This window comes from Lytechinus pictus, chromosome 5 (genome assembly GCF_037042905.1).
Source record: "Lytechinus pictus isolate F3 Inbred chromosome 5, Lp3.0, whole genome shotgun sequence".
NCBI classification, from domain to species: domain Eukaryota; kingdom Metazoa; phylum Echinodermata; class Echinoidea; order Temnopleuroida; family Toxopneustidae; genus Lytechinus; species Lytechinus pictus.
Window position 1 is genome coordinate 8,734,306 of NC_087249.1, and position 144,179 is coordinate 8,878,484.

The 144,179-nt window shown below is 35.5% G+C and overlaps 6 protein-coding genes across 6 annotated transcripts; 3 read left to right on the forward strand and 3 right to left on the reverse strand.

Annotated features, from left to right (window-relative positions):
• Positions 1 to 14,655: 14,655 nt before the first annotated feature.
• On the forward strand, positions 14,656 to 20,519 carry LOC129261839 (ileal sodium/bile acid cotransporter-like). The gene is made up of 4 exons (XM_054899874.2): positions 14,656 to 15,250; positions 16,910 to 17,103; positions 17,805 to 18,009; positions 19,103 to 20,519. Exons 1-4 carry the CDS (start codon positions 15,014 to 15,016, stop codon positions 19,559 to 19,561), a joined length of 1,095 nt encoding a protein of 364 aa, XP_054755849.2. The 5' UTR covers positions 14,656 to 15,013; the 3' UTR covers positions 19,562 to 20,519.
• A 7,170-nt stretch (positions 20,520 to 27,689) lies between these two features.
• LOC129262468 (fructose-1,6-bisphosphatase 1-like) lies at positions 27,690 to 40,943 on the forward strand. Its single transcript, XM_054900592.2, has 6 exons — positions 27,690 to 28,036; positions 30,010 to 30,265; positions 34,634 to 34,774; positions 35,355 to 35,492; positions 36,176 to 36,295; positions 37,145 to 40,943. The coding sequence occupies exons 1-6, from the start codon at positions 27,867 to 27,869 to the stop codon at positions 37,331 to 37,333; spliced, it is 1,014 nt and encodes a 337-aa protein (XP_054756567.2). The 5' UTR covers positions 27,690 to 27,866; the 3' UTR covers positions 37,334 to 40,943.
• A 5,471-nt stretch (positions 40,944 to 46,414) lies between these two features.
• LOC129262466 (sodium/calcium exchanger 2-like) lies at positions 46,415 to 72,253 on the reverse strand. Its single transcript, XM_054900591.2, has 15 exons — positions 72,182 to 72,253; positions 65,571 to 65,728; positions 64,792 to 64,891; positions 59,209 to 59,233; positions 58,406 to 58,564; positions 57,701 to 57,863; positions 56,984 to 57,107; positions 54,625 to 54,754; positions 53,677 to 53,767; positions 52,811 to 52,886; positions 52,126 to 52,248; positions 51,377 to 51,452; positions 50,756 to 50,909; positions 50,204 to 50,382; positions 46,415 to 49,704 (listed from the first exon to the last, which is right to left on the reverse strand). Exons 2-15 carry the CDS (start codon positions 65,701 to 65,703, stop codon positions 49,585 to 49,587), a joined length of 1,653 nt encoding a protein of 550 aa, XP_054756566.2. The 5' UTR covers positions 65,704 to 65,728; positions 72,182 to 72,253; the 3' UTR covers positions 46,415 to 49,584.
• LOC129261838 (TRIO and F-actin-binding protein-like) lies at positions 46,608 to 49,221 on the forward strand. Its single transcript, XM_064099316.1, has 3 exons — positions 46,608 to 46,617; positions 47,405 to 48,159; positions 48,568 to 49,221. The coding sequence occupies exons 1-3, from the start codon at positions 46,608 to 46,610 to the stop codon at positions 49,219 to 49,221; spliced, it is 1,419 nt and encodes a 472-aa protein (XP_063955386.1).
• Positions 72,254 to 131,454: 59,201 nt separating the features above from the next.
• On the reverse strand, positions 131,455 to 133,057 carry LOC129260543 (sodium/calcium exchanger 2-like). The gene has a single exon (XM_054898511.2). It carries the CDS (start codon positions 132,991 to 132,993, stop codon positions 132,217 to 132,219), a length of 777 nt encoding a protein of 258 aa, XP_054754486.2. The 5' UTR covers positions 132,994 to 133,057; the 3' UTR covers positions 131,455 to 132,216.
• Positions 133,028 to 140,397, reverse strand: LOC135154094 (uncharacterized). Its single transcript, XM_064099317.1, has 3 exons — positions 140,393 to 140,397; positions 133,947 to 134,719; positions 133,028 to 133,062 (listed from the first exon to the last, which is right to left on the reverse strand). The coding sequence occupies exons 1-3, from the start codon at positions 140,395 to 140,397 to the stop codon at positions 133,028 to 133,030; spliced, it is 813 nt and encodes a 270-aa protein (XP_063955387.1).
• Positions 140,398 to 144,179: the final 3,782 nt, after the last annotated feature.

The window sequence follows — 144,179 nt, forward strand, 5'->3', positions numbered from 1 at the left end:
TTACCTCTTACTTTTCTGTTGCTGTGGGTTTTTTTTTTCTTTTTTTTCTTACTTTTGTGTTTTTTTATGGCTTAGCTGTATAAAATGTATAAAATGTTGACCTGGGTACAGTGTAACTTGCAGTTGTAAGTGGTAAAGAAGGGAATGGTGGATGAAGGAAAGATGAAATGATAAGAAACAGAAGGAGAATGCATTCAGAGTCTTCAAAAGGAAAGTCTTTCGCTTTTCTTTTCCTTTTTTTTTTGTGTGGATAAAATAACTTCAAAAATGTGTAAAATGCTTGAATTTGGTATAAAAATTTAAACAAATAATAATAATAAACATTCAGCTGCAAGTAATTAGAAAGAAATGATGGGAAGGGGAAGAAAAGATAGGATGGAAATCAGACAATGACTCTTCCTATTGAAACTCCTTCTTTTTCTTTTTTCTGGTCGTTTGATGATGATATGTAAAGCTGAAGCAAATAAAAGTATCTGACAGCAAGTAAAGGAAACTTTTGGAAATCAAGGAAAGGACGGAATGAGATTTAACAAAGGGAAGATAGTTATTTTTGTTGTTGTTGAAGTCTGAAAAATGATTCCTCACTTTTCAGTTAGCTTTTTTCTGTAATGTTTTAAACGACAGTTATGAATAAGTCAGGAGAATATAGTTAATTTGGGCAATGGATTTAATTGAAACAGAGTAAGAAGACAGAAAATCCTTCCCTCTCCTCTCGCTGGTATTTAAAATGTATAAGCTGTATATTGAGTATAGGATTATGGAAATGTGGACTTGGATACAGAGTATCTAAAAGAAAGTGATGCAAAATATAATAAGACATTTAAAAGCAAGTATTTTAGAAGGAAGTAATAGAAAGGAAAAGATGAAGAGAGTGTGACATGTAATGAAACATAGGGGAATGTAGATTCTGTAAACGGATAATCCCTCTTTTCTTTTCTTTTTTATTTTCGATATCTGTAAAAGGTATATACAAAATGGCTGATTTGGGGTTCTTTTAAAGCTGAAGCAAATAGGAAGGTATTATAAAGAATTCGTGAAAAGAAAAATTGTATAAAGGATGGGAAGGAAATGAAACAATAAAAACTTTCTTTCAGATTGGACGTCCTTCTTCATGTTCTTCACTTTGAAAAGAAGGGTTAACGACATGAAGCAGAGTTGGAAGAGTTTTTTTTTTTTTTTTTTCCTGTTTGGTTTTTGTTTTGTCAATGATGAGCATATGTATGTTAAATCATTTTGAGTACAATGCTGGTTTTGGGACAAGTAATTTTAAATGTGAACTCTGGCGTGTCTTTAAAATGTATGTTTGTTAAGGATTGCTTGGTATCCCTCATTTTGTTGAGGTTTGAGGATGGACGAAAGGTTTTGCACATAACGATATTACAGATAATGCTGTCGTATTTAATCAGATGTAACAGGTGCAAAGTCCGGTAAATTATTTTATTTGTGAGGTTCTCATGCATCTGATTGAGAATATCAATGGGAAATTAGAATGTAGTTTCCCCGTTGGTGTCTCTTTTTTTATATTCATTTTCTATGCATTTCTACAAGGTGCAATTACAATGAAGACAGAATGTTGGAAAAGCTTAGAGATGGAAGATTTCATTCTCCTCTCCTTTATTATTTGTTTTCCTTTATTTTCTTTTTATATTGGATCATCTTTGTTAGCGTTTGATGATTTGCAAGCATTACTACTTTTCTTTATTTTGTTCGTAAAGGGTTATTATGTTTTACTTGGAAAATATTTCCTAACGAATTTGTTGAATGTGAATTGGAAGGGAGCTCTCTCTATGTTTAAGGCTATTTTTAAGTATGTGTGTTCTTTACATGGGTCTGTGCTTTTTGATGAATAGTGTAATTGTGTTTCGATTGGCATGTACTTGGTGTTGGGTGTATGCGTGTGTCTGTAAATGGGAGTGTCTTTGGTGTGGTCCAGTGAATGTGAGTGATTGTTGTTTGAAGCGTGGTTATGCCTGTTCACATTTAAATCTGTTACTTGGTCAGTTTCATTTGCATATTTTTCGGGATAGGGTGTTTAGGCTTCAATAGTAGGTCGTATTTTACTTTATTAACTTTAAATGTCAGAGGGCTAAGAGATAGAATTAAAAGGAAGAACATTTTTGAATTTTGCAGAGATAAAGGCAGTAACATAGTATTTTTACAGGAAACATATAGTACGGTAGAGGTGGAAGAAAAATGGAAATCAGAGTGGAGTGGTCAAATACTGTTCAGTCACGGAACAAATCATAGTAAAGGTGTTTTAGTTTTGATTTCTCCAAATATAAATATGAAAATTAAAAATGTGAGTATTGGCGAAAATGGAAGATATATTATAATGAAATTAGAATATCAGCAATCTACTTTTTTACTAGTAAATTGTTACTTTCCCACCAGGGATAAAGAAAAGATGCAAATTGAATTTTTAGATGAATTGGAAAATTGTATTTCAAAGCTTTATAGTTCCGGAGATACAATAATTTTAGGAGGAGATTTTAATATGATAATGAATGGGGATTTGGATTATATGGGGCCTCGAAAGTCTAAAAAAAACAAATTTAACGAAAAGTTCGAAGACCTCCTGGACAGATTATTTTTAGTAGATATATGGAGAAAAAAGAATCCAGAAAAAAAACAATTCACATTTAGACAAAAGTGGCCGGTCGTTCAGAGTCGGTTGGATTATTGGTTCCTTTCCTCTACATTACAGGATTCCGTTAACTGTTGTGATATTTTGACATCAATTACACCAGATCACTCAGGTGTACTGCTTCAATTACGTAACTTTGTAAATGCTCCAGACTTTGGAAATTCTTATTGGAAATTCAATAACAGTTTGTGCGTAGATCAAGAATTTGTTAGGATGTTTAAAGATAAAGTAGTTGCATTAAAAGCAGAATGGATTCCAAAAATAAAGGACAAATTACTGTTATGGGATTTTTTGAAAATGAAAATGAGACAGTTTATTAATACATATACAAAAGAAAAGGCAAAGGTCAGAAAAAATGAAATTAAAAAAATAGAGAAAGAAATAGAAGAATTAGAAAATAAACTTTTGTCTCAGCCATTGAGAAATATAATTGATGACATTGATGAGAAAAAATCTAATTTGAACAAGTTATATGATTATAGTCGACAAGGTTTAAAAATTCGGTCAAGGGCAGTTTGGTTTGAGGAAGGAGAACAAAAAACACAATATTTTGAACAGCTATTGAAGTCTAATAAACGGAAAAGTGTGATAAAAGAATTATATGATGACGATGATCACATCATTAAGGATAGAAAGGAAATATTGAAGAAGATTGGAACGTATTATGAAAACTTATACTCATTGAGTGAAGCTATTGTTAATGAAAATTCTTTGTTCCTTAAGGATATTCCTCAATTAAGTAAAGAAAGTTGTAATATATGTGAAGGTAGAATAAGTATTCATGAATGTTTAAATGTTTTAAAAGAAATGAAATATAATAAATCCCCTGGTAACGATGGTTTTACGGTAGAGTTTTATTATACTTTTTGGAATTTATTAGGGGGACTTTTGGTAGATGTTTTAAATGAAACATATGAAAGGGGAAAACTGACAACCTCACAAAAGCAAGGTGTGATAACGTTATTGGAAAAAAAAGATAAAGATCCATTATATGTCCAAAATTTTAGACCAATTACACTTTTAAATGTGGATTACAAAATATTGTCAAAGGTTTTAGCAAAAAGATTAAAAGGTATACTAAATGAGATAATTCACAATGATCAAGTTGGCTATGTAAAAGATAGAAACATTGGGGATGGTGTAAGATTAATAGATGATATGTTATATCAATCTAATTTCAAAAATATTGGATATTTAATCACTGTTGATTTTGAAAAGGCCTTTGATTCTGTTTCACATGATTTTCTTTTTAAGATCCTTAAACTATTTGGATTTGGGCACTCATTCTGTTCGTGGGTCCGTATTTTATACTCGGATATTACTAGTAGTGTTATGAATGGGGGGTTTTCTTCCGGTTATTTTAATATAAAGCGAGGGGTAAGACAGGGGGATCCCCTCTCCCCATATTTGTTTCTGCTCTGTATTGAAATACTTGCTCTGGCAATAAGGAAAGACAGACAGGTTGAAGGAATTCAATTTCAGAACCGTGAAATAAAGCAAATTTTGTATGCTGATGATATATCATTGTTTGTTAAAAATACACACTCTTTAGATCGTCTTCAATACCTTTTTGAAGAATTCGAGAAAATTAGTGGTCTAAAAATAAACAAAGGAAAAACTAATATTTTGTGGATGGGTCGGGATAATGACAGACCTCAGACACAGTTGTTTGGGAATTTTGTTCAGCATATTAAAATTTTAGGTGTTTACTTTTCTCTTAATGTTATAATAAAAGAAGACATGAATTACAAAGAAATACTTAGTAAAATAAAAAGACTGTTGGGATGGTGGAAACAAAGGGATCTCACACTTATGGGGAAAATTCACTTGTTAAAAACATATGCATTGTCAAGGCTAAACTTTGTTTCGTCACTAATAGTGGTTCCTCAGTGGTTGTATGCTGAGGTTGAAAAGATCACATTTGAATTTTTATGGTCCGGAAAAGATCGGATAAAGAGAATTATAATGTACCAGGATTACTCACAAGGGGGTTTAAAAATGATGAATTTTAAGTTGTTTGTAAAGTCTCAACGTTTAATGTGGCTTAAGCGATTAATTTACGGAGAACGAGATGCAGGATGGAAATTGTATTTTGATTTTTGTTTTCGATCAGTTGGGGGGAGATTTCTGTTTCTATGTGACTTTGACACTTCAAAATTAAATATAAAAATGCCCCCATTTTATTCAGAAATGATGAAGGCTTGGCAAGACTTAAGGAGATTTCGTTATTCTGAAGAGGAGGTTAACCCTATTATATTCAATAATCAACATATTTGTATAAAAGGTATAACAATTTTTGACAATGATCTTTTTAATAAAGGAATATTTAGCGTTGATCAAATCTTTGATAATGGCCACTTGAAGCCTGTGACTTTTTTTCAAAATCTCGGTATTACCGCAAATCAACTTCTCCAAATAATAGATATTGTGCACGTTATACCAGCAAGCTGGAAAAATTTTAATAGTTTAATAAAGTTTAAAAAAATTGATTTGGTAGACTTTGGGATAAGTATGAATATTGGAAAACAGGAAACAGCTTTTGAAGTAATTAAATCAAAAACAATTTATAACTTGTTTATAACTAAGCTACAAGAGCTATACAAGTTAACACTTAAGGATGGTCACAGTGATTTTGATTTTACTGATGTAGAAATTTGTAAATTATTTGAATATATCAGGAGTACAACTCTTATAAGAAAACAAAGGGAATTTCAGTTTAGGCTTTTACATGGAGCAATATATACAAAAGAGCATTTGATGAGATTTGGTTTCGTGGGAGATAATTATTGTTCGTTTGGTTGTACAAAAACTGAATCGTACTTTCATATACTCATGGATTGCATAAAAGTTAAACCTCTTTGGCAATTTTGTATTGATCATTTTTGTTTAGCTGAATTAAGAACTTTGAATTGGAGGGAAATATTCTTAGGATTACCTGGAAATTCTTGTAGAATTAAATGTGTCAATTCTGTTATTCTTTTTATTAAATATGCAATTTTTAATTCCAGAGCTGAAGGCCGGGTACCGTCATTTATTAAAATACACAAATATATAACGGGTTGTATAGAAGAAGAAAGACGCCTGGCAACGAAGTCAGGCAAGTTAAGTTTACATTTGCAGAAATGGGATGAACTGAAGGTGAAAAGGGATTTGAATGTGAACAGGTGGGATGTGTCTAGTGTGGTGCGAGTGTGAATCCTGGTGTGTATGTTGATGTTTTTTTTTTCTTTTTACTAGTTCTTTTCAATTTCCCATTCTCTTGTATCAATATGATTTGCAGGGTTTTTTTTTCTTTCTGTATCCTATTGCGCCAAAATGTTAAACGTTCATTATGCAGATTTGTATATATTATGTTTGTTTACGTATGCGTGGTATGTGCATGTGTGTATGGGTGTTAAGGTGCGTGTGTATGTGTGTATAATTATGTAAAGTTATGTTGAAGCTTGATTTAAAATGGGATGCAATGATAATACATTTAGGTTGATTTCTGTTTTCCTGCAAATCATTTATATAGCCATTTAACATTAATTATTATTGAAATACATAGAGGGTTGGGGACTCAGTTGAGTTATTTTTTTTTTCAGATATAAAAGTATAATTTTAAGGAGTTTCATTCCGTCCTTATTTGCTTCAGTTCTTGGTAAATATATATGTACTTTTTTGCATATCCTTGTTGATATGAAATGAAGATTTGTATTTTGTTTTGTATTCATCTGCAGTTTATGTAATTCATTTGAATGAAATCCTTAATAAAAACATATTGAAAAAAAAAAAAAAAAAGTGGGTGGGGTGGATGGGTGTGTGTGTGTGTGTGTGTGTGTGTGTGAGGGTGTGTGCGTTTGTGTGTGAAATGGTGGATAGGTATCTTTCTGGATATGGAGGTGTGTGAGGGTGTGTGTGTGGGTGTCTGTGTGTGGAAGGATGGGTAGGTGTCCTGCCTGCACAATAAGTTCCATTCTTTACCCAGTAGTTTAGTGCTTATGAGTTTTACGACCTTTTCTGAGATCGTCTCGTAGTCAGACATGCATGCAAAGATCTACATGAAAATTGTAAAAAATATACGAGGAAAATAATTCAGGACATATCAATCAATCCGTCAATGATTAAATGTTCATACTTCAGACAAGATAACTTGAATTGATGGGACATTTTTTTTTATTCTGATTCACTCTGTATGGAGCAATAAGTTAAAACAACCTTCCTGATAATACAAGAATCGAAAACCGATCAGCGTTTTTCAAATCAATCCTAAAAATAACCTAAATGCACGCAAAATAAGGGATAAATGACGTTAATTCTTACGTAATAATAACCATTTCACAGCTCATGCTATTTTTAATGTATTACCTTTTTAACCCTGATACTCCCGGGGAGGAGCAGAATGGCCCCCTTTGAGATTTTTCGCAAGAAATCCACCGCGCTGAATTTCCGCTCACTGACTTATTACTTTCAAGTCCAAGTCTCCCACAACTTTGGGGACCAAGTTTGCGACGCTCGTGTACACAGTTACGAAAAACGCAACATTATGTAAGTGCACGTCAGACCCCAAATTGCCCCAAAAACATGATTTCTTGTACAAACTCAATACTAAATGTGTTTTTAAAAAACACAGGCATTTACATTGATGCTATTTATGGCCGATATAATGTCGTCGACAAATTTTGTATAAAAAAAAAAGAAAGAAAAAGAACAAAAAATAAATATCAAATAAATGAATATATATATAAAAAAAGAAAGATTAAAAAAATTAAATACTTAAGAAATCGAATTTTTCTTCCACTTACAATTGTTAGGAATGCTATAATTTATCAAGAATATCAACACCTAGAAGTAGCATTTAGGAGCTTTATTTAGTGAATTAGAGAAAAGGGTAAGTACATGAATAGATTAGCATTATGATGTCAATCAATTCATTCATATTTACAATTTTAGATGACGAATTATTAAATTTGAATCATAACAGTACTGTAATTCTCAACTCCTAATAGTCAATCAGTTGCATTTAATATCCTTTGGAGTAGTTATGTTCCTGACCAACAGAATTTGATCACACATACATGTATATATATTTAGTGTGTTTTTCTCCAGCAAAATGAAGTGAAAACAGTCTGCTGAAAATGAGATGTCCTGTGTTTTTCTCCATTACGCTTGTCAAATTGTCCCAATTTTGAAAAAAATTCTCAGAACTGAACCCACATATAATCCATCTAATTTCTCATTTTGCCTATCGATTAGACCGTTTTCCGTGTTTTAAAAGTGACACTGTGATGTTCTAAAGTTCCACAACGATTAAGTCACTGCATATCCTTTTAATAACATTTTTTTATCATTGGACTTCATTAACGGATTGCATGTGCATCTGCATAATATATCTTTTCCAATGCAGTACTGCACCTGTCCTATCAAGGATTGCCGCTTCATCCAACTTAGAGGCATCCAGCTTCCCCCAGCTTGATATACAACTTTACCTTCGGGTGTTGAATGATCAATGTCAGTTATCATCGATTTGGTGTTCCATTGGATGGCTTGATTTATAGGGCGGCCTCATATTATAAAAGTCATCTCTAATTGTTGAAATCAAACCAATTTAGTGCAAGTATTCTGCGGAGGCAGTTCGTATCAAAGTCATCGTGTTTGTGTTCTTGAGATATGTCCGATTCTCATGTCACAGATCCATATAGAAAACCTAAACTTTTGTCTTGAGAGAGAATCTGCTGTCTAACCAGGTCTTGTTTCAGGTGTTAAAATGCTCGTAGTGCACCTTTTCAATACCGCAATGATTTGTGTAATGTCTTCTAGGTCATTTATCGAACTTCTAATATTCACACATCTTCATATCTTCATAAGATAAACTATTTCAAATTGATAGCGAAGATATCTTTCAGAGGATGGTGGGTTCCTGGCATGTTTGGCGTTCCTGTATATATTCATTTGTGATTTTATTTGGCCAGAAAATTTGAAGGATCTTTCTCAGGCTTTGCTTTGATACAGTCTCAGCTTTGTTCTTGTGCTTTATACTACTGTGATCTCCAAATCTTGTTCAACGTTATAAATGATATATATGCTTTATTCAGACGGTTTCTGGTGTCATTTTCTGCCCCACCATCACTTGTGACAACGCTACCAATGTACTTGAACTCCTCTGCTGTAGAAACATCTTTCCCATTCACTTGTATTGGTAACGGATTTGTGTTATTCAATGTCATTATCTCTGTTTTGTTTTTGTTGATTTTAAGACCAACTTGTTGGGCATATTTACTCAGCCGTGTCGTCTTTGTTTCCATATGCTGGTGTGTATGTGAAAATAAGGCAAGATCATCGGCAAAGTCGAGGTCTTCCAGTATGGAAAATATGGACCATCTGATACCTCTCGGGTGATCTTCGGTAGTTCTTCTCATTACCCAGTCAATTGTGATTATGAAGAGGATTGCAGACATGACACATCCCTGTCTAACTCCTGATTTTACTTCAAATTTTATGTCACTATTTCCCACGTTGCATGTAAAGTTAGAGTAAAAGCTCTTAATAACTTGGACAATGTCCTTTGGTATCCCATACAGCCTTCTCAAAATCGACAAAGTTGATATACATTTGTCTCTGCCATTTTGTGCACTGTTCTATGATGTTACGCAGTGCAAATATTTGATCTATGCATCCTCTTCCTCTGCGGAACCCTGCTTGCTCATATCTGAGATGCTGGTCTACTGCACTTGTTATACGGTTCACAATTATTTTCGAAAAAATCTTACTAGGAATCGATAAGAGGGTGATCCACGCCAGTTATTGCAGTATCTCTGGTTTCCTTTCTTGGGAATTTTGACAATAATACCTTCTGACCAGTCATCTGGAATTTGTTTTTTACTCCACACTGCTTTAAATAGTGGTTCGAAAAATTCTGCGGTAGCCTCTGGGTGTGCTTTGAAAAATTATGCGTTTAAGTTGTCATGTCCAGATTTACCATTTCTCAAAGATTTAATGGCAGATACTATTTCCCATTTAGTTGGAGGGTCAATGTTTATGTTGAGATCCTCTTCTGCCTCTTGGATGTCTGCATCGGTTAATGGTGGTGGTCTATTCAGTACTTAACTGAAATGCTCTGCCCATCTAGCATCTCTTTCTGCTTATGTTTTAAAAATATTTCCTTGTATACTAAGAACTGGTGCATCTGCTTCATCTGCGAGACTATCCAAGTACTTCCTTCTGTCAGTTCTTGTTTTTTCTTAACTTGCTTGTTAGCTTCCTGATACTGTCGGCTGTATCTCTGTTTTAGCCTTTCATAAAACACTTTATAAAACATAATTTACTCAGGGCCTATGCCTTCGTTGTTTCTGGTGCTCGCATTGTCTGTTTAACGAGATTTATAATCCTGTTGTACTAAAACCTGCCGTTTTCAAGTCAATATACACCAAATATATTTCCTCGCACTTCGAGTTATTATTGTTTTATGTCGTGCCATATGCTTCTTTTTCATGACTACTTAAAGTGATTGCCCCATTTTAAGGTCTTAATATAAAACATTTCCTGTCCATGTTTACGTTCGCATTAGTGGATTGGTGAGATATGTCTGCTCTTCATGAATTCCTAAAATCAGCCCTTAAAATGTCCCCTTTTCTGATCTGAATATCAAAAGTTTTCAGTTCGCTTGGCACTCGCATTAGATGACTATGGTGAGATATGTATACTCTTAATGGATTCCTTTAAAAATAGTCCTTAAAATATCCCTGTTTGGTTCAAAATATACAAAAGTTTGAGCTCGCACTTTGCACTCGCATCATTTGGTCATTGAAATACGTATGGTCTTCGTAAATTCCTACAAACAAGCCTTAAAATGCCCCTCTTCAGGGGGGCGTTTCATGAAAGGACTTGTCGGACGTTTTATCCGACAAGTCCCATTTTATCCGACAGTTACCATAGTAACAGTACCTCTCAGCCAATCAACATCAGAGAAAGATGTCAGATCTGACAACTTGTCGGATGAAAATGTTGATGAAACACTCCCCAGGTCTGAATTTCCTAAATTTTCGCGCTCGCAATATTTATAGTGAGATGCGTATGTTAATCATTATTACAATGACAACAAGTGCTTCATGTGTTTAGATGTAATTCAAACAAAATCAGCAAGCGCTTGGCACTCGCTTTAGATGACTGTGGTGAGATATGTATACTCTTAATGGATTCCTAAAATATAGTCCTTAAAATTTCCCTGTTTGGGGTCAATATATTATACAAAATTTTCAGCTCGCGCTTCGTGCTCGTATTATTTATTTAGCGAGACAGGTACGTATCATGATTTGCTTACAATGTCCCTTTATAGGTCTGAATATTTAAAAAAAATCAGCTCGCGCTTCGCGCTCGTATTATTTGATCAGTGAGATACATATCCGGTTAATGGCACTGTCCTTAAAATGTCTCTATTAGGTCAGTATACCTGGCAACTGAGCGCACTTTGCACGCTCACTAATCAACTCAAAATTGTTGCTGGTGCACCCCCAATACCGTGACCCACGGTACGCCACTGCCTACAAAAGACCTTTTTGACGCCTGAATATATGCATTCAGAATCCCCCCCCCCCCGCCGCCGCTTCCCCATTTTATATTGCTATACCGAGTGATCTGTTGGCCTTCTTGCGTTTGTGATATCTAGTGTTATTTTCAGGGAGTATATTAGAAAAGAGTATTAACAACATATTTTATAAGTTCCTAAATACTTTTCATTTTCTAAATTCAAACCAATATGGATTCAGCAAAGGGCATTCAACGGTCCAGGCTTTAATACAAATATTAGCTCCATTAATATACGATAAAAATATTACAAATCAATGGCAAATAAAGAACTTAAGCATATACGGATAGCCTTAATTCGACATTCGACCACCAAAGTTTGCTTTTAAAAAATTGAAAACTTTATCCAAGAATCGCACTATCATGGTTCGACAGATATTTGTCAGAAAGAAAACAATTATGTAATTCCCAATGTTTCTTCTAACTTCCATGCAATAAAATGCAGAGTTCCAGAATGATTGAGCTTAGGCCCCTAGTTTTTCCTCATATCATTTATAAATTGACTACTTTAACGCCTTTGTTATCATTTGTATTATCTGCAGATGACACAAACATTGCCAAAACTATCTTTGTGGTTTACGTGTTTCACTTACTGCAGATAAAACAAGATAGTTTTTTTTTAAACACCCAAGTTCACATATTGCTGAATTCCCTCACCATAGACAACATTCCTCTCAAAATAAAAAAAATAGGTGTCACAATAAAAATGTTAAAGAAAACTTTTATTCGAACAAATAAACTTTGAATAAGTAACGTCGGTCATTGTCATTTTTTTCAAGCAATCTGCTTATGATGACAATCCTTCTCCTGCAAATTGTGAATATCATATAATGATTTGGTAGTTAATCATTTTTGTCTGGTATTATTATTTTTTTTCAATTACACTTTATTTATGATTCATGCCAAAAATGCTAACATATTATGTTTATTATGTTATGGAAAATGTATTATACGAATGTTCCATGGATGCAGAAGAAAACAATAAATCAAATCAAATCAAATTGTACTTCACAAACATAATTACACATACTACACGTGTCACTCTATAACCTGTACAAAAACTGAAATTAATGATGACTTCAGAAAATATCTGTATCAATATTTCATTTTTTTTCATGGATGACCAGACATCCCGGATTCATCAGTCCTATATTCCAGCAATCTGTCCCGCGTCCCGTACGCGAAATTTTTCCCACCGCAGTTCCGGGGGTCTCACGCGCGTAAAACATTCCCCATAGACTTGTGTGTTAAAATGGCACTTAAGAAAAATTCATAAAAAATAAATGTGAAATTAGAGGGTCAAATGTTTACTACCTTAGGATAGGATATATGTCTGACATTCCATATCTGACCAGAGAAGGGTATCGTAGCCAGCTCATTTTAAAAATAAATCGCCATTTATGAAGATAACTATGATGGGATCAAATTCATCAACTGAAACAGTAAAATAGCCCCAATTCTTCCGCCAGTCAAAAAATAGTTCCAAATCATTGATATATCTTCCCAATTTGGGCAAAGGAAGTTCAGTAGTTACCATTTCTAGAATCAGTGTTAGATTTTGAATCATATTCATACACTTTTGTCAATCAGCAATATCAAATTTAAAAAATTCGAATGGGTTGGGTCGAACGAATATCTTTAGCCCTCCTGATGTAATTAGGCTCATGGCACCCGGGCGCCAATATAAATATATTCATGACTTGCGTCTCTGGACTAGAGTACGCATGCGCGTGGACTATGGGGGGGGGGCTCGAGTCGAGGGTAGAGGTTGGGCATACTGATCCGTATACAGATCGGTGTAGGAAGGATTGGTCGGGGATTGGTATGGACTTTTCAAAACCCACAAATTTGTTGTGTAGAAATATTAAATGAGCCTAAAATTTTGAGGGGGTCAGATATGGGGGATGAATTTTACAAGCATCATTGAAGTTCTGAAAAGATGCGAGTAACTTTTTTTAGTACAAAAAATCTATTGAATTCTTTTTTGACGTAATATTCAGAAAATTATCTAATATTTCACTATTCCCTTTCATTTCCTTTCATTTTTTCCTATCTCTTTTCTCTTAATTAGTCATGTTTCAAGGGTGTGCCCCGAAAACTGGTACAGGTCTTACAATGATGTAAAATAAAACCATAGAGATATACACGCCTCATCGAAATATTTGCAATATATAATGTTTAAAACCTCTTGGAATACCAGCTGCTGCCGGGCCATGTTCAAAATTACATATTATTTGAAGATGTAATATGAAGTCATGCAGGTCATATAAAATAAACATTGAACAAAACAAAACAAAACTCATGACAAAAGTGGATATAAAAAAAAATCCAATCACTGCATTGTACTTTATAAACTTCATATTTAATAATGACCTATTATTAAACTATTCCCCCCCCCCCCCGTTTGATTTTTAAAACAATATTTTAAAGAAATTCTAACACAATTATTATAACTGAATGTGCTTATTTTTCTGTGGTGTCATTGTTTTCAAGCAATATGCTTATTACAATGAACTCTTGCAAATTGTAAATATAATAAATTGGGAGAAGACCATTATTGTTTTGAATTACATATTTCTACACATCTTGATCTATGATTCATGCACAAAATAATATGGCGCAAATGCAGAATAAAGCACTAAAATCAAATCAAGTGTTTTAGAAGGTTTGGGATACCGATACAAGAACACTAGCTGATAACAGGTCCATATGATTCCCTGGTTGTTCATGGCTGAGAACATTTTCAGGAAGTTCTGATCCAGTCACACTAAATGAAAGACCGCAGACCGATCAACGCTATGTTGCCTTATTTCAAATTGTGTATCCCGATCCCTTTTGAACAGGGGTTTGGAGACAGGGTTGTTTGTTTCGTGTGTGACTGTGGCCGGGGAAAAAAAGAACACACCCAATGTTTCCTTCCGATTGATTAATGGAAAATTCAGGGATTTGGGGCGGGGGATGGAGGGGGGGGGTAAGCTAACCTGGATTTATCCGGCCCATTACCCGACCATTTGAAAGCTTGAACAGACATGAGTCCCTTTTTGCATGTTCTGTTATGTTTTCCGATTTATGTTTTATCCTCCTCCTCTTTTCAAAAAATCGCGCGACGCGTCTTCAGCTTCAGCCACCCCTGTGCAATTCCAATTCCGGGGACTTTCCGAACACGAATATGCCTAATATGCCTATGCCCTATTTACATGGAGCTATCAACTCTATTTACAAAGTGATTTGCCCATTACCTTAACGTGGTTGATATACATAAAGACACTTCAACTATAATAGGCCAAACGAGCGCAATATCGGAAAAATCAACCGGCAACGTTTAAAGTGTTTTGTTTTTTTGTTTTTTTACCAAAGCCAAAAGGTTATTTTTTATAGCAATATAGCCTGTGCTTTGGACGATGTCGATAGACTATTCTTCCCATCGGCCCCAGATGACCCTGCTTTTTATGATTCTTCGTTCTTCCTTTTTATCCATTTTCCATTACTGTGCAGTTCATTGGTGTACATATAGGCACGGACCACTACAGTCATTAACTCCGGTGTTGATTCTATTTTGGTGTTATAGTTCAACACCTTATATGTGTGATTTTACAGCACACTCGTAAATTTTACACTGTATATTTGGTGTTTGTTCAATCTCGAGAGTGTAATTTCAACATCAGGATGTGGTCCTCTAGTAGTCAGTTTTAACACCCCACAGTGACTTCATGCACCTTAACTATAGGCACCGTCTTTCAAATCACTATTTTTATGTCAAGCAATCGATCTCCCGTAATTTAGTGATCGAACTTTTAAGAGGACAACATGGCTTATTTCGAAACATCCACACTGATGCTATCTGATGAGGGATTTTTTTCTAAAGACGTTGTCATGGTAACGGAGACGGATAACTGGACGACCACCGGTCAATACCTTCCTCCATCACCACCTTCTTACATCGCAGCCTTGAAAAAAGCAAATAAGTATACTCTGATCACAATCCTTATCTTCCTCATGCTAGCCATGGGTTGCGTGGTCAAACCTAGCGATTTTAAAGAAGTGGTAAGTTATTTTATTTATCAATTTATCTTGTTCTTTTAAAGTCCATTTGACTTTTATTAAAGGGATGGTTCGTGCTAAACATATTTATATCGTAATACGTAGAGTAAAATTCACTGAGCAAAATGCCGAAAATTTCATAAAAATCAGATAACAAATAATAAAGTTATTGAAGTTTAACGTTTAGCAATATTTTGTGAAAACATGAATATTCATTAGGTGGGCTGATGATGTCACATCCCCACTTTCCGTTTTCTTATGTTATTACATAAAATCATATTTTTTTCATTATTTCATACTTGTGTGAATAATATGTCTCCCTGATAATGAAATAAGTTGCAGCAATAAATATCTAATACACTAAATCAGTTGTCAATCCAATTTTTCTAGTCCTTGGAGGAAAATAATTGAATAAACATAATTTCATATAATAAAATACAAAAGAACAAGTGGAGATGTGACATCATCAGCCCACCTAATGAATATTCATGACGACTGTTTTCACAGAATATTGCTAAACTCTAAAATTCAATAACATTGTTATATGTTATCCGATTTTGATAAAATTTTCGGCATTTTGCTTAGTGAATTCTATACTCTATTCATTAAGCTATAAATACTTTCAGTCCGGACCATCCCTTTAAATTCATCGTTTTCACGAGTTACTAGCACGATTCCTCGACTTATAACTCATTCCCACGAGTTAGAAGTCAATGGAACGAGTTATTAAGGAGAGGGATCGAGCTATTAAGTAGATGGAAAGAGTCATTAAGTCAAGGGAACGAGTTTTAAGTCAAGGGAACGAGTTATAAGTAGAGGGAACGAGTTTTAAAGTAGAAAGAACGAGTCATTATGTCGATGGAACGAGTGTTAAGTCAATGGATCGGAACGAGTTATAAGTCAATGGAACGAGTTTTAAAGTAGAGAGAACGAGTCATTATGTCGATGTAACGAGTTGTAAAGTAGAAGGAACGAGTCATTATATATGTCGATGGAACGAGTTTTAAGTCAAAGGAACGAGTTATATAAGTCAAGCAAACTCCTGGGAACGATCGGGGGTGGGGAGGGCATATGTCATCATAAGGTTCCGTACTTAAACTTGTAAACGTTGTATAAAAAAGGCCGAGTCTTCACTGAAAAAATTAAGTTACACTTTATCATGTATATAACATTATGATTCTGATTTTCAACCGAAATAAACAATCAGTATTTTTTTCTTAAAATTAAATTCAGTCAGTATTGCTTAGTGCACTCTTCGATGAATGTGTGAGCGACACAAATTATAGCATTACATTGATTCTGAATTTTAATTCATTCGGGCTATAGCAGACAACGTGATCACCTCTATAATAATGGTATAAAAACTCTGTTGCTGTCTTTATCCACTACTTTATTTCTCCATCTTGCTACTAACTGAAGGTTACATTTCTCTCTTCATCCAATATCTAAAAGTTTAATCAGTTTTTTTAACAAGTGCATGAATACGCATAATTCATCATTATCGTCAGAACCAATCAACAAAGATTATGAACTATCACAATGCTTATGCGTAAACATATTCATTATATAGTCATTCACACGAATCAATTTAGAACGACCCGAAAAGGAAATATTTTTGTTTTCCACTTTTTTAATTATCATTATTTTCATATTTTTGTCCAGTTACGCGTACCGAAGAGTGTACTGATCGGGATGTTATGCCAGTTCGTCTTGATGCCACTGTCTGCTTTCTGCCTAGCTCTCGCCCTGTCCTTACCGGCGCCCATGGCGTTAGGGGTACTCGTCATGTCATGCTGCCCTGGAGGAACCGTCTCTAACCTCTTCACCTTCTGGACAAAGGGAGACGTATGTCTCAGGTGGGTTTTATAATCGCGGCCGGCACCAGGATATTTTGATGGAGGGGGTAGGGACAAGACGACCTAAACGTGTGACGTCATATTTATTCTCATTTGAATTGTGGAGGCATTATAGAGTGAGCCAACCTAGACCTCTTTTTATACCATGTATACCCTCACTCTTCTTTCTTCCATATCTCCTTCTGTCTCATCATCATTTCCCATTTTGTTAAAATAATATCACCAAGTGGCGCCTATCCTGTTCATAGAAGAGAATGGTGGTGGTCGATTGTCTAAGAAGAAGAAGAAGAAGAAGAAGAAGAAGAAAGAAGAAGAAGAAGAAGAAGAAGAAGAAGAAGAAGAAAGAAGAAGAAGGAGAAGGAGAAGGAAAAGAAGAAGAAGAAGAAGAAAAAGAAGGAGAAGAAGAAGAAAAAGAAGAAGAATAAAAGATGAAGAAGAGGACGAGAAGGTGGAAGAAGAAAAAGCAGCATTAGTATGTAGTAGTAGGAGTAGTAGTAGTAGCAGTAGTAGAAGTAATAGTAGTAGTAGTAGTATATAGTAGTAGTAGTATAGCCTAATAATAGTTGTCGCACCTGTGACTGATAATTTTGTTCCTAAGATTAAAAGGACCGCTGTGGTCAATAATTATCTATTGAAATATCGTATTGTTTTTAAGATGCAATTAAAAGATCAGATGATGATGAATGAATCTTTAATTTCAGCATCACCATGACGACCATCTCGACCGTAGCCGCCATTGGGCTCATGCCTCTGAACCTGTTCATCTACAGTCGAAGATGGACCGATGACAATGCCGTCATCCCATTCGTCAGCATCATCACAGCTCTGGTGTCCATCGTAATCCCAGTAACGATTGGGATGTTCATTCGATGGAAGAGAATAGAGTGGACATGGTTCATTTCAAAGGTTACTTGAAAGCAGGGGCTGCGCTACAGGGGGGGGGGGGGCAGGAAAGGCGGCCGCCCCTATTGTTCAAGTAATGGGAAAAAGAAGAAACGCAGTGAGCAAAAGAAAAAAGAAAGAGACAGGAAAGAAGGGCATTAAAAGTAAAGGAGTAGGTTGTGTTACTCTATATTATTTCTGTAATTATTATTTTTTTTAATTAGGCTGTCTTGCCTCCTTCCTATCATAATTCCGGGCGCCGTCCCTTGTTGATACCAAAGTGGTCAATCGAACTGCAAAACGTTGAATTATAACATCTTTGGTTGAGGAGGTGTGGTATGTCATGTATGGAGGCACCAAAATGTTCTAGCCACAGTAAATGTTTGTGATCAATCGATACAAAAAATACCAGTGGCCAATCAATACCGTCGTAGTATGTGTGCGTTTTCCAAAACTCTGACCAAGATTGAACCCATAAGAGTGGTTATTTCATAATTGCAATTCATAGCAAGGCATTTTACGATAATATCCCCTCAAACTCTTTGTTTGACCAGCAGGCATTTCCAGAGACTCCATTTATTTGCGCGAATTCCCTTGCTTAGTTACCTTGAAATCTGCTTGGATATGAAAATTCAATTGCAGTTTTTAAAAAGGTGTTTGGGCGGGAGAAAGATCATTTTAAGGGGAAGAAAATACATCTTAAGCGGGAGAAACAGAACCTGGGCGGGAGATATATAAATCTCAAGCGGGAGAACGTGAGATTTTGGGAATAAAGGCTTTCGGCGGGAGATCTCCCGCCGAAAGCGGGAGAGTTGGAGTCTCTGCATTTCGCGAAGGGAAATTATCCAAGAAAGTATTTATCAGACAGTAAACATACTAGCAACTTATCTTCCCAGCCAATCAAAATCGAGGAAAGTTGTCGGATCTGAAAACTTGTCGGACGAAGACTGTTGATCAAACGCTCTCCAGAAAAAACGACAAAATTTGTTTCATACGACGGGTTAGCCGGGACCCTGGGAAGAGTACCTTTAATATTTTCACATCTGAAAAATAGCTCCCAATTAAATGGCATATTGTCTTATATACTCCTTATATATTTTGCCATCATTACTCTTAGGTTGGGAGCATCCTAGGCCTTCTGGGAATAGCCACAAGCATCATCCTCACGGCAATCATCAACCCCGGGATGTACTCCGTCTCCTGGCAAGTTTGGATCTGCGTCCTCACCCTCCCTGCCTTGGGCGCCGCCCTCGGTTATCTCCTCTCCTGGGCCCTACGCCGCCCGCCCGCACACTGCCGTACCATCGCTTACGAGACGGGTCTCCAGAACGTCTCCCTGGCCCTGACCCTGATCGTCCTGACGTTCGAAGGTTCACCCATCATGTTTCAGGTCTTCACCTACCCGTCCCTCTACGGTCCCGTCATGATGGTAGAAGGACTCATCGGGGTCGCGGTCTACAAGATCGTGGTGAGACGTACCGGCAGCCATGAAGGCGGACCCGTCGCCGACAATGGTTGGATGAAGAAGGACATCAACTCCGAAGACGCTTGCTCTGCCCTCGATTCCAAAATCTAATGCTATGGTCACAACCAACGAAACCGACTCCAAACCAATCCGATGATATTGACCTGTTGACCTATGCTTATCGTAGAAAGTAACATTATATTCGTCCTATGGGTTACAGCCCGATAGACCGCGGGTCCGATAGTCCGCGGGTCCGATAGACCGCGGGTCCGATTGAACGCGGGTCCGATAGACCGCGGGTCCGATAGTCCGCGGGTCCGATAGTCCGCGGTGTGTGTAAAATTATGATCAGGATATAGTGAGATCCAATGTCATCAAGAGGTCAAAGGTCAATGATACGAGACCATGGGGTTCTATAACGATGACCCAAAGGCCAATCGCCCCCTGACAACTACTTCAAGGAAAATATTATCCCCATATTTTTATCGTCGGGGACTGTTACCCCCCCCCCCCGGAAATTTACCCTCTAGACGCCAATTACCCCTAGTACGGAGCCTTTCAAATGCCATTGACTTGATGACATGGCGAGATATTTTATCTTGCCATGTCGACTAAATAAGCTTATTATGTCCGCATGGCGAGATACGTTATTCTGCCAAGTCCACATATAAAAAGTTATACGTCAACATGGTGAGATATTTTATCTTGCCAAGTCGACTTGTAACAAGTTATATGTCAACATGGCGATATATCGGGATTCTCGCCGGGACTTGTACACTTCATATCTCGCCATGTCGACATATCGACTTGACAAGATAGAATATATCGCCATGTCGAAATAATAAGCTTATTGATTATACATGGCAAGATAAAGCATCACGCCATGTCGTCACGTCGATGGCATTTTAAAGGCTCCGTACTAAGGGTAATTGTCTGGAGGGTAAATTTCCGGGGGTAACTGTAGTAACAGTCCCCGGCGGTAAAAATATGGGGATCGTATTTTCCTTGAAGTAGTTGTCAGGGGATGATTGCCCTAATTGGTCTCACTATACAGGCAATTAAAAAACGATTTTTGGGGGTTTCAATTTGGTTTAACTTCTATCCAGAGTAGGCCCTACTAGAATATTGTGTGAACGGGAGCTGTTGTTTCTTTACTAGTTGTTTTAGAATAGCCTTCAATAATATTAATGATAACTTCTTGGGAATAATGCAATCTCGAAGCAATCGACTCATTCTCCTCATTAGTGGCGTATTTATTCAGCATGGGTGCACGGGGGTGGGGGGTTCTTGTTGAACTTTTGTAGAGGGCACCAAGAAAAAAAATAAATAAATGAAATGGGGGGGGGGTAGAAGATAAAGAATATCTGAGATTTTATTTTTAAAAACACATTGAGGTATTTCACAAGGCCTAAATAAATAATGAGAACGCGAAGTGCGATCTGATCTTTTTTTTATATTTCATGTATTTTATCCTGAAAGCCTAATTCTGGGGGCGGACCCAGCTTCCGCAAATAAGGAGGGGGGCGAATTTTTTCACCCATATTTTCCCCGATCGGCCGCTCAATGTTGATTTTTTTTGTTTGGTTTCTTTGAAGGGGTTGTTCCAGTGGCGTAATGAGCCAACAATTTTGAGGGGGCTCGATATGGCGTATCGCATAAAATCAATAAGAAGTTTCCAGTGAGCGAAGCGAGCAAGCAAATATGCTGACATTTTTATTACAAAAATACAAGGTTGTGATAGATTTTTACATAATATTTGGAAAATAATATCATATTTCATCCTAATCCCTTTCCTTTTCTCTCTCTTTTTTTTCTTGGTCGTGATTCTTTTTTCTTTTATTTTATTTATTTATTTTTTTTTTTTTTGGGGGGGGGGGCAAAACGCCCATGTCCTAACAGTCATTTCCTAGCTTTACTTTATAAACAACATAAATGTGTAATAATCTCATAAGCCCTATGCAAGCTAAAAAAAATGAAATTTCATGTATTTTGTCCTGAAAATTGAAAATTCTGGGCAATGTTTGTGAACCTGAACAGAACGCGTTATGTAACTAGATAATTACCATGAGCGCGAAGCGCGAGCAGAAAATTTTTGATATTCTGATCTGAAACTGGATAATTTTAGTACGTTTTGAATAAGATCAAGCTGCTTATCTAAAAAAACATGCGTGCGCGTGTTTTAGAGTTAGACAGAATTTGCATTCTGAATACATTTCATTGTTCATCATGAAAATAAATAATGCGAGCGCAGAGCGCGAGTTGAAAATAATATTTGAAATTCCGATATGAAATGAGTCAATTTAAGCACTATTTACAGCACTGTGTATATAGGGAAATTGTGACGTCGATGTGGATAGCACTAAATAAATGATGCGAGCGCGAAGCGTTAGCTGATATTTTATTATTTATTTATTTATTTATTCAGTCTTATTTAAAAACAGGGTAATCCTTTCAGAGCCAAGAGGCCTGCTTTTCAAAAGAGCCCTGTTACATAAAATATTACATACAAATGAGAACTTATAATGTACAAAACCATAGAAATAGAACTACACAAAATAATACAACACATATGTAATTAAACTAAATTGAACTAAAATGAACTAAACTGAACTAAACTAGACTAAACTAAACTAAACAACTTAGCTAAAAGCATAACAAAACAAGACATGAAAAAGGAAAAGGAAACCGGTAACCAGCACGACATAACAAGTTTGACTTCTATTAGTACGATTATAACAGAAAATGAACCAGCAATTTCCTGCATTATTTTAACAATGACAGGTTGATTGTGCGTATTTGGGTCTTAAAAGAATTGAGTGTAGTTGCCGTACGAATATATGTTGGTAGTTTGTTGTAGATACTGGGGGCTACGAATGAAAATGACCGTTTTTTAAATTCAGTACTGGGTTTTGGTATGAACAGTGGGTTTAATGTAGAATGGCGGGTGACATAATAGATAGGACGTTTTGTAGCAAGACCATTCAAGTAATAGGGTGCTAAGTCATGAAGTATTTTAAAGACAGAAATACAATACTGATAGTTAATTCTACTGTCAACGCTTTGCCATCCGAGACTATTAAGTAGAGTTTCTTTGGTAGTTGTGTTGTCTGCGTTAAGAACTAGTCTTGCATATCTGTTCTGGGTACGTTGCAGTTTTATCAAGTCCGTTTTGTTACATTTTCCCCAAACCACCGATCTGACTGAGATATGTATATCATCGAACAGGCAATGCGAGCGTGATGCGCGAGCGAAATTTTAATATAGTGACATTAAATATTTTCAAAAATTATTTTCTAAGTCTTCTCCTGACCTTATTTTATTCACTCGTCTTCCTCCTTTTATGTTTCGTCTTCTTTTTTTCTCCTATCTTTCCCCTTCTTTGTTTCTTTCTTTCCCCGTTTTTCCCAATTTATTTGCTCCGTCAATAGGGGGAAAGGCCCTCGGGCCCCCTGGATCCGCCTATGTTAGTAGTTGTTAAGATGAACACGATGCATATCTATTAAGAAATGAATGCGAGCGCGAAGCGCTAGCTGAAAACTTTTATAATGATGAAATGAAAAATACATTTTCAGTTGTCAGGTTAGAATATCAAATATTTTCAGCTTGTGCTTCTCGTTCGCATAAAAAAAACTGTGAGGTCGGGATGCGTATATAACTAAATAATTTATTGATGCCAGCGCGAAGCGCGAAATCAATTTTTTTTATATATTGACTTAAGAAGGACTAAGGTATAATTCCTATTCTAATTGCTTGTCCTTTTTCTCTTCTTTTTCTGTTTCTTACCCCTTTTTTTGCGCCACCATGGGGGGGGGGGCAAAATATTTGCCCCTTGGATCGGCCTATGTATGTTGACTTGAAAAACACTAACACTTACATGTGGGATTGATGCAGAGGATGCATACCTCATTGATGAAATATTGCGAGCGCGTAGCGCGAGCTGAATTTGATAATAACCCTTTTTTGTGACCCTGAACAGGATATCTATCTCGCTAAACAGACTTAAAACTCGAAAACATTGTTTTTGTCTATCATCGTAAAAACGGGATATTTTAATTCAGCCGCATTAATTTAAGCTTTTTGGGCAGGACATATATTTCACTATAAACAGGCAATGCGAGCAATGTTGCGCCCCCGGTCGAAATGAATTTGCATGAAGCCCCTAAGTTCAAGTTAAATTTCGCGCCCTCGGTTGAACATAAACTTGGCGCCCCCATGTGAAATATAACTTTGCCCTCCCCCCCCCCCCCCACCTCTGAAACATGTATTTGTCGCATTATGGTCAAAATTCAAATTAGCGCTCCTTTAGTTCGAACATCAATTTGGTGCCCCGCTATATCGAACATCAATTCGGCGCTCCCATAGTTCGAACATCAATTTGGCGCCCCCCCCTCCCAGTTCAAACATCAGTTCGGCGCCCCATAGATCGAACGTCATTGTGGCGCCGCCTATAGTTCGAACATCAAATCGACGTCCGGGTCAACATCTCCCTCTTTCGTTTCCCATCTCCTATTCTTTCTTTTTTTTTTCTTTCTCTTATCCTCATTCCCCTTCCTTTCTCTTTCTTTCTCTCTTTCTTTCCCCCTCTTCCTCTCCCCTTTTCCTCCTCTCTTCTTTTTTTTCCTCCTCTCTCTCTCTTTTTCTTCTCTTTATTTTCCCCTTTTCTTCTTTTCTTTCTTGTCTTCATTTCCCCCTTTTCTTCTCTTTTTTCCCCATCTTTTCTTTCCCCCTTTTTTCTCTTTTTTCCCGTCTTTTCTTTCTCTATTTTCCTCTCACTTTTTTCTTCTCTTCCTCCCCCCTTACTCTCTCTTTTTCTTCTCTTCTTTTCCCCTCTTCCTCCCTCTCTCTTTTTCTTATCTTTCTTCCCATCTTCCTCTCTATTTAAATATTCTTCTCTTCCTTCCTCTTTTTCTTCTTCTTCTTTTTCCTCCTTTTCCTTTCTCCTTTCTTTTCTTCTCTTCCTTTTCCCTCCTCTCTTTTTTTCTCTTCTTTCCCCCTTTTCTTCTCCCTTTTTCTTTGTCTTTCCTTTCCGCCTTTTCCTTCTCTTTTTTTTCTTCTCTCCCTCTCCTTCCCCCCTCTTACTCTCTTTTCTATTCTCTTCTTGTCCCATCTTCCTCTCTCTCTTTTTATTCTCTTCCCCCCTCTTTTTTTTTAGCTGGGGGGTGAGGCAGTTCCCCCTCGGCCCCCCATGGATCCGCACCTGATAGAACCCATGGTCTCGTATCATTTGACCTTTGGACCTCTCGATGACATTTGATATATCTTATCATTTTTACACACACTGCGGACTATCGGACCCGCGGTCTATCGGACCCGCGGACTATCGGACCCGCGGTCTATCGGGATGTCCGCGCTCCGCGTCCTATGGTCTGCTTTGCCAGTGTGACTGCGGCATTTAGACCCAACTGTTTTGAAAAAAAAAGCTTGCAACGTAGATTTCTGGCCAATGTGATTTATACTTAAGTAGGTGACACGACATACGCTCCTGCAACATTGATTTTGCTCAGGTCAGTGGCGTAACTACGGGGGGGGGGGGGGACGTCCTTAAAATGTCTCTTTTAGGTCAGTATTCTTGGCAATTGAGCGCGCTTCGCGAGCCCACTAAGTTACTCAAATTCAGTTTGCAGGTGCTCCGCAATACCGTGACCCAATGTATGCCACTGGCTCAGGTCATAGGGTTAGAGTTAGCATTGTAATCGAGTTTTTGGTTCAGAATAATGTAAAGATAAGGATTATGGAGTATTCAGTTTTGGAGGTTAGTTTTATGTTTGGCTTGACGTGCAGATTTTCCATTAGAGCAGTTTTCGCCGGAGTATTTGTCGCCGGAGCAAATGTCATGGAACCCTTATTGTCTAACGATACCGTTTTAAGAATTAAATATTCATTTTAGAGTACTTTACGGCTGGAATGGGATGTTTGACAACATTTATGTATACTCATCATATATTACGGTACGATTTCTTTTTAAGTTCACTGTCCTGCATGGGGGAAGCAACTGTCTGTGACATTACATTATTACACCTTACGGATTTGAAGGATTAGAACCATCACATATTTTCGTAGATAGAAAAGTCCACAGAAAATTATTTACTCTTTCTGAACCTATCTTTTTAATTCGTAATTTTCTTGAGATAATCAATAAAGTCAGCTATTTTGAAATACAGAGCGCCCTCAATCATTTTGTCGTTTATCTTCTGTTTCCTCTGTCAGTTGTGACTATTATTATCTCACACAGAATAATCAATAAATATTCTGTTTAACATTTTGAAGAACATCAAAACACGGAATGTCCATGTTTTTATTAACTCATAACTACAATTACCTGTTGACAGGATACGAAACTTGCAATTCTGAATCATTTATATTATTAAAAATCATTCGGTAAAAAAAAAAATGAATGTGTAATGTACGTCCGCATGTACAGAGAAAGTTTGTTACGAAATTAAAGAATCGCCTGCATGCCTAATCCATTAAACGCTACGAAATGGGGGGGGGGGGTGGGGGGTCGACGCGGCTACATTTTACTGTCCCGGGAATAGTTAAAAGGGTAAAAAATGTTAAAGGTTAAAATAGTCAAAATCAGACAAGGAATAACAAAGACGTTTATGATATTTTAAAGTTTTGCATTAGTTTGGGGAAATAGCTCTGCATGAATATTAATGAATGTGGAATGAGCACGCCGATGATGTCATATTCCTATCATATTGTATTATGATAAAATTAAAAAGTATAATTTATTCAAATTTTCTCCACCATCGATACAAAAAAATGGATTGACAACTGATTAATGCACAAAATATTTATCGCTGCAACTTATGTTGTTACAATAGAGACATATCATATACACATGTATAAACAAAATAAATAGAGCTTAAAGGAAATTGGGGACATGACATCATCAGCCCTCTTAACATGCCTAATGAATATTCATAACGGCGTGCAACTGTTTCCACAAAATATTGCTAAACTTCCAATGAGTAATAAAACTCGATAACTTTGTTTTTTTTCTTCAGATTTTGATTTAAATTATCGTTTTCGGCATTTTGCTCAGTGAATTCTACTCTATTTATTAAGCTATAAATACTTTCATCCCGGACCATCCCTTTAAGTAACTAACTCGGAAACGACCTGGCGCAGATAATCTACTAGATTGAAGAGCGCCAACTAAACTCCAACACCAATTAAGCGTTATTGTGAAAAGGTATATGCACGTCGTCATGAATATTCATTAGGTGGGCTGATGATATCACATCCCCACTTTCCTTCTTCTTATGTTATTTTTTTGCAATCATAATTATTCATGACATTTACTTCTGCGCCAATTGCTCCGGACTTAATTTCGTCTAAGTAGTCTTTAACGAAAATAATCCCAGAGCATTTGTCGCAGGATCTAATGTCGTGCCACCATTATTTTCGGTATACTTCCAATTGGTCTAATGCCAATTCGTCTAATTACCAACTCGTTTACTATCATTTTAGATCTAGATTTAGATTTATTTATTTCCGTTTAACAAAATTTTCAACATATAATCAAAGAAACAACATATATTCAATATAATACAGACAGTTCAATGACATTTCATAACAAATATTGAAGATAAATTAAACAAAACTAAAGTGAGTTCCAATTATTTTAAAAAGAATATGGAAATGAAGAAAAGCAAAGCTTGTATAAAATGCAAGTCCCTAAACTTAGTTTCAATACTAATTCTAACATCAGTTCGTCTACTGTCATTTCGTCCACTCACCATTTCGTCTAATAACCAGTTGGTCCAAAAGCCAATTTTAGTCCATATACAATTTGGACTATATTTTGATGAAATGAATTTTAAAACAAGTTAGGAGACGAAATGGTCACAGACGAACTGGTGATTAGACGAAGTGATTGGACCGGATGGTTATTGGACCAAATGCCTGGCCCCTGTTTAATAGACGAAATGTGGATGGACGGAACGGCATTAGACTATACTAGACCATTTGCAGATTGTATGAGTTGGCAATAGACGAATCGGCAGTTTACTTTATTTTCAGGGTCCCGTGACACAAAGGTTAACGATTGATCGTACACTTGATTTTCAAGACCGATTGTACAATGTAGAATCAATCGTAGAAAAATGTATAAGTTTTGTGTTACGGGCCCCAGCTCGATGTTTTCAGCTGGCGCCCTGGAGGTGTGTCCTCATACTCGAAGCTGATTGGCTTAGCATGACGAGCCCATAACTTAATTTTTGCGATGAGCTACGTGCATTATTATGCGCCGCGAGTCGAGTTTGCATCAATACAATTGTCCTTCACGCGACATTCATGCGTATGTGGCGTAGTGGCAATGAATGCCAATGCTGGCTGCTATCTGACGTTAGATTTCTAGACTATAGATTTATCTCAATTTACTTCGAGTTTTAAAGTAATCTTCGTCATCATGTCTTCCCAAGGAGTGCAGACTGATTTTGTGACGTTGACAAGTTTTGTTCTTGCCGAGCAAAGACGTTTTCCCGAAGCAACTGGGGAGCTCACGACACTGCTTAATTCACTGCTCACTGCCGTCAAAGCCATTTCATCAGCAGTAAGAAAGGCTGGCATTTCACGCCTGTGAGTACACGCAATTGACTGTTAGTATTTACATACATGTATAAAAACTATAATGGTGGGCCCCAAGTCTGCGCACCTAACAATTTGAGTTAAGATTTAACATGAATTTCTTCTTATTTCACAAAATCTTTCAGTTAATAATGTTCCTTATATTATTATGAGTAAGTGTACCAAATTTTTCATTGAAAAATGAAAGAAAATGTAGGATTTTCTTGAAAAAACCTCGGGCAGTCATTTTCAGATTGAAAAAAAAATGGTACCCCATGTCTGCGCACTCATTGACTTTGCACACGATTCAGGGATTTTGATGAGAAAGGCTGCATTTTGAGGCCGTCACATGAAATGCCCTAAATTCATAATTTTTTCCACTATTTTGAGTCAAAATTTTTTACGAATACCTGTCGTATGTATTGCATGTGTAAAGTCTGTGTTCGTTGCGTATCTTCTTTTAATAGAATCGCGCAGATACGCGAGTGCGCAGACAAGGGGGACTGCGCAGACTTGGAAGAACTTGCCATACAGTGAGACCACCTCTTTTGAAACCGACCACCTTGCGTGCATTAAAATTATTGCGTTTTACAAACGATACGCGCGGGAGAGTAGGCGCAGTGTCCATAGGAACGGTAAGAATCGATTTTACGAGAGAAAAAGGTAAAAATTTAGTAGAATTTATCAAAATTGTTTTGACTAGGCCCGAACTCCGCCGAAAAACAGTTGTTCATACCAAGAAATGGAACTGATTTGGAAGAGTAAAAATATTTCGCCACCGAGACAAGAATCGGCCGTAAACTTAGTGTATCGCGGGTGGTCGGTTTCAAAAGAAGGGTGCAAATGAGCAAATGTAAAATCGTCGTATTCGTTGTTCGCCAATATATGCGCAAATTGAATCGGAGTCGCCGATCGAAACATGGGAATCTAATCTGCTCAATTTTCTGCACAAATGAGACGAAAACTAGGTAAAACTGATAAATATTTTCGCAAATAAGATGCTTAGAAAGTTAGGTGGTCGATAGGGGGTAGTTCCAACCATACATGATCTTTAGGCATGAGTGTGATGGGACAAGTTGAAAGGATGATATTCTGCTCTATTCTGTATTCAACTCAGCTACGCCTCGTCTAGACAGCTGGCAGCCATCTGTTTCGAGGAGTTAAATTTTTTTTTTCTCCTCGTACACAGACGGCTCACTATCGTGCAGCCACCATTGGCATTAGGCCTTTTAGGGGGTTAACAATGCAAAATCCCCCCGACGGGGCTCATCGATTTTTGTCTTTATTTCATAAAAATATATAAAAAGAACTGTACCAACTTAAAGATTATTATTCCGTTTTGGCCTGAAATGCATCAAAACAGGAAAAAATAAACATAAAAGGGGAAAAACAGTGACTTACTTCGGCTGTCGCGCAACTCCCACTTCTCAGGTTGATCCGAACTTAATACATAAACATATGGCCATTGAGTCCCCTGTACGGATCGAGCTAGAACTTCGGTCTCTGTACAGTTGGTGAGTGGAGCCAACGGAGTTCAGCGGAACAACCAACATAACAGAGACCGAAGCTTTTGGTCTACACGTCGTCATGCTTGTAGTTGAAGAGGATGCCTCTTTCTAGTTTCTTTTAATAGTTTCAACAAATGTGATATTTTGACCATATGATTGGCATTGCACAAGTAAGAATTATTGCTATTTGTGTTGTGTTATTAATAACTATGCCTCTGAAGTTAATGAAAATGCGAACAATTTTATAGACCCTCAGGTCTACGCCTATGTACATTCAGTTTCTTACATACATGTATCATGACCTGAACATATTTTTTCAAGAAAATTATTGATAATGAAAACCATTCATTCCACAAGGAGTAGATCTAACGGACAAAATAATTGTTGGATAGATCTAGTTTGAATAGAGGTAGCCTATATATTCTTCGTGCTCCATTGTTATGCAATCTTTTAACACTGAATTCTCCCTTTACTCAGGTACGGTATCCAAGGTTCGGTGAACACGACAGGAGATGAACAGAAGAAGCTGGACGTGATCTCAAACGATCTCTTCATCAACGCTCTGAAGGGATCTTACACAACATGTGCCCTCATCTCGGAGGAGAACGAAAACATGATCGAGGTGGAGACGGAGAAGCAGGGGAAGTATATCGTGGCTTTCGACCCCTTGGACGGCTCGTCAAACATTGATTGTCTCGTCTCAATCGGTTCCATCTTTGGTATTTGGAAGAAGGTTTGTATATGAGTCTCTTCTTTGGGATGAAACTTGTGTCGTTCGTTACTTGTTTACATCTAGACCTTGGATCCATGACATTTGCTCCGGCGGCAATCGCTCTCTTCTAAATTCCAAACACTAATCAAATTACCAACTTCGAGTTCAACCCTGGGTTTAACACTGTACCCTACCCTAAACATAACATAAAGGGCTATTGCAACCTTAACCCAACATTTTAGACGAAATTAAGCCTGGAGCAATTGTCAGAGGAACAAACGTGTCGCCACCTTGGACATATATGACTGTATAAGCCACAGACTAACCAGTGCTTGACATTAGCAGTGGCCCGGTGACCTTGGGCAACCAGAAATGGGAGTCGGGCCCCAAAAGTCTGTACAAGTCCACTGTTAGTGTCACGGTTTGGCTACCAAAGTTTTGATAAATTGTAATGATTTCTATTGTTTTAGGGCCACCAAATTTGCTTTGTGGGCCACCAAAAATATAAAATTTATGATATTGGTAGATTGATCGGGCCATCAAGAAAAAAAGTTAGTGTGGAGCCTTAAACTAACTGTGCGCTAAAATTATGGAAAGTCAATGTCACAATGATGTTGAAATTCATACTTAAATTGTATTTTTGTCTCACCTGCATAGCAGAGTGAGACTATAGGCGCTGCTTTTCCGACGGCGGCGGCGGCGTCAACACCAAATCTTAACCGAAGGTTAAGTTTTTGAAATGACAGCATAACTTAGAAAGTATATGGACCTAGTTCATGAAACTTGGCCATAAGGTTAATCAAGTATTACTGAACATCCTGCCCGAGTTTCATGTCACATGACCATGGTCAAAGGTCATTTAGGGTCAATGAACTTTGGCCAAATTGGGGGTATCTGTTGAATTACCATCATAACTTTGAAAGTTTATGGATCTGATTCATGAAACTTGGACATAATAGTAATCAAGTATCACTGAACATCCTGTGCAAGTTTCAGGTCACATGATTAAGGTCAACGGTCATTTAGGGTCAATGAACTTTGGCCAAATTGGGGGTATCTGTTGAATTACCATCATAACCATCATAACTTTGAAAGTTTATGGATCTGATTCATGAAACTTAGACATAATAGTAATCAAGTATCACTGAACATCCTGTGCAAGTTTCAGGTCACATCATTAAGGTCAACGGTCATTTAGGGTCAATGAACTTTGGCCAAATTGGGGGTATTTGTTGAATTACCATCATAACTTTGAAAGTATATTGGTCTAGTTCATAAAACTTGGACATAGAGTAATCAAGTATCACTGAACATCCTGTGTGCATTTCAGGTCACATGACCAAGGTCAAAGGTCAATGAACTTTGGCCGTAATGGGGGTATCTGTTGAATTACCTTCATAACTTTGAAAGTTTATGGATCTGACTCATGAAACTTGGACATAAGAGTAATCAAGTATCACTGAACATCCTGTGCGAGTTTCAGGTCACATAACCAAGGTCATTGAACTTTGGCCATTTTAGAGGTAATTATTAGATTGCTGTCATAACTTTCAAAGTTTATAGATATAGTGTATAAAATGTGGATATAGGGGTAATCAAGTATCACTGACAAGTTTTATGTCACATGATCAAGGTCCAATGTCAATGAACGTAGTACTGTATCATTATATGAATGGTGTTTTTTGTGAATAATTATTTAAATGGTGTTTTTCAAAGTCAGCACTGCTGCTATATTGAATCGCGTGATGCAGGTGAGACCGCCAGAGGCATTCCACTTGTTATCATTATGTTTACTGTGTTCTTTCCCCATGCTTTAATGGTGTAGGGAACTATTCTATTTATAGTTAATGATAATTATTGAGATTGAAATTAACCCGAGTTCATAATACAGACTATTGTCATTTTTTCTTTTCTCATACTTTATGACCAATCTTAGCACCATCTTTTGGTGAATCCACATTAAATATTTTCATATGTGGCATGTCAAAAGTACACTGTATATTCTCCAAGTTCAATTTTATGTTACCATACTTTCTCATGAAGTCAAAGTTACCGGCTTCTAAGTCTTGAGGAGAAACTTGTGTATCTTTGTATCATCCCATTTGGATTATTGTAATGCTTTACTTGCTGGTTTACCTCAATCTAGTATATCCCCCCTTCAAAGAATTCAAAATACTGCAGCTAGACTGGTAACCCTCACAAAGAAATTTGAACATATCACCCCTATTCTCTACTCCCTCCATTGGCTTCAGGTTCAAAATAGAATTATTTTCAAGCTCCTTCTCCTTGTCTATAAAATCATCCATGGTCTCGCCCCATCCTACCTTCAAAATCTTATCTCTCTTTGTCCCTCATCCTCTGCAACTCAACGTCTCCGATCTTCTTCTACTGCTCACCTTCGACTTTCTCTAGGACCCCGCACTTTTACCCGTTACGGCGATCGTGCCTTTTCTGCTCTTGCCCCTAAACTCTGGAACAATCTCCCCATCTCCATCCGTAATGCATCCACTGTCGAATCTTTCAAAACACTCCTCAAATCTTACCTCATTAAGCAGTCCTCTTAATTCCTTATCCTGTTCTCTCTCACTGTATTTTGTTACTTCTTTTTTTTTCTCTCTTTCCAATGCGCTTAGAAACTGTTGTATTAAGCGCTATATAAATGTTAATTATTATTATTATTATTATTATCTTTGCTCAGCCTTAACCCAAACTTGTTTTAGGGTCAAATGTGACTGCTAAAACAAGCACATACTTTTAAAACCTGCTGTATATGGTTTATTTCCAATTTGTCTAATGCCAATTCATCCAATTGCCAACTCGTCTACTACCATTTGGTCTATCATCAGTTTGTCTACTCGCCACATGGTCTTCTTTCATTTAGTCTAATGCCATTCCGTCTAATAACCAGTTGGTCCAATAGCCATTTAGTCCATATACCATTTGGTCTAATTAAACTAAAGTGTTAATTGTGCAAAATGAATGAAAAGAAAATGGGTATTAGACCAACTGGTTATTAGATGAAATGGTATAGACGAAATGGTGATTAGACAAAGTGATGATTGGACCAAATGGTTATTGAACCAAATGGTTGTTACACGAAATGTTGATGGACAGAATGGCTTTAGACTAAATGAAGGTAGACCATGTGGTGAGTGGACGAGTTGGCAGTGGCCAAATTGGAAATTTACCCTGTATATTGGGGGAAGCACATTTTTTAAAGGAAAATCCTTTCTTTGGTTTCGTTCATCAGAAAATGTCTCTACCCCCTTACTTGTGAAATCCTAGATTCAACTCCGCCAGGGTAGACCTCAAAATACATGTAATCTGATATGAAAAGCTGAAATATGAGAACACAAAGCCAAAAGCAAAAAAAATTATATATTATGTTCATGATAACAGGAAATTGTCATTTTGCATGTTCAACCAAGGGGAATCCACTTTCCTTGGTTCAACTTTAAGAATAGATTGATCTCTTGAATTGTTTTGTTTAGTGAATTGGGGCATGTTGCATATGGAGTTGCGATTAGATACAACTAAAAATCAAGCACAAGTATCTGGTTCACATATTTCATTGGTTGAAATTCAAGTCACGTTCGATTCTATTCTTTCTGCAACAAGTCCTTAAACCAATAACTAAATTCACATACCATCCTTCTTAGATCTTTATATAATGTGTGCCACAAGACTGTAAAAGTTTAGCTTTGCCTAGGATATCACTTGTTTTGATGAACAGTTCATGTGATGTCTGTGGACAGAGCCAAAACATGGAAATTCAATTTAGCATGTAAAGAGGAAAAACAGAAAAATAATACACCAAAGTGGCAAAGCCTTAACTTATATGTAGTTCCTGGCTACATCATGATAATGAAAACAACATCTCTTTAAAAATGTGGTTATTCATATTGTTTTACAATATCAGTTGAAAAATAAGAATGTTATGCAATTTTTTTTTTATTTCCACAGGGTAGCCCTTTCAGTTGGCAAACTGAGTTACAACTTGGGGGCCCTGCAAAACAATGAAATCAACACAAGTTTGATATTACACGTATGCAAAAAATCTGAAATAGAATGAAAATATTACATACTATAACAAATATGCAATATGGAAAAGAGTTCTAAAAAGAAAAAAAGAAGCTCTAAAGAATTACAAAACGTACAAAATAATCAAGATTACAAAAAATTAAGGACTAAGACAATTGACGGAAGCAAATATTTGGCACTTAGATTTAAATGATTAGAATGATGTGGCGTTTCTAACAAAAAAGAGGGAGCTTGTTTCATGTGCAATACAAGTATGCACAAATTCTTTGATTTATTTGATGGTAAAATGGTTAAATGATTTTTGTCATCAATTCATCAATATATTTCCGCAACATTGTTTCTTTACAGACAAGTGAGGGCGCTGTGACAGAGAAGGATTATCTTCAACCTGGCCGACAAATGGTTGCTGCTGGCTATGCCTTGTACGGTAGCGCCACCATGGTTGTACTCAGTACGGGAAATGGCGTCAACGGATTCCAGCTGGATCCCGTAAGAAATGCCTCGCCTCTGAATTACGTTATTTTGAAAACGTCATTTATAACAACACTCTTGATTTACCAGATGAGATACGGTTCTGTGAAGTTTATGTTTATTATTGATGACAGCGGCATGTTTAAACTACTAAACTTTTTTTGTTATTGTTATTAGTATTAGTTTATTCAGGAAAAATAAAAATTATATTTTCATGAATTACATTTTTCAATTACAATAACATTCCTTTTAAAAATTACAATTACTCAAAAAATGTATTTAATTATATAATTGAACAATTACATGCACCTTGTAATTGAGCTCAAACCTGATGGCTAAAAAAACAAGAAACAAAATACAGTTGTAGCATATTGAATTGTGGTACCTGTGAGGTGTTTCATAAAGCTGTTTGTAAGTTAAGAACGACTGGTGATCCTTTCTTGTGCGCTAAGCAATCGCCAATAAACATTTTGGTGTATACCATTTACCACAAGAAAGGATCACCAGTCGTTCTTAAAAGTCGTTCATAACTTACGAACAGCTTTATGAAAGGGCCCCTGGAAGGTTAACTGGCAGTCTATGTATGTTGTATTTGTAGGCGATTGGAGAATTTGTGTTGACAGATCGTGACATGAAGATCAAACCAAGAGGAAAGATTTTCAGTATCAATGAAGGATACGCCATGTACTGGGACGAAAGCATCAAAGAATACGTCAAGTCAAAGAAATTCCCTGAGGTGAGTCTTCAAAAAGTCTTTTGCACAAACTATCGTTAATGTGATATTTACCCCAAATATGAAACCTTTCCATGTTTTCCTATTTGTATTTGAAACTTGAAAATGTGATGAAAGATTACTTAGTATTTTTCTGGGTATATGGTATTCTTCTTAAAAATTCTGGATGCATTTTCTTAAGAAAGGTGGATAAATGAATAAAGATTGAAAACATTCAGTATTATGACAGTTTTTATTGTTTATTCATTTATTCATCTTTCGTTATGATGCATTTAATGTTGTTGGTATGATAATAGGATATTACCCAGTCACTAGATTAGAAAGACTCTAGTAGAAGTACAACATACTGTACATATATAATATTTGTAATATTTTATCTCTAATATATTGTATTAAATGTGATCTAAATGTTTACCTGCCAGAAGATTAATTGCAGGTTTGAAAAAAAATCATTATACTGTAATAAAAATGATGAGGTACATGTAAACTCAATTAGAAATGTATATCCATATATTCGTATGAGTGGTTCTTATCTTTCTCAATTTAAGTCGATCAAATGTAAATGCATTTTGCTTGATTTCTGAATACATGTACCGTATTTGAGATTAACTGTGCCTTGTAGTACAGTGCTTAATTTTTTCCATATGACATTTTGAATTTGCTGGTTTCACTGTTTTTTAATGTAGGATGGCAAGGCTCCGTACGGTGCTCGATACATTGGATCTATGGTAGCCGACATGCACAGAACGCTTAAATATGGAGGCATCTTCATGTACCCCGCCCACAAGAAGAGTCCCAAGGGAAAGGTAATTAGTCTGTAGGATTTATGGACCTTATGCATATGATGTCATAATGTCATAGCGCCCTCCCTCAGAGGATATAGGAATATGAGTCAACAGAGTTGTCAGAGATGTGCCGACTGCAGATCACCAACGCATACAAGGCAGCATGATGACTGATGACGTCTTGTAGAGGACCTCGAGGAGAGGGGGGTCCTTCCAATTATACATTACACAGGGTTTTGTTGCCTTAATAGGTCACTATTTTACAAGAAAATCCCTTAAACAAGGGTCCATTTTCTCCTTTAAAAAAATTCATACATTGGTTTGCATGTTTTTAATCAATAAACAGTTGATTTTCCAAATCTTGTATGTCATGTATTTTGGGGGGTTTGAGGAAAGAAATATCAAATCCGATGAAGAAAAAAATTCTAGTTTTTAACGACTAGTCCCTTGATACCAGTCTGTATATTATGAGAAACATGGCAGCAATGTATTGCTTGAGGTTTGACGAAAGAAATATCTGAAATGCAGTAGAAAAGGGTTAAGATCTTAAGACAAACCCCTAAACATGGGTCTTTGTTTTATGAGATATCCCTAAACACAGGAACCATGTTTGCCCCTAAATGTGATAATAAATGGGTTCAATGTCCAGGCCTCACACCCCTGTAAAAGAAAATTCTCTTTTGAATTATTCCATTTTTATAATATGTACTATAAAGAAAAATATAACTCTAGCCTTGTTAAACTCTTCTAATCTTCTAAACAATTGCCTACCTTCCCGAAATCATACAATTTGTTTTGCAGACTGTCATAATCCATTTCTTCTTCCGACGAGATGACAATAAAGAATGTGTTATCTCAATCTTTCCTCAGCTGAGGCTGCTTTACGAGTGCAACCCGATGGCATATGTGATCGAAAAGGCTGGAGGGAAGGCTATCGCTGGTCAGGAAAGGATTCTGGACATCCAACCAACGGCCATTCATCAGCGATGTCCTGTTACCATGGGTTCCATGGAGGATGTCGATGACTTCCTGACCATTGCACAGAAACACTCCAGCTAAGGGACGATCTCATGGTGGATAAGTTAAGAAAAAAAAATAAAAATAAAATGTAGATCATACATTCAGTATTTTGTTCTTTGATCCCAGTGGTTTTTGACAAAGTGTAGAGTGTGACAATATGGCAATAGAATGATAACCCTACTTTGGTGAAAACCCCTTCACCAAAATCTGTTTGGGCTTTTTTTAATCCAGAAATTATAGGTGAAGAATTATGTAGCTGATTAATGTGTGAGAGTCATCAATGGTTTTCATATCACAGATAATGTGTCTCCTGTGAAATAATTTTTTTTAGTAAAGAAACCTTTTGTTTAATGTTCATCTGGTAACAATTAGATTCCTTCAAAATGTTGGGTGAATCATCAGTGATTTTACAAACTGGCACAAACCTTGGCTGGTCTCCAAATCACAATTTTGAGATAATCGCATTCAAAGTATCGGTGCTTTTCTAATGCTCATAAGTCATAACTTCATGCTTTGAAAGAAAGCAGAAAGCTGGTTTGTGCCACTTTGTAATATTAAAGGAGGGGTACTCTTTAAATACAAATTTTGATCTGAAATTTGTTCATTTTATCTGTATAGTCAATGATGGACTTTCAGAATATTAATAAACTCAGTTTTGAAAATTTGACCAAAAATTAGGTTTGTGTTAGTTCGTAAAATCACTGACGAAATGACGAGAACATAGTAGAGGGGAAATTATACCACGTTGGTACGATAGAATACTTTTATTGGTGTTCGAATCTTTTTGTAAAACAACCCAAGCTTCCTCCTTTGGCAAAATTTGACTAATAAAATTGCAAAGTGAGAAAGACATGGATGCATGTAAGTCATGCATTAATGAGACACTTCTGTTCAAGTTCAAAATGACAAGCATTTACACATGTTCCACTTTAATGTACAGTACGTATGAAAATTTAATTTTCTCAATTTGGAATGGGAAATGAAAGATCCGTGCTGCAATATTTGACGTGCAAGCCGGGTTTTGGTGTACTACTAATGGGATTGATGCGACGGCCAGTCATGTAATTTTTAAAGTGCTATTTATAATGTAAAGCAGTCATCATTAGTCTCTATCAGTATAAATGTGATGAATGGTTCATTACTGTGCCATAGCAAAATTTGCAATGCTTTTTAACCAAAGTTTTATACTATTACACTGCCTCTTGAAATGATTTAAAATTATTTTCTTAATCCCTGAAATCTGGTTTTCATTGATTATATTCATTCTTGTTTGATTATTGGTGTAAGTTTGTTGCTGTTGTAAAACAACACTTTATGAAGAAGCTTTAAAATAGATAAATGATTCAGCCTAATTGTAGGATCCGGTTGCTTGAATTGGTCTTTGCAAGGGAACTACTTCTGTATTGCTGATTTGTTATGAAATGCCATATTAAACAACTTGTCTTACATTATCAACATATGAGTTTATGTATTCATACAAACTGTTCTTTTTAATATAACTGTATAAACTTGTCATGATCCAGATCTATAAATAATTGTACATGCAATCTATGTATTTCTCAAAAGTTTAATGATAATTTTACAAACAGCACCCCATACAGCATTTCATAATAAATCAGCAATATGAAAGTCTGTCCCAAGAAAGGGCCCTCTCTTGATACTGGACCCAACTCTCTTGAATTGACAACAGTTCTTCCCTTGTTTAGAATCTTTTTGAGTAATCTTAATATTATTTACTTCGTCAAGCTTCCTTCGTTGGTTCTTTTAAGCTGTGAAACAGAATTTTATTTTTAATAGTATAGTATACAGTATCTCATGTTTTACAGAGATCATATATCCAAGATTATCCTGGGCATAAAACACAATAACTTCAGCAGTAATACATGTACTTTAAACACATCTTTTCCTTTTGTAAACTTTATGTTGCTTAAACCACTGCCCTTGTTATATACCCAGTATTCCAGTATTGCCATGGTAGTCACCATAATGGCAAAGTTACAACAGTTGTAAGTCCTTTATGAAACGAGCCCCTTGTCTAAAGTTGTGGTTTAACCATGGAAAATCTATTGTGACAGGTATCTCTTACAGAACAAGTTCAATTATCAGATCAAATGACACTCAAATCATTCATAACCGACTGTGAATAATTACTGAAATAGTTCTCTTCATCTTCATCTTCATGAGAGAATGAGCCAAGTAAAGATAGGAAACGTATAATGTAATTGAATTTTGAAATGTTTGGCTTCCCATAATTTCATGAAGAGTTTGACCATGGCCAAATTTAAACCAGAATTCAAGAGTACAGGCCATGGACCATGGTCCATCAGACTTACCCTTACTTGGAATTCTGACGATTTCAGATGGTTTAGAATTACTGGTGTGATTTGTGTGTAATTATCCTCCATGGAAAACATTATTATAAAGCAAATTTACATCAATTAGAGTGCTTTGTGATTGTATATAATTTTCTTTAAGTTTTTAACTTTTATATGAATAAAAGGAGATGAGAAGAAATTCTAGAGACAGGGCTAAAAAGGAAACAGTTGTCTAGCAATCATCAAATTGGTATCTTTGTCAGTTGTAAATCTGGTTGCTTACTTCAAGATATCTTCTTGGTATCTTTAAAAGTGAGAGAAATTCCAATTTGTAGATATATGTCTGCTATACTTGTGTATGCCCTATTTTTTTTTAAGAATAGAAATGATCAAGGCTGAAAGAATGTTTTTAAAGACAGGATTCTTTAATATCTGGGAATTATATGAAGCAGTGTTATGAATTTTCATGTGGCATAGTGGCAATCCCCTTATTTAAATTATATTTCTTATACAAGTAGACATTAATAATGGCTTTTGATATTATTTTACTGAAATATTTGATCAGCCGAATTTACCTTTGTAATTATGTGCCATTTTATGAATTTAGGAGCATTTAGTGATGAGAACAATTATGTTACATTCCTAGTAGTAGTACATAAAGTACATAATTGTGATCAGAAATGTTTACAAAACCTTAGAATTTTGGTTTCCGGCAATGAGACAAGCTATCACTTGTAGGTCTCATGTTACATTGTTCACCGATTTATCGCATGATGGCTTTCAATGATTGATTTACACATTATGGCGAGTGCATTCAGATGTAAATAATGATCAATTGCCAAGTTTTGTGTAACAGCGTCCTGAGAAATGTTATCTCTCCTTAGCTTTGCTTTGGAAATAAATCTTCATTCAGATAGATGCGACTTCTTTCACTGCTACTAGTAGTCTAGTTCTAGATGATCTTAATTGAATTCTATTCTCACATCTGACGTAATCCTGTGCGTATGCCGAGCCGAGTGAGCGCGTTAAATCGAGAACCTGTACACCTAAACAAAAAATGTTCACTCAGACAGGTTCTTGGTTTTGCGTGCTCACACGGCTTGGGGTATGCACTGTACATCGGATGCGAGAATAGAATTCAATTAAAATCTTCTAGAACTGGACTATGCTGCCAGCAGCAATCATTTGCTTAGAGTATGCTAAACCTTGAAATCAGTACAGTTTATGAATGCTGGATAGTTGTTGCCAAAGGCAGGGTAACGTATAACGTTCTTGCAGTATTTCATGTCTATTTTGCCCGAAATTCATTGAATAAATGAAGATTAAATATCTAATCAGACCTGGTGGTATTGTGGTTATTTGGAATTTCATAGCATTCATACAGCAGTCTTTGTAGCTCATAGTATGATTGATTGATTTTTTTAATTGCTGTTGAATTCTCTTTCATGCAACATAATATTTTTCTCGTGAATTAATCTACATGGATTTGGTCCTTAGGGAGTATTGCATCTTAGCCGATTGATTTGTTACAACTTTTCACACCTTTTTATCGCAAAAAAATTCCTTTCGTTTATTTCTATCTCTCTCTCTCCTCCCCTTTTATTAATACCTTCTCCCTTTTCTTTCTCACATCCCACCATCTGTATTGTCCTTTTGTATTGTTCTCTTTTTCTTGTTTCCCCCTCTCCCCACCCCCTTCTCTTTCCACTTTACTTTCCCTCTCACCCCCCCCCCCCACACACACCTTAATTCTCATCTCATTCTTTCTTTTTTCCTCTACATCTTCCAAAATGCAATGAATCAAAACAAAGAAAACACAGTTTGATCAGATCACCTTTCTTTTAGTTAGAGCATAGTAGAAATTTATTGCCCATGCCGATACCCTCCTGAGCAAAACACAAAATGAAAAAAAAATCAAATGACAAACAGAAATACTACAGCCACCGATGGGAAATTGGTGTATATGAAAATAAAATCTTTCTTGCTGCCATATCTTTCCGGATTCTAGCTTCGTGCTTTAAAGACAGCGTGATTTAGGCAGTGAACAGAATGCTAACATGGTCATCACTTACACATGAAATGATTTCAAAGACAGAGTATCTGCGGGCTATTCAACCTCGCATCTCAAAATCAAACAATTTTTAGGACAGTTCGCAAAAAGCTGTACTTAAAAAATATGGCAATGGTAGTAACCTTATTTGTCTGAAAATGGTCTTGTAATCCCTGTAGTAAACTCTAGGGAAAAAGGTTGCCACTGATGTCATTGCTATAAAAATAGACCCTACCTGAGCTGTCCTCAAATTTGTTTTTTTTTCTTTGTGGAAGGGTGTTTGAACAGTCAATCAATGATGGCAATTATTTCATATTTTTTCTTGTGCAAATTAAATGACAATCCAATAATTTTGAAATTCTATCAGAAATGGAAGAGATTTTGTTTTCTACTTTCAAACAAAACACTGAAAGAAAAACAAATCTTGGCCCTATTTCATTAGCACAGATCAAACAAGTGAAGGGAATGTAAGACAAATGTGCTCTCAACAAGTCGTCTGTTTTAGAGGACCTAAACATGTGTGTCCTAAAACTTGGTCAATGATGCACAAAAATAAAAGGGATTTACTAGACCTCTGTTTGGGATAGTGGTGGATATAATGCAAGACAATTTCCACTTGCATACAAAATAGAAAGAACAAAATTTTGCCCTGTTTCCAAGTTCTTGTTACCAATAACAAAGGAAATCTCAGAAAAAAAAGTGCTCTCAACTAATTGTGTTGCCTTATCCTCATGTAGTATTATAGTAGTAGTAGACACATGATACTGCCAAAATCAAATATCTGTAATACACATCTCAAGATTCACATCAAATAATTAACATAATTGTTTATAATTGTTAATTAAATTTTCTTAAAGGATGAAGAAACCTCACTTCCATGAAAAAAAAAATTTGTAGAAAGAGATCGATTGGATTCGGTATCCACAGTGATCTAAATATTTAGTTATGTTAAGTACAATTTCGTGTTACGCTTTCCTACAAGTAAAAGAAATGTTCACCATGCATATCAGAGAGAATATTCATATATCAGTAAAATCTTATAATTCAGTATTTGATTTTTTTTTAATATTGACATTTGTTGATTAACACTGCCCCTTTTCAACAATGTAACTTTAAATCAGAGAGACTTACAAAAACCTGGAAAACGACACAAAAAAGTTATAGAAACAGACCAAACAAATACGTTGGTAAAATAAATCAATCTCTGTACACAAAGACGTCATATTTAGCGAGAGTATAGAATGTTAAAGGTTTATGAAAACAAGGAAAATTGCTTTGTTTTTCTCTTCAAATTACACGGGTGTATAAGTGAAAAATACGCTAGTGCATGACAGATTTTGCACTGAACTTAGCCTTTTAAAACACAAATGCTCAAAACAAATGTGGGGATTGAGACTGAAAAATTGCATTAAAAAAATTATATTACGTCATGAATAAAAGTCATCAATCAATAAATCTTGTGTTGAGAATCCTATTTTGTCTTCGTAAAGAAAATTGTGAACACTATAAATTGAAATGTAGAATCAGGTTGTATATAAAACAAGAGGATAAAAATATGAATGTTACTTCATCAATTTATGAAAAAAAATATGAACAAAAGTCTGCATCAGAAATGTCACCAGCTGAACAACATATATTCAAAATATTTTCATAAGTTCGCCAACACGCATGATTTCTTTTAATTGTCCAATTTCATGGCATAATTATTCACAGATTCATAATCAAAAGTAAACCATTTCAAAGTGCTCTTGTATGTGGACAAGTGTCAAAACACTCGGGGCAATGAGTAATAAAATTTGACATTGCATACAATTTACTGTACACTGTTTTAATGTAAATGTACATTTGTGTACTAGCTTACACAAGTATGGGCTAATACAGTATCAATATCTGGACATTGGAGACAAGTTTGCTTCAGAATGTTGAATATGCAGAGGCATATATAAATCAGAAAATAAAATTGTTAATTAATTATAAGAATCACACACACACAACAACAAAATTAAATGTCCAATTCAGGCATTCATACCCATTTTTTTAAAGACTGCCCAACAAGCAAACTCTTCATACTCAAATTGTTTTTTAAAAAGAGAGAAAATAATTTTTTTGTGAAAAATGCAGTTCAAACCTTAAGATCCAGATGAAAGGCTTGAATTGGTTAGACCAACTTAACCTTTCAAATATAATGAAATGACTTTTCATAATCCAATCACTTTCTTCTTTGCATTGTACTAATTTTGTATATGTTTAGAATATATTTTAAATATGTTAAATCTGTTTGAATATATTTTCATTTCTGAAAATTTCTCATTTCTCCCGTTGAGCAGTTTGTATGACAGTCTGGTCTTAACATTGATTACAGATCCCAAATGATAACATGTTATGGCAGCGCAGATCAACATCATTGTTTCTCAGTCTAACATAGCTTCCATTTACAAGTGCATACAGAGACATAATTTAGCGCTCAAAGAATACACAGTCCTTTCAATAATTAAAATGCAATAAAAAGATTAAAAACTATCATGATACTAGTATAATGTCAAGATTGCAACTGTCCGCAATTCAGCAACAAAAAAACATTACTTCTCTTCCTCTTTCCTCGCACGTTAAACTTTGTTTGAAAGACTAACTGTAAATATATGAAGACTTAGTCATTTATCATCATCCTATGATATCTAAATACATGTTAGGAAAACACCCCCATGCACTTTACATTCTATGCATTATGCAATATAATATATTTATACAATTTACATCACTTCAAAACAAACATAACTATATACAAGGAGGATTGTAGAAAATATATACAAATCGCTACTTAAAGATAATTAAACTATGTCAAGCAAGCCAAAGCATTGCTTCATAGCTCTATATAAAGTACTACTGACTGGACATGTTATGTACTTACAAACTTTGGTTAAATTGTGCACAGAGATCGGTATATTTTCTTGAAACTTGCTACGTTTGCACACATATGCTGAGCATATTCAATAAATATATATGTATATAAATAACATTCAAGTTTGATGCATAGATGAGAGAGATTAATAAAAACAACTCTAAAATTTGACAATTTCATAATAAAGACAATGTTTTTTTTACTTACTGGAACGCATATGTGAATAGAATACATCTTATCACAAAATCTTGAATGAAGCATTTGACCAAGTTCTCTACACTTTCCATTTTTAAATAAATACTTGGAAATATAATTACTCATAAATGGCAATAATATCCATAGGCAGCTACCAGCATTATACCAAGCATTCCGGCGACTGACTGGAATACTCCCCAGGGAGTGGAGGATGTGCACACACTGTGTGCGGGAATGACTGATTGAATCCGATGACCGGGGTAATAATATATCTGTAAAGCGCTTAGACACGTCGTTCCGATGTATTAAGCGCTATATAAAAAATGGATTATTATTATTATTATAATTTCATAAGGGTAATTTTCAGCAATGAAAAATAAACTGTAATCTTAATGTACTATTTTCTCACCATTTTCATAATTCCTATAAATAGTATTTTTTTCATTAGTTCCAAGCTGACAGATAAAAATCATTTTCATAAAATAATGATGATATCCAAAATTTTCACATTAAAATTCTAATGTTGGAGAGAGATTTAGCTTCGGATGTCTTAACACGGTGAAGACACGAAGAGAAAAGAGGAAGTAACGTGGCCGTGATTGATCAACTAGGCGTAATGCTCGGGTCAGGGAGATGGATCACCGCGCAAGAAATTTTGTGTGTGTTGTTTTTGGTTTAATCATTCATCAGAATGAATAGCATATTTTAAGGGATATATCCCAGTTATTAAAATAAATTTACATATTTAATTTATGTTTTTAGAAAGTAGAGAAGTGTAATGATTTATTATATAGCTGGAGACACCAAGTCGATTTGAGAAATATAATTGAGAAATTCCACACAAACATAATACTGACAATTTCATCAAATTTGAATACAAAATGAGAAAGTTATGGTCTCTTTATATTTTATTTTTTCACATTATAGTTGCATGGACAACAAAATTAGAATGCGAGTGAGGGGCAGCTCATGATGTCATACTTTCACCATATATTTTGTATTTAAAAGAATCAAAATCTTCATTATCCTACCTTTTTTAGGTATATAAATATGAAAATAATTAAGAAAGTAAAATATTTGATATTCGATATATTAATATAGAAATAGTGAGTGTGTGATGTCATAATTCCCCTAATTATGTTGTACATATAACTCATTGTAAAACATAAGCAAAACATGAAAATGCCAAAACCTTTCTAATCCTACATCTGATTTCGATGAAATTTTCAATAATATGCTCATGGGATTTTCCTCTGCTCATTCAAATCAAATTGATGTTGGGGTGGATTTGGCATTTAAAAAAATCGACAGTTTTACAAGCAACATGGACTAATTGAAACAACCTAATTTGGCTTAAATGATTTGTTTTCAAACAAAAGGTAAACCTGACTATATTTGATAATACATCTTCAAGTATGAAGGTTTATAATACCATAAATGAAAAAGCACAGTGACAACTTAAGCTTATTTAATTTCAACATTTTCAAAACCAAGAAAATTCTTGTAAAAGTACATATACATGTAACTCACAAAATATATATCATGATAATGCAATAAATTTCTTCAAAACATCTGCTATTTATACATTGCTTTCTAGAAGACTATGTGAATCATTTTGATTAATAAGGCAGATAGAGTGTGTTATACACATTATTTACATGTCATACATTTTTCAGTTATTCATCAAAACTTCTTTTTTTTTCAAATCAACATACTCGTTCTACATTACCTTCTCTATAATTCTTAAAAATCTGTCCCATTATCTTGTTTAGAACTTGTCAGCAGCTACATATTTGCTTCACTTCATGACATGTCACCTTTGATATTTGATTTATAACAAAATTAAAAACCATTATGGCTTTCCGTACTATCACAGGAGAATAAACAAACATAAAGTTGCACTGCTTTATGCGTTTTTTTATCCATTTCCTAGAATATCTCAGCAAAATAATCAAAACTCAATTTCTTAAATACATTATCTATTCAAATAAGTAAATGGATTTCAGAGACAGGGATTTGTTGTACTAAAGTGTATCTATGATATCTCAACTGGAATGTCATATCTCACTATACAAGTTCAATACCTATGCAGGGCATATTTCAATATCATCTAAATAAACACCTTATTTTATGTCATATTGGAGGAATCATCAGATAGAGTACAATTTATTCACTTAAAAATGGAATGTTTCGAAAAGACAAAAAACAAATATTCACACAGAGGAATTAAAAATATTCAGAAAAATAAAACTGCAACAGCACACATGGATGATGTCATAATAGAGATAAGATGCAAAGTAGTATACGAGCAGGCTCTGAAAAAAATAATGATTCGCAGTTTTCTAGTTTGCATAACATGAAATGTCTTACCATGAATTGGTTTGGCAATGATAATACATGTAGCTTTCCATTTTAGGACACTAACTGCCAATGGCTATATGGTGGTTGGATGGATATACAAAGGAGCAGAATTTTGCAAAATGATTTTAAGGGGAATCCAGATACCTTTGAAGAGGTGGTACTCTATGCTGGGAAATCGGATAGGGGTTTAAGTGGATTCATTTTGATTGTCCTGTGTTTATCAATGATATCATGTTGTATTAGATTTTGGGTTTCATTTAACTTTTAGGTTATCTGTATTCTCCCTAAAGATACCTTTTGGGAGAATCAAGATATCTTTAGGGAGAATCCAGATACCTTTAGGGAGAATCCAGATACCTTTAGGGAGAATCCATATACCTTTAGGGAGAATCCAGATACCTTTAGGGAGAATCCATATACCTTTAGGGAGAATCCAGATACTTTAAGGGAGAACCCAGATACTTTGAGGAAGAATCCAGATACTTTTAGGGAGAACCCTGATACCTTTAGGGAGAATCCCGATACCTTTAGGGAGAATCCCGATGCCTTTAGGGAGAATCCAGATACCTTTAGGGAGAATCCAGATAATATTAGGGAGAATCCAGATACCATTAGGGATAATCCAGATACCATTAGGGAGAATCCATATACCTTTAGGGAGAACCCAAATACCTTTAGGGAGAATCCAGATACCATTAGGGAGAATCCAGATACCATTAGGGAGAATCCATATACCTTTAGGGAGAACCCAAATACCTTTAGGGAGAATCCAGATACCATTAGGGAGAATCCAGATACCTTTAGGGAGAATCCAGATACCATTAGGGAGAATCCATATACCTTTAGGGAGAACCCAAATACCTTTAGGGAGAATCCAGATACCATTAGGGAGAATCCAGATACCATTAGGGAGAATCCAGATACCATTAGGGAGAATCCATATACCTTTAGGGAGAACCCAAATACCTTTAGGGAGAATCCAGATATCTTTATTGAAAATCCAGTTGACTTTAGGGAGAATCCATATTACTTGAGGGAAAAGACAGTGCGAAGATTATTTCCAATCTGATTCTACCACCATTAGCCATGGAATGCCATCCTCAATCTGTTTTTATTCCGATCACGAATTACAGGTATATCAATAAACATTCCTTTGTAAGTTCAGAGGTCAGTCTGCTTTGCATATTAACAGGTTAGTCTTGGACATCAATGAACCCTCATCAGTGTCAGTTCCATCATCTTTAAAACAGCTCCAACCACATATGGTGGTTGGATGGATATACAAAGGAGCAGAATTTTGCAAAATGATTTTAAGGGGAATCCAGATACCTTTGAAGAGGTGGTACTCTATGCTGGGAAATCGGATAGGGGTTTAAGTGGATTCATTTTGATTGTCCTGTGTTTATCAATGATATCATGTTGTATTAGATTTTGGGTTTCATTTAACTTTTAGGTTATCTGTATTCTCCCTAAAGATACCTTTTGGGAGAATCAAGATATCTTTAGGGAGAATCCAGATACCTTTAGGGAGAATCCAGATACCTTTAGGGAGAATCCAGATACTTTAAGGGAGAACCCAGATACTTTGAGGAAGAATCCAGATACTTTTAGGGAGAACCCTGATACCTTTAGGGAGAATCCCGATACCTTTAGGGAGAATCCCGATGCCTTTAGGGAGAATCCAGATACCTTTAGGGAGAATCCAGATAATATTAGGGAGAATCCAGATACCATTAGGGATAATCCAGATACCATTAGGGAGAATCCATATACCTTTAGGGAGAACCCAAATACCTTTAGGGAGAATCCAGATACCATTAGGGAGAATCCAGATACCTTTAGGGAGAATCCAGATACCATTAGGGAGAATCCATATACCTTTAGGGAGAACCCAAATACCTTTAGGGAGAATCCAGATACCATTAGGGAGAATCCAGATACCATTAGGGAGAATCCAGATACCATTAGGGAGAATCCATATACCTTTAGGGAGAACCCAAATACCTTTAGGGAGAATCCAGATATCTTTATTGAAAATCCAGTTGACTTTAGGGAGAATCCATATTACTTGAGGGAAAAGACAGTGCGAAGATTATTTCCAATCTGATTCTACCACCATTAGCCATGGAATGCCATCCTCAATCTGTTTTTATTCCGATCACGAATTACAGGTATATCAATAAACATTCCTTTGTAAGTTCAGAGGTCAGTCTGCTTTGCATATTAACAGGTTAGTCTTGGACATCAATGAACCCTCATCAGTGTCAGTTCCATCATCTTTAAAACAGCTCCAACCACATCTGCAACATGGTTGCAGATGTTATCTCCGTGCTTATCATCAGGATTGTCTGCTGGTGATGGTCTAATTCTAATTTCTAATGTCCTCTCTGCAGCATTTCTTGGATGACCTTCTCATCAACCTTACTTGGTGACCTCTGGTTGACCTCTTGCTGACCTTTGTAGTTGACCTTTAGATGATACGGTATGACCTGAGGGATGCAACGGTGATGTATACAACCCAGAGGAGGCAGAGAAAGAATCCAGTCAACCACTTGGTCACCTTTTTACCCCCTAACTCACCTCCAACAATCTGAAAAAAAATCAAACGATTGTAAATATTCAATAATAAAGAAAAAATATATATACTGTACCTCATGCAATACACTTCATATTTTACAATATCACAAGCTTAATGCAATATAACAATGAACCTGATTTTCTCTTTCAGGGCCCCATTGCACAAAAGTTACTACTATAGTAACTTTGCCATCCAATGGTTTTTCCCTGAAATCCTAGATCCTGATTGGCTGATGGCAGCAAGAAGAATGCAACTAACTTTGGGCAATTTTTAGAATTTGGTACACACACAAATAAACAATCAGGAATGCCTACAGCCTCTGAAAAGCATAAAGCTTTAACTCAATCTAACTTCCCATTTCCAACAAAGCAAATTATCACTGACATCTCACATATTTGCTTGGCAAAAAAAATCATTAAACATCACTCTTATCAAAACTTGCTCTTTTAAGGGTTTCTGTTGGCCCGCCTTTAATATTACATCATGCATTTGAAGAGATTGGTGTACTTACATATCTCCTCCCTATGATGATGCATATACAACATGTACCAACTCCTGTAAAAAGGATGACAGCCAGGTCAAGGTTCTCTGTTCCCACAAGGTAAGGTGAGTCTGTGTTGACGTACAGGTACATGACCTTGATGATCCAAGGGAGACCAAGGCCAAGGAACACGTTCACGCTGTTGCTACCTGCAGCAGGGAAGAGAACGTAAACAATGAACAATGTGAACATGCCCATGTGAGATGATAATGATAATAATCTGGTTATATATAATGCGCGTAAGAAACACATTGCACGTAATATCTAAGCGATTACAGATTTATCATTACCCCAGTCATCGGATTCAGTCAGTCATTCCCGCACACAATGTAAGCACATCCTCTACTTCCTGGGGAGTATTCCAGTCAGTCGCCGTCGAGGTGCACACAGTGCTGGACAAGCTACAATTACTTTCACATCCTACAGGGTACCCATTTAGCTAGCACCTAGGTAGAGAAGTGGCAAAGTGTGCATTGACGTCTTGCGATTTTCAAAAAGTATAGGGCATGAAAGAAATTTTACCTGTTATATTGCCGATGGCAGCATCAGCATGTTGGTCCTGAATGGCGGCCGTTCTACTTGCAAATGTGTCTGGTACGCTGGTTCCGAGGGCTATGATTGTTATACCCGCAACACTGGGCTCTATTAATGCAACACAGCTCAGCAAAGTAGCGATCTGGAGAGAATGAAGGGCAAGGAGAAGAAGCCCTAATGATGAAACATTCTATCTTGAAGAATCACAGCTCTGTGACAACAATTACTACAAATTTCAGTGCAAACATTTTCCTGCTTCAATATTTACATGTTCAATGTATAGCATTATAATTGTTGAATAAATGCGCCCACCCATCGTCAGCAAGAGTAAATGAGTCTCAATTGATAGTTTCTGCAAATACTGATCTTAATTCAAATATTTATTCATGCATCATCAAATCCTAACCCTAACCCAATGCTACAATCTTGGAAAAGATTTTTATCTCTCATTATAAAGGAATAGTGCCTCATACTATCGATTAACGAGTAAAGAGTCATGAATTAGGCAAGAAGGAGAAACAAAATGAAAGGTCAGGAGAAACATGGAAAGAATGAGAGAATATCAAGCTTTTTACAAATAAACCAAATATCAGAAATGCATGTATATACCTGTTCTACCACAGCCGTGAGAGCAAAGATGAATAGCAGAGATCCAATGAATGCAGGCCATCCTCCCCAGTAATTCCTTGGTAAAAAAAAGAAAATATATATTTATATATGTATATATATATACATGTATAGATATATAATCACTTAAAACAAGGCAATCGTGTCTTAGTTATTAAATTGTTTATTTGGAATAGTGATATACCCCAGCACTGCCACCAATGCCTTTCATTGCAAAGTCATATCACACCTCTGCCACCATTATTTTTCATGGTATAAAGTCACATCCCACCGCTACCGCCATCATCTTTCATAGAACCGAGTCATATCCCACCGCTGCCACCGTCGACTTTCATGGAACCAAGTCATATCCCACCACTGCAACCATCATCTTTCATAAAACCGAGTCATATCTCACCGCTGCCACCATCGACTTTCATGGAACCAAGTCATATCCCACCACTGCCACCATCGATGGTCATGGAACCGAGTCATATCCCACCGCTGCCACCTTTTTTTTTTTCATTTTACAATGTCATGCATATCCCACTTCTGCTATCATTATTTTTCATGCAAAAATGTCATACCGAATCACAGCTACTATCACTCACATAGTCCTATTCCACCACTTGCCCATTAATGGTAAAATACAGAATGATTTTTTTTCAATGTGAAATACCACACTCACAAAATTTTCAAGCAAAGAATAAGTATATATCAAAGTGAGATCAGCACTCAAGTTGTTTACTTACTTAGGTGGTACAATGGCAAAGATGACTTTCCAGAAGAATGTTATGAAATGCATGATACAGTCCATCTTGGAGGGTGGGATCTCCTTGCCATCGTCATCGATATCTCCTCCAAGGGTCATTGCACTATAGAAAAATAAGATAAAGACTATGAGCATCAAGAATGTTGTGCTAATTTTAATGCCCACATTAATCAACACCATCACATTTCCTTCATTAAGATTAATATTGTCCTCATGCCCAACGCCATCTAACTTAATATTATTATAACATCAACATCATCACCATTTCCTTCATTTATATTAATAGTCATCATGACCAACAGCACCATCATCTCAGAATATTATTAATACCATCATCACCATTTTCTTCATCAGAACAATTAATGCCATAAAATAATAAACCCTTTTGCACTTTCGACCTCCATTTCTATCAATTTTTTGCATCACTCCACAAACTACTTGTTGTACTTAAGCCATGATAATTTGGGAACATTATACCTTTTAAATTGATGTACAAAATGCACTCCAGTCATTTCAGGAAGGATCAATTTATAGGGTGTTCAGATGTGCCTACTTTACCTACTTCATGGAATTGTCCATCAACATCATCATCATCACATTCAGTTTCACCATCATAACAACATAAACATGGAAGATGAATAAGAGTTCATTGGAATCCTACTCACTTTTTGATCTGTCCAAACCATGTCTCGGCATCCTCCTCATCTTCCAGGATCTGGGCGACCCTCTCACCGATGTCATCTACAAGAGAACAAGACAAATATGGTGGTCAAAACACACCCTTGTACAGGTGACTCAAAGCATGGAGCTCATACAATCATAGTGCCACCTCTAAAGTAATTGCTTTTATATCCGTCGTAATAATAATCTAGACAGATGTTTGGTCTAAACCCGTCATGTGACCAAAGATAATTCCAACCGATGTCACAAAATTGGCAAAAATGCCATGAATCCCGGCATCTGACGTCACAACCCGGGAATAGTACCCCGAGCCGTGACGGCAGACGTAAATAATGCATGTACAATGCGCATATGTGATCAAGCCAGGGGCCTCACCAAAGCTTATAAAAAGAATTAATGAATTCTCTCTCAAAGATTGCTATTCATTCAGTTATATCTACATTCCTATCCGTTGTGTCTAATTCCGATGATGGATATAAATCAAACATATACGGCCTTCAATCATAGGTTTGGTGAAACTATGATCCCCTCAGTGACACGATTGCGACAATTTTCGCATTCCAGAGTCACTTCAGGAACCATAATTCCAACCACCTCCTCTGACGGCCATACATATTTGTTCACTAACATTTTCTGTATGAACCGGAAATCATACTAGCTTCCTAGACGAGAGCTAAGTACTTCCAGCTAACAGTTCTACTGGAGCTCATTGCCACAAAATCATCACACCTACACATGTACAGTTGGAGAAGACTGCCCTCTCGAGTCTTGCATCATAAAACGTCTGAACCATATCTGGCTCTCAGTAATATTAAAATGTTAGCTATGAAAGAATGTGATAGATACTGACCTGGTCTGAGGTTGGCTACGGCAGCACTGTGTTCCCCAAGCTTGGCTCCAATACTAGGATTCCTCAGAACTATCACGAAGTTCCTCAAACCCTAAAATTCAAGATATCAAAAGAATAGATCTGTCATCAATCAAATATAAAATATTAAGTATTATGCAGTCTTGTCAGTACTCTTTCAAGATAATTTTCAAACCCTTTTAAAAATGGATAACAAAATATTAATCAATAAATTATCAAACACATAAAATACATTTACATCAAACATCATCAAGTCTTGGCAGTATTCTCTTTAGGATACAGCTCCAACTAGTCTGGTCAGCTACAATGTTAATTCTTTACAAGGATGGACTGTAGACATAAAAACACAAAACTGGACTTTAACAGAGGTGAAGACCTATAGAAAATTTCCTATCCATAGCTCACTAGTAACTGTCTTAACACAATAACTGTTCAGTATTGTTGACCTTTACAACAACTGAAGACTGCATGATTACAATTTTCTTAACTGAGGCTCCCTCCTTGACAGACTTAAAACTTATCTAAATTGATTTAAATTTGATTTATTGGTGCTTCATAACAAAATTCTATTCTAATTCTATTCCATACATAATAGAAAATAATTATTTCATTAAGTCACTGGAGAATCTGTGGGAAAGGGAAACTGCAATCATCTTAAAGTCTCCATAATGCAATGTTACAGTTTGGGGTGGGTAGGAGCAACAAGAAGATTGGACTTAATTAGAAGTCTCTTGGTCTATCAAATCCAGTAACTGCTCTTTTGAATCTTCTGTAAATAAAAGTAGGAGTTGGATACATTTAGCCTTACTGGATTTGTTCATAATTAGTCCAATTTATTCCAGCTGTTGAAGGACCTTGATCGGGAAATGTCGAAAAGATGTAGATCTGACTGAGTCTAGGGACTAGTGACAAAAGAAGGATGGGTCTTACCACTGATTCTCTGTTGACTGGTATCTCGATGGTCTTGGACTTCTCCTCGTGTTTAAAGCACAATGTTCCTGACATGGATTTATAGTCAGCTCCACCTTCCAAATGTAGATCTCCCCTTGCATTACCATCCCTGCAAGAAAATAACAGAATTACAGATTAATGAGAGATATTTCGAACAGAGATTAAAATAAAACATTATTTAAACGTGTGATTTTCAATTGTAGCTGGCCAAACAATTCAAATATAATTCATGTAAATTAATATGGTCATTTGCATGTGCACATCAGGTATGTACATGTATGTGTGAGGGTGAGTGCTTTGGGCTTATTCACAAATATTTCTGAATTAGATATGATAATTAATGTCTTTGGACTGAGCGTTAATGTCAACATACGCAACACAAGACCCAGGTAGGGCATGACTTAAACCATGTATCCCTGAACCAGTGTCTAGCTGCCACATGCATGCACTTAAATTACACCTGCATGCCCCAACGCCCAGTTGTGAACTTTTCGCCTCTGCTTTCAAACAATCCACTTACATTTCCCTCATCGATTAAATGAGTTTGAGTACCATAAATTACCATAAATTGTAAATTATTTGAGCTTTATATTATATTGGCTACCATTAAAGTAAATATGACCATTATCCAAGCTAAACTCACAATGAGACAAAGTGATCTACGCTTTTCAATATTGAATATTTAATAGATTCTTAGAAGCATTTAAAAATATAATATAGTCAATACCCTCCACATAAATATAGCAAGCACAATGATCATATAAACAGAAGAACTTTGACTTCAGTTAAGTGTTCCACTCTTTCAAACAATATGGAGAATAGAGTATCAAGAACCGAGAAAAACAAAGTTTCCACAATCAGTACGGTCCACAATTACCAACAATCACTTAGCTTCAAACAGGTTATGATGAAAAATGTAGAATTGTGGCATTGACTTCCAATATAACACAGTAATTCACTTTAGCTAATCTTCACAATCAAACAATACACAATTGTTTTTTTGGGGGGATAAAGGTTTGGTTTCAACTACACATTTTAGGATATGAGTAAAATGTTTTTTGCACTAAGAATATCAGTTTACCAGATTTATGCAATTCCATAATTAGACTTTTTTTGCCAAAGATGTTTTTCCTCAAATCTATCTTTTTGTTTTTATCTTAATCAAATTCTGCAACCTATCCATTCTACTTGCATCTGTGCGGTGAGACTTCATCATTGAATTGCCTATGATTATGAGTAATACAGCCATGCTTACTTGACCAAGTATAAAATGTAAATCATTCCTATTTTAGGACTCTCAATTCATTCCTACATAATACCTCCAGATAGGCATTGTTTATACATCTTACTAAAACCAAATAACGGCATATTTGCACGTTTACTTAACACAGTATAATCCAAACTAATTATACAGAGAAACCCCCACTTTAGTGAGGATGCAGTACTCTCTATAGATGCATGTAAACGTCCCGAGTGGTCGCCACAGCAACCCCTCCAAGAGAGCGATCTAGGAGAAGTTGCGAAACGTTACTGTCTCTATACGAAGAAATTATTTAATTAGTTGATTACCTTCAAAGCAACTCCGGAATGTAATTAAGTATACAGGATATACGTAAGTATACAGGATATTAGTATTTTTTCAATCAGCATCCTATTTTTGCCACTCGTATTTTGTAAGGCTTCAATCAACACAAGAATTTGTTGGATATTATATTTTCAGAATCATTTTTCATCGACTAACTTCATCAATGAACCAAGGATCAACACAGGAATTGTCAAGTGCTATACTTACATGATCGCTAAGAGCAGATTTCCAATGAAATATCAATAAGATTGCTCAAGGATCCTAAATTCTAATTAAAAGCTTGGATATTTGTGATCAGAGCTTAAAGGGGGATCGAGCAAACTGACCACTGATGTGTGAGTTCTCTCACTGACTGTGTATTATTAATCGCTAGTCTTAAAATGTACCATTTTAAGATAATTATCAATAATGCAGAGAATAAATGAGCCTATACTTCTAATTGTTAAGAAAAACTAAACTGTTTTTGAGAGGAAAGTACTTATTTTGCTCCTTGGAAGCATAATTACGGCAGCATGCTCCGGCGACATTTGCTCCTGTCTTAAAATTTCAAAGGGTTTGAGTTAGGATTGTAATAGAGTTTTTGGTTTAGAATAATGTGAAGATATTGATCAGGGTATATTTGGTTTTGGAGGTTAGATTTTATGTTTGGCTTGAAGTGCAGATTTTCCATTGGAGCAATTGTCGCCGGAGCAAATGTCATGGAACCTATTTTATGGCATTGCTTTATAGTCAGTGGTAGCTCAAAGGACTTACATGGTGGCGTACTGTAGGGTAACAGTGCCATCAAATCCCTTGGATCTTACAACCGTTGCCGTCACCAGACCCTTCTCAAGATCAGCTGTGTAGTTAGGAGATTCAAATGTGAACTCGCCAGGCTCTGAGATGGAATAATATCAAATGATTTCATGAAGTGAATTAATAGTAACAATAAATTATCTTGATGTATTCAGTATGAGTGTTAATAATAATCCTCATCTTTTTTTTCTATGTAGGAAACTAATTGTTACCAAGTTGGAGATACTCTAATCATTGTGAAAAAGAAGAGATACATTCCATTCATTTTGATCAATGTCCTCCTCCTCTTCAAAAACTAAACCATCATTCTGAACATATCTATCAGCATCACTACCATTATAAACCATCTTCATCTCCAATCATCATCATTACCATAACTTTCATCATCGTCGTCATCACTATCATCATCAGCAGCAGCATATTCACCATTATCATACTGATCACCATCATCATCATCACCCTCATCATCATCATTCACCATCATCGTCATCATCGTCATCATCATCATCATCATCATCATCACCATCCTCATCATCATCTTCAACATCATCATCATCATCACCATCATGATCATCATCATCATCAATCATCATCATCATCACCACCACCATCATCATCATCACCATCGTCACCACCACCATCATCACCACAATAAGGCTAATTTCCACCACTCACCGTCATCATCAATAATTGTGACCCTGGTGATGCTGGGATCCCCCAACGCACCCCCTCCCTCGGGCGATTTGAGCAGGATGTAGAAGTCCATGTTGGCTTCGTACTGGGTATCGTTGATGATTGGAATGGTGATCGTCTTCCTCCATTCTGTCTCTGTGAAAACCTGAAAGAGTAGCATTAAAAAGTAGTGAAAGTACAACCAATAAACCATATAAAATGATGATAATAATAATAATAGAACAATCTAAAATAGAGGTACTTTTGGAACATTTCTAGCATGAAAGGCAAAAGCGAGAATATTTTAAACTGTTTGAAAGTAAACACGCATGTGTAACTATTCTAATGCCCAAGCAAAATGTGTATTACTTGTTTAATACATGTAACATATAGGTGTAGATCCTTATCATTTGATAAACCATTCCATCTAAAGATAAAAGAGCTGTCATTAGAACTTGTCACTATATTATTAGCACTTTTTTAAGCTACAATATATGATCGGTCACATGATAGATCTCAGCCAATCGTTTGATTAGGATCCATTGTCCCGTGACACAAAGGTTAGCCATTGATCATACGCTCAATTTTCACGATTGACTGTATATTGTAGTCCATGCTATCAATCATAGAGAAATGTTCTACGATGATTGCTAAGCTTTGTGTTACCGGCTCCATATCATCATTTTATAAGAGTACGTAACAACATACCAATTTGCCCTGTGCATGCGTGAATTCGGTCCCTTGCTTAGCGGTGCCGTCTCGTGTCTCGTAGGTCACGTAGACGGTACCCTTGATGCAATCATCGTAGGCATCGCTACGGCTGATTTCATCTGCGATCTCATGGTGGTGGCCCGCGATGCCATTCTCCTGTAAAACGATCAAAATGCGTAAAAACATGACGATGGTGGAACGCACATAACAGTGAAAAGTACAGTAGAAAGAGAAGGAAGAGAAGGAGAAGAAGAAGAAGCAGGAGCAGAAGGGGAGAGGAGGAGAAAGAGAAGGAAAAGGAGAAGTAGAAAGAGAAGAAAAAGGAGGAGAAAGAGAAGGAGAAGGAGAAAGAGGAGAAATAGAAAGAGAAGGAAAAGGAGGAGAAAGAGAAGGACAAAGAGGAGAAAGAGAAGGAGAAAGAGGAGGAGAATGAGGAGGAGAAAGAGAAGGAGAAGGAGAAAGAGAAAGAGAAGGAGAAGGAGAATGAGATGGCAGAGAAAGAAAATGAGAAGGAGGCAATGTTGGGGGAGAGGAAGTAATTTAATAATCATCATCATTATCATCATCATCATCAATCATTAAAATGACAGAAGTTATATGTACATTACTCTCAATCACTATGTTTTAAAATACTGATCTCCTCTTTTCTTGCCATCCATAGTTAAACCAAATATTCTTTATACCATTGACCTGCTAGTAGGTCCATGTTTATTCCATCATTGAATATAAATAATACTAGTAAAGCATGTCTTTAAAGCAGATATATGCGTTTTATATTTAAACAAATCATTTTAACATACCTGGGTGAGCTGACGAGTTCTTCTCCTGAAATTACATGAGAGGAATAAAAAGAGGGGATATTCATGTCTATGTATTTCATAACCAAATACATTTAAATAAAACACATGTTGATATGTACTTTTTTTTACAATTAGACAATTCCCTAAAATAATCATCCTCTTTTTAAATAAGATCCCCAATTAATTTTTGAAGTGAATTTTTTCAAAAACCTTTACTAGACAGTAAAGAAATAATTACGGGAAATTTCCTGCATGTAGGGGGTCAGAAGTATATACTTAACAGAATTGCCAGCATAATCCTTAATCATTGTTAGGAATGAGTCCTTTCATGAGATTCAATCATATTTTGTCTGACTAATATTCTACGATTTGAGAGAAAATATGATCTCCAAGCTCCATTACAAGATATACAAAAGAAATGAGTTCTTTCATGAGATTCAATCATATTTTGTCTGACTAATATTCTACGATTTGAGAGAAAATATGATCTCCAAGCTCCATTACAAGATATACAAAAGAAATGAATTCAGCAAAAAACTAGCATCAATCATCTTCTAAATATACCGGTAATAAACATTTCATCACTGATGTACAATGCATAATCATTCAAACCATTATGAACATTGATAATGTTTGGACAATATATTTCAATCTTTATGTGATTAATTTCTATAAATCTATAAACATAAAGCATGAATGTATTGAAAACTGGATTAAATTCAAGCAGTAAATCTAGTGTTTGGGGGGGGGGGTGAACTATTGTGTCATTCCCCACTTGAATAGCATAATTTCATTAATTTATGCCCATGGTATTGAATTTATGTGGTTACTTTGCTCATAAATTTGAAACATCTCTATCACATCCATTTCATTCATGTATCTGCACATAGATGTGAACTATACACATACATACATAGGTGGGGTGTTTTATTACACCTATCATTAACTCATACAATATAAAACAAGCCCTGTCATTCCCCATGATACATGATGCTTGCTGTCAAAACCAGGCAGCATGATGGTAGATAAAAGGGACTCAGATATTGATTTTGACGATCGCCGCTGAAAGCGAATTCATTATGGGTATGGATTTTTTTCCCGAAGCTATTTACCATTTTCTCACGACTCCTTTCATCTATTGTAAGAACTTTGTCAAACATCGAATAAGTGGCAGGAAGAAAAATTAAGGGAGGTCACCGCTTGCCCTCCCCTAAACCCCCTTTCTCCTCCTCCCCCTTTCTTCCCCCCCCCCAAAAAAAAAAATTCATATAGGCCTAAACATTAGATAATCTCAAGTTCACTGCTGATCTTGCCAAGTAAATCAAAAAGATGTAGATTAAAAATATTAAATCCTCTTGATTTTTTTTATTTCCTATTACATGCATCAACTTTCATTGTATCAAGTCAACCAAGACAAAAGGTTGAAAGTATCAAAAGTAGATTATCAATTTCATATGTGATTTCATTTCCATGACAACTCTGCCATATACATAAAAGTATTTTCAAAACTAGAAATGACGGCTCTTGCAGAGCTTCTAAAATCCAGCTTGCATTTAAGTTCACTGTGGCGCTGCCTTTTTGTCCTCCTGCTTTCTGTCCCCTGACTCCCGCCAGTCCTCGATACAACACATAGCAACTACAAGCAATAGGTGCGCTCCCGTCTTGTATGGAAATCAATAATCCATTATTGGCGGGTGTTATACAATATACACGATTGTCAGAAAGAGCGCTGGTATACATGTACTGATCTATAATACATAACCACATGGGAATTAGTCCCAGGCTACTCGAACAACAAGCTGTGGTGAAAAAACAATGGCATTTCAAGATTTTAAATGGAAAATTTGTTGGTGTCTTTATAGTCGATTACACCCTGTAGTCAGAGAATGAGAGGGAAGATGGTGAGAGAAAGAAAAGATTTGGAATGCTTTTGGGTTTTTTTGGGGCTGGATAAGAGGAATTCAATGCATTTCTACTTAAAAAAAAACAATTTGGAAATCAAATGTAAATACCTAGTAATATGGTATGATTTCAAACAAATATATTCACTAACTACATTTTCACTTACAAAAAGATGAATAAGGGATATCTGTTTAAGTTGACAAAAAATAAAAGAAAGAAATTGTACGAAATTTTCTGCAAGAAGAAAATACTCAATATGGATGCAAAAACGTTTATGACGTTCAACTAGCAAGATATTCATCAATTAAGAAAATAGATCAGGAAAATATTTACAATGAATAAAAGAATATCTTGAATGCATCATATAATATATCATTACATAAATGGAACATTACTAAAAAAAATGTTTTGCTTCCCTTCCAACACTGTTCTAACCTGATTCCAACTTTCTATCTTTGTGTGGCATTGCATGGTATTATTTAACCATTCAAACTTCTAATTGTAAACTTAAATGAGGTGAAAGTTTAATATCACAGCAAAATTTCATGGATTTTAAAACAAAAATTGATGAACATCTTCTTTGTTGATCTTCTTAAATCATTTGCATCCACAATGAGTAATTTATTGGTCAGGAATTTTCATTTAATTTATTGATTTCTATTTTTAACCATTTCATCAGATTCTTTATGTGTAATTAGAACTTTTGTGATAATGTCATAATTCCATGTATACATATTCCCTTTTCATATTGAAAGTTTTTCTGTCATGAAAAATATTTCACAAACAAATTGATAAAATCAATCTTATTAATCTATTCAAGGAAATAACATCAGGATATTTCGTAAAGAGGCAATAACACAACATATATGAAGTTTGTTATGATCATGTCAGATACTACAGAAACCCTTCATATCTGAGAATATTCAGTGAGTATATGCTCCAGTCCATAAGAATCAGTATTGATGTCTAAGGTGGACAAGCATTCCATAGCCACGGTCATCATCGTGATAATCATATCAGACCCTTCTGGGTAGCTTCCAACAAAAACAAGACACGAAACATCTCTACATTACAATGAAGCGGTCAAGAGGAATTTGATTAAGAAAGTGACCAACGACAACAAATTTCCTGTCAGTACCGGTCAGCGTTGTGGCGTTGGCTGGCAGAGGGATATTTTATTTGATCAGTGCGGGTGAGAAGCGGAAGGAATTCAATCAAAATTTTATGGACATGGATGGTGTTTATTCTATTAATCATTCCAATATTGGTTTGAAACATAACATCGTCAAAGAGTTTTTAGAAGTCCCCTCTTTCCTTTAAATAGTGTATGTGTGTATCTTTCACACATTCTGGGTTATTCTTAATTATTAAAATTAAGGGGGAAGGAAAAAAGACTCCGGGTTTGTTGCCCATTCCCCCCAAGAATTTGAAGAAAATGGTGAAACCGATTATACATCACAGCTGATCTATAAACTAATTGTTTTATCAATTTAAATAAAAAGAAACAATAATTCAATTTTAAGAATTTTAATCAAGTGGTCTCTTCCCAATAATGAAATTATGCCAAAATTATCCTCTGACAAAATTCTGTTGCATTTTTAAAGATTGTATGTAAGGGACGGGATATTAATACAGAGACAATATATCAGGCAAAATAATCCGGGCTTGTTTCCCATCCCCCCCACACAGATTTTTTTTTCTAAATACTAATAACAACTACCTTAATCATTTTGATGATAAATATATTAATTATTGAATTGCTTTTTCAAGGGGAATGAAGTTTCAAGTACCTTCATGCCTCTCCCCTTAACCTCCACAGTTTACACACAAAAATACATAGAGGTATCATCAATATCAAAGTAATATCTTCTCTCACTTGAACCAGCTCTATGAGCACATTAATCATTGACCAATCTTTATTACCCGGAAGTGGTCAAATAATTAAAGATTGTTGCTTGCTTCTGACATCACTGAACTGATAATTCCCTTCTCATCCTCCGATGCATGATTTCACTTTTTTTTTTCATTTTGCCTGTCATACCAATCTATCCCTCTGTTTAATCTCACACCGACTGATCTCTGGTATTGCCATAGCAACATCAAGCTTTGTCCGTGAATTTGTTCTACCTCGGATGAAGAGTGGAAAGTTTAATTATTATCTGCTGTCTCTGATGGCCTCATGCCGAGCCAAGCATTCAGCTTTAGAATTATTAATTTCATTCATTAAAATGAAAGGGTGATATCTGAAGATATAGAACGCAAAAAGGACTATCACCTTCATCAGGATACAACCGACCCCCAAAATAACATACTTCTCATATGTGCATTTCATCCATCACACATGTTTCGAAGAATCATATACGCCAGTCAATTACAAAACAATACAGAACAGTTACAGCTTTAATGGTATTTGGAATGTATTGTCTGGCTCTGCGAGGCAGTTCGACCAATTTAAAATTCAATTGTCTTGCTAATGAACGGATGATCAGAAAATTGCTCTGACAAAAACCTTTATGTGCAGACAAGTTATGACGTAAAATAAATTTGCATTTCCTTTATCAACTGATATTTTCTTGCTTATAATTGAATTTCCTTCACAATGCCTCCATCAAAATTACAATACTACCATTAACCAAGCCCCAATTTTCTATTCTTCTTGATAATTCCCATATCTAGATTCTCAGAAATATGGTGTAAATAAAATTGAGAAAAAAGGTGAGTTTGCTAACTTGAAATTTTCTTTTCAAATAACATTAATTACTGAAATTTCAATTTGCTTTCTTCTTAGTACTATAAATATACATTGATGAAATTTACATCACTAAAATAGAAATTAATGTTGTAAGACTTTACTGTAATTAAGATTTCTTAATTTTCTCTTCTAATTTGTCTTTCATATCAGAATTTCCTCCCGCTGGTAAATGGTGGAAAACAAACAGAAGTTATGAAATTATCATAGACCATATTATTTGTAAAATACACATCACATAAGTAATGCCTCCAGCATACACCTTTAATAGGCAGAGGCGTATAATACAAATCCATGTTGGAATGCTATTCAGAACTAGCAACGACTCTCAGCATCTATAACATTACAACTAACATTAAACATTCAAGCCTCAAGATTTTTTTTCCCGAAACAACATTGCTACTTATAATACAAGTTGTGAATCAGACTTCTCGATTTGCCTGATTCAAAATAGGGATTACATATGGAATGGTACCTTCCTAATATGTAAGAAAATAAAAGAAGACTAGAAAGAGTTTCAATTAATCAAATCGATCTCAAAGATGGCAAGCCAGCAACACCATTATCAAGAATATATGTGTCCTTCACAGAGTTCACTATTTTCACATAAAATTAGGGGCAGCTCATAAAAAGCTAAATTTTAGAGTTTTTGATGTAAGTTGATACTTTCTATAGTCTAGAAAGAGTTATCCGCATGAACAATATGTGGTAACTACCATTGTTCTATTTCTAAAATACAACTTTTTTCTGAGCTACAATAACATTTTGTAAATGTTGAGATGAGGTTTTGACACACAATCGGCAATATGCCTTGTAAATAAAAAATATTATGACATTAATGGCTTCCATATTTATTACTGATTGGATCAATCACAACTCTTTGTATGACCAACATTAGGCCCTGAGGTATGAGTATGAAAAAGAAGACTTACGGAGTTGATCGGTGAAAGAGGACATCAACCTCCAGCTTGCCACAACTCTCCATCACGGTGTAATTTGGCGATGCAAAGGTAAACTTTCCCTTTAAGTCCTCTGTGTACAGGAAAAACAATTATAGCCAATTAATAATGCAATGGATTTCAAGCTAATGCTATATCAAACCAAACAGAACAATTGTTCAGCTAGAAAGAAAGAAAGAGACAATTCATCAACTAACACCACTAAGGGGGTGTTGCAAGAAAATATTTGCGATCAATTGCAAATATTCTGTCGCAATTTTACAACTGACAGATCAACAGATTAGCAATGAATTGCAAATTTGCAATCAATTGCAAGACATATGATTGATTTAGGGACCAACAATTGACTTGCAATTGATCGCAAGTTTCTTGCAACACCCCATAAGTCAATTCCATCTAATTACACTTGGTTTAAAAAAAAACCACTTTTGCCTCAATTCCCTACTGGATAGAACAATGTCCCGCAGTGTGTGCCACAGTGGGTTCACCTTCACACCGTTAAATTTTAGCCTATCAAAAGTGTGGATCACGTATTCACATAGTCGACCATGTGAACATGCTGTGAACAGTTACACACTGTCGATGTGTGGGGTATGAAAATATCTTCACACTGTTCAATTTGATCGTTTTAACAGCATGAATAATATTTTCAAGTAGTCCACAATGTGAACACACTGTGATCACACTGTGTTACACTGTGTCCTTTCCAGCATTGTCCCCTCCAAAAGAAAAAGAAGAAGAAATAAGCTTACCTGACAATGCGCCATCACTGGCCTTCTGCATAGCTTGTACCTTGTCCACCAGGGCTAGTAGCCGGGGCTGGTGTCCGCCTGCCCCACCGGCTGCTATCCTCTGGGCCATGAAATGCTTCTTGCCCCCGATCATGGACCGTACCACAGCGTGTCTGAATCTGAAGAACCAATCAATAAAGCACGTCATCAAAATGTGAAATAAGAACGGCAATCAGCAACTATTAATTCAATTTCACCACCCCCGTGAATCTTGTTATTACTAGAAAAGAATTTGAGGGAATTAAGTAGAGTTGATTTGTTTTATTCAATTTTCAAAACTTTGATCTCTGATTAATCTGTACTTTCTATCATATTTTTTACATAAGCATTGCTGTTCCTTATATAGTTCGGTATCACTTTACCTACAAATTGGTGAATAACCAAGTGAAATGCAAAATGTGTTTCTGATAGAGGTGTAACTGTAATCTTAATTGAATTATAGCATATTAACATTTCTTCTAATTAACAGCCTTATAATCCAGAGGGACGCTATTCCCTTTCAATTCAAATGATTATTTTGCTTATTTTCGAACACAAACAAGCACAAAATATATTCAGTAATATGTACAGACCTTTTAATATATTTGGTAAATTAAAGTACAAAAAATGAAAGCATTCATGGAAATAATCAAAATTATCAGTTGAACATATGATACAGCAACCAATGGAATGGAGCAAAATGATCAGATATGCTGGATATGAGATGATAAATGATTTTTATTTACATGCAGCATAAGGAAAGATGAAAACACAATGAAAATTTACTTCCTAAATGATAAATTTCTTTTTGATGAAATAGTAGCAATAGATGATATAAAATGCATCTGCCAAAAAATAATAACATCCAAACTGCATGCCAGAATAAGAAATACCATCTATACAAATATATCAAAAGACAAAATCAAATTAAGTTCATACTTTAGCATGCAATCACATCTTGCATTCATCATACAATCATCATGCATTCATCATGCAATCATATGTAAACAAATGAGAATAGGATATATCGGGTTAGTCCACAAAAGAATTAATTTTGAAGAGCGATAGATGATATGGCAATCATATGATGCAAGATGAAACAATTTCTCGGATCATTCTTTTCTAAAAAGTAAGAATGATGAGTTTTCCCATCATTGAGGTTTTTCTCCCATGTCACTCGAGATGGTCATGCGGGAAGGGAGAACATGATTTAATGGATGGTTTCCATGACAACAGCTTGGATACCATAGATTAAACATGAAGGGTAACAAATATTCCTATTTCTTCCTCTCTTCAGTTCATCCCAGGTTCATTTATCATCATGAGCTCTGTGAAATTGGAGACGACTTCCAACTCTACATCCAAATGACTAGTTATATAGATTTGCTTTCAGTCACATAACATTTCATTTGGAAGTAACATTAACGTAGCAACTGAAAAAACACCCACATTCATCTCTTAAATGGTATAATAAATACGTAAAATGGGATATATATAACAATGCATACGTATATTTCAATTACACATGCATACATGTATGTAGCATAGTGATGCGCAATGTCAAAAAAAAATCAATTAGTATGAATAAGAATGACCGCATGAGAATTTAGAAGAAAGAATTATTAACAAAGTAATAATACAGACCATTGTTTTTATTGCCAAAGAGTGATATAAGAAGATTAATCATTGCAAAGTCAAATAAAAATACAAGTATTTTTTTAAGAATGATTGATAACTAAGCATTAAAAGTTACCTGACAGACACTTTGCTGGGGACAAGATTATATATTTTTTTTAATATTATTAATCATTTTCTAACATCGTTTTTAAATAATCTTTGTTATGGTTTTATGTTTTCCCATATTTAGTAGTCACTTTAACATCATCATCCAACATGTTCCACATCTTCATCCCTTCAAACCCAAAGTCTGTCTTGTCTTTGTATGAAATTAATGGAAATTACTTCAAATTGCAGGAAAGAATTGATTGAATTTGGGAGACAAAGACCGAAAATGAAATGTCAGGTGAGAGCAGAGTCACCAAACGGTCAATTCATTTACAAAACTTGTCTAGTGCATGAAGTTCCAGCCTGTCAACATTAGAATTCCTCATTATTTGTTATTCATGTTGCTATGGAGATGACCTTTATTCTCTGACCCTGACTTTCAAAGAGAACACTTGTATAAATGAGGCATAAAATGGGATCATCATCATCAGGAAAGCTGTCATCACAAAAACTCTTCTGGTATGGCAAGACAGATGAAAGTGAGGTAGGAGGAAGAACAAAATTGGGGATAAAGAAGGTGAAGAAGGGAAGAAAAGAAGGGGATAGGAAGAGAAAGAGGGATGGAATAAAGGAAAGAGTTGGAACTTTGAGATGAATTCATGTATATTCCCTTTAAAATTATCATATCATAACATCTATATATTTTTTCTCATTCACATTCATGGTCAAACATTCATCCTGTAGGCATTGCATGTCACAAATTCACAATCAGTTCTAAGAATTGCATAAAGAATTGACTCCCCCCAAAAAAAAAAATAATAATAATAATTAATTAATAAATAAATGAATAAAAATAAATAGATAAATAAATTAATTTAAAAAATAAATATAAATAAATAAATGAATGAATAGAAACATAAAATAAAAATATAAAATAAAGTAAAATAAAACTTAAGAAATTAATAGCAGTAATAATACTCTAAATAAATACAAAAATATAGAGAGTTGATGAGGATTTTTTAATGTAATATTGATAATTAAAGCAAAATTGTAAAAATATCAATGAAAAATAAAGGATAAAAATAAACAATAACAAATTCAAAACAAAAACAATGAAGTAAAAAAAGACAATTAAAAAATAATGATTTCTAACAAGACAATGAAATGAAAATATGATATACGGTATTATTTTTTGTTTTGTTTCTAATGATTCTGATGAAGGCATCTTTTAAAAATAAATGCAAGGAACCAGAAGGAGATACCATGTGATACACAGCCCCGTTCCCCCTCTCCTACCCCCCCCCCCCAACAAAAGGAGAAACTAAATGACTCTAAAATCACATCAATATGCACAAATCTGTCAAGAGATCCTTCTTTTGCACCTCATCCATGACACGCACATCTTCCAGTTGGATAGCCAGGTAAAACCCACGATAATACAGGGGGTGAGAGAACGTGGCATTCCACACCACCGCTTTCGCATCAGGGATCACCCATCTCCTAAAAAATCTTCTCTGCCATGACCAGACAAACGAGGATTGTTTCTGCCTCAGTTGTACCTCAAGCACCAGTGAATCTTCCAGAAACTCATGCATCGTTGCAGAATTTTTTGCCTAACCCAATCACACCCGCACCGTTAATTAGGAGCTACAAATCTTCCAACGTTACCGCTTTTAGACCTGGATGAAATGTCTGCTCCAACTCACAGTATATTCCTACATGACATGGTTCACACTGAACATATCCCTTTTAATGGTCACTCATAGAACTTACCAACAACTGAACTTCATGTGAGAAAGAATCTTACAAATTTTTCTAAAACCTGCATCTATTTCAACTTTACAGTAGTTTTTTAAAAGATTTAAAACTTGTAAAGCTATATCAAAAAATTTCTGATAAGTAAAAAAAAACTCTTCAAATTACCCCCTACCTTTTGACAATAGGGATCTACCAATGTGCATTGTTATCTCTTTGTGTTTTCTTGCCTTACGTAAACTAGATTTAAAAATATAAACAATTATTTCCAAGGTGTATCTAAATCTAAATGTACATCTACAATAGATTGGGATCTAAAAATAGTGTATTGAACTCACTTTTAGGAAATTCACTTTTTTACCCAGAAACAGCTTTTTAAATTGTTATTGTGAACCACTCTACATTAGTTAGATCGAAGCAGATTTTCCCATCAAGCAGTGATCTGGATGGAATTGCTTTCAAGCCAGTGGCTTTTTTTACAGGGAATAAACATTCTTGATTCATTGGAGGTCTAATGCACCAGAAAATTGAATTTCCTAAGTGAACTGCCATCTTGAAACGCGTGCAGCACGTCATATGTTAAGTTTACTAAAAATCTCAGAAAAGTATGCATTTTATTTCATCTTATATTCTCGTCAGTAATTAATCAAATTCATAACGCATTTTCTACACTCATAATGCCTGGAGTGAGATGACCGCTTTAAAATTCATTGAATTTTCATTTTATTTTCTTGGAGATGTGTCAAGATAATATCTGATACTTTACAAGTGCATCCATATATATACAGTACTGCAGCTTTGATTTTAATTTTGTAAGTAGTGATATTCAGGAATTATAGGTAAGCTTAAATGTGGATTTAATTGCAAAAGATATACACAACATTGACCTTTTACTTCCTGGATCAATATGCGATACATGGTGGGTTGTCTTAAAAAAGGGAGAAAACAAGTGACTAAATGCTTTCCCGAAGTAACAGTGTTACATGAATATGTTTACCCTTTGAATTTACGGTATTATTGGTGATTTGAGCTAAGAAATTTCATTCTCTTCAAATACAAATCTGCATAAAGCCATTGGTCAACAGGGTTCCCAGCTTTTCAAGAAAACAAAATTCCCTGATTTTTCTCTAATGAAGTTTGAAAATTCCCTGATAATCATTTAAACCCATTCCCAGTTTCGCATGTTTTCTAAGTTGTTGCAGTGAATTACATGTATTTCAGTATAAAAACAATAATGTAAAACTAATTAGTACCGCCATAACCAGTCATTCAATGGATGATGTTTTGATATGCATCAAAATATAACAGAGTCTGACTGACTACCATGCTTTCGACTTTTGGGTCGATCAAATTCCCTGATTTTTCCCTCATTCGAGGCATTTTTTCCTGATTTGAGGTATTTTTTATCAAATTCCCTGTTTTTTCCCTGACTGGAAAAAATTAAAATAATTTTCCCTGATTTTCCTGATGGACTGGGAACCCTGACAAGTAAAATCTTCTGTTATAATTTAACATACAATATTTTACTACAAGTGACCAAGCTCCCCTCTCTCGAATGTTATTTCAATACTAACGTCATATATGGCTGCTCATCAATTCATTTTACCTTGGCATTTTTCATCAACAGGTAACCGCCCCTATGTGCCTCTTAGAAAGTTAGTCTGCACAGTACAGACACTGTAAGGAAATTAACGTGGTATATCTCACGCGGAACAGCCTGAATCATTTTCCAACACTCGTTATTACTAGTATGCACATTTTCAATAATAAAGCTTGTAAAGTTGGGATAGTCTGATTTAAATGAAGAAATTTTGGTAAGTTACATCGTGCTTTATAACATGTCTACATAGGGTCTGTGCTTGGAAACTACAATTAATCAGACATTTACATCATCGAGGCAGCTAGCAGAAAACATGATGAATCAGCAGACAGTCTACTTCTTCCTGAGTAAATGATAATTTTCGAAGCCTCATTCCCGATTTGTTGCTTCCGTTTTTGAAAGGCGAAAAGGGGGCAATACCAGCACACACATGTAAGAGAATGTTAGAGGGAAATTGAGGACAACCTTAAATAATGCCTGAGACTTTCTAATCTTCAAGTTATGGTATTATCATTGCTATAACCATTATCATCATCATCACCATCATCATCACCATCGTCATTATTTTCATCATCATCATCTTTTTCATCATCATCATCATTTTCATCATCATCATCACCATTATCATCATCATCATCACCACCACCATCAACACATCTAATTTTCTACAACACTTTATACTTGTTTTAAAGTTTCTTTCTTGTAAGAACATCATTTACAAACAATCATCATAAACATTGCAACTTCTTGTGAATAAAGGACACTGGTATATTTAAAAACAAAATAATTCTAAAAAAAATTTACAGTAACATTCACAGGAGCATGTAAACTATTTTTCATGAATTAAGACCATACACGAATTTGTATTTAAAGGTCAAGTCCTCCCCAGAAAAATGAGGATTCGAATAAATAGAGAAAAATCCAATGACCAAAACGCTAAAAATTTTCATCAAAATCGGATGTAAAATAAGAAAGTTATGACATCTTAAAGTTTCGCTTATTTTCACAAAACAGTGATATGCACATCTCAGTGACATACGAATGAGACAGTTGATGATGTCCATCACTCACTATTTCTTTTGTTTTTTACTGTTTGAATTATACAATATTTAATTTTTTACAGCTTTGACAATAAGGACCGACTTGACTGAACCATATAGTATTGAACAATGCTTATTCCACATGTTCAGGGGGGAATCAATCATTGTATCACTTTGACACTGAGAAAATTAGAATTTTTCATATTTCATATAATAAAATACAAAAGAAACAGTGAGTGGATGACGTCATAGTCTCCTCATTTGCATACCAGCCAGGATGTGCATATAACTGTTTTGTGAAATTAAGCGAAACTTTAAAATGTCATAACTTTCTTATTTTACATCCGATTGTGATGAAATTTTCAGTGTTATGCTGGTTAGATTTTTCTCTTTTTATTCAAAGCAACTAATGGTTGGGGTGGACTTGTCCTTTAAATGGGCGTGTTAGGATGGATGCGCGATGATCAACTCACCTCAAGATTGGAGTGCTCGGCTGTTTACTGTGAGGGGTGGGTGCAGTGTGTGTTTACAACAATAACATGCAGTCAAAAAGGGATGCAGCACACATCACAATGAAAACATGGATGGGTCACATATCAGAGGCATGCATTGGTTCAAAAGGAGACAAGATGGGATGACATGGGTTAAAGCAAAAATGAATGGGTGTGATGATGATGAAGATGATGATGATTATGATGATGATGATGAGGATGATGATGATGATTAAAATGATGGTGATGATGATGATGGTATGCTAAAAGACTGATTCAATGTCGAGATTGCAAAAAAAAATCACCCATTTTGCAGAAAACATGCTCATTTTCTTTCTCATAAGTACTCACAGAGATATATATCATTTTTTTTATTATTCAACTTTAGCAAGCATTAATGCTGTAGGCACATTTTGGCAATATCAGCTTGCCAATCAAATATTTGGCAAGTACTTTTTTTTACATTTTGTGATCATAATTCTGAAAGCTGTATCCTCCTTCTTTAATCTGAAATTCTTTTCCTGCAGATTCTGTGCATGTTTGTCACTAACTACCTCTTTTTCAGTATTTTCATTCTGTGAAAGCAACCCCTTTCTCAGAAATTGAAAAAGCCTTGCCTACCATTCCACCCTACAATGGCAAAAGGAATTAAAAGACATAGAGCCAAAATTGAGTTGCTGATATATCCATTTCTACTATTATCACCACAGACTTCAATAATTCAAAGCCTTTAGGTTGCAGTAGTAGCCACATTGGCTAAAAATTGTAGCTTATTGTATAACATTACAATGACGTCATTACGATTCCGAATTTAATTTACTTTCACATCTAAAATAAAAAGAGTGTCAACAGAAGTTTCTGCCATCAAGCAAAAATTTACCATTTACGTCGATGTGAAGGACGGATATAATATTCTTTTTTTAAGGAAATGTTCATTTTGCAACTTACTTCCTTTTGCCATTGGTGTAGGTGAGTGAGCACTTAACATGGATTATGCATTAGGCATGATGCATGAGTAAAATGTGAGGTAGATTAAGATCAAAGCACAAAGGATGTAAGAAAAAATTATGGATTTGGGCCATGTCAGGAGAAGTGAAAGGCACATCCATTCTGTATTAATATCATTTCATTTATCAACTTTATCAAATATTAGCTCCAGAGATTGAAAAGGCTGTTCTTTATATAAAGATTTTGTGGCTTTTTAGCTTTTTCTGACAAACATTATACATTTATCTAAAAAAAAGTTTAAACCAACCTATTTGTTGGTTCAAAAAAAAATCTATGCAAAATGAATTGAGATTTTTAACCAACAGTTGATCACTTCATATTTTAACCAACTTTTTGGCTTGTTTAAACAATTCTTAGAGTGTATATACATTTTGTTTAAGCCAGGCTTCACAGAAATATGGGCGGAATGCTAATGGAGCAATTAACCCTCTATATACAATGATACATCTTAGTATAATAGAAACAATCATTTCTTCTATTTCAATGATTGAAACAAAAAAGCTTTACAAAGCAACTCTGCAAGTTCATAAACTTGATTTATAATGAGGCCTGCTTAAAGCTTTAAATCCTTATGAGCAGCATAATTAAGCAAGCAGTGCAGACCACAGAGACAGAAGAACATGTAAATAGCATTTCATTTCAAACAAATTGACAAATAGATCACAGTGACAAATGGTGTATTGGATAAACGATGATGCTTGTATACTTAGCAATTAGCTGAAATGGATGAGGAAAGAAAAGGATTTATAGAGTTGGGGGAGATGAAATGAAACAAGTCGGGTATGGTTTTATGTTGCCATGGCAACAGTGAAAGCTGGATTGGGTTCCTCATGCAATGTGATGGTTGTGGGGGAGTGCATCGCAAGGGCAGGTAATGTGCATGACTTTTCATTGAAGTGCCGTTTGCTTAATTTGCACATCGTCTGTTTAAAGTCATGAGCCCACCGGCTATTCAATTCCGCTCTTCCCCAGGCCCAATACCGACTAAGATATACAGATTCATTCATTTGATTGTTTTTTAACGTGGGCAGTATTCAAGCAAATATTGAGCAATAAAACACATGAAAACAAGAATTATTATCAATCATGTTGTACATTGTTCAATATGAATTTTTTTGGAGAATGTTCAAGGAATTTTGTCAACTACTAATAAGCTTCCATGCAGCTTGCCAAGGCAGGGAATAACATTACATATAGTACATATAATTGTTGCGTTCAAGACATGATTCTTATATCATTCTGGAAGAGTCACCATATACGAAAATCCTTTCAGACTTTGAAAGGTATTTTTTAATGGCTTTACGTTTCCAGCCCACGCAAAATTTCTGTAACTAATCCATGTTTTAAGCTGAACATTTTTTTCAAAATATCAATTTCTGGGCCATTGAGAGATCACCTAAAATGCCCTTGTGCCTTTAGACAAAAGAAAATACCTTTCTAGTCTCAGATGACACAATGTTCAATATTTTATGAAAGAGAATGGAAATAACACAGTGTCAAGCAGTGTGATCACAGTGTGTTCACATAGTGGACTATGTAAAAATATTATTCACACTGTTGAAATAAACAAATTCAACAGTGTGAAGATATTTTCACACTGTGGATACCTCCACAGTGTGACTGTTCACAGCGTGTTCACACGGTCGACTATATGAATATGTGATTCACACTGTTGAAATGCTCAAATTTAACAGTGTGAAGGTGATTTCACATTGTTTTCCACACTGTGGGATATTGTGTTCTTTCCAGTAGGAATGACTCAATCAATGTCTTCATCTCTATCAGAAGATCACATGTAACATACACACAATGAAACACTTAAATGGAATACATTCACTTAGTGGAAGGTCCTAAAGTGCACAACTTCACTAGGAACTCTTTTGCGAAAAGCAAACAAATACTTTCTAAATTACAAGGATATAAAATAATTCTAGATCGGCTTTGAGGAGTGACCAGTCGAATTTTAGATTCAGATCTAAACCTTGAGGAGTTAAATACAAAACTAAAAGATTTGATTCTAAATATTTTGAGATTTCGAAGTTGATCTTTAGACTTTAAGTCTAAAAATGAATTCAATATTCAGCTGATCACTATTTACAGCTGATCTGCACTTATTTCAATCCTTGGAATTTAAAGTTCACTCTGAATTACAGGGATTTGAAAGAAATACACATCAGCAGTGGGCAGTGATTTACTTTTAATCCAAAAGATTTAATTGACAACGTTTCACTCCCAACCTTCCAAGTTTTGAATTTAAATCTTTCAGGTTTAAATCTACATTGAATGTTGACTAGTCAATAGCCACAACCACTCTAGATTAATTTTAAATCCATGAGGTTTAGTGTGTAGAGTTACATATTAAAGACAAAGAATGAGCATAATCTTCTATGAAAAAAATTGTGGCATCAATTTAAAAACAATGTGAGCTGTAATGAAATTGTGAAAATATGAAAAGTCTAATTAAATTAAGTTTGGTTTAAATGCATAAAAGTTAATAGCCATCTGTGGTGTGATTAAAAAACAACTAGGAGGTTATGAGGAAAAGAGATCTAGCACTGCAATATATAACTCGCATCAAGCACATCTAATCAATAACAATTAAAATCACAACAACAAAATTGGAAAATTACATTTTATTACTATATTCTACCCATGCCTAATGGATAAAACAGAAATCCAATCCACACGCGATTGGTCAAGATTAATGAATTAGGTGCTATTCATTAATCTACGAAAGGGAAAACATGTTTTTCAGTTAGTTTAAATGAGGTTCTATTTATCCTTATTAACCCTTCTGATAGGTTTAATACATACTCCAGATTCCTTCTGTTTATGATTGTCATTGCAATTTTGTTTTTCTCATTTCCTATTCTCTATTTTCTTTTAAAATCCATTTCTATCACCCGCCATACATTCAAATCACACAATTGAAACCAAAGTATTTTTTTCTTGTTTCTATTTTCTTTTAAAATTCTTTATTATCTGCATCCTTACATTATTATCCTTCTCCACATTTGCATTTGTTCTACCGTCAATCAAAAAATCTATCCTTCAATCTGTCTTACTGTCGTTCCATGTCCTTTTCTGTCTTTCTATATATCTCTCTCTCCCTTGCTCACTTTCAATCACCTTGCTTTAATCAACTTAAATCCTACAATCAACTAGCAAATTGTGTTTCCATAGCTTAACCAGATTCGCATTGGGAATCAATTAAGTAAGGCCTTTCCAATCCGGCTGTCTGATAGATATTTTGTTAACATTATCCAAGCATCCTCAATATCGTCAAACTTGCATTCCTACTCATTCATAGTTGCATCCCCCCCTGGTAAAAAACAGGTTCATGTATATAAGACAAAGAGCCCCCCCCCCCTCCCCCCATTATTCAACATGTTGTGCCTGCTGCAAAGAATGATAAGTGAAAAACTTGCTCCATCATATTTTATCAGATATCAATGGACTGAATGGATCTGTCGAATGCACAAGTGTTGTTGAAATCCATTTGAGGATTAAAAATATACCAACAGACCCCCCCCCCCTCCTCTCCCACCCCCATGTTGGCATTATGATTAATCTATAATATAGCGGGAGGGGCCTTCTCAGTAACTTTTAAACTCTAATGCAATCTATAATGTCCATCAAACTTAGAGAGCATCACACTCCATCCCATAATTTTCAAATAATTCTTTCATATCTTATGCTGATAAGATAACCTTATAGCTGGGGAGTGAGTACATTAAGAAAAATATATACAATCAATACTTACCACTGATTGTTACATTTTGTACACGGTTTTCAACAGACCTAGTTGCACTTAATTACACAATTAATTGCATCCCTCTTTTATGTCACAGGCCTCTGATCTACGAATTGATCAAAGTCTGATAAGGAAAACATTGCTATACATTAAGAGATACAACCAATATCGATTGTAACGTACATGGTTCACCATAGACTCATAGTTATAATTTATTGTATAATTAATCACATATTTTATATAACTGGCCCCTGATATGGGCATAAGACCAACAGGTATAAAGCCCAATAATTCAGCATCCCAACAGAACGATCCTTATCTATCTAATCAGCCAAACATAAGCCAGAGAAATTAGAAGAGAATGAATTCTAATCCCCATTCCATTATACCAGTATATGACAAAGCGAGATTGCTTGTTGTTAAATTTCCCAATTACAGTCCTGACAATGAGATTGCGATAAAAAAGGTTTACTTTCTGATTTGGGTAGGCAACGATGACGTTGCCACGGCGATAGGCACCAAGGTAATTTCCTAAAGAGCTTTTAATGCTTTCAAATATCGTTCTATAATTTATGTCCTCATGACAAGGAGTAGAAATGACAATGTGATACAATCAGGGGCCACAGTGGTGAACATGTAATTTGGAGAATGATTGCGGAGCTGCGGAATTGATAACGAGGATCAATTTCATAGCACAAAAAAAGAATTATCATCTATTTGACTGACCTCATATAACGGTGGACTAGTAATCATGTATCTGTGTGGCATTCATGACTGAGCTTGCTTTGCGAAAATTGCTTTTAACGATCTGCAGTGGAGAGGGGATCTGTGTGTGATCCTGTATGCAAGCTCTTTGTATAGAAACATCAATTGCCTGAAATATTAAACCCCATCCCCCTCCCATAAGAAAAAGGCACAAACTAAATAAGCTCTGTTCCGTAAAATTATAATTCATAATAAAAAACAAAATCTCCAATCCACAAAATTTTGAATTTTACTCAAAATTCAATAAGATACCATGTTTTGGGTTACTTTTTATATAAGCTCTAAGTCTAATTATGATGATGATTTGATGATGATGATGGTGGTGGTGGTGGTGATGATGATGATGATGATGATGATGATGAAGATGATGATGATGATGATAATGATGGTGATGATGATGATGATGATGATGATGATGATGGTGGTGGTGGTGGTGGAGATGATGATGATGATGATGATGATGATGATGATGATGATGATGATGATGATGAAGATGACGATAATGATGATGATGATGATGATGATGATGGCAGCAAACATTTAAATAACTGGATAATAAAATAATGCCTTACACAGATGCATTTCAAATATAGAAACACAAAAGTTATAGCAAAAAGAGATTAGAATTGAATCAAAATCAAGAATAATTATGATCTTAAGTCATGTGTTCATCTAAAATTCAAATACCTCTACCACTAAGTGGATATTTTAATATGGATTGGAAATGCAAACTGCAAAAATGAATCAAACTACCAAGAAATGGGAATACTGTATATATCATTGGCAATGCTAGTCAATTGTTTAACTTTCATTTTAAAAATACCAGAACTGGTATATCACTAGCAGGCTACTTGACACAACAGAAATCCGCTGACAGTATACTTATTATTTCAATGAAAATAATAAATCTTCTACTTTACATTTGTGGCAGAAAGTAGGTATGAAAGATATCACAATCAAAGGATAAAAAAGTTTGATGTCAAGCATAAAGTATATACATCATGCAAATGGAATCATTTGCTTACTTTTCCTTTGCAGCAGAAAGTAGGGTAATATAGAACTTGAAGCAGATAAATATTTTTCACTTTTCAGAGTACATTATAGATTAAGCTGGCTTAAGATTTGCATGCAAATGACAGCTTTGACATTTAGCAGTATATTTCTTGCAGATTTACTTGAAATTCACAGAGATATAGGCAACATGGCAGGCTACTTGCAGAAATCCATCACTGCACTCAATAAGAATTGCAATTAGTTTATACTGGTCTTTTCAACTCTTTTGTAACACTGGTTCTGGTAGATATTTCCTCTCATGCAGTGCAAAAATGCCACTCACGTTTGACACAGTCATCTTAATCATAATATTGAAATAATCTTAGGATAGGAAGAGTTAAGCACTCAAACTCTATACACTGTAAAAAAATATATTGGGTAAAATTTTAACCAACACGAGGGTAATTATGTGTCCAACTAATTTGAGGCAGTATTTTACCCAATGCGGGAAGAATATTGTCCAGTAAGGTTAAAAAATGACCTGCAAATTACTTTAGAATGGGCAAAATTTTCATCACACTGGATAAATAAAAATGCCCAATGCTGGTTGGACACAAAATTACCCTCGAGGAACATTTTTACCCAATATTTTTAAGAGTGTATGCATTGAATTAAACTGAAAGGTGTAAATCTGTGCATGCATATATGACCTTGTACTTGCAAATATTTGAGAAAAATTAAAAAATAATGAATATGAAATCACATGTAGACACAATTATATAGACTTGCCATGATGATGATGATGAATAAGCCAAAACAAGCCAAATGAATATGGTGAAACTTTGATGAGAAGCCAAAACAAGCCAAGATGAGTACACAGAAAACTTTGATGACAAACCAAAACAAGCCAAAACAAACCAAATGCATATGAAGAAATCCTTGAAGCAAATCCAAACTTGCCAGCAATTATCATCATTCATTCTATTTTTCAAATGGGTTGACTGTTTCAGATGCAGAGTCTAAAAATCAAGGTTTTGTCAATTCTCTTGCCCCAACAAAACTTTTTTCAATGAATATAGTAAGCAAAAATGCATTGTAGCAAAACTACTGCCCACAATACTCCTACATTTTACAGTCAACCAGTTAACACAAAAATTGATATTTTTTGGTTTATCTTGCACATTCCTCTGCTTGCAAAAATGAGTGATATGTTTTTCATGCTAACAAAGAAATGAAGACATGCCGCCAAACTTCGACAAATATCTACAAGCCTACCTTGATCTATGCAGTGATGACATCATCATTCCCATGATTCAACATAAGCGAGAGGTCCGTGCAACGGACAGAAGTCAGCCAAGTTGACACATTATACAAAGAAAGATCACATTAGACATGGACAGAGTGGAGGGGAAAAGAGACGGATAGAAAAAAAGGGGAAGAAGAAGTATATCATGCATGGTTAGACATTCCTGTTAATAAGAAAATTACAATACAAGATGACATTTCAGATACTACACTATACAGATTGTTTAAACTATTAAAGAATATTGTCTACTTAGAAAGAGTAATATCTACATTCATGTGAAAATAGGATAAGAAAACCTTGATACACGTATGTATCGAAGAGAGAAGAGGAACGAATGACATTTACATTGACGACATTATTAACATGAGAAATTAATTCAATTTTGTTCTCCACTGAAATGGCAGGATCTCATACAACAGAGCAGTAAAAAGCCCAATGATACAAATTACAAACATAAAACAACACCAGTTTGTCTATTTCAAACAAATAGAATTACACAGAGACCGAATTCTTCTGATTTTGATTGAAACTAAATAACTACATTATTGCAATTACAACCAGCTGCCATATCGTGTACTTGGACCTGGACAGACATGTTTGATTAAATAGTAATGTTGATGAACATGCTTTCATATATCGGTCATTCCAGATAGCATTTACTTTATATATTTCTCGAAATCTATATCTAGTTTATCCAGGCATCAATGCTAAAATTACAAGACTGTGATCATTTGCATAATACATTTGACTGGTTACATATTAAAGTAGTCTCCTTACAAGAGACCAATCACCTGATGAACAATGTCTTTCATTCAAAATAAATATTTACACTGTATAATACATTTGCTAATCAAATATGGCAGATAAATCATGGAGAGAAAAAGCACATCAAAATGGATAAATCATTAAATGATTCTTCATTTATGATTTTTCCACCCATTCACCAAATCTATGAGCCCATGGACCATATATGAAAATATGAGAAATGATACAGATAGTTGAGCAATAATTTTGGTTGAAAATAGACAAATAAAATGAGACCCTCATGATGAGCTCTATAGCAATGACGGTAAATTGCCAATTCGTCTACGGCCAACTCACCACACTGTCTACTTTCATTTAGTCTAATCCGTCCATCAACATTTCGTCTCACAAACATTTGGTCCAATCATCACTTTGTCTAATCACCATTTCTTCTATGACCATTTCGTCTAATAACCAGTTGGTCTAATATCCATTTCATTTTCATTCATTTTGCACAATTTAAAACTTAGTCCAATTACACCAAATGGTATATGGACTAAATGGCTTTTGGACCAAATGGTTATTAGACGGAATGGCATTAGACTAAATGAAAGTAAGACCATGTGGTGAGTGGACGAACTGATGGTAGACCAAACGATATTAGACAAGTTTGCAATTGGACGAATTGGCATTAGACGAATCTGAAATGCAATGACATCATGTCAGTTGAGAAGCAAAAATGGCATTAAATCATAGTTAGTGCCCTTCTACCTTTCAACAAATACAAACTCAATAGCCTCCTCCAAGCAACATTGGAGGGTGTATTTCCTCCAACCGGAATCCAACACTATATTGACTGTAAGAGTTGAATAAGACCCCGTTTTCATCTACTTTCTTAAACCAGTTTTAATAGTGGAAACCTCTTTAACACGTAATGTGAATGCTCAAAGTGGTCTTGGAAGTGATCTCAAGTGGTTTTCCAAACTAGTTTGGAAAACCGTCTTGCAATGTGTTTTTCAAGACCGCTTTGCCTTTTCCAGACAGTAGATGAGAACGGGGCCTATGAAGTGCCAATGTCAATTTTTAATGATTTTCTCTGTTTTTTAGCAACAAGCTGAAGTTGAAATGTGTGACCATATATTTATAGCAGTATTCTTATGAAAAAATGCAAATATTTACCATCAAAAATTTTTTTAATCATGAGAAATTTATTCGAAATTTGTAGTAACAAGAATATTTTATACAACCCATTTGGCACTTCATATGATAATTGCATAATCATCTATAAATTTACATGCAACTTTATGTCACATCACCAGATGATTCATGGAATTAATCCCACCACCAAAATTAATAGGGAGAACAGTTTTTCGAAAAATTTTAAAACTTGAATGTAGAAGGGTTGAAATTTGTGAGCTAATGCAAAAATATCTAGGGACAAAGTTTATACGAAGCTCCATGAAAAATTATGGATGTAAACAGAGTTTCTCACTGTATAAGGAAACAGAAAAAAAAAATTGGTAGGAGCTTAAATTTTCATTAGGCATCCATGGCCTGTTGTCACACACACATGGCTTTTCATCTCTCAAATTAGCAGGCAAGCGACGATATTGACAGTCATTAATTTATTAAAGAATTAATTTGGTCTAATGGAGAGCCTGAGTCCAACCTGTAGTATAACCATAGAGATGTATGTATAACTCTATGAATGCACAACTCAAAGAGAAGAGATGCCATGACATCGTATAGTGCGTCCCACAAAAAGGGAAACCCGCCTTTATAGCCAGATATCACAATCATTGAATATGTTCAGATTATCAATTGAACATTAATAATACGAATAAAGTTTCTTCATTAACTTCATACCAAATACTAGTGTTTTTTTAATGCATTGCGGAGTAAAAACAATATATATACTGAGGCATGTCAAGAACGATTTGCGTAGAAACTTGCATGTGAATATGTGCCCACTTCCATATAGAGATTAATTAAAGAAGCTTAACAAAGAATACAAAATATATGCTAAAGAGCAATCCCTTACTTATGCAAGGTCATCCCATCCTTAGACAATCTCGATCCAATTGGATTTTCAAATCATCTGTGTGTGAACTTTTCATCTTGATATATTTGGTGTCAAAATAAAGAAGAATAGCTTGATAGTAAGAGTTTGTAAAAAATCTATAAAAAAACAGTTTGTTATGTTAAAAAATACAACTTGGAATCCCAGTTTCCCTTTTTGTGAGATGCTCTGTACAATAAAGAGAAGACTGCAAGCCACCAAGCAAATTACAGCATGGGTATATAGGGCAATCATAGCTGTTTTCCGTTCCACAAAATGAAACATGAGAGCTAGCATTTTTCAAAAATGATATGCGCTAGACATGGAAATAGTTTGAGTAGCAATTTAATGACAAAAAACATTTTTTCCTATTCTGCTGTAAATTGAATAACATCTTAATGGATCATTTTGAAAAAAAATGTACATTGTCGATATTGATATAATGCAAACTAATTGTGTATTTTCCATTATTATTGAAGTCTGTGTTGATTGTTTACTTTGATCAACAGTTGCTGTAGAGATGATCACATTCAGCCCATGTTAAAAGCTTAAGTAATGAAACGTTAATTCATTATGCAGATTAGTTTAAACTTTCGCATATTGATGCTTGTGAATTTGTGGTGAAAACATTGTTAATGCTTCCGTTTTAACATGGACGAAGCTATATACAACGATTGGCCTTTGGTGGATCAGCAGGAATTTTGAAATTTTCATGTTATTATTTTTGTTTAATCTTATAAAAACTACTTAACATCAATTTATTTATCAAGACATATCATGAACACTGTTTGAATAATACAAGAATAATACACACCATTGAAGGCACTAGTAAGAATTATACGCACGAGGTACATGTACATTTGGAACAGTGCTACATGCCAGAGGCATGTTTGGACTGTTACAACATGACAAGTGTATGTAATTATTCTAATGTCTGATCAAAATGATGTGCATTATTTGTTTTATAAGATAGTAATGTGGATCCTTTTTATTTGATATACTATCCCAATGACCGGTCAATATAACTGGTCATGTGGCAAGATTTCAGCCAATCATTTGACTAGGATCCATATCAGCATGTTATAATAAAAAATAATGTCCAAGACATTGCCTTACAGTTTAGCATTAATCATCCTAATAGGATTATTTATGAAAACGGATATTAGATGTATTTCCCAATGTTCCCCAAGAAGAATGCACCTGCCTTCATGAACAGTTCATTTATGGAAATATAATTTGAGGCTTTATTTAAGGACATTTTACAAATATTATCTAGCATGTAGTCATCATTGTCATACAATATTATTGTAAAATGGACAATATACTTTTGTAAAAGCAGGATAGGTCTCAAAACATTTTCTTGAAAGCAAATCTTATATTTCATCACATTTATGAAAATACCAATTTCAATGTTTTATTTTTGAATTATTGTAGATTGTGTTTTATTTTGTTTCTTTTGCAGAAGATAAAGGTGATCATAATTATTAATACAATGGATAGTTATTAGCCCAAAGTCATTCACCTAAAAGTTGCTTACAGTTCCTATGCATGATGATTGAGAATGAAACAGATAGCCCTACAAGAACACAAGTTGCCATGGTGACCTTTTAATTAGAAATAATATCCAAACAGCTGAGAGACGGAAAAACACTTATCAGAATCGATTTAGAATCATTTTTTTCCAAAGGCCATTTATGTTCTCATGTAACAATCAGGGGTGGTTTTTCCCCCACAGAGTAAGATTTAGTGAAGTTGCTATGTCTGGCAATTACTGGCACTGCTAACCATTACAATTTCCTTGCATGGTAGGCTCCATGGAAGGGCATATTTTAATACCTATTCAAAATTATAATTTTAACATTTGAATTTGAATATGAATATTAAAGAGATAATGATTTAGACATCAAAACTGATTAAGAAAGTATGGGAAAGTATTATCTCCTGCATGTGAACATCAAGTGTGATTTAAAAGACAGTGCTGGTGCCAGAAAGTTCTGATCAAGACAAAAGGTTGGAGGGGGCGAGCAATATTCTACACGCCCCTACAATCTTTTACCTTCACATTATTCCTGCACCGTTGTCATCTTATTTGGTCCAGTCTCAAACATAATCCATTATTTAATTTGAATTGTACTGCAGTAAAAATTCTTTAAAAATCTAAGAAATTCCATTATTTTTTTTTTGGGGGGGTCACGATTACAGGCAACTTAACAGGTTCTTATTGGTTGATGAAGAGATGGAGAAGAAAGTGAAGTCTAAATGCCATGGAATGAAATGATAATATGTAGCATGGAGTAAATGCAGCTCAAAATGGCAAAAAACACTACCTGTATCGTGGGGTCCAGCTTCGTTGACTAACTTGACTAATAGTCGTTACCTGACTAACAACAGTACTCGATACAGTACTTGATCTTTTGACAAACATAAATATCATTAAGAAATAACGTTGATTAATAAATTGTGGTCTCATTTTCTCAAAGAAAGAAAACAGGATACAGCTGTTCCACAGAACTTTAACGAAAACAATATCCAATGTGGGCGTTCTGTTTATCTACAAAGAAAGAGTTCATTTGCAAAAAGTAATATATCCACTATCATGCTCAAAAAGAAACTTAAATATCACTGCCAAATTTACAAAGGTGTCTACATATTAGAGTGTATTTTCATGACTCATTCTTCCATTCAAAAGACAGGAACATGAAAGAGGCTGGTTTATATCTGATATTAACAACCAAATTTCTAAGTAAAGTTGATACAAACACTTTTGCAGATGGATTCTTTGCAAAATATGAAGAGTTATGAATTTTTAAAAGAAAATAAAGAAACTATATATTTATCTTAAATTTCTCTCACACGAACCCAATGGAAATGTATAACTTACATCAAATTGATAAACATGAAATCTTAATGTATACACTCTAAAAAAGCAGTTGTGTAAAAGTTGTGAGGTTAATGAAAAGCTTTATAACTGTGGTTGTTAAGTTCACATAGACCTTACAACTATTTTCCACAAAATGCTTAGAGTGTCAGAGTGTTCTGTACACTGCAAAAACACCGGTGTTGATTTAACACCAGCCCAGAATCTATATATGTCCACACCAGAGAAGTATTGAAACACCAGTTTGGAATCAAACCGATGCTGTTTCAATACTAATTGGTGTTGTATAATCACCTATCTGGTGTTAGACCAAAACGAAACTGATGGTGTTTAACACTTCTCTGGTGTGGACATATATAGATTCCGGGCTGGTGTCAAATCAACACCAGAGTTTTTGCAGTGCAGATATATATTAAGGTTGTGTCATTCAAAATGTTTTGATATGGAGACTGATACCACTACTGACACATGCTGCAGGGCATACATGTACGTAATATACGAACATCAGCAACATGCTTTTTCTAACCATATATACAGTATATTCATGTGTTTCTACAAGTAACTATGACTCTACCAGCTATCAGTCTTTACAAATCAGATATTGCTAGTCATCAAAACGACGGATATAAAATCACTGATTGAAATTTTATGAATGCATTATGGTTAGTAGACAACAAAAGAGGATATTTCACATGTGCACGAAAATCAATCTATATTAAGCTAATCTGTCATTGGGATTAGTAAACTCAAAATAACAAATTTAATTAAAACACCTACAAAACAACATTTTTAAAAATAATCTTCACATAGATAATACAGTTGCAAACTCTGTTGGAAAATATCTTCAAATAGAAAATACAGTGGCAAACGCTTTAAGTAAATCAAGTCCGGGCCACATTAAAAACTCTATTTGAATTCACAAATAAAACACTCATTTCATAAGGACATTACAGAAATTTATTTTCTAATGAAAATAAATTTCTGTTCCTGTAGAATGTAAATTTCATCATTTTCATACTGCTGTGATATTTTCAATTCGGCATTATACCTATATTTATACTTGGTATGAAGCAAAAATTATGTACCATCCAAAAGTTTGCAACACATACACACATAAGCCTCATTTCTTGACTATTCCAATCCGTGATTCTTTTCGGGATGGATCTCTACCCCCAAAATAATAAAAATCTACTAAGCATGATAAAATTTCAATCTACATGTAAATCATCTTTAATTCATGTGAATTCAATAAAAAAAAGTTATTTTAGGCAAACATTTGGGTGGAATTTTTTCAGCAGGTTATGAAACCTTTATTATTCCCATGTATAAAAAAAACCCAAAGTATTTGCAATGTTGTCATGGTTACTGGAGAGTTTAATAAACTATACTATTGCAAACTCGCTTACCTGGCTCTTGCAAACTGCTGCTTTTCCTCCTCGAGATAAAGCGGTCTGCTGTCGTCAGTTCCCGCTTCTAAGTCTCGCAAAACCCTGAAGATTAAAAAAAAAATTAAACACGTATATTTTAACCCTGTACAGAGCTTATACTCTATATTTCATAGATTAAAATTATGCAAATCAGATATTGCGAGTGACCAGTCACATATTGCATTTAGGTTTAATCCTTAAAGATTGGAATTAAAACAGTAAAAATTTGTATTTAACCCTTAAAGATGGGAATTTAAACCTTGAAGATGGTAATTTAAACCTTGAAGATGGTAATTTAAACCTTGAAGTTTGTAATCTAATACTTAAAGATTGGAATTTAAAATTAAAGATTGGAAATCAAAACTTTAATATTGGAATTCAAAGATTAAAGATTAGAATTTTTACATCTTAAATAATTTCAGATTAAATTTTTAAAAAATATTCTGGGAATTGGAAGAGGTAGTCAGAAGAGGGAGAGGGAAGGGTGAGAATTAAAAAGAAAGAAAAAAATACCAAATATTCAAGGGAAGTGAAAAAAATATATATATATAATTATGTCTGTCTAAAAAGGATCAACTTCATTTGATTGGAATATAGTATAGATTACATTACATTATTTTGTTACTTATATTTTATAAGGCAGTTTCTCTTCATCTCTTTCTCTCTCTCTCTCTCTCTCCTTTATTATCATTCCTTTTACTCCTAATTATAAATACAGGTTTAAAATGACCTGACAATTTTCTGGCAATATGATATTTTCAAATACTGAATTAAATATATAGATAAAACTAAAAAAAGCTACAAATTTCCAGGCATATTATTCAGAGACATCACATTTATGGGGGATGAGGGGTAGCTGAACCTGTATGTCAGTAAAATGTGAATAGCTAGTACTGGGACCTTCAAAAATTTGAGAGTTACATGGATTAGAGTGGCATGTTGAGCAAAAAGCAAGTCTGTACCTTTAAGGCTTTTAAACCATTGGTCTTCACACCTTAAATTGCCAATATACATTGCCCAGAGAGGAGAACAGACGTACTCTTAAAAAATAAAGCGAGCCATGAGTGAGAGTAAACCCGACTTATCACGTCATAACACGACATGAGCCGAAGAGCAAATAGAAGCCGCCAGTCAGGAGATCAGAAGATGGCACAACATTGGGGTATTAATTCTCCTCCTCTCTTCGAAACTTCCCTCATGAGACCTCCTCGCCAATCCAAAATGTCAACAACTCAAGAGCCTCCCTCCAGAACCAAACAATTTTTTTTTTCATAGGGGGAGGAAGCTTTCATACTTGTCACTCACGGCTCACTTATATATGCCGAAAGCTTGAATGTCAAGTTAGATCTATATCCGAGAGAGGTGATGGGGACCGGGGACATTCTATTGCACGGTCTCTTATATGGGACGATGATAGCACGAGGTTTACATCATAATCATGACACTTTCTCACTTATTGCTGACATTACCTCGAGCACTGTAACAGTTGTTTTGAACGAAGAACAACATTGCAACATGATGTCAGCCCAGGGGAAGAATGTGAGAAAGAGGGCGGATAATTACGTCTTTCAAGGCACTTGACCCTTTTTGTAAATTAAAAACACGCTACAATATTGAAAGCTATTCCAAGAGGCATGCAGATACTGCCGCACTCTGCCAAACTGTTTTGGGGGATTTCAAAAAACCAAACCCAGGTATCCATTACGAGAATTACAATTATTTTTGCAATAATATCATTTGAAAGGGAGAATATACAAATGAGATTCATTACTAAAATTACTTGAAGATTTAGTTTCACCTGAAAAAAAACATTTTCAATGGGATGTCACCAAAAAAAAATCAATGTGTAAACATTTCAGGACTTGGGAGGGGAGGGATAATCCATACAGTTTTTAGTTGTTGTTGTTGTTGTTACACTCAGTTGATTTTAAATTAATCAGTAGAATAAGCAAAACACTGGAAATGACAATTAAACAAAGGTGGAATTTAATCTTGCCAAGTTTCCTTGGGCAGTAAGAAATGACAAGAATGCAAGATGGTGAATCTGTTGTCTTGATAAGGATGAAAAGACAAGAAAGCATTAGGATCTTGTCTTCTTGCCCTCATCATGCAAGTTCACTCTCATATCTAGGATCTTGTCTCATCTCATCATCGTTTTTTCGATATTAAGATGATCAGACCTAGCATCCCATCATCCCAGACTAGTTTCCTTGTATCTCGTCTCCACTAATCTGTCTGCACTTTTAAGCTTCCATCCCTATCTCCAAGAACTGTTCGTTCAAAACATCCCATATCCTCCAGACATCCCACACCAGACAATACAACCATCAACTTAATCTTATTTACTGAATTTGGGGAGCTCCTTTGTGGGCAATTACAGACCATGGTTGTCAAGGGCTTGGGGGCAGTACAAGTGTCTCTCTCTCTCATAAGCCGAGTTTCTGGTCGGTGTATGATTGGTCATCCATCGTGTTCTTGAGATGAAAGGTGTCACAAGGGGACAGATGCAACATGGTTATTTTATGGATGTTGAATCCTGTATCCTTATCATTTGGAACAATAATGATAATAATAACGTTTTATTTACCCAGGGTAGCCACTACAGTTCGGAAACTGCTCAACCAGCGGGCCCAGCATAACATTATGTCATTATTACCCTTCTCCAATCTAAATGCGGAGCGCCTAACAAGAAGGCAGAAGGTCCCCTTTTTATAAGTCTTTGGTATGACTTGAATGAGGATTGAACCCACAACCCCTTAAAGGACAAGTCCACCCCAACAAAAAGTTGATTCAAATAAAAAGAGAAAAATCCAACAAGCATAACACTGAAAATTTCATCAAAACCGGATGTATAATAAGAAAGTTACGACATTTTAAAATTTCGCTTAATTTCACAAAACAGTTATATTCACATCCTTGCCTGTATGCAAATGAGGAGACTGATGACATCACTCACTCACTATTTCTTTCGTATTTTATTACATGAAATATTCAAATTTTCTCCTTTTGTCATGTGAAACAACGACTTATTCCTCCCTGAACATGTGTAATTAGTATTGTTTAATGCTACATGATTCAATCAGGTTGGTCCTTATTGTCAAATCTGCAAAAAATGAAATATTGTATAATTCAAACAATAAAACACAAAAGAAATAGTGAGTGATGGACATCATCGACTGTCCCATTTGCATGTCACTGAGCTGTGCATATCACTGTTTTGTGAAAAATAAGAAAAACTTTAAAATGTCATAATTTTCTTATTTTACATCCAATTTTGATGAAATTTTCAGCATGATGATTGTTTGATTTTTCTCTATTTATTCAAATCAACATTTATCTGGGGTGGACTTGACCTTTAATCATGACAATAGGAGGTAGTACCACTGACCCACCATGCCAGGTTATGATTATTTATCATTATATTATTTATTTTATTTCAAGTCTATTCAACAGGGTAGCCCATCAGTAATTAGAATATTGTTATACTAGGGAGCCCTTGCATAACATAAGATTTTTTTAAAAAAATATATATATATACATGAAAACATGACTTGGTGATATGAAACTTTGATATAAAATATTATTGGGAGCTACTTATCTATGAGTAACAATAAAGAAACCAAATATTAAAAAAAAAATTAAATGCAATCATCAATATAAAAGATTAAGTTATTCCTTTTTATTGTATCCTAATATCAGTTAAAGAAAGTAGTAAATAAGTTGCCAGTATGTTAATATTTGGTGTTTAAGAATTGATCTCATAAATCAACAGCTAACACATTTTTGTGCTGTAGCATTAATATCCATCAGCTAAAGGTCAAGTCCACCCCAGAAAAATGTTGATTTGAATATTTAGAGAAAAATCAAACAAGCATAACGCTGAAAATTTCATCAAAATCGGATGTACAATAAGAAAGTTATGGCATTTTAAAGTTTTGCTTATTTTTCACAAAACAGTGATATGCACAACTCGGTGACATGCACATGAGTCAGCGATGATGTCCATCACTCATTATTTCTTTTGTTTTCTATTGTTTGAATTATACAATATTTCAATTTTTACAGATTTGACAATATAAGGAACAACTTGACTGAACCATATATAGCAGGGGTTCTCAAACTTTTTATTTGAAGGGCCAGATGAGACTCCAAGTAAACCTGAAAGGGCCAGGGTGAAGTGGATACTTAGAAAAAAAATGTGCGCGAAGTGCAAAGACCTTTGCGGTCGGGGTCCTAGATGCTATCTTGTGCATTCTGGCCCTTATTTTGGGAGCATTTAATCCAACAAATTTATAACAGTTTCATATGGAACGCAGACAAAATTAAAAAGATTTCAAAATACAGTGAGAGTCAATATTAATGATAAAAAAAGTGTAGTACTTTGTTAAAGGGAATCTAGATTGTACCTATACATACCTGGTATTGTGGAGATAGATAATGTCTTGAAGTATCAATATTTTTTGTAGTCAAAGTAGAATGAATAATAGAGCATGTCTGTTGTAGACTCTAACAAGGATGTCAGTCTCCTAGTCACTTTCAATATGGGAAAAGTGACAGTCTGTCAGCAACAAGTTGCTTGAACCTTGGCACAAAAGGTGTAATTGCCAGACGAAGGCACTGGTGCAAATGTTCACTGGTCAAGCAGGGGCCGCGGGGGGGGGGGGGGCTTCAGCCCCCCACTTTTTTCCAAAACCATGTACAAAAACGTAAAAATGACCATATGATTGTGATTTTTAGCACGGCCAGTCCCCCCCCCCTTTGAAAACCGTTCCGCGGCCCCTGTCAAGGTACTTCGTTATGAGTTAGTTCTTTACAATGTTGTGGAAAAAAGCACTTTCGCACCTGTATGTAGATCCAAACATGGTGAGTACAGCGCTGGTCATCTAATAAGAAAGTAAATCGAACAGACAGAAAAGACTCCACTAAACTTTGTTTAAACGTCAAATTTATTTGACTGCCATTACTTTTAATTACGGTTAGGTCTACATGGATACACAATGTAATCATATTGAGCTATGTCTCATATTTTGACTTAAAAGTGATAAAAAAAAAACGTCTCGCGGGCCGGATTGAGAAGCTCGGCGGGCCGGATCCGGCCCGCGGGCCGTAGTTTGAGAACCCCTGATATATAGTATTAAACAATGCTAATTCCACATGTTCAGGGAGGAATTAATCGTTGTTTCACTTGACAATGAGGAAAAAATTAGAATATTTCATATTTCATATACTAGAAATTAAATACAAAAGAAATAGTGAGTGGATGACACGTCATTAGTTTCCTCATTTGCATACTGAACAGGATGTGCATATAACTGTTTTGTGAAATTAAGCAAAACTTTAAAATGTCATAACTTTCTTATTTTACACCCGATTTTGATGAAATTTTCAGTGTTATGCTTGTTGGATTTTTCTCTTTTTATTCAAATCAATTTTTGTTGGGGTGGACTTGTCCTTTAAGATAATAACTTATTACTTTGATCATCAATAAACCAAAATCTCAATAAGCTTTATACATTGTATGTTGATTGCTTTCATTCATCCTTCTAAAATGCTACCTTTATGGATTCATTCAGTTATACAGTTATAGCTACAGTATTAACTTTATGGACTCATTCAATGCATGTTTACTTCATTTTCTAGTGATATAATATAATGTTTGCATTTTTTAAAGTAAAAATATAAAGGACAACTTTGTGATATTCAATCATCAAATGTTACAAAATGGTATATCAAACTAGAATAGATTGAGAGTGGTTTGTTAAAAATACTTTGACTATATTAAGCTTTAGATCCTCCCATCAAAACTTGATATCATTTACAAATAATCTTTGACAGAGTAATTAATTCATCTCACATCTTTTCAAATCAAACAGAATCGTGTTAAGAATTATATCTATTCGTACTTCTCTCTGTGGAAAATTGATATCCTAATCCATATTGTTCAATTCCACAGTTCTAAGCAAAAAAGCAATTCATTGTATATTCATCTACACGAACCTGGTAGCATAATATTCAGCTCATTCAATAGAAATTACCCTATACACTACACTGGGTAATACCATGTATGCAAAAGCAAAACATTTAATTATTTGACGATCTTTATTTCCATTTCCAATAGTTAACATTAAATCTGTTTTCTGTAAATCCTTCTCTTGACAATTCAAGCAAACTTTTTTTTCTACAATGGCTTTCCAATTCCTTTGATTTGTTTCCATAAATCTGTACTGCTATCTGAGCCTGTGACTTGAATATCATTTTTTAATATAAAGATTTACTTTCAATAGGAATTCTTGTCATCAAAGTTTTCTTCTCTATTTCCTCTTGATTCTTTTTACACCTTTTAAATTTTGTCTTAATTTGTATTCCTAAACTACTCCTGTCCTGCAAAAAAACAATTGAACGCATTTTGTGAATCTAGCTCATTGTCAAACATGTACAGATGGCCATATATTTGCTTTAAAATAATAGTCTTTCCTGCGATGTAGCTAAAGCATCCTGGCCTGGGTCCCAATGCTTAGCAATTGATCACAGTGATCATTTCTACGATTGATTGCATTTGTTATTGTGCACAATCGATCATAAAAATCAGCCCCCGTGATCAATCGCTAGGCCTAATGTTAGGAGGCCCTGATAGCTCTGAGCAGCAGTAGCATTAAACTGATACCATTATGTCTATTGGGCTTCCTGCACATATACACATCCCGTGAAAGTACCCGTTTCCCTCCGTTCTCGGATCCTACCCACTTCATCGATTTCCCCATCCCGATCAGTGTCCTGTAACACAAAAGTTAGCAATTGATCGTACCCTTGATTCTCAAGATTGATTGTACATTGTAGTCAATGGAATCAATCGTAGACACATGTGCTACGATCATTGCTAACCTCTGTGTTACTGGCATCCCCTTCCACCATGTATATACAGAGTCACGTAACAACAAGCACTGTAGATATATTGTATTGATTTATTTTTGCAACGTCTAAATGCCAACTTTGGTTAGCGACCATGTTCACACCGAGAATACACGCTCTAGTCCGAAGCATGGTATTTCTAATGAATAATCGTGGGAGGGACCGACCCTGGAATAAAATGCAGCATTTAAGTCTTGTATTCCGTGCATGCATGGCATAATGCCCCAAGTCTGTGCATACAAGTATCTGTGCCATTCTAACAATGTACACATATATCTTTTCTTAACTGCTCCATCTTCAATACAAACATATATTTCTTTGTAATATGCCTGAAAATTTATATAATATGTTTATTCATTTTGAATATCTAATGAGCAGGATTCAAAATGTTATCTTTATCATCTAAACATTGAGATGAGCAAACATGGACAAAGTCAGCTTGTCAATTTCAAAACGAATTTCTTCTTTCCGCCCTGATCTCGACGATATATTTCACATTCTTACTCTACAAATGGTAAAGAATATAGAACATGAAGTGAGGGTAAAAATTTTGCATGGAATATCAGGAAATTCTTATTGAATTTCCAGCCAAATTTTGGGTGTGCTGAAACCGGGTCACCCTTCATACACAAAAATTTCTATAGCAACGTCTATTTTTTTAAATGGCAGAAAGAAGCTGCTGAAAACTGCTTATCTAATAAAAGAGAGCCAATGGAGTAAATTAGAAAGTCAAAAAGGGGCCTAAGCTTTCAATCCTAGCAGAATCTTCAATGAACAAAAGAACAGATCCCTAATTTTGGGTGTGCTGACAACAGGGTTCCCCCATCCCATGCACAAACCTTGACAGCAACACCTGTATTTGTTAATACAAGCAATGAACAAAAGAATAGACACCTGATGAATATTCATTTGCTGAACTAAATCCAAAACAGGTATCAAATTTCTTTAGAGATTCATTGCATTTGATTGATCTTCCAGTAGAGCTGTATTACGCATGGGAATTCTGCAATACACACCCTATTCATCACCAACTGGCTACAAAAGATGTATTTCATGAGTTTTTAAAGTCGACTTGTAGTTTCAGCCCAATTTCTAAGAAATTAAGAGAATTTTAGTTTCTAAACTCTTCATTTTGCTTGTTATCTTGATATAACCACAAGCACATGCATAGTTATATGTCAAGACTACATGCAGTGGGGAGGGGGGGTCCACAAAGAATCTGGATAATTCTGGTTTGAGAAGTGGAAAATCATTCTTTTCATCACAATTTAAAGCATTGAAAGGCAAGTGGATTTTCCACAATCTTGTGGCTTTATGTGGGAAGTTCGATAGGCTGGAGCAAAACAGAAGGGAACAACAAACAAACAAAAACTGAAGAATGAATAAAACTCACAAAATGTTTTCATAAAACCTTGTAGAGATTTTATATGCAGACTATGCAGAGTCTAAATACATATACTAATTTGATTTTGTTCCGTTTCAAGCTCATCAAATCTGCGATTAAATAAAGTTTAAATGAGGCATGTTCTGTCCATGGCAGTATCAGCCTCCCAACATGGAACTCACGAGATACCCAACTTGCCCCCCCCCCCCCCCCCCGAAAAAAGCTCTTTGACTGCATGAAGAGCTAGGATCTCCCCAGCCAGCTAACATGAACCTTCCTGACTTGAGGAGTGGCTAGCATACCCCCTTCTCGGGTTCCACTCAAGTGTACTTTAAATTGGTAAGAGGAGCCCCAAGATAAAGAACAGGTGCTCAACATGCACTGCATAGCCAGACTGATTAGCATTGCCCAAGAAAGCTCCTTGCATTGCCCCACTTTTTTTCTTTGGGGGTGGTGAAAGGGAATATCTGCAATCAATTGCAAATTTCAGTCGCAAAATCAGGGCCCCCGTCTTACAAAGAGTTGCGGTTGATCCGATCAATCACGTCTATGGACGGCCAGCAACGTCAACATCTATTGTGCATGTTTGTTCAAAATATTTTTGAACTATGATGTACTGTATATTCATACATTCATTGTTTTCTTGAAAATTCACTGTGCTTCTCTACGCTTACAAAGGACATTGTTTAAATTTCCTGTTGAAGAAATTATGACACTGATGGATTTCCTTACAGAGTCATGATTGATTGGATCAATCGTAACTCTTTGTAAGACAGTGTCCAAAAGTGATAGATCAATATTAACTCAAGCAAGTCAATTCATTTTTATTGATGTATATGTAAGAAGCAGACCAGTTATCAATTGTAAATTAACAATTAATAAAAAGACTTGTGATTGATTTTATAACTTAAAATTGACTTGCATTCGATTGACAGTTTCTTGCGATGCAACACCCTATGGTATGTATTCCCAGCAGGCATTTAAAATGTTTGCGAAACAATGATCTAAAATGAACATTTCTATTGCAATCAAAGTTCAGTAGAAATTCATCCTGGCTAATTCCAACTAAAACAAAAGTTTGTTGATGAAGGATCGAAACAGATATAAACTCAACCTCTTTAAGTCTGAAGTTTGAATTCGAGAAAAACTGACATAATACTTCCTGTATCAATACACTGATTTGAAATAGCAAATGACTGTTAAATCTAATTCTCACAGACTAGTTGTTATTTATTAGCCGATCTGGATTTATCTTAATTAAACCCAAGAAATTTAGAGTGCATGTTGGAGGCTTTCTGCGAGAATGAAAGCAAGGGTTTTCCTTTCCTTCGTGAAGCACATAAGATTTTACATAGAATTTACTCCAGAAAAATACAAGTAGATGCTTTCATAAAAACAAACCTGGAGATAAGTCACAATCTTGCTTGACAGTAAGCAATAGATTCACAGTGAGCTATTCAGGCAGTTGCATCAAGAAAAATCAATATCCAGTTAAGGTGAAAATGGAGAACAGTATGTCTACATCTTAACTAGATCTATAAGACATGCAACAATTTATCGATCTAATATGCAGGGAGTAACTGGGTGGGTATTTTACTGAAAATAGTTCCAGTGTGTGCATTATTAAAATGGTTCTAGTATCAAATATCCGGACACACATAAAAATATATATTTCAACTATCAGATGAAACGTGTCTATATCTCAACTACATTAGACTATATATAGAAACAGTTTATTGGTAGAAAATTTAGTGAGTGTGTGATGTGGTGGTATTTTACTGAGAGTAGTTCTAGTGTATGCAACATTAAAATGTTTCTAGTATCAAATATCCAGACACATATAGAAATGAATGTCCACTATCAAATGAAACATGTCTACATCTGAAGTAGATTAGACTAAAAATGTTGGGTTTTTTAGGAACATTAAGTGAGTAAGTAATGGAGTTGTATTTTACTGAAAGTAATTCCAGTGTATGCATTTTAAAATGATCATGGTACCTGATGTACAGGCATGACAGCACTCTACAAAGTATCTACTTAATCTGGAGAAACAAGTCTATATCTAAACAAGATTAGATTTGCAACATCTAAGGCCATACATTCCAGACTTTCATCTCCTAGTTCTCAAAGACAATTACCATGTTTTAATTACTGCTTTTTGAGGTTTGTGATCAGAATTTCATTTTACTTCCTTTCAAACTTTTAGGGCCATGTTCCACTCTGTTTGGGGGAGTCTTTTTCACCCACAAGCAACAAGTTTCAAGTTCATTTTCATTGATGTTTAAAAAAGCCAACCCCATGTGTCATCACTAGCCTGATAAATCTGTGTAGTTATTCCAGCTCAAATTTCTTAGAAGTTCGTGGGTGGATCTATTATAATGTGTGGATACCAAACAGACAGAGATGTTCTTTCTCCATCAGTTAAACATTCAAGATACTCTCTCGCGCGCTCTCTCTCTCTCGTCTGATCGTGAGAACATGTAGACATGCTCCAAATAGATATTGATTTTTTTCCTGAAAATGTAGATGCAGTGAATCAATGTTATCTGCCATCATGTATAAATTGCATAAATTACGAAACAGAGCTTCTCCTGATTCTGCAAGACTGAAAGTCGATTTTGTCCGCTGGCTTATCTTCAGAAGATGTGGACATCTTTTTGTATAGTTTTTTTTTTCTTTCTTTCTAGTAATGTAAAAATTCAAATGCCTATATTTATATTTGAGCTTTATACTTTTGTCAATGATATACTTTTGTCATTGAATATATAAAAATTGCCTACATCGTGCAGTTTAACAAACAGTGCCAATATAAATTATGCTTGATTCAAAAGACGTCACTCACACCTTACGCAACTGATGGAATAGTCTCTCAAAAAATGTATAAAGGATTTTTCATTTCATCCCCATTTTATGCTATCACTTCTCTTTGAAAATTATACTAGCAATACTCCCCTGATCAAGATGGATTTTATAGATACTCTAAGGAGATAGGACTATGGCTCAAAATGGTCACAGTTTGTGATTGAGTCGAAAACAGGGCAATTGATGATTTGATGGACTGATATTTAATCGCCTAAGACTGATGCTAGACTATTATGAAACCCACATTCATGTTATGTTACTTGATGAAAGAAGATGGATGAGCTGTGACAGGAGCACACTCAAATAACTGATCTGGTACATTTCCTCCCAAGTTTATACAGGCAAATTGAAATCACCAGATCGATATATCCTATTACTCTTCCTTCAATCTCTCTCTCTCTCTTAACTTTTTTTTGTCTATCACTCTCCAAAGTCTGTTAATTGCCCTCTCTCTCTCCCTTTCTCTTATCTTTGTCTACTCCTTGAATTTTCCTAATTATTCTCAATATCTCTCTCACTCCCTCTCTCTCTCTCACACACACACACCCTCACACACACACTGCCTTTGTTTGGATTATTAAGATATATCTACCACAGACACATACTATGCTACTGAGGGTTTACATTTGATCTTCCAATTATCCTTCTGAATCATTGGACTTCATCCTTCATTGTTTCCACTTAATGATGGACAGTCACATAATCTCCTACACGATAATCCTTTCCTTCCTCTTTTCTTTATCCCGGAAATTGTCTTTTCTGTTTGTCTCGTAGGAACGAATACAGAGTGGAATCACAGTTCATGATGAACATTTTGGATTGAAATTCCAAATGCATGTCTGCCAAAATGCTAGCAAGATTATTAATAACAATTTGATTTTCATTCTCATCTAACTCTCATATCTATTATTTCAATCTCTAAGGTTTAGGAATTCAGAAGCAATGTAATTATTCTTTCTCTAACCAGATGGCACCCACAGACATATCATTTAACTTTTTTTTTTTATATCACTAATTTCTAGAACGATAAGTATCTATAAACCTTACAAACAGACGATGATGAAAGTGGAAGTGGTTTGAATAATTCAAGATTGTGATGATGATGATGATGATGATGATGGTGGTGGTGGTGATGATAATGATGGTGATGGTGATTATGATGATGGTGATGGTAATTATGATGATGATGATGATGATGATGATGATGATGATGATGATGATGAAGATGGTCTAATTAATAACTGAGGACAAATATGATGAGGACGGTAATAGTGATAATCATGATGAGGATGATATCATTCATAGCTCACAGCTCCTTGGATACGTTTATGGGCCAATGACACTGCAAAACTGCAACACAGCTGAATGAAAAGCCACAATTAATCGTTCAATTATGGCTAAGCGTGGTGAACTCTTTCATAGCTATCCATGCCTGCCACTTTCTTTCAAGTGCCGCTTTTGAAACTCTCTAATATCAATTTCCACCCAAAGTCGGCATGATGTCATATAGACAGATTTGTACAATAAAGCCAATTAAGGGCAAAATTGAGAAATACTAATTAACATGCTTATGAACAGTGGAGCATGAAAAAGTTAATGGACATTACTCTCAGCTTATTACTATTTTAGCATATAAAGTGGAGATTAAACCCACATAAAGATAACTCTTTCAATTGATTTTATTAATATGACACAAATTTCTGCAAAGTAATATTGAAATATGATTGTGCACTACTTGATGGCTCTGCTGACCTGCACAGCATTGCTTCACATTCAGTATTAATACAGCAATTATTTCACAAGAAATAAGTTTATTGCGTGAAATAAGTTTATTCTGTGAAAATGTGGATAAATAGGACACTTCTGGCTCGTTTCTAGAGTATGCATTTCTTGTAAAACATAGACAGCCCCTTATACAACCAGACGCACCACAACATTGACTGAAAAAGTACAAGAAGAGGATCATTCAACAAGACGTTCACTCGGAAAAAAATTCCAATTTCCTGGTCACTTCAAAATTGAAGATTGCTTATCGTGAATCCAAGTTCTGATCCCAGAACCCCGTTCACATTCAAAAATTAATACCTTGAGAAAAATCGGACTTCCATTATCAGAGGGATATTTATCAATTTTTTATTAGTGTACATAGAAGATAGTCAGGACAAATCATAGAATAGATGATGAGGAATTCAATGTATGCAGGAGTAAATTATATAGATTTCACATTTCAAAACCATTTTCTAACCACTATGAACAGTGTATATATTGTTATAGAAGAAATGTGGATAAAAGAAAATCAATAGTGCACAGCTTCCTTACACATAGGAAGGCACTGAAGATGCAGGAATGGAGAAAATTAAAAGTAGAATTTTAGATTCAGGTCAAGGCAGAAATCTTCTTTACAAGATAATATAGTACTCGGTTCACACAAAGACATAAGTGTGGTTTAAATCATTAAGATATTGTTTTGTCTCAACTTCACACCACCCCTGGTAGATATTATAGGCCTACAAGTAGTTAGTTTCAGTAGTTTTTTTTTTCAACAAAAACAGAATTATGATTTGAATTGTAACTAAATTGTATTATTTTTATACCTGAAGTCACTTCCAATCCCCATAAAAAGATGATGTAGTTAGGGGTTGCACACACAAATAATAATACTTGTGAATAAAAAAATTGTGTTTATTTCTAAATTCCCACCTCCCCATATCATCCAATCCCTGTTAGCATTCAAAAGGATTTGTGAACAGTTCCATGACATTTGGTCCCACGACAATTGCTTGAAAATCTGCAAGTTAGGCCAAATTTAAAACCCAACCTCCATAATTAAATAAACCCTTATCCTTCTTTACACTATTCTGAACCAAAAACTCTATTACAATCCTTATCTCTAACCCAATGCACTCTGAAATGTTAAGACCGGAGCAAATGTCGCAGGAGCATCTATGTTGTATCACCTTCTGCACATGTATGAAAATTTGAAGTGTGGATAAAGTAAAATCACTTAAGTATCAAAAGTAATAGATCTATATGATGTTGAGAAAAGTTGCGAGCTAAAATCAACATAATTATGGACCAAAGAAAACATAGAGCCTTCATTAATATGACCGCATAAGTTATATATAAACAGAGTGAAAGATATTTTATAAACGATTCAAAATCAATCTACAAAATATGTTTCTTGGTGTGTGAACACCCTAAGCAATCTATGCCTCACAACTCATCTATTGACCAATCTCACAAAGAAAATCTGCATACTAAAAGCCTCAATTCCATCCCTTAGCTCTGATCTAAATCATTTACAGAATAAAGTAAGCAAAAAAGGGAATATTCTGAAAATGCCAATATTGAGGCCATTTTCATAATGGTTGATTTATTCATTTATTTCATTTTATTTAATTTGTTGCCAATATTCATAGAACCGGCTTTGGGGGGGCTTGCTTTCTTAAATATGCATTTCCATTCGCCTTTCTTTTTTTACGTAACCCATATGCAATAAATATATGTTTTACTTTTGGTTTGGAGGAATTCTCTTAAAATTAAAAGCATGATTTCAAAATAAATTTTCATAAGCCTGAGGATGATTCTAAAGTCTGAATCATTCTGGAGTTACATGTACCTATTGGTCCTGTCTTACAAAGAGTTGTGATTGATCCCATCAACTTCAACTATATGCCAAATGTCAATTTTTTTCCTAAAGGAAATTTGGACAATGTCTTTGTGTGAACAAAGAGGAACACACTGAATAGTCAAGACAATGATAAAGGTATGAATATATATATTCATATTCATACCTTTATCATTGTCTTGACAATTCAGTGTGCATATCGAGAAAATGTTTTTAATAAACATGCATTTTAGACGTTGGCATCGCTGGCTGTCCATGGTTGATCAGATCAATCGAAAACTCTTTGTAAGACGAGGGGGGCTAGGTGACATCCTCCCTATCCCCCATTCCTTCCTGAATAGTAAAAAGGAGCTAAAATATTCAGTATTGAACCTGTTATCTACTGGGTTCTGTAATTCCTATTGGCTTTGTACAAGGATCAACCTGACATTGCAGTAGGCTATGGGTTAATAGCTTAATTGACAAGAAATAAAGAAAAGTGAAAATTGGAAAGGAATTTGACCGGGTTCTTGCATTACCAAATCCATACCTGCAGCGACATATTGCTGTTACATGTACATGAAATGCATTGTTAATAATGTTAATGAATAATCAAGATGGCAGCGAAAGATATTTAGGCAGAGGGCAATCTATGCATTAGCTGCAGCTTACACCCACTATTCATTAATCAGAGAACCTCATTAATCATAAAATATGAAGAGAAATGACAGCCAGACAGAATCATTTTTATTGCGTCAATGAAATCTCCCCATAAAAGACACCATAGAAAGGATGGGAGCATCAAAAGAACAAATGAAACTCAATTAATATGATTTTCTTTGGGGGGGGACTGCAAGTCCTTAATTTGATGAATTTTCTGTTTCAAATATGTTTAGAATGATGATCAAGCTAAGTAATGGAGATAGAACAAATCACAATGTATGACACTTGTGAGTATCATCCTTATATATCATCCTTATATCATTTACCTACAGCTATCATTTTTTGTTCCCTAAATCAAGGATTATTATTATCAAAAAATTGTTAATTGATAGTAACTTAAGCACAAATAGAAATTCCACCTTGCTTCAGATTATCTTTTAAAATCTAGTTGTACTTGAAAATTTTACAAAACCATTAATTGTCTTTAATAAGGAAAAATATGATTTTTTTTCTGCTATTCAATCTTTAAAATAAATGTAAAATTTGAATTCTCAGAATCTCTGGCAAAGCAAACAATTTCTTTGGAGATATGGGGTGGGGTGACGTGCTGAAGAAGATATTAGAATTTCATCTTCACATATGAATAACTACAATCAGTCTGAGAATCAGACCCAACACATATCATCAGAAATGATGTAGCACTTCAGAACTGAATAAGATGATCTTATACACCCTTGCAGAAAAAACAAAATAATAATAATCAACTAAAATTAATTAATTATCTCACCAGGATTCGTGTGAATGGAAGTAATTCTTACTGTCAAAGATGACTTAAAAGGAAATGTATGTAAACTTAGAATAAGACATGAATTGAGAGACTGTTTCGATAATGACCAATTTTGTGCCAATTTGCTGCTTGATACTAGAAGGGAGGAAATCTGCAAAATCCATAAAAGTTATCTTTTGTAGCAAATGAAGGGATATTTTGCTTCATGTTTCCTTCTCATTAACCTACATGTAATGCATGTGCCTTTACACTGCACAAATACCAGGGACCCTTTTCTGAGCATTGTCTTCTTTCTGGCTTTAAGTCTAAATTGAACTTATGATTTTCCAAACTATATGTTTTCAAAAAACAGACAGGCAACAATTACAATAAAATAATTTCATTCAAATATGAAGCCTTAAATATTGTACTTGGAACAATATTTACAATGCTTCCGTGTTTTGTATTTTTCCTGCGCATGTATGTTATGAGCAGAATTTGAAATAATACTATATCTTATTAATTATTTTCTCTAGCTGATGCTTTTTGTTCATAAATCAAATTCTACATGTAAATAAACAAAGATTCCATACAATTTAAATTCTATTTCAGTACAAGTAACTCGCAGATGTATTTAATGTATCATTTTCCAACTGACTTTACAGGAAAACTATGACATAGAACAGTTCAAAGACAACTCTATTTTGCTATTTCCTGTTCCACATACATCCGTCTTACCCAAAACTATCTGTAACTTGCACAAACCATAATCCTTACTACAGCTGAACTCATCTCCAGGTGAAACTAGAGTATACAGTATATATCAAACCAAGTACAATGGGGCTGTCTTGGCCTTGAATATTGAAAGCTAAGGGATATATGACCGCCATTTTAAATTTGATTGTGAAATTGGTGATTAGATTTTGTCCTTTTTTTTCTAGCTCAATCTCCACAGACAAGCTGATCCCTTTATTCATCTTTAGACTGGACTTCACTTATACATCTCCCCACTGAAGGGTTCCTGCAATGCAAAATGGCGGAAAGAAATGTCACCAGCAGGAAATTTGCTTTTAACCCAATTTTTATTGTGCTTTGACCGTATACGTGAACAATCCTAGAACACCTGCCCTTGTCATAATCGATTTTTCCTCTGATTTTCGCTTATTCACATAGCTTTTTATTCATTTCCGATAGAAGATGCATTGCATCTAAGGAAGCCTCTATGCACTATGCATCATCACCATCATAAAATATGAGGCAGTGCTGCTTTTATGAGAAAGGGAACTGAATGATAATTATATCCAAAATTTTGTCGGTGGTCATCCGAACCGTCATATCACACATACGACAGTGCAAACCCATTTCAGAAAAAAATGGACTTCAAAGTTTACTATAATTTTCACACTTAGTTCCCAGCCTTATAACATATTCATTGCTAGAAAAATACATGGTTGGAAAGACCAAGACAATTGCTTGACATTGGTATATTTATTATTACACAAAACCAGGGATCCAAGAAAATATCGCAAAAGAGCAACATGCTTGTAATTTCGGTTTGAGTGGCTTCAACATGAGCAACTGGAGATTGTGAATGATATCACTTCTGGGTCCAGTCTTACAAAGAATTGCAATTGATGTGATCAACGACAACTATGGACAGCCAGCAACGTCAACATCTGAAATGCATGTTTGTTCAAAATATTTTGTAGACATGTTGATTATTCATATATTTAACATTTCTTTGAAAATTCAGTGAGTGATTTTTTTGTTTTCAATGGAAATTGTATAGATTTCCAGCAGAAGAAAATGATGACATTGATGAATTTCCATACAGTTGAGATTGATTGGATTAATCGTAACTCTTTGTAAGACAAGTCCTGCACATTAACATAATTTCGACCAAGGTTGTGAATATAACAACTCGTCAAAAAATAGGTTTCAACAATACTTTGAAAATATCTGTACCCCAAATTATTTGTTGCCAATATACCATATTAATTCGCCCAATAGGCCAATGCCCTCTGATACAAAACTGCATAACCACATGTAACCTCCCTACATGCGACCATTCTCAAGTGATGTAACCTGGTTCCTGCAAAAAAGTGCTTCCTGCCATCGATACAACATAACACTCGTGACCTTTTTGCAGTAACTTGACAATTTGCAATGTGCATTCTCTGCACAATGGTTTAGGACAGTACATCTCAATTCAGATGCTTGGATTCGATTTCACTCAGATTTGCATTTCAATACGAACAACAGTTTTACGGCAAGGCGTAATCAAAAAGCTTCCACAAAGCCACCCATATCACTTGTTTATTCCGACTGAAGCACGAGATAACATTACACCTCAAAAACCAAAAACTCGACTCATTCCCCATGCACCCAGAAATCACGTACATTAAAAAAACAAATGAACATAATAGATGATTATGAAACCTGTTACGAAATGCTCCTCAAACGGGAGGAATTTCATGAAGTGTCTTCTCAGCGATTTCCAGTTATGAAATTAGCTCTCAACCAATCAGGTGCGAGGATTTCAGTACCTTACGATACTTTGCAAGTGAGCTAACGTTGATGAATCACCGAGTTGAACCCTTCATTGATCTACCTAAGATGTGAACTCATTATTTTTTATCATACAGTGCATGATGCATCCCACCAAAAAAATAAGGAAAACCGCGGGTTTCCAAATAATATATTCAACTGGTTCTCTGAATAAACTTGTGAGGGGAATCCTACAAGATCAACAATGAAATTTCATGGGCAGCTCCTGTGTCTACATGTAGAAATGGTTGTTTTGGTTTTTTCTTGAGATAGAGTTGATGCTGTAACGGTGACACAACATTTGCTCCTGCGACAATTTCTCCGGGGTTAATTTCGTCTTAGATGTAGGGTTAGGGTTAGGATTGCAACACGGTTTTATGTTAGGTTTACGGTAGGGTATAGTGTTAAACCCAGGTCGTTCGATTAGTGTGTGGACTTTAGAGCGGAGCAAATCTCATGGAACCGCTGTAACTACACAATGAGGTGTGTGAACAAAATAAGTTTACTTACATGTCATTTCCATTGGCTTTCTCTTCTGAAGAATTCTTCAAATTCAGCTGACTGTAATGGATAAAATCAATAAAAGACGTTTTAAAATCAAGAAATATTATCACCATTAAAGTATACACTCTGAGGTAATATGAAAATGGCGTGATGTGATAGGGTTGCATGTACTTTTTAGTTACCAATATTGTATTTGAGACAATACAAACTCATGAATATTTTTCCAGATTACCTAGTGTACCAACATTCTATCATTATGTTACACCCTTCATGATTACAAATAATTACAAAACTTTCGAACTTGCTGCTGTTTCTTATTATTGACTCTAATTTAACACGATTGTATACAAATAGCGAATAGGCATGAGTGCGATGGTGCGAGATTTCGCATGAGGTGAAAGAAAGATGCTCTATCCAACGAGGCGTGAGCCGAGTTGAATAGAGCGTTTCTTTCTTTCACCGAATGCGAAATCTCGCACCATTGCACGAATAAGAATATTCGCTATTTGTGTTGTACAACGCCTCGGAATTTAGCGAAAATATGAAAAAAACAAAGAGTTTATCCCTATAGTAATCTATGCCAAAGGGAGCAAAAATACCGAAAGCAGAAAGCAAAATCCCACAAGCGCACAAGACCTTGGGCAGCCTTGCGCATTTAGCCAGCTGGCTTATACGCGTATTGTTCAGTTTTACCGAGCGCAATGAATTAAATCGTATTGTGACGTCACCTCCTAAAGCCGTGCAACGGTACATTTTGGATGGTACGTCTTTTGTGCAACGGTACGAATGTTTGACATCCAGCCTCCCATTTGCTTGCGTACAACAAGCTAAGTAGGGGTTGTACAAAAAAAATATCAATAATAAAACACATAATTTGTTTCAAAAACTACATGTTTCAAAGTGCTAAGAAAATAAAAGGGTAGAATTACCAAAAGTACAAGATATTTAGGAATATGAACAAAAAGTCAGAACATTATTATTACAATAAATTAGAAATAAAATAGAGAAATAATAAAAAAGTATACAATTTAAATACAAAGGATCAATGTGCAAATCAATTTAATTCAATCAATACTGATATTCAAAATCATAAACTACATAAATCCTATTAAATACAATATGATTTACAATGTAAGTAAGGGATATATCGTTTCATACCAACTCACTATGTAGAAGGGATGGATGGTATGGTCAAATTTATTTTTAAAAAGATGGGATTTCAGAAAGGACTTAAATATTTGTATCAATGGTGCTTCATGTACATTTCATTAATATTACAATTTAAATTGAATGCATACAGTGTGTGATACTCCCATACATGTTAACTGGCAGAATTTTAAGTATGTGAAATAGAAAAAGAACTCATAATAATTTCTATTCAAATTTTTTTTACAATAATCTTTGGTCCTCTTTCAATTTTTCAGAAGCCCCTATTCTAGAACATCTTCAAAATTCACTGCATAGTGTACAAATTTCATTTGAGTATAGAATACTTCAGTATATATATTCTTAAAATTGCTCCTCATAATTACACAAAGGCTTTTTCCTGCGACTAGATATATCTGGAAAGCATCTTGTTACCAAGCTTGCCAGTTGTTTTTCAGAGAACATAATTGACTAAATTGATGATATTGACTTTCAAATCACGGAGATTGAACTCGGGTAGAAATGGATTATTGAGATCCAGATTTTTAGGAATGGAGTGGAGATTAGAGCTCCGGGAGAGAATTTCCAGACTCAAAAGGTTCAACACCTTCTATCCATCTGCTAGTTTGTCTCTATATATCTGTCTCTCTACATGTATCTCTACTAATCCACTCTTTCCTCTCTCTCTTCCCCCCTCCCAAACTCTCTCTCTCTTTTTCTTCCTTTTTTTTCTGTACCTCTCCCTTTCTCTTTTCATCTCTATTTCATCCATCTATCTATTTGTCTGTTGTTTGTTTCTCTTGTCTGAATCATGACAGTATAAAGATATTAACGATCTAACTGCCCAATCCCAAAATACACTAAACAAAACAATTTTCATGACATCCACAAGAGAATTCTCAATTGTCAAACTGCTAAAAGTTCAAACACACTGTAGCAGACGAGCAAGAGCACAAATATCCAAACACCTGACATTTCCGAACGATTACTGCCATGTCCCAACTTAGAGGAAAGACTTTAACCTCGGGCAAGGAAAGGGGATGCGAACATTCCAAATATTTCTTTTACGAAGATGATGATGCGAGAGTCAGCTACTTCAAATGTCAGTTTGAAGTAGATTGTTTTGAATTTTAGTGCACCTTATGAAACGGTATACTCTGATCGGGTTAACTGATACCACCTACCTTTGTGTTTTCTCGGCTTCCAGAGATGCTAGTTGGCGGGAAGGCCCGTGGAATACACTATTCTTCTTGACTCCACCATTAATCACTCTTACATTCTGTAAAATAAAAATAAAAAGGATGGAAATGATAACAATGAAAAGTGTTCAATAAACACATAAATGTGACAATAAACTATATAAAGACAAAACCTTTCTCCTCTTTCATCAAAAACTCTTTTTGAGAAATTTGATTACACATCAATAATAATAGTGATGTCTTATTAGGCGCACACACCGTCCAGAGATGCTCACGGCGCTAGTGCAGCTACAGTTCCTTTGGATAAATATATTTATACTTTTTATACATATAAACAAATACAAAATATAGTGTAAATGAAGTCGACAAAGATTGAGTTCAATCGACTTGGTTTATTTATTGTACATTCAATCTTTTCATGCAATTGTAGTGTTTTACACAATATGATTTTAATAGATATTAAATTTAAACAATACAGGTGGGTGTTTAATAAGGAAGTTCGCAAGTTACAAGCGACTTTACAAACTGTTAATCTTTTTTTTCTTTGTAATAAACGATACACACCAGATTTTCATTGGTATTCAAAGTTCCGAAGGATTACTAGTCATTCGTAATGTTACTTGTAACTTACGAATAGCTCTATTAAACACCTAGCAGGCAATCAAATATTTCAACATATGAAACATGTATATCATTTTACACATTTGGTATTCTATTTTCTTATATCACATTCAAGCATTTGGTTTTTTTTCTTATTAAAAACCAAATTGCTGATGTCGTCAGAAAGTCGTGTTTCCCCATCATGCTAAGCTGATTAGACTTAAGAGGAATAATAAAAATGGTATCTATGATCATGGTTCAAAAGATTTAAATGCCACGATCTTGACCTTGTAATGAAGATAATGCTCCAGGGGATAGTACTCCTATTATTGTAAAAATGTCCAGAACTGCCCATCCCTTTTTTAAACAGTCACTTTTTGAGAAAGGAATGAAAGTTGAAGTGGAAGGGGAAAGTGGTGGGAGGGTTAAAATAAGTGAATTATTTACCAAATGTGAGGGGAGGCATTATGAAGAAAGAGAGAAGGGGGAAGTAATGAATGTAAATATGGTAAATATATAATATATATATATATATATATATAATGACCGAGTAGTATAAAGATCTTTTCATCAATGATATACAAAAATAACATAATTTTTATCATAATACAGTCACTTCTGAACATTTTTTTTCATTTAATTTGACTTTGAAGAAAGAATAGAGGTTAAGTTAAGAATGTACAATGGGAGCCAGAAATAAGTAGCAGCTCAAACTGAGGCAAAAAAAATAGATACACTTTGAATCACTTTGAATTAAGTTACATACTACAATCTTTGGAAAACACGCCAGATCGTCATTTTTCACATGATGCTCCTCAGAATAAAGGGTCATCCCTAATCCAAATACTTTAGTACAATGATTTCTGAGATTCTTTGAAAGCCTTGCCCTTCATCTTAACTGTAACCATAATTAATATTCACTTCATCACAAGAATACAGATGCTCTCTCCACCTTGGACTAAATTATATTAGTAAAAGACGCTACCTGCTTGGAATCTCTTGGAGGATGCAAATGAGATTATCTGATTGATATTTATTTCTTGGCCTTGGGTTTCATGCTGATAACGAGCTTCAGATGTATGATCCAAGGAAAAAATATTATGTGCCCTTCAACTCATCTGAAAATTATGTGATAAATCTTGTATTCCACCATTTCCATGCAATGTTTTGCCATATTTTCTCAAATAGTTTTTTGTATTCTGTGTGCTTTGTTTTTACATGTATTGACGTTGATGTTGAGTGCATTGTGTGTCCATTTCAATCAATGTTAATAAGTAGGGCCTATATACGTATATTACTTGAATCAATGAGATATGCAAATTGTTCATTTTAATTGTGTATTTTTTTCCTCTCATTTTAAAAGTTTTCTTTCAAAAAATTCAATCATAATGATGCCTAAAAAATTATTCAATTTCTTTCCTTTTTTCCCACCTTTTTCACCTCTTCTTATCATTGTTTATCAATACTATTATCATTACTTTGATATTACCATCACCACTATCACTGTCATCAAATCCTCCTCTTCATACCTTTCTCAATTCCTCCTTCTTGTATCTTCTGTTTTCATCCTCCTCTTGTCTCTGTTTGTTTCTGTTTACTCACGTCTAGGAAAATTTCTTTGTTCCTTCTTTTTTTTATCATTCTAAATTCTCTTTAAAAATGTAAAAAATGTTCTTGCATCATAAACATAAATATAATACGAGTGCAAGATGTTCTTCGATACCACCCCCCCCCCATCGCAAAAGCTCACTTCATCCGCATAGAATCCCTTAAAGTCTTCTAATCTCCTGGTTGGATTTGAAATCGCTTGCTGAAATTCCAAGATCAAGATGAATTTCCATAAATAGCCATTTTGGATTCATGAAAAATAGAAACTGGAAGAGTGGCTCTTATCTGTCTAATCAAGTTGAATTCTTCCATTTTCCTGATGTTTGTTGATACATTTTATTTTCTTATTTTTATGTATTTTCCTTCTTTATGTTAGTATACAGTGCAGTTTGACATAAACAATAACATCATGTCCACTTAGTCTGCTATGCAGACTCTGAATGGCTCGTGAAGTGGGATCTGCAGCTGGTTTGCGAAGCAAACCAGCCTGAAAGGCTCTAGTAGACCTATAGTCTGCTATGCAGACTCCTTGAATCAGCTGTGATACACACACTGCAGATGTGGGTCTACAGTTGTAGACTATGTCCACTGGGGTCCTGATGAGGGATATGGGGCGAGAGCTCCCGCCCCCACAAAAACAAATGTTGGCTGAAAAGATGACTGATCAGATTCGCACTGCTTGAAGAAATTTGCAGAGAAAAGCAGACATTGACAACACATCTGATATGATACTAACAAAACAAAGAAATTTGCACATGAAACAGATCAAAGAACTTAAAGGCTGCAATAGCTCTTTGGAAGAATATGAGCTTTATGGGACTACATGCCTAAAACACACATTAAAAGTTAAACAACATGAGAAAAAACAGACTTTTTCCCTCTACAGACTGAATCAGAAATCAAAAGGGGTATGAGAATGTTTAATACAAATTATAACAAAATCCTTGTAGTGTAAACTATTTATCCACCCTACATTTAATCCTTTGAACATATAATGTAAAACAGAGACATGAAAATTGAGTGTTTACTGACTTTAAGACCCACATAGACCCTAGAACTACATGTACATCAACTCAACAAGCGAAACTAGTATCTTGAAAGAATCAGTTTGTATGGGTTGACTGCAGTTATAGAACAAGAAGCAAATTTACAAAATTTTGAGTGAAGCTATTATGAATTAGACTACTAATGGGGAGCAAGAATGTAAAGGTAAAGAATAGTCAAGGGAAGACCAAACACCTCTTAATACAGTAGTCCACTACTTAGGTATTGTCCAACAAGAAATTGATTGAATTAGAAGAATTAGGAGCAATGAATAGAATTAAATAGAGAGGCCACAAAGGAAGGGTGCTTCCTCTTTGTAAAGTACCTCTTTGTGCTCCACTGTACAGTATAGGCCTATATTTAACACCTGATCTTGCCCCCCCCCCTTCCTTTTATATTTAATTCTTTCTCCCTATGTTTCTCTTCTTCTATACATATATAAATCTATATATGAATCTATTTTTATCGCATCTTCCTATCTTACTTTCTAAGTACTATTAAATCTATCCAACCATCCAGCCATCAATTCATCTATATATCTATCCACCTATCTATCTATATATCTATCCACCTATCTATCTATCTATCTATTTATCTACCTATCTAACTATCTATCTATATATCTGTCTGTCTATCTACACGTATATCTATCCCATATACCACCCTTTTTATCTATCTATCTATCTATATATATATCTATCTATCTATATATCAATCAATCTATCTAAAGTATCTATTTATCTAACAACATATTTATCTATTTATCTATCCATCTATCTATCTATCTGTCAATCTAAAGTGTCTATCTATTTTTCTAACAACCTATTTATTTATCTATCTATCTATCTTTCTATCTATATCTATCTATCTATCTATTTATCTAACAACCTATATAACTATCTGTCTATCTACATGTATCTATCTATCTATCTATCTATCTATCTATCTATCTATCTATCTATCTATCTATCTATCTATCTATCTATCTATCTATTTATCTCACAACCTATATAACTATCTATTTATCTATCTATCTATCTATCTATCTATCTATCTATCTATCTATCTATCTATCTATATATCTATCTATCTATTTATCTGCAACCATCATGCCCATGCCCAATTAATCTTATAATCCTATTAGCTGACTGTTACCACGGGAATATTAAGCATGCATCTGATCTCAAAAGGAAAAGGGGGAGATAATACCCCTTCACAGTAAATGCCTATTAAAAAAGCTCTTTTCAAGTCGCCATAATGACCCTATGATCCCGTGCCTGAAAAATTTGACAAGCCAAAAAATGGTATCAGTACATATTTGGTGGACATTTTGTCCCAGAAAACTTTTACAAAAAAAAAATGGTCAATGTTCATTTTATGGGGTGCCCAATAATGCCCAATGCTTTCTATACATGGTGCACATGTATATTTTCAAATTTTCACCCCACCCCGGATCCATGTCTGATCTATGTATTTGAAAACTGGACTTTGATCTTAAGATCTATCAACCAACAAGAGATGTATTATCCCTATAATGCTTAAGGTCCCTCTTACACGTATGTTTTGGTACCCTACCCCCTCCTCACAAAAAGGTATTGTCTTTATTCTATTTAATTTTATATAGAGAATGGCTAAAATTGTTATTGAATGGAACATATTCCAAGTGTTCATAAATTCATGTTTAATTTTCTTATGATCAGCTTTGTACAACACAAGACCAGATAAATGTTGTGTGAACCCATGCAAGTCCCCATAAAAAACAAAAGGTTTCCCCCTTTTCACCAATCTATCAACATCCCCACGAACATTAAACATTTACTGCCCCTTTAAAGGTTTAAAGAAATCTGACATGAAATGACATTCTCCGACAGTGGCCGTAAATTTCACCCTAGTGCCAATCCACAATGTGACATCTTTTTAATTTCCCGAGCACGAGCAATCAATCCGGCAGTCTGCTGCCCGATAAATGGCATGCAATTTATGGGGTGTTGAATCTGCGACTGTTTACCATCAATTTAACATTGGCTAAATGCTGTCGCCTTCTGTGTTATCTGGGGATTTTCTGCACATTTGTCAGGGAAATGTAGCGAAACGAGAAAGTGACAGCATGGATTATACATGGTTATGCCTCCTGCACATGAAATTACTGACCTACATGTATTTGTATGATAAAATAAAATAAAACCCAGACAAGCAATCTCGTGTAACTGTAGGCCATCTGCCACTGGCGCCATAATGGTCTGGGCTCTGTATCGTAAAGCTTAGCAATTGATCCTGACTCTGATTTCTACGATTGATTGCATTGATTATTGAGTATGATTAATTGTAAATATCAACTCCATGGTCAATCGCGAAGCTTTAGTTACTGGGCTTGGATCAGACAAAGATTTGGAAGGGAAAGCTTTTATCGGTTTATTTTCATTTGGTCCAATGCCAATTCGTCCAATTACCAATTCGTCTACTATTGCTTGGTCTACCATCAGTTCATCCAATATGCAGAGATGCCAACCTAAAGGGATGGTTGTCAGGAACATTTACCATATTTGTCAGGAACAAATGGGAGTTTCTCAGGAACATCCCGCGAAGTAGCATCGTTTATACAGGGATGCCACTAGGTGTCCTCCAAAAATACTGAAACTCATCTCGGGCCGGGACAGTGTCCAAGAAAAAAAAATTTAGGGGGTCCACCTTTAATTTTGGGATGGACACATGTCACAGGTAAAAAATTGGACAAGCAAAAAAAAAAAAAAAAAAAAAAAAAAATTAGGAGGGGGGGTCTGCCCCCACCTCAAATTTAGGGGAGGGGGGGGGGGAGGACCAAGTGGCTTCTTACCTTGTTGTGATTGATCAATTAGCATGATTAGGTTTGAAAAACTGACGGTAGTTAGTTGTGTGTTTCTCATAGAACGCTAGACCAAAAGCTTCAGTCTCTGTATTTTGGTTGTTCAGCTAAACCGCGTTGGCTCCACTCACCAATACATAGACTGAAGAGTTGTTGGCCCGTACATTAAGACAACGTATCAGCTAACCCAGGGAGCTCTGGGCTAGCTGATACGTACGTAACCCAAGGAGCTCCGGCCCGCTTTTCGGGCCGGAGCTCCCTGAGTTCCGTATCAGCATGCAGCAGTAACGTTAGATCTAACATTCGGCGGAAACCCGATTTTCGGATCGTTTTTGGTACATCAAATGTCACATTATGAAAAAATAATTACATCCAAACTTACGAGAAAATATATAAAATTCAGAAACATCGTACGTTAGACCGCAGTTACCGCTAATTCCTTTCAAATGATGATCAAAACTTAGTCATCCTTGATTCCTTCGTTGGTCATCGTAAGTTGCCATCTTGGATGACGTCATCATCTTTACAGTCGTATTTACCAGTCGCTATTATACCGCGATTCGTGCCGCTGATTTGTGCTTGTCTATGTGCGTGCGTTCGGAACTTGTCGCTCGCATCGATTGGCCAGGATATCGATAATTCTAATCAGAAAGCCTTGATAAAAGCATAACTCAATGAACGTAGTAGGCAGTGCGCGCGTTTATAAATTATAGTAGAGAAACTCCCGTTGGTTTACCGTTGGCCACACACACGCTGCATGCATGATACATGTATACACAATACACGCATATACATGCACAATACACAATACACGCATATATACACATGCACAGCAAAGCAATACACAATACACATGTATTGTAGTTGTTTTTTCCGTAACCTTTTTATTGTTGCCGTAACACCGTAATTGGAGGAATAAAATCGGAACAAATACGGCGAATCCGTAACGGTTGGCATCTCTGCAATATGTATGTCTAATTGCCATTTCGTCCACTCACCATTTTGTCTAATAACCAGTGGGTCCAACAGCCATTTAGTCCATATATCGTTTGGTCTAATTAGACTAAGTGTTAATTGGGCTAAATGAATGAAAATAAAATGAATATCAGACCAACTGGTTATGAGACGAAGTGGTCATTGACCAACTGGTGATTAGATGAAGTGATGATTGGACCAAATGGTTGTTAGATGAAATGTTGATGGACGAAATGGCATGACACTAACTGAAAGTACAATGTAGACCATGTGGTGAGTGGACGAGTTGGCAGTAGACAAATTGGCAATTTACCTTATGTATTCATACAGAGAGAGTACAGTAATACCCTTTTTACACAGGATTTTCTTAGCCCCGGACTATCGCTAACCCCGTACTATCCTTAACCCCGTACTATTTTTTTTCCTTTTTACACATGCCAAATTGTTATTGCTAACCCCGGATAAGGAATCCTTGCTTTTCACACACGAAACTCGCTAACCCCGGACTAGTGGTTTTTGTCGATCATTCGTAGTACAAGTACTTCACTCGTACCTTTTTACACACGCTACAATTTCCTTAACCCCGTACTATAGGTGGGGCCAAATTGCCATTTAGCCCCACCTATAGTACGGGGTTAAGCTTAGCCCACTTTCGTTTTACACTAGCGATCTTAACCCCGTACTATCGCTCTTAGCACCGCAATTGCTGGGATAACCCTGCTTTTTTGCAGGGCCAAATAATCCCGTACTAAAGGTGGGGTTAGCCCACTTTGCAAAAATGCTGTGTAAAAAGAAAGTGGGCTAAGCTTAACCCCGTACTATAGGTGGGGCTAAATTGCCATTTAGCCCCACCTATAGTACGGGGTTAAGGAAATTTTAGCGTGTGTAAAAAGGGTATTTGTAATCTTGTTCGCACTCCCTAGATTTCATAAATACACATCTCCTTTTAAAGGACAAGTCCACCCCAACAAAAAGTTGATTTGAATAAAAAGAGAAAAATCCAACAAACATAACACTGAAAATTTCATCAAAATCGGATGTAAAATAAGAAAGTTATGACATTTTAAAGTTTCGTTAAATTTCACAAAACAGTTATATGCACATCCTGGTCGGTATGCAAATGAGGAGACTGATGACATCATCCACTCACTATTTCTTTTGTATTTTATTATATGTAATATGAAATATTCTAATTTTCTCCTCATTGTCATGTGAAACAATGATTAATTCCTCCATGAGCATGTGGAATTAGCATTGTTTAATACTATTATGGTTCAGTCAAATTGATCCTTATTTTTCAAATCTGTAAAAAATTAAATATTGTATAATTCAAACAATATAAAACAAAAGAAATAGTGATGTGCACATCACTGTTTTGTGAAAAATAAGCAAAAATTTAAAATGTCATAACTTTCTTATTTTACATCTGATTTTGATGAAATTTTCAGCGTTATGCTAGTTTGATTTTTCTCTATTTATAAAGTCAACATTTTTCTTGGGTGGACTTGACCTTAAAAGGGATGGTCCGGGCTGAAAATATTTATATCTTAATACATAAAGTAGAATTCACTGAGCAAAATGCCGAAAATTTCATCAAAATCGGATAACAAATAATATAGTTATTGAAGTTTAAAGTTTAGCAATATTTTGTGAAAACAGTCGTCATGAATATTCATTAGGTGGGCTGATGATGTCACATCCCCACTTTCCGTTTTCTTATGTTATTACATGTACATAAACTAAAATCATATTTTTTTATTATTTCATACATGTACTTGTGTGAATAATATGTCTCCCTTATAATGAAATGAGTTGCAGCAATAAATATCTAATGCACTAAATCAGTTGTCAATCCAATTTTTCTAGTTCTTGGAGGAAAAAAATTGAATAAACCTAATTTCATATAATAAAATACAAAAGAACAAGTGGGGATGTGACATCATCAGCCCACCTAATGAATGTTCATGATGACTGTTTTCACAAAATATTGCTAAACTTTAAAATTCAATAACTTTGTTATTTGTTATCCGATTTCAATGAAACTTTTGCATTTTGCTCAGTGACTTCTACTCTTTTTATTAAGCTATAAATACTTTCAGCCCAGACCATCCCTTTAAGTCATGCAGTCCAGGGCCCCATCTTACAAAGAGTTGCAATTGATCCAATCAACCAGCAACATCAACATCTAAAATGCAAGTTTGTTCAGAATACTTTCAAGATTGTGATGTATATTCATGATTCATCATTCTCTCGAAAATTCAGTGTGATTCTCTTTATTTAAGTAAAGAAATTATGGTATGGATGGATTTCCATAGATCAATCGTAACTCTTTGTAAGATGGGGCCAGGATACTCGTTCAAAACCAAGTCTTGTCTGATCTGATGGATGGTGACATAGAATTGAAAGTCAAACCATCATATATATGATCTGGAACAAATACCCCTACATATCAGACAGGCATCCACCTATTCAACTTTCAAGTCCTCACTCAAAACCCATCTTTTCCGAAACTCAGAACTAGGTGTAGTATTGGTAATTATTTTATTGGTAACAATTGTAAATTTGAATATTAAGTAATTCTGTAATTCACAAGTCTATTTCTTTGTTTGTATATATGTATTTTTGTTTCCTTTATTGTAAAGCGCATAGAGAAACTTTCAGTTTATTATGCGCTATATAAGAAGTATTATTATTATCATATAGAGCCAACATATAACTGCAAAAGTTTAAATAAGCACAGTAAGCCTTGAATTACATGTACTTCAAATGTAGCTTTACAAACCTTAGCTGGAAACTTTAGAAGGTATAAAAATCACTGTACTTAAAAAATAGATATATGTTCAAAGATTAGAAGTATGTACTGACTGTGTTTCCTAGAAATATTCAGTAGAAACAGTTTACCATGGAGCTATTAAACACAAATGTAATAGCTCCATGAGTTTACCATGTTGTTCAATTTTGCATAGTGGAGCCTTATTTCCTATATAGAGGCTGAAGGTCCATGAGTTTATTAGGTTTCCACCATAAATAGATGTTAACCAGACCGAAGGCTCGACTGTAACGACCTTTCTTGGTCTTCTGAAAATTCAGTGTTGTGAAACTCTGAATATGTTAATGAAATTTCAGTCACTTTGACTGTTTTGTTCCAACTTGCTATACATATTAAATACAAACAGGATACATGAACATGATTGGATCAATAACTTGAAAAATCAAAAAAATTTAATTAACTTTGGACAAAGAGAAAGGATGATTATGCAAAGATATTTTCACATTTTAGAAAATACTAAGACTTGATGAACAAGAAATTAAAAAAATATATGTTAATGTTTTGGGTGAGCAGATACAGCAGTCTGTTTAAAGCTTTAATTTGACCAAGGATATGCAATGCAAATTATGTTTTGACTGTCATCTATCATTTTAATATTTAAAAATGTAGTAACCATTTCTTTTCCATCTGCATCTGCTGATGAAAGTGCAATCTTTTTAAAGTCATTTTTGGGAGGGGGAACTTTATATTAGGCCTATATTGTAATGCTATCTCTTTTATCTAACAAGGCCCACTAAACAAATAAAGTTTAGTTTATCAGAAAGCTATTAAAAATGTCTAGGGGTGTTGTAACCATTCCATAATTATATAGTGGTTTTCATCAACAAAATAACACAGTTAATTACATATTTGTTGCAATTTATCCCATCATTAATTAACTTCATTTTGTGATTTTACTTTGAACAATTTAGATCACATCTTTGACAAAACCATGTTGTTTATGATGAAATCTCTCATTTTAACCGACAATGGATGGATTCAAAAGTTGAAAATAATGATCTTCAAAATGACTGAAATGCAGGCTTTGAGAATATTTTCTTCTTGATTCATATGGGCATCAAGGTGGAGCTTACAATACAAATGCAAAAGTTTTTCATCCTCTAAATTACACCAACGGAAAATCTCTTGATGCGTGGGTAGCAGTAATATTATCTGAGCTAACCACATAGCTTCTGTGAAAACCATTACTGTTACACAAATCAAGGCCCCGCAATGACAGTGACAAATGGAGAAGAAATACTGACATTTAATTAAAATCAGAGCAATGATGAATGAAAGTGCATTGTAATGCGTGAATGGCTTTTGCAGGGGAGAAAAGCTGAAGAAATCTTAAATGGGCTCGGAGAAAGATGAATGATGATACGTCTGCATTTTTACGTTTGGAAAGTGGAGGTTATTCATCATTCAAGCTCTAATAAGTAGGTTTTACAAAACAGGAGTTTTTTTTACTTCAGTTTATACATGTATTATTAATTGTCTACTTGCAAAGAGTTTCATACATATTGTCTACATTTTCATGGCAAAAAATAATCCATTCAATCCTTTATTTCTGTGTAAGTTTGTAAAGAAAATACAAATTCTTTCTTTCAATTGGTAAGGAGTAGGTTTTTCTTTATTCATTCAGGACTAAAGGTACACCCTTGAGAGTTTAATTTTGTTTATTTATTTATTTTCAAACATAAATACAAACATTTGAGAATTCACTTGCATGTAAATGTACATGTACATGTAGTATGAACTCTTTTTAAACTTAAAGTAACTGGTTTTCTATGGGACACCAACAAACAAATAAACACTACACCAATCTTTTGCACTCCCCACCAAACAATACGACACCTAATTGCTTTTGACAAGTTTCATTGCCTTTAGCGATGGGATGGGTTTCCTATTGTCCCCCTTCCCCCATCCATCAGAGCCCCCTTCCCTTTTATTTCCATCAAAGGACATTGTTTGAAGAGCTCTTCTTATTCAAGGGTGTAGCTACTTACCGCCCCTGGCAATGTGATTTGAATATAACTGGAGCTGAATGGCTTTTCTTTCTGTCTTCAATGCTGGGTTTTGACTGGTACACTGTTACTAAATACAGTTCAAGTATCTTTGTCATGGCGACCAATCTTTCTTGGCCTCATCTCAAAGAGAATTAACACATCAGAAGGTGCCAAAAGGTTCTTAAGATAATGACTTCAAAGGTTTCCCCACTTACATGTTTTCAATTATTACCTATACAATCTTGTTTACGTGTCATGGTGGAGTTAATTTTGTTTTTGGCTTGTTCAAATGACGCCATCAGATGCCCTCTCTTTCTCTGCTGTTCTGATGTAATATGCCCATATTTGAAAAGTAAATGTAAATCAGTACATGCAATGGCTTCTTAAAATCAAGATATTAATGAAAAATTAATATTTACCTCGAAAATCATACACTTTCTTATTATTAATTTCAAATTATACATTACTAAATTGGCTAAATTCTCACAAACGTTCATTTGCTTATAACAGACCAAAGTGCCGGAAGAGAGGAAAAGAGCCTTTTTCCATAATACATGTACGACACCTCGAAATATCCATTCAGTGTCCAAACCTTTTTTTTTTTCTTTCTTTTTGGGGGTGTTTAATAGTACACTGTAAAAAGTGTCAGTAGATACATTTTGATGACAAGTTTTGCATGCATGTGGAAAACCTTACATCCCCAATCACATGTCCATCTCCACTTTATCTGTGAACAATTCAACATGCTCAACAAATCAGCTCTCCATAAGCGCCTAACTCTGCCCGGCTGCAATTTTTTATTCTACGACTTTTCGGCCTAACTTTCTGTACGACAGATAAGAGATTTTGGGATCTTTCACTTAAGCCACCATTACTTTTATGTTGTTCAAAAGTCTCGCCTGAATTTTCTATTTAATAAAAGGATAATTTCTTATGTTAGTTCTTGCCTGTTTGGGATTTGAATCTGCAATCTTGCCATTGTAGCGCAAAGATTATCCCACTGCAGTGACTGCACTATGCAAATGAGTTGCTTGAGTTGTTGCCAATATTTAACTTTATAGCTTTATGACATATATGAATATTCATGATGTGTAGTCTTTGACTAATTAAACCCTATTCTGACACCAGGCAGAAAATATTGCTGGAAAATAATTCAGCTCCACAGTCCTGGTAGTGGCAGCTCTATGGATATATGAAAGACAGAGGGGTCTGGGGATTTTTACAGGGAAGACCAAAAAATTCCCTCCAAATGCCACCAGGTGAAGAAGAAATAAACAGATTTACTGCTAGGTCCAGCACATCAATCACCATAAACTGTCATTTTTAATACCTCATCCATAAAGAGGCATCAAGCAAGAAGGTGGTAAAAATGGACTTATGAGAGAAGAGAGAGAGGCTGTTCTCACTACGTTCCTAAAACTAGTTTACTGGAAACTAGTTTAGTGGAAACTAGTTTAACGCGTAGTGAGAACGGTCGAAGCGGTCTTGGAAGCGATCTTCCAAACCAGTTTGGAAAACCACCTCGCGATGTAGTTTTCAAGATCGCTTTGCCTCATTAAACTGGTTTTAGCGTAAGTGAGGACACAACCGTTCTTCGGGAAGCGATCTTCGCACATTTTGAGCGCGCTACTCCACACGACAGGTGTAGAATGCCTATGCTGCGGTTTCGAATTTCGCGCGAAACGTGTCACCCCAAAGAGAGCGTTTCCACAGCAACAAGAGCGCTTTACGTGAAGTGATTTCGAAAACCACTTTCGTGTGATCAAGTGGGAACGCTAGCAAAGCGATCTTCCAAAGTGGTTTCCTGAATCTGTTTCCAGTAAACTAGTTTTAGAAAGCGTAATGAGAACGGCCTCAGAGTTCCCTCTTCCATAATGCAAGCGACTGTGACTGCATCAGTCTGAATATTTGATCATGAAAATACATGCAAAAATATTGTTTTAAGGGTAAAAGGAAGTAGTTGCAGCAATCAATTTCATGAGAAAATCTTTTAAATCAAGGTAAATTGTCAAAATATTATCATACATCTAGATCTAGTACATTAATGGAAACGTATCTTTTGTGAAATCATTAAATCTGAACTCAAAAGTGATAATTCTGACGATCACTAACACAGAAAAGGATATGTGGGACAGTGTATTGATATTGCTTCGAATTAAGTCACCCAAGGACACATACCGCCTTCACTCGGGAATTCAAATTCAAATCAGTTTTCGAGCAAGCGTGTGAAAGGTCCCGATGATTCTAAAGACGAATTGCAATCATAATTGCAATGATGATTCAAAATTCACGTGGGGAAAAGGCCCGAAGTAATGTACAATGTAACCTACTTCTAGTTTGTAACATGGCATTGCAAACATTGTCAGAATAAATCCTTTCAGCCTATCACGGCCTAAACAAAAGCACACATGTACATGTAATTTTCTTTCTCTTGCCATCAATCAAAAATGAGAAAATTCAATCTCTAAAGTAAAGGACCCATGAAAATTATAGCCTAAATGGCAATACATGTAAGCAATAATCTGTTATACCAGAGCAAAGAGTCATGCTCAATTTTCCCCCTTGCCATCAATCAAAAAAGAAACACCATTCTCCAATCTGGGTACATATACATCAAACATGTATTTTAAATGGAAACAAGATTTCAAGTAACTGAGTGAAATATTAAGCAATTTTAGAAATCATACGTGACAAAGACGACTGGTACGAGATGACATAATTTTAAGGCATTGCACATGCGTCAAGTCCTCACCCTCGATGACTATAAGAATTGAGAACCCCGCCACCTCTATTCTGCTGTTCTACTAAATCATAGTCGACGTTCACGTGAGTGACGTCATTTCAACCGCTCAAGCTCAGAATGAAGATCAATTGCAACAGATCTTTTTCCTTAGAAAACAATTTTCAGTGAATTTTCACAAAATTAATGTAAGTTGTACGATGCACTATGTTAATCATATTTGAAATTGCTTTCTGAATTCCAAAATATATATCGTTATATCTCCTAACTCACGTAAAAAGAAATTAAAGCAAGTGTGCAAAGTTGCACCTTCGCATCAACCGACCAGGTCGTGGTGCGATGGTACGCCAGATCTTCAGGGTTGGGCAGCACATGTCATGACCCGCTAGTTATCACGATGTGTTTTATGTGGACATACATGTACGTACACGTACAAGTCGAGTGAAATCTAAAATATTTGTATCTGTAGTGAATATAGACAGACGGCTACATGTACGTTGACACACATGATCAGTCGACTGATACGCCGTTCTCGTTCACTTATTCTAAAACTCCCTATTCTGGTCTTTGACGGATATCGCATGGTCAGTTATATCGTGGACCTATGGTTATATACATGTATTTGGCAAACACACTAGATAGTTTCCTAGTTACATAGTATAGGGTGCTAATTACATGTATTTGTGACTGATACTCATTGAAATACAGCCCATTGTTGATTTTTATCATTGTATCCCCCCCCCCTACATTCAATGTCTCTCTCTCTCCTTCTGTTCTACCAATCCCTCCATCCTTTCTGACCGTCAATTCTGTTGATGTGCTTATTCCGTGTCTACATTAGAAATTCTCATTCTCTGCTTTTAATCCTGCGACCTTGAAGAATTTCATGTACAAGTTCTCATAATTTTGATAAGCACAGACTGACTCGCAGGTATTTTCTTTCAGGAAAATATCTTGTTTCACACTGGAAAAAATATCTTTTCTCATTGGGAAGGTGTAAAAGCACCAAAGTTAAAGATGTAGGGTAAACTTTGTATCTTGGGTAGCAACTGTTGACCTATATCTTGTCCAGTTTGACCTTAACCAAACTTGACAGAATTTCTCACAGAAATGGGCACCACTAGAGTGATTAGTTTACACAAATCTCTAAAGGCCTGTTCTAAGTACAAACATTCATGATACAATGATTGTACTGAATGGCTGCATACAAATAAGAATGAAATACAAGTTATTTGTAATTTCAGGATTTTCTCTTATTAATTGTTTATGGATTGAGCCACATGTACATGTAGGCAGAATTCAAGCTCAGATATTAAGGCAGTAGTATGTAGGCCTTCATACATTGTAGAGGAAGTCGAAAGGGACGACTGGATAAATTATTGAAATGAAAATATCAGACTTTTTTCTATTTATTCAGCTTAAATGCTGTTGCACAAGTAACACTTAAAATAATTAAAGATTGCTTTCTAAATTTACAGCATTTTTTATACTCATAAACCTGCACCAAAGAGCTGTAAAACCAATTTTGCTACATGCAGTGCAGTCTCTTGAAATAAACTCCATAACTTCATTCCCGGGATGACTTCACACTTTGGTAACAAAACTTGGGCCTCGATGGATCGATGTTATTAAATTCATGCAACCTTATTTTTATGCTCCCACATGTTTCATACAGAGTATCATCATCAGTATTTCATGAGCTGCATCTCAATTCCCTAAGTGTCAACCTATCTGATGGATAATGGCTGGCAGTGTGGACAGGCCCACTCAAGGAGTGTTGCCATCTCTTGATGTTCCATTGACACCCCTTTCACTGAGTATTATAGCTCCTATAGAAGGGGCTGCATTCAAGTAATTTTCTAAATCAAGCGGGAATCACAAAGTGAATCATAATTCAAGACATACACGTAAACACGAATATCGTTACAAATGGATGGATTGCGTTTAAGCGAGTTTTCAATCATGCTGATTTGTCCCCCATTTCATGCCCATCTATTTACACACTGTGCAATAATGGAAGTCAGTCGTCACGATGACATTACTTATTCGTGATTAAGTTCTGTCGCATCCAAGCAATTTTTAGTGACCATTGCTCTGTACAACCGCCTTTCAAAACACTTTTGTTTTCAGTGTTTCATTTTCAGGTTTTGACAGGCATTCATCTTTACAACAGATGAACCTAACCACGGTTTAAACTATTAAAATTTCTTTAAAAATCATGTTGCTAGGGTACAAGACTAAAGAGTCGACTGAACGCAGCACATCACAAGTCATGAATACATCAATTTTCCCAGAACTGGAAATAGACTTCATATCAATGTACGTCGTCGTCGAGTGGATGCTATTAAGATTCCATTTCTTTCCTGTTCAGATCGGGGGACATTTTGCAAGGCACATTGTCCATGACTTCCATGAGAAGGAAACTGTTATAAGCTACTAAAATCATGTCATCCGATTGGCTGATACCAAATTTATCAGTGAAAAATTTAAAATCAAAGACAAGAAGCGCTCTTCTCATGCTTGCCTATCTGCATTCATGAACTAGATCTAAAAAAAGCAAAATCACAATCGTTTTTCCGGAGATAGATATAATCACCAATTTGTGACAGCAATGCATGCACACACAACTACAGATTTCTTCCAATCGATTTAAAATGAATTCAATATTCCCGATCATTCCTGTGAATGAATGAGGGGGGGGGGATAGACCACTCAGATTTGATTCTTAAAGGGATGGTCCGGGCTGAAAGTATTTACAGCTTAATAAATAGAGTAGAATTCACTGAGCAAAATGCCGAAAATTTCATCAAAATCGGATAACAAATAACAAAGTTATTGCATTTCAAATTTTAGCAATATTTTGTGAAAACAGTCATCATGAATACTCATTAGGTGGGCTGATGATGTCACATCCCCACTTGTTCTTTTGTATTTTATTATATGAAATTAGGTTTATTCAAATTTTTTCCTCCAAGAACTAGAAAAATTGGAATGACAACTGATAATAGTGCATTAGATATTTATTGCTGCAACTTATTTCATTATAAGACATATTATTCACACAAGTACATGTATGAAATAATGAAAAAATTATGATTTTATGTAATAACATTTAAACGGAAAGTGGGGATGTGACATCATTAGCCCACATAATGAATATTCATGACGACTGTTTTCACAAAATATTGCTTAACTTTAAACTTCAATAACTTTATTATTTGTTATCCGATTTTGATGAAATTTTCGGCATTTTGCTCAGTGAATTCTACTCTATGTATTAAGATATATAAATATTTTCAGCCCGGACCATCCCTTTAATGGTTTTGTCACATACTCACGTGCCACCTAACCCATCCCATTTGAACAATCTTTTTGTCAGAAAAAGTACTCAGGATTATTTTATTAGATACTTTTTTTTTTTAAACAAATAGAGTGGAAAATTATAATCATATATATATATCAGACAATCTCATTATATGTCATGTATAGACATTTGGGAATGAAAAAGTAGTTCACAATCTTCTGCCTTCCAGTCAGTGAATAGCCAAACAACTTTTCAACTTTTTTTTTTTTTGCACTTGGACACTACCTGTATCTACATCAGAATTTGCATATTCCAACAAAAATTTGACCTTTTTTTGAAAATCAGTGAATACATGTATTTGCGCTTTGGCTTGGGATAATTTATTATAATGCCTTTCAAATACGGAGCCTATGTTGGGCATGCACTGTACATGAGGCTTTCACATGATCTGGTGAGAACTCTCATGACTCGAGCTGAGGAAATGGTTTTCCTAACAAACACAGGCTGATGAAGAATCGTCCAGTGTGCTGGATCAAGGGATGAGTTTCTATTTTCTCCCCACAATGCCGAGCATAACTGATTTTACATTGCATAGAAATTAATGAATAAATGTATTGGCCATTGGCGGGGAATAATTCATTCACAATACCATACCATCTTTAACGCCTTTTAAATATGGAGCATATGTCGGGCATGCACTGTACATGAGGCTCTCACATGATTTGGTGAGAACTCTCATGACTCGGGCTGAGGAAATGGTTTTTCTGAATCTAAAGCAAACACGGGCTGATGAAGAATCGTCCAGTGTGCTGGATTTGGATGACTCTTTATTATCTGGCATCTGGCTATCAGTGAGAACGGATGAGTTTCTATTTCCTCCCACAATGCCAAGCATGATTGATTTAGAAAATTAGTGAATACATGCATTTGGGCTTTGGCGGGGGATAATTTATTATAACGCCTTTCAAATATGAAGAATATGTCGGGCATGCACTGTACATGAGGCTCTCACATGATTTGGTGAGAACTCTCATGACTTGAGCTCAGGGAATGGTTTTTCTGAATCTAAAGCAAACACGGGCTGATGAAGAATCGTCCCGTGTGCTGGATTTGGATGACTTTTTATTATCTGGCATCTGGCTATCAGTAAGAACGGATGAGTTTCTATTTCCTCCCACAATGCCAAGCATGATTGATTTAGAAAATTAATGAATACATGCATTTGGGCTTTGGCGGGGGATAATTTATTATAACGCCTTTCAAATATGAAGAATATGTCGGGCATGCACTGTACATGAGGCTTTCACATGAGATAGTGAGAACTCTCATGACTCGGGCTGAGGAAAATGGTTTTTTCTGAATCTAAAGCAAACACAGGCTGATGAAGAATCGTCCAGTGTGCTGGATTTGGATGACTTTTTATTATCTGGCATCTGGCTATCAGCAAGAACGGATGAGTTTCTATTTCCTCCCCACAATGCCGAGCATGACTGATATCGATAGCTTTCAGCCGTAAATCATACAATCCTCCATATATCAATCCCTGTTCTACTCATTCTCACTTCAGACCACGTTCACACTGTTGGACAAGCCACGGCCTTTGTACACGATTTCCACCTGTAAATTAGATGGGTGATTTACCAAATACACGTATAATCGGGGAGTAGCCTAGATGGGCCTATAGGCTTTTTGCTATTCGCTCACATTCCATTCACTATGCATTTTGTTGTTTTTGTTATTTTGTCAAAATTATTCATTCTTCATTGTTATTTTACTCTGTTATTATGGAATCATTTCATTGATTTTATCTCCATGTACTGTATCTTATTTGTTTTTAAAGATAGTTGAATTTGAATTTGAATATATTTGTTTCTGAGAATATAAGTTGACACGGGATGGTACTCTGGAGAAAAATTAATCTACAGTGTACAATAAACAAAACCCAGGTTGACGGAGATGGGCCAACTGAAATAATTCATCTTGTTCTTTATATTATAACCAGAATCCATGTAGACAGGGAGTTTAATTCACTCTGATTAACTTCCAGTCAGATGCAAGGCTTTGCGAGCACCGACAGAGCGACATGTTGAAATGTCAGCGGTACATAATATCTTGACATTTCAATCAAACTAACAAGAGCATTACCAGTGCTGACGGGATCAATAAGAAAACGAAACATTTTTATACTGTATCTAAGAACAAAATCAAGTCCTTGTATTAGTGTACATGTTGCCGTTTCAATTGTTGTCATTTTAAATCCCAACAGTATGCTACTGAATAAAATAGCCTATGTTTTTAGGGCGAGCAGGGCTAGTCCTCTCTTTGAGTGAGTGAGGCCGTTCTCATTACGCTTTCTAAAACTAGTTTACTGGAAACCGATTCAGGAAACCACTTTGGAAGATCGCTTTGCTAGCTTTCCCACTTGATCACACGAAAGTGGTTTTCAAAATCACTTCACGTAAAGCACTCTTGTTGCTATGGAAACGCTCTCATTGGGGTGACACGTTTCACGCAAAATTCGAAACCGCAGCATGGGCATTCTACACCTGTCGTGTGGAGTAGCGCGCTCAAAATGTGCAAAGATCGCTTCCCGAAGAACGGTTGTGTCCTCACTTACACTAAAACCAGTTTAACAAGGCAAAGCGATCTTGAAAACTACATCGCGAGGTGGTTTTCCAAACTGGTTTGGAAGATCGCTTCCAAGACCGCTTCGACCGTTCTCACTACGCGTTAAACTAGTTTCCAGTAAACTAGTTTTAGGAACGTAGTGAGAACAACCTCAATGAGTGAGTCAGCCCACTTTGTGAATATCAGGGGCCCGTTTCATAAAGGACTTGCAACTGTTACTGTTGTAACGTTGTCATAATGGCAACAACCATGGTAACCTTGATTCTGATTGGCTGCTGAGCCCTGTTACCATGGAAGTTGCCATAATGACAACGTTACAACAGTTGCAAGTCCTTTATGAAACGGGCCCCAGGTTTTGATGATTTTTATATTGATAATATAGAGACAGAAAAAGTAACAATCACTAACATAACATAATCATAATGGTGCTGCTTTGTATAGCACACTGACTGTCCAAAGATGCTCACGGCTCTATCCCAGCAATAGTTCATTTCTAAAGATTCTATTAAAAGGTATATCAGACCCAAATTTCACAAAGTAATATTTTACTATATGCACATACATGGCAGAGTGGCAAAAGATAACAAGTATTAAAGACAAGAGAGAGGGATGAGAATTGAGAGAAATGGAATGAGAAAGGGCAAAGTTTTACTAATGAAAGATGAGAGGGATCCCAAGCTACACAAGCTGGCTAGAATGATACCCTCGAGAATGATACAAGCCAGCCTGATTCATCTTGAATTAGAATTGCATTCATCACAATTTATGTCATGTACAGATAGTTCTTTTCTGCATCTTCCCCCCCCCCCCCAAAAAAAAAAAAAAAAAAAAAAAAGAGGATGTACACAGGCCCTAAACTTTAACGTATTTCACTATTTTTCAGAAGGGTTTTTATGAAAATAATTAAATAAGAAAATCTACAAGCAGCAAATTAATTATACTGACTTATATCAAAAGTCCTGTACATGCACTTCATTGGTGTAATGAAATCTGAAAGAACCAGTAATAGTTTGAAGGAAAAGACTTGTGAAAATGTGAATTTCTGAAAGTGAACACCATTGGCATCAACATGTTTCATGTACCTCTCCAAAATAGGCATATTAATCCATAGAAATCCTATACTGTAATGTAAGCTTCCCATCAATAATTGTATGAAATTTATGTTGCATAATGCTAGAAATAACTTATCATTATATAATGGCAAGAATGTTCCACCCACATTCATTGGAAATTTAATTTCACATTGTAAATGATTCTTGAAGTCTACAAAATTCCAATCCCTAATTTTTCCACACTTTTGTTTTTGTTGTTGTTGTTCACGTGGTAAATAAACCATGAAACTCTGTGTTACAACAATGAATGAGGACAGTTGATATCTTTATATAGAAAGGATGGTAAAAAAAACTTATATTTTGTGCTTTGGGAATAACTTTGATTTAAAGCAGAGACAGCATGAGTCATTTCACTAATACCCCTGCCCCTTACTTTCTCCATAGACACCTATCACTCAACCTCTACCATGTCTACATTTTACACATTTATTTTTTATGCTTTCATTTACCACCCCCCCCCCCCCACCTCCCGTTCCACTTTCTCCCCAGACCCCCTTACTCTCTGCCTCTATCACATCGACATACATTGATTTTTAATGCTCACTTGATACTGATCGTTCTGATCAACACACAAGCTGGACCATCTCCTGGTACAGTAACAGAGATGCCAAGTTAAAAAAATGTTATGCGTGAGATTTTCATGACTCGGCGTCTCTGCGCGCGGGCAGCCAGTACTTACACTTGTACGTTTCGAAAAGGCGCGCGCGCGTTGCGAGATATGGGCTTCATCATGATATCGATCCATACTACAAAACTATGCGATGCACGCACACAATTCATCGTATCACGTACTAGCTGTGCGCTGACTGCACTCTCGATTCGTCTCACGTGCCGGGGTAGACCCGACGGCGTGCCAAGGCGGTCGGCCATTGCGTATAATCTAGCGAATAATGCTACTTTTTTTTCTGTCGGGTCCAGATGCGTGAAAAAAATGGGTGCCATGCGTGAGATCGTGAGACGGACCCTGGATGCGTGAGTCTCACGCACAATGCGTGAGACTTGGTAGCTCTGCAGTAAACTACGAGTGTACTTGATTTTTATTTTCAACTTGCAATTTGCCTACAGTATGTCTGTATGCTATACATGTACCCTGTGGTCTTCAAATCTTCAAGTTCAACATATCTCTCAACAACTTGTGGATTTACTCTCCAGATTTTCTGTAATGGGTATGTTGTGTTTTCAAGGATCTATGTCAAATTATTTGTCTAGGATGGTTGGAGGCTGCGTCAACATCTTGCAGAGGCATTTTTCCGTGATCTCGACATTTCATTTTTTGTAAGAAGATGAGGCTGTTTTGTTCTTGTCATTCTTCTATTTGTTTTAATTGTTTACTTTGGCAGTGTTTACTTGTCAGTTGGTTCGAGCTCTTGAATGATGGGAAGATGAATGACTCCAAAACTTTCAGGACATCTGCTGGCTTGAACTTAACAGGTTCTTTTCATCACACCTTAACCTAATATTGAAGACAACTTTATGGTTTACGAACCATGGATCCATGCATAACTGAAACCAATAATGAGAACATTGCCACCTACTGTCCAGGCTTTCATGAAAACTTTGATAAATATTGGGGTGGATAAATGGAATTATTATTGTAAACATTTTTGTTACAATTATCAAACAACAGTACGTGTATGGAGATCCAAGTGGTCAAGACTATTGAAAAGGATGAAAATGGCTACCAACTTTTCAATTGGAAAGATACTTAAATAACTCAAGATAAAATAGCTTGAAAACAAAATATTACAATAAAACAGAATGCATTCATAAATACAATGAAAAGAGAATGACTTTGATGAAAAATGTAACAAGTAGAGAAATAAAATTAAATTAAAAGAAAATGGATACGTACCAAATGGCTTCCACAGTTAGGATCGTTGCCGACAGACGGAGTCCTCTTACACCACCATCCAGAGTCTTGGGCATAAGCCGATAAAATAAGTAATGGTAAGAATCCTAACGTAACCCATGCTTCCCAGATGTCCACAACTCCTTTTGAGCTCCATAAGACCACAATAAGAATCCAAACATATGCAAATAATGACCATAGAGTTGTTATCAAAAACACTCCAAATTCTTTAATTTTCTTGGCTTCCGGCGAGGGAACACTGACGACACAAACAGCCGTGATCATTAGAAGATTAAAAGCGGCACTGCCGATGATGGTGAAGGTCCCTAAGCTGTCCCTCCCATCGGGCAGTTCTGTGATGTTTTGCAAGGTCTCAACGGTGTTGAGTAGGATCTCCGGCGCGCTGCTCCCAAGCGCCATCAGAGAGAGGTTGGCGACAGTTTCGTTCCAGACGAGAACCTCTTTCTTGACGTGGACCTTGCGCTCCGCGTCGTATTTGATGATCGTCTTCTGCTTGCTGGTGATGACCTCGATGCTGCACATGAAGACATCGCTGATGATGGCAATGCCGATGAACAGATAGAACATTGCGAGGAGGTACAGGGTGACTCGCAGCCATACTGGCCAAAGGTTCTCTGCAGGCAGGAGAAGCCAGCTAGAACATCTTGTCCTGTTCTCTCGCACGTACTCCACCACGTACCCGCGAGAGTAGTTGTCATAGTAAGCAATATGATCCATGAAAAGGGGATTCATGATGGGCACTATCTGCTTCCGCGAGCAACGCAACTCAGCTGAACATGATTGTCTGGTAGTGGCTTGAATCTGCATAATTGAATGAAAATAAAGAACATACAATCATAGGACAGTAAGGAGAAAATTCCCATATAGCTCATTCCCAATTCACAAATTGAAACAATGAATACCATCAGGTAGGTACAAAGAAAAGCAGTTTGTACTTTAAAGTTTAATTATTTTCTTGAAAAAAAACATGAAAAATGGTTTCATTATGTATTCAATTGTGGTGATGTTTCCTTCATCAAGTATAATAACTCAATAAAAGGGCTGCAATGGGGTATACAAAGGGATAGACAACGAAAACAAGTATCATCATCATAACCATCACCACCACCACTATCAATACCACTATTGTTATCATCACTATCATCATCATCATCATCACTATCATCATCAACATCACCACCACCACCATTACTGCCATAACTATCATCATTATCACAGTCACCACTGTCATCACTATCATTACAATACCACCTTGTTACATGTATCACAATTATCATCACCATCATCACCATTACCGCCATCAATAGCATCATTACTACCACCACCATAATCACCATCACCACTACCACCATCAATAGCATCATTACTACCATCATCATCACCATCACCACTACCACAACCAATAGCATCATTACTACCACCACCATCATCACCATCACCACTACCACCACCAATAGCATCATTACTACCACCACCACCATCATCACCATCACCACTACCACCACCAATAGCATCATTACTACCACCACCATCACCATCACCACTACCACCACCAATAGCATCATTACTACCATCATCATCACCATCACCACTACCACCACCAATAGCATCATTACTACCACCACCATCATCACCATCACCACTACCACCACCAATAGCATCATTACTACCACCACCATCATCACCACTACCACCACCAATAGCATCATTACTACCACCACCATCATCACCATCACCACTACCACAACCAATAGCATCATTACTACCACCACCACCATCATCACCATCACCACTACCACCACCAATAGCATCATTACTACCACCACCATCATCACCATCACCACTACCACCACCAATAGCATCATTACTACCACCATCATCATCACCATCACCACTACCACCACCAATAGCATCATCACTACCACCATCATCACCATCACCACTACCACCACCAATAGCATCATTACTACCACCACCACCATCATCACCATCACCACTACCACCACCAATAGCATCATTACTACCACCATCATCATCACCATCACCACTACCACCACCAATAGCATCATTACTACCATCACCATCATCACCATCACCACTACCACCACCAATAGCATCATTACTACCATCACCATCATCACCATCACCACTACCACCACCAATAGCATCATTACTACCATCATCATCACCATCACCACTACCACCACCAATAGCATCATTACTACCACCACCATCATCACCATCACCACTACCACCACCAATAGCATCATTACTACCATCATCATCACCATTATCAATACCACCACCAATAGCACCATTACCATCATCACCACCATTACAATCATCATCACCATCACCATCAATACTACCATTACCACCATCATCATCACCACCACCAGCCTCATCAGCTTCCTCACTCCAGGAGTCATCCTTCGAACATTTACACTCTATAGACTTTCTGCTCAAACAGGCATCAGATCAACGCATCCGTCACCATGGCATTTGAAAATTACAGAAACCCACATCGGCCTCATTGGTAACGCTCAGCAGATGTCCTAATACGATTGCTACATGACTGCGCCACTTTGTGCTTTTAAGCTAATCCTCTACTCCCCGGCAATGTCCCGCTACACTTGATTTGATTGGACGGAATGATTAAAAGTTCTCCTAATTCGGTTTGGTAATTGCTAAAATGTCAACTGCCAGTAAACGTCCCCAACACCCGCAGCTTGACATTTTGCAGGCGATAGATGTGATGCCTAACGACTAGGGCTAACGAACCTGTTTCAATGAACTATTGAACATGGGTATTAGAAATAGGAAGGATCATGTCACATACATATCACCTATATTCTGAAGTGGATGATACAGTATGGTGAGTATTCATGGAAAAATCTATCCTACATATCTAAATTCCTTTTATTGATACAGGTAAAATTCAACTACATGTAATTGATCTGAACATTTAATCTCTAAAATTAATAGTGGAAACAAAAATATACCACTGCTAATTTGTTGCATGAACTGTGCAGTAGGACAACTAGAAAAAAATCATACTAGCCCATATCTATACTGGAAAAATAATTAGCCCATATCTATACTGGAAAAATAATATTTCATGTAGGGGCTGTTTTCCTCCTTTTTGTCAAATTACATGTTGCGGTTGCATATTTTCAGAGTCTCTTATGCAACTTGAGTTGAGGGCTATGAAAGGAAAATACAATGAATCGCCCTTTGCCCTTGTATATAACACTAAACTATTAATGTATTAATTGCTCGTACTTGCCACATTAATGACATGTTGAACTGTGGGAGAAATACATTTTTTTCCTTAAAGAACGTGTTCACTGTACGTAAACTTTAGCATCATGTATAACATGCACAATGACACATCTATTTGGTCTTTGTATCAAGGTTTTAAAAAAGAACACTTAACTAATTGCACACGTAGACACTATAGACCCCATATTGTTTACAAGAAATGTCATCCAAATGCTGTTCCACTATCTTTCCCCCCTCCGGATTATCATCCAAACCGTGTTTGATTTGTGTGAGCAGTACCTGATCACGGATCAGACATTGTTTACTATTGTTATGGAGATGTAAGAATGTGATGTCTTGTCTTTATCATCCCTGTCCAACAAACCAAACACCAGTCATCGGGATAAGCACTGAATCGAGTAGAATCAACTGGTGAGAATTAAGGCTTCCTTCAGGCGAATGAACTTCGGTAATTTTGGGCCCCCATTTAATCTTGGAAACTACCGAGGAGTGCGAGGACACCTTGATTTTGATTTGCTACGGAACTCTGTTAATTGATACATGTACATGTAGGCCTACATAGTTACATGTAGCATCTCAATAACAAAGTTAGAAAACCAATATACAATGTATGCCGAACATTTTACCTATATAACCTGATATATAGGCCTACATGTACGTTACAAACTTTTTACAGATTAAAATTCTTCTTGTTTCTTCTACATTATAAGATGGATTTTGAGCATAAACTAAATTTACTCTTTTTTTGCTCTTTACTAATTCAGATTATTCAGGTTATTTCATGCTCTCTTTGAACAGGCCAAAATTAATATTAATTACAAGAACACAAGTTTTTCCATTGTACTGGACAGGCCTATCAATAGTCATGTATCACACGGCGTTCCGCAAGGGTCCGTCCTCGGCCCCTTACTTTTCCTTTTGTATATCAACGACCTCGTAAATTGTTCCTCAATTCTTAATTTCATACTCTTTGCTGATGATACCAGTATTACTTTTTCTCAAAAAAATATTATTCCTCTCATTAACACCATAAATATTGAACTTCGTAAAGTCGTTGTCTGGCTTCAATGCAATAAACTGTCACTGAACCTTGAAAAAACTAAATTTGTACTATTTAAAACACAAACTAAAAAAATTGGTAATGACATTCCTCCAGTTATTATGGATGGCAAGATTATTTCCCAGGTATCAAATATAAATTTTTTAGGTATCAAGATCAATGAATTTCTATCCTGGAAACCTCATATTGATGAATTATGCACTCGTTTATCAAAAAGTACTGGTGTCCTCCGCAAACTGAAGTTTATTTTACCCAGACATGTATTAATTTCACTTTATAATACTTTGGTTTTACCCCATCTCACTTATTGCTGTATGCTATGGGGGAATGGATTCAAAACACATTTACATAGATTATTTCTTATTCAAAAAAGGTTAATCAGAACAGTTTGTAATGCACATTTCAATAGTCACACAAACAAGTTATTTCTTGATTGTAAAATATTGAAAATTTGTGACTTGGCTCTTATGTATACTTATATATTTATGTACAATTACCATTCAAATCTCTTGCCAAATATTTTTAATAATCTCTTCAACACAAATGCCTCTTTCCATTCATACTTTACGCGTCATTCAGCAGATCTTCACCAATATCTTCCAAAAACAAAAATTACCCAAAATTCTCTACGTTGTAGAGGAATTAAGCTGTGGAATGATTTAAATAATGATATTAAACAAAGCAAAACCCTAAATAAGTTTAAAAAACTCTTGAAAGTTGAATTTTTTGCTCAGTATAAAAACTCCTGCCAATAGCACACTGTAGGTCACTATGATTTATAATTATTACTTCTAGTTTGCTTATTTGTTTGTTTATTTCCCCTATGTTAGCCCATTGTTTCTTGTTATTTGTTGTTCACTCTTTATGTATGTACTGTATTAATTTGTACTTGATTGTACCATGGTGGTGCCCCACTCACAAGTTTTTTTTAATGAAAACTTCTAGGGGCTCCCAATCCCATGTTTTTTACCTAACTTGTATATACCTGTATTTTTATGATTGATTGATTGAAATAAATTTTGAATTGAATTGAATTGAAATTGAATTAATCAAATGGAACTCCAAATGTCACACTAATTAGGATTTGTGTATTTTTAGTTTTGTACATAATAGAACAAGTATCCAGGCCTAGTGTGCCTCATTTATAATATAAAAATACTATATCCATTCCAATAATTAGGCTATAGGTCAAAGACCTACATCTACATGTATCATAACCCCAAAGTACATATAAACTGGATTCTTGTCCTAAATATAGTAGTCTTAAATAAATAAATGGAACTTGATACCGAGCTTCGAGAACTGGAAGAGTTTTCACTAAGAGTGTCGATTGCCTCTCAATGTGAAACCAAACACTAAACTAACAATTGCTTTAATCAAAGGATAATCATAAATCTAATGCATCAAGAACGTACATGTACTTTTCATTCTTTCATACAGAAAGCACTTCTTTGAAGTTTGAATATGAACACTATGGAAAAGATGCTTCTCTCTTGACTTCCTCTTTCTTATGTACCTTCATTATTTCATGAATGATTGAAAAAAAATCATTCAATATATTTCTATTGAAATAATAACATATCAATTTCATCCGCTATTAAAGGAAAATGAAACCTTTGAAACAAGATAGCTTGTGTGAAAACAGAAAAATAAAACAAACAGATCAATGAAAGTTTGAGAAAAGTTGAATAAATAATAAGAAAGTTATGAACATTTGAAGTTTAGATCATTATTATGATGTAGATACTCCAGTTGGCAATGTGACAAAGATGTGTGATGTCACATGTGAACAACTTTCCCATTACTTTTCTATATATTTCACTTAAACTGCCTCTTTCATCACACAGTAGATCATGTATTCTTTCTATAGGAAGGCATGTAATGTAGATTTTTTTTTAAATACATTATGGATAAAGAGTTTGTATCACCACAATAAGAAAGAGCAAAAATACAGTTTGGGGCTATTTTACAGTCCATCACAGTGAAAGTTGTTCACATGTGACATCACATATCTTTGTTGCATTGCCAATGGGAGGATCTCCATACAAGTGATAGCAATACTCGAATGCTCATAACTTTTTCATAATTTGTCCCATTTTTCTCAAACTTCCTTTGATCTTATTCTTTGATTTTTCTCTTTCCACACAAGCCAACTTGTTCCAAAGGTTTAATTGCATTGACGCCCACTGGCGACAATGCATTGTTCTTGTTCCGTATTCCTATTCCGTCGTCTTCTTCTTCTTCTTTGCATTGACGCCCACTGGCGACAATGCATTGTTCTTGTTCCGTATTCCTATTCCGTCGTCTTTGCATTGACGCCCACTGGCGACAATGCATTGTTCTTGTTCCGTATTCCTATTCCGTCGTCTTCTTCTTTGCATTGACGCCCACTGGCGACAATGCATTGTTCTTGTTCCGTATTCCTATTCCGTCGTCTTCTTTGCATTGACGCCCACTGGCGACAATGCATTGTTCTTGTTCCGTATTCCTATTCCGTCGTCTTTGCATTGACGCCCAATGGCGACAATGCATTGTTCTTGTTCCGTATTCCTATTCCGTCGTCTTCTTCTTCTTCCACAAAATCCCATTTGTTTAACACATGGTTTTTGTTAGCTCTGCCCTGGCTCCGTCCCTCATCCAAATTCATCCAAACTTGGTAGACATGTTGTCCAGCATCCCTAGTTGTGCACCTCGTCTTCCATTTTCCAAAATCGCTCATGCATGACCATCAAGGCGCCATTTTGTAAATTTCAAGTCCATTTGCATACCATTACTAATCTCGTCCTAACTCCCGCATCATGCATGCTACAGACTTCTAACAAATTGCTATAGATAGTCAAAGAGTTGCTTCATCATTTGCGACGTATAACTTGATCTTTAAAATGCCATCTTCATGCCCTAAATTCAAATCCGAAATAGCCTTCCTTCAGAAACGTCATATTTATTGAAATGTAAAGTCAAAAAATCCTAAAATGGCCATAACTTTCTGGTTTTTATTCAATTCAAGCTCATATTTTCAGGAATCGATACTGGCAACATATCATACATACGAGTCAGTTTTCACGCATCATTGACCTTCCGGTATTGAAATAGCGCCCTCTAAAGTCTCAAAAACGCTTACCTTTGAATGCTCCTCATTGCGTCATGCATGGCCAAACCCGTACCCTTTTTTAGATTTAGGGTGTTCAAGATATGCCCTTTCATGCCATTTAGAAAAATATATACCTTACCACTGACGAAATATCTGAAAAATGCTCCCGAAAATCAGCAAAATACGCAAAAATGCACTATAATGCCAGCACAACTTCAACTTGCTCTTATTTCCTTATTATTGAAGCTTATCCTTTCTAACTTGGAAGATATGAGTATTGATATATATTTTAACCGTTCGTCAACCTTTTGTGACAGAAACTGACATAGAGCTCACGTCAGCTTAAAATTATTGTGAAAAACTCATGCATGACCATCAAGGCGCCATATTTGTAAATGTCAAGTCCATTTGCATACCATTACTAATCTCGTCCTAACTCCCGCATCCTGCATGCTACAGACTTTTAACAAATTGCTATAGATAGTCAAAGAGTTGCTTCATCATTTGCGACGTATAACCTGACCTTCAAAATGCCATCTTCATGCCCTAAATTCAAATCCGAAATAGCCTTCCTTCAAAAACTTCATATTTATTGAAATGTAAAGTCAAAAAATCGTAAAATGGCCATAACTTTCTTGTTTTTATTCAATCCGAGCTCATATATTCAGGAATTGATACTGGCAACATATCATACTTACGACATAGTTTTCACGCATCATTGATCTTCCGGTATTGAAATAGCGCCCTCTAAAGTTTCAAAAACGCTTACCTTTGAATGCTCCTCATTGCGTCATGCATGGCCAAACCCGTACCCTTTTTTAGATTTAGGGTGTTCAAGATATGCCCTTTCATGCCATTTAGAAAAATATATACCTTACCACTGACGAAATATCTGAAAAATGCTCCCGAAAATCAGCAAATTACGCAAAAATGCACTATACTGCCAGCACAACTTCAACTTGCTCTTATTTCCTTATTATGGAAGCTTATTCTTTCTAACTTGGCAGATATGAGTATTGATATATACTTCAACCGTTCGTCAACCTTTTGTGACAGAAACTGACATAGAGCTGACGTCAGCTTAAAATTATTGCGAAAAACTGTCATTTTTAATGTCTTTCTTTATATGGCATTTACTTCCGGTCTATTGCTTGCGCACAAATAAAAGTGGTATCAATATCACCGCATTGAAATGCTCTTTCCAGTGATACCAAATACGACATAGGTTACAACAGAAAATTTCAAGATAAGTCAATCTGAACACATGGTATACTGCTCACAATGCACACATTACCAACAACAGAATTGTACACAATGTCTATGGCATGGGTTTCATGGGTAAGAGCGGCCAAATGGTCTAAAATGGTATGGAGGGCAAAATGTACCAAAATGCAATTTGATTAACATGTAATTTTTGTTAGTCCTCCCCTGCCTCCGCTCCTCATCCAAATTCATTCCGATTTGGTAGACATGTTGTCCATGATGCATTATTGTGTACCTCTTATTTCATTTTCTAAAATCATTCATGCATGACAGTGCAGGCGCCATTTTGTCCATTTCAAGTCCATTTGCATACCATTACTCTCATCCTAACTCCCGCATCCTGCATGCTACCGACTTCTAACAAATTGCAGTAGATTGTTTAAGAGTTGCTCTCTCATATAAGAACACGACTTGGCCTTCAAAATTCCGTCTTCTTGCCCTAAATTCAAATCCAAAATAGTCTACGTTCAAAATGTTCATATTTATTGAAATGCAAATTAGGAAAATCGTAAAATGGCCATAACTTTCTTGTTTTTATTCACTTCCGTCTTATATTTTTATGGTTTACTAATGGTATCACCCTTTACAATTCAACAATTTTTACGCATCAGTGACTGTTCAATTTACAAATAGCGCCCTCTATTGCAAAGTCAACAAATAATAAAATGACAATAACTTTGTTGTTATCATTCATTTTGGTCTTTTATTTTCAGGGCTGGCTTATGATATCATCCTTCATAATCCATATTCTTTTTACGCATCTGTGACAATTACATTTAGAAATAGCGCCCTCTATTGCAAACTAAAGAAATGTTAAAATGGTCATAAGTTCCTTGTTCTCATTCATTTCGGTCTCATATTTTCAGGGTATGCTTATTGTATCATTCCACATAATCCACATGTGTTGTACGCATGAATGACCATTACCTTTACAAAATAGTGAGTGAGTGACATCATCAACTCTCTCATTTGGATGTAACTGGCTCGTTCATATAACTATTTTGATAAAAATAAGTGAAACTTTGAAATGTCATAACTTTCTTATTTTACATCCGATTTTGATGAAAATTTCAGCATTGTGCTTGTCTGATTTTTCCCTATTGATTCAAATCAACATTTTTCTGAGGTGGACTTGACCTTTAAATCAGACACGTCAATGCATGCACATCGTAATGAAACGATTGCAGTTCTAGTCTTCTTCTTCTTCTTCTTCTTCTTCTTCCACAAAATCCCATTTGTTTAACACATGGTTTTTGTTAGCTCTGCCCTGGCTCCGTCCCTCATCCAAATTTATCCAAACTTTGTAGACATGTTGTCCAGCATCCCTAGTTGTGCCCCTCGTCTTCATTTTTCCAAAATCACTCATGCATGACCATCTAGGCGCCATTTTGTAAATTTCAGTCCATTTGCATACCATTACTAATCTCGTCCTAACTCCCGCATCCTGCATGCTACAAACTTCTAACAAATTGCTATAGATAGTCAAAGAGTTGCTCCATCATCTGCGACGTATAACCTGACCTTCAAAATGCCATCTTCATGCCCTAAATTCAAATCCGAAATAGCCTTCCTTCAAAAACGTCACATTTATTGAAATGTAAAGTCAAAAAATCGTAAAATGGCCATAACTTTATTGTTTTTATTCATTTCGAGCTCATACTTTTAGGAATTGATACTGGTACCATATCATACTTACGAGTCAGTTTTCACGCATCACTGAATGTCCGTTACTGAAATAGCGCCCTCTAAAGTTTCAAAAACGCTTATCTTTGAATGCTCCTCATTTCGTCATGCATGGCCAAACCCGTACCTTTTTTTAGATTTAGGGTGTTCAAGATATGCCCTTTCATGCCATTTAGAAAAATATATACCTTACAGCTGACGAAATATCTGAAAAATGCTCCCGAAAATCAGCAAAATACACAAAAATGCACTATAATGCCAGCATAACTTCAACTTGCTTTTATTTCCTTATTATTAAAGCTTATCCTTTCTAACTTGGCAGAAATGAGTATTGATATATACTTCAACCGTTCGTCAACCTTTTGTGACAGAAACTGACATAGAGCTGACGTCAGCTTAAAATTATTGTGCAAAACTGTCATTTTTAATGTCTTTCTTTATATGGCATTTACTTCCGGTCTATTGCTTGCGCACAAATAAAAGTGGTACCAATGTCACCGCATGGGAATGCTCTATCCAGTGATACCAAATACGACATAGGTTACAACAGAAAATTTCAAGATAAGCCAATCTGAACACATGGTATACTACTCACGATGCATACATTATCAATAACAGAATTGTACACAATGTCTATGGCATAACGTATTATGCATGCACATCGTTCTGAGTTACGTTAATGAACTGTCAGGGAAATTTATATGCTCATTCATATCACTCTCTCTGTGTCTTTCTCTCCCTTCTCTCTCTTCGTTGAGCGGCCATGTCGTCTAAAAATAGAACAAATCTGTTTGACTCGAGAATGTATTTTCCTATGGAGGGCACAATGTACCAAAATCCACTTTGATTAACATGTAATTTTTGTTAGTCCTCCCCTGCCTCCGCTCCTTATCTAAATTCATTCCGATTTGGTAGACATGTTGTCCATGATGCATTATTGTGTACCTCTTATTTCATTTTGTAAAATCATTCATGCATGACAGCGCATGCGCCATTTTGAATGAGTGACATCATCATCTCTTTCATTTGGATGTAACTGGCTCGTTCATATAACTCTTTTGTTAAAAATAAGCGAAACTTTGAAATGTCATAACTTTCTTATTTTACATCCGATTTTGATGAAATTTTCAGCATTGTGCTTGTCTGATTTTTCCCTATTGATTCCAATCAACATTTTTCTGAGGTGGACTTGACCTTTCAATCAGACGCGTCAATGCATGCACATCGTTCGGAAACGATTGCAGTTCTAGTCTTCTTTGCATTGACGCCCACTGGCGACAATGCATTGTTCTTGTTCCGTATTCCTATTCCGTCGTCTTCTTCTTTGCATTGACGCCCAATGGCGACAATGCATTGTTCTTGTTCTGTATTCCTATTCCGTCGTCTTCTTCTTCTTCTGCTTCTTCCACAAAATCCCATTTGTTTAACACATGGTTTTTGTTAGCTCTACCCTGGCTCCGTCCCTCATCCAAATTCATCCAAACTTTGTAGACATGTTGTCCAGCATCCCTAGTTGTGCACCTCGTCTTCCATTTTCCA

Excerpts from the sequence above, each read along its gene's own strand:
- LOC129261838 (XM_064099316.1), top strand. Across the intron at positions 48,160-48,567 it reads ATTACTTGAGGGAAAAGACA|GTTATCTGTATTCTCCCTAA; the intron begins GTGCGAAGATTA and ends TTTAACTTTTAG.
- LOC129261839 (XM_054899874.2), top strand. The coding sequence starts at position 15,014 with ATGGCTTATTTCGAAACATCCACACTGATGCTATCTGATGAGGGATTT. Across the intron at positions 15,251-16,909 it reads CTAGCGATTTTAAAGAAGTG|TTACGCGTACCGAAGAGTGT; the intron begins GTAAGTTATTTT and ends ATTTTTGTCCAG. Across the intron at positions 17,104-17,804 it reads AAGGGAGACGTATGTCTCAG|CATCACCATGACGACCATCT; the intron begins GTGGGTTTTATA and ends CTTTAATTTCAG.
- LOC135154094 (XM_064099317.1), bottom strand. Across the intron at positions 133,063-133,946 it reads TGCTATTGGTGGTGGTAGTG|ATTCAAGCCACTACCAGACA; the intron begins GTGATGATGGTG and ends TCAATTATGCAG.
- LOC129260543 (XM_054898511.2), bottom strand. The coding sequence starts at position 132,993 with ATGAATCCCCTTTTCATGGATCATATTGCTTACTATGACAACTACTCT.
- LOC129262468 (XM_054900592.2), top strand. The coding sequence starts at position 27,867 with ATGTCTTCCCAAGGAGTGCAGACTGATTTTGTGACGTTGACAAGTTTT. Across the intron at positions 28,037-30,009 it reads AAGGCTGGCATTTCACGCCT|GTACGGTATCCAAGGTTCGG; the intron begins GTGAGTACACGC and ends CCCTTTACTCAG. Across the intron at positions 34,775-35,354 it reads ACGGATTCCAGCTGGATCCC|GCGATTGGAGAATTTGTGTT; the intron begins GTAAGAAATGCC and ends TTGTATTTGTAG.
- LOC129262466 (XM_054900591.2), bottom strand. The coding sequence starts at position 65,703 with ATGATCGGGGGCAAGAAGCATTTCATGGCCCAGAGGATAGCAGCCGGT. Across the intron at positions 58,565-59,208 it reads GAACTCGTCAGCTCACCCAG|GAGAATGGCATCGCGGGCCA; the intron begins GTATGTTAAAAT and ends ATCGTTTTACAG. Across the intron at positions 57,864-58,405 it reads CGCATGCACAGGGCAAATTG|GTTTTCACAGAGACAGAATG; the intron begins GTATGTTGTTAC and ends CTACTCTTTCAG.